General features: G+C 43.3%; 4 protein-coding genes across 5 annotated transcripts; 2 read left to right on the forward strand and 2 right to left on the reverse strand.

Annotated features, from left to right (window-relative positions):
* Window positions 1-7,220: 7,220 nt before the first annotated feature.
* Window positions 7,221-77,499, reverse strand: ECPAS (Ecm29 proteasome adaptor and scaffold). Of its 2 annotated transcripts, none has more exons than XM_060268921.1 (49): window positions 77,330-77,499; window positions 69,952-70,082; window positions 69,391-69,507; window positions 67,477-67,595; window positions 66,351-66,500; window positions 65,417-65,588; window positions 63,888-64,027; window positions 62,871-62,952; window positions 61,712-61,831; window positions 60,916-61,001; window positions 59,788-59,866; window positions 57,254-57,303; window positions 55,639-55,705; window positions 55,416-55,538; window positions 53,480-53,583; window positions 51,834-51,957; window positions 51,271-51,351; window positions 49,980-50,199; window positions 47,133-47,224; window positions 45,817-45,951; window positions 45,150-45,315; window positions 40,272-40,444; window positions 39,754-39,855; window positions 38,978-39,101; window positions 38,213-38,358; window positions 37,093-37,147; window positions 34,521-34,635; window positions 32,416-32,484; window positions 31,972-32,089; window positions 29,941-30,108; window positions 29,215-29,294; window positions 28,695-28,800; window positions 26,444-26,491; window positions 26,131-26,252; window positions 25,708-25,858; window positions 25,124-25,189; window positions 24,411-24,500; window positions 23,155-23,221; window positions 21,326-21,417; window positions 21,138-21,204; window positions 19,304-19,495; window positions 18,594-18,802; window positions 17,532-17,575; window positions 17,228-17,420; window positions 16,122-16,266; window positions 14,711-14,816; window positions 13,390-13,478; window positions 12,408-12,479; window positions 7,221-10,238 (listed from the first exon to the last, which is right to left on the reverse strand). In XM_060268921.1, the coding sequence occupies exons 1-49, from the start codon at window positions 77,349-77,351 to the stop codon at window positions 10,099-10,101; spliced, it is 5,529 nt and encodes a 1,842-aa protein (XP_060124904.1). In that variant the 5' UTR covers window positions 77,352-77,499; the 3' UTR covers window positions 7,221-10,098. The 2 variants fall into 2 exon arrangements, with proteins under 2 accessions (XP_060124904.1, XP_034996454.1); XM_035140563.2 differs by lacking the exon at window positions 77,330-77,499 and adding an exon at window positions 76,658-77,283.
* A 4,566-nt stretch (window positions 77,500-82,065) lies between these two features.
* DNAJC25 (DnaJ heat shock protein family (Hsp40) member C25) lies at window positions 82,066-89,034 on the forward strand. Its single transcript, XM_035140973.2, has 4 exons — window positions 82,066-82,517; window positions 84,876-85,028; window positions 85,467-85,937; window positions 87,559-89,034. Exons 1-4 carry the CDS (start codon window positions 82,185-82,187, stop codon window positions 87,679-87,681), a joined length of 1,080 nt encoding a protein of 359 aa, XP_034996864.1. The 5' UTR covers window positions 82,066-82,184; the 3' UTR covers window positions 87,682-89,034.
* Window positions 89,035-90,601: 1,567 nt separating this feature from the next.
* GNG10 (G protein subunit gamma 10) lies at window positions 90,602-99,969 on the forward strand. Its single transcript, XM_035140975.2, has 3 exons — window positions 90,602-90,798; window positions 97,004-97,135; window positions 98,960-99,969. Exons 1-2 carry the CDS (start codon window positions 90,718-90,720, stop codon window positions 97,127-97,129), a joined length of 207 nt encoding a protein of 68 aa, XP_034996866.1. The 5' UTR covers window positions 90,602-90,717; the 3' UTR covers window positions 97,130-97,135; window positions 98,960-99,969.
* Window positions 99,970-102,857: 2,888 nt separating this feature from the next.
* SHOC1 (shortage in chiasmata 1) lies at window positions 102,858-121,111 on the reverse strand. Its single transcript, XM_035140972.2, has 11 exons — window positions 121,042-121,111; window positions 119,725-119,794; window positions 119,421-119,605; window positions 118,533-118,650; window positions 115,310-115,421; window positions 113,578-113,699; window positions 111,981-112,074; window positions 108,035-108,166; window positions 107,263-107,412; window positions 104,320-105,250; window positions 102,858-103,049 (listed from the first exon to the last, which is right to left on the reverse strand). Exons 1-11 carry the CDS (start codon window positions 121,094-121,096, stop codon window positions 102,946-102,948), a joined length of 2,073 nt encoding a protein of 690 aa, XP_034996863.2. The 5' UTR covers window positions 121,097-121,111; the 3' UTR covers window positions 102,858-102,945.
* Between the last annotated feature and the right edge of the window lie 23,068 nt (window positions 121,112-144,179).

The following is a 144,179-nucleotide window of genomic DNA, read 5'->3' on the forward strand; positions in this document are numbered from 1 at the left end:
TGCCACGGAACAGCGGTTGAGAAACGCTGCCGTAGAAGAAATGGAGTGACCCTCATAGTCAACAAAAGAGTGGCAAAAGCTGTAATGGGATGCAATCTCAAAAATGACAGAATGATCTCGATACGAATCCAAGGCAGACCTTTTAACATCACAGTAATACAAGTTTATGCACCAACTACCAGTGCTGAAGAAAGTGAAATTGACCAATTCTATGAAGACTTACAACACCTTCTAGAAATGACACCAAAGAAGGATGTTCTTCTCATCACAGGGGATTGGAATGCTAAAGTAGGGAATCAAGAGATAAAAGGAACAACTGGCAAGTTTGGCCTTGGAGTTCAAAATGAAGCAGGGCAAAGGCTAATAGAGTTCTGTCAAGAGAACAAACTGGTCATCACAAACACTCTTTTCCAACAACACAAAAGACGACTGTACACATGGATATCACCAAATGGGCAGCATCGAAATCAGATTGATTATATTCTCTGCAGCCAAAGATGGAGAAGCTCTATACAGTCAGCAAAAACAAGACCTGGAGCTGACTGTAACTCAGATCATCAGCTTCTTATAGCAAAATTCCAGCTTAAACTGAAAAAAGTAGGAAAAACCACTGGGCCAGTAAGATACAATCTAAACCAAATCCCTTATGAATACACAGTGGAAGTGAGGAACAGGTTTAAGGATTTAGATTTGGTGGACAGAGTGCCTGAAGAACTATGGATGGAGGCTCGTAACATTATACAGGAGGCAGCAACGAAAACCATCCCAAGGAAAAGGAAATGCAAGAAAGCAAAATGGCTGTCCAATGAGGCCTTACAAATAGCGGAGGAGAGGAGGCAAGCAAAATGTAAGGGAGATAGGGAAAGATACAGGAAACTGAATACAGATTTCAAAAAAATAGCAAGGAGAGACAAGAGGGCCTTCTTAAATGAGCAATGCAAAGAAATAGAGGAAAACAATAGAATGGGGAAAACCAGAGATCTGTTCAAGAAAATTGGAGATATGAAAGGAACATTTCGTACAAAGATTACCATAATAAAGGACAAAAGTGGTAAGGACCTAACAGAAGCAGAATACATCAAGAAGAGGTGGCAAGAATACACAGAGGAATTATACCAGAAAGATATGGAGGTCTCGTACACCCCAGGTAGTGTGGTTGCTGACCTTGAGCCAGACATCTTGGAGAGTGAAGTCAAATGGGCCTTAGAAAGCACTGCTAATAACAAGGCCAGTGGAAGTGATGATAATCCAGCTGAACTATTTAAAATTTTAAAAGATGCTGCTGCTAAGGTGCTACACCCAATATGCCAGCAAGTTTGGAAAACTCAGCAATGGCCAGAGGATTGGAGAAGATCAGTCTACACCCCAATTCCAAAGGGCAGTGCCAAAGAATGCTCCAACTACCGCACAATTGCGCTCATTTCACACGCTAGTAAGGTTATGCTTAAAATTCTACAAGGCAGGCTTAGGCAGTATGTGGACCGAGAACTCCCAGAAGTGCAAGCTGGATTTCGAAGGGGCAGAGGAACCAGAGACCAAATAGCAAACATGCGCTGGATTATGGAGAAAGCTAGAGAGTTCCAGAAAAATGTCTACTTCTGCTTCATTGACTATGCAAAAGCCTTTGACTGTGTCGATCACAGCAAACTATGGCAAGTTCTTAAAGAAATGGGAGTCCCTGATCACCTCATCTGTCTCCTGAGAAATCTCTATGTGGGACAAGAAGCTACAGTTAGAACTGGATATGGAACAACTGATTGGTTCAAAATTGGGAAAGGAGTACGACAAGGTTGTATATTGTCTCCCTGCTTATTTAACTTATATGCAGAATTCATCATGCGAAAGGCTGGACTAGATGAATCCCAAGCCGGAATTAAGATTGCCGGAAGAAATATCAATAACCTCAGGTATGCAGATGACACAACCTTGATGGCAGAAAGTGAGGAGGAATTAAAGAACCTTTTAATGAGGGTGAAAGAGGAGAGCGCAAAATATGGTCTGAAGCTCAACATCAAAAAAACCAAGATCATGGCCACTGGTCCCATCACCTCCTGGCAAATAGAAGGGGAAGAAATGGAGGAAGTGAGAGATTTTACTTTCTTGGGCTCCTTGATCACTGCAGATGGTGACAGCAGTCACGAAATTAAAAGACGCCTGCTTCTTGGGAGAAAAGCAATGACAAACCTAGACAGCATCTTAAAAAGCAGAGACATCACCTTGCCGACAAAGGTCCGTATAGTTAAAGCTATGGTTTTCCCAGTAGTGATGTATGGAAGTGAGAGCTGGACCATAAAGAAGGCTGATCGCCGAAGAATTGATGCTTTTGAATTATGGTGCTGGAGGAGACTCTTGAGAGTCCCATGGAATGCAAGAAGATCAAACCTATCAATTCTGAAGGAAATCAGCCCTGAGTGCTCACTGGAAGGACAGATCGTGAAGCTGAGGCTCCAATACTTTGGCCACCTCATGAGAAGAGAAGACTCCCTGGAAAAGACCCTGGTGTTGGGAAAGATTGAGGGCACAAGGAGAAGGGGACGACAGAGGACGAGATGGTTGGACAGTGTTCTCAAAGCTACGAACATGAGTTTGACCAAACTGCGGGAGGCAGTGCAAGACAGGAGTGCCTGGCGTGCTATGGTCCATGGGGTCACGAAGAGTCGGACACGACTAAACGACTAAACAACAACAACAACACAATTGTAATATAACAAAATGCAATATGAGAAATAAAAGAAGCAACAAATGCAATTGAGAAGCAATGTGAATATTTGAGGGAGAAGTGCCACGGATCACCTGGATGAAACTGGTATACCGGACCACAGATTGGGAACTCCCATTTAAAAGCAACAAACCACCTTTTGCGCTTGCGTGTTTCTTGCTGTGCTGGATAGGCAAGTGTCACGCCTAAGAGGTAAGGCTTTCTTTTCGACGAAGACTTCCAGCTCCCAATTACAGATCCTAGGATCCTGCATGCGTGGAAGTGAACTGAAATGTTACAACGGGTTAAAAATAAATTTCCTTTGCTTTAAAATAAATGCTAGCTGCACCACGTGCTACTCTATCAACTCTACTGTTGAATGTCTGCATTGTGCTACAAGGCTGAAAACGCAGAGCAGCCCCAATGACGACGGGGACGAGCGGAGGGTCCTGGAAAACTCACATCCTCGGCTTTTGTTTTGTTACTTATAAACCGGGGATGAGATATTGCAAAGAACTCTGCTCGCTGCATCGGAGCTGCTTCTTTCGATTCTTCCACCTCTTTTTTTCCAGATGCAAAAACAAACAAAAGAAATTCAAAGCCTGCTGCAGCTTTAGCAAGCGGCCGCGAAGGAGAGGAACTTTCTGCAGGCTTGTTCCCTTTTGCATCTGACCACATGCAGAAAATGCAAAAATTAAAAAAACGCATTGGAGAGCCGGAAATGAGAGGTGCATGGCACTATATTTTACTCTTGCCTTCCTTACTCCCCCCCCCTTTTTTTTCTTGAAACGCGCGAGCAAATCTCTGGGATGCGCAGAACCGTGGGCAGCGCGCACGCGCGGTAGTGGGTTTCCCTCCCCTCTTCTTGAAGCTCTGCCGTCACAAAGTACGTCACAGCTTCCAGGTGAGGATCCCGCACCCCGTTAAAGTCTCTGGCTGAGTGACTCTGCCTAACACGGGCAGGGCAGCTGCAACAGTCTCTCCCTTTGAGGGAAGGGAACTGTAGTCCCCTCGCACCCAGAGAGAACTACAACTCCCAGCATCTGAAGTATCTGAAGAAGTGTGCATGCACACGAAAGGTCATACCAATGACAAACTTAGTTGGTCTCTAAGGTGCTACTGGAAGGATTTTTTATTTTATTTTGTTCCAGCACCCTTGACAAAGATGTGATAGGAACTGTGAAAAATCTGAAAAACCTACACACACACACACACACACACACACACACACACACCTCTGCCGATTTTGGAGCAAAGTAGAAATTTGATTAATATTTTATTCTCACCATAAAAGGCATTTTAGGTGAATTTTGAGTCTTTTTTTAAAAAAAGGTAGTACTGTATCTTCCTCAGACTGACTGCTATCAATCTCCTAACGAATGTAATTTTCTAAGTAGGAAAAAATAACAAAATAGTATTACAAAAAAGGGAAGGTTTTTCTATACTATTTATACTATTCTATACTGGCAATGCAAACTTCTTAAGCTTTTCTTCGTAAGATGTTTTCTTCTGATCTTTTCTTCTGATAAAGTGTTAAATGTAGCAGTAAATTTGTTAATTGCATTTAGTCTTTTCTCAGTTTAGATCTGTCCCAGGTACTTTTATTGAACAGTCTTAAAATAAAAAGATTATAAATCCAGTTTTTTTTAAAAAAAAAATGCATTCAGTTTTAAAATTATTTTCTTGATTTATTTGCTTATCTTTCTGTTGGTTACGGTTATGTTGCAACAAATCTGGAAAAAAAAAAGTATTTTACTGGTTCCCTATTACTCTTTTCTCTTAAAAAAAAAAACCTCCCAATCGTTTCATGTCACGTTTTGTAAGTGCATGCTCTTTTTTTTTATTTCATAAAATGTTATGTAGGCTATTGAGGGCCAGAGCATCATTCCAGTGCTGACGGGGGGGGGGGGAGTTATTCCTATAATGGAACTCCTTTCATCTATGAAATCACAAAGTGCTCCAGAAGACATAGATGTAAGCCCTTATCTTAGCTGCATCATGAAAGGAAACAGCTCTTCCATTCTTCTCCTTTTTGATCTGCCTTCGGTAAAATAAGTTACACATTGTAAATAAGAATACTTCTAGATTTTCAGGAGTGCCGAGTTAATACCAGCTTCCATCTCATAAGCATGAAGGCACTTGAAATAATTTTCTAACTGTACTTGACCAAAACTGTATGCAGTTTTGTTTTGTTTTTAACATGCAAAAGGTTTATAAAAAGTGATTCGTCGTAAAATAGGGAAATGCCATAATGTAGGATCTTGAGGGTGCTGGAATGTCTTTTACTGATGTGTTTTGACCTGGCAGGAATGTGCCCATGAACTCTAATAATGACTCTTCATCTCCTAGGGGCGGCCAACTCCTAAGAGACAGCGTCTACTCACAGAGTTAAAAACTGGCAGTGATCTACCCCCTCTTTTGGGGTTCAGTCCAAAGTTGTTGAACTTTTTTAAGGAAGGAGATATAACGTTGAGCATTTTTTAGGGGAGCCACAGTTGTTTAGCTTCTTTTGGGGGAGCCAGTGATCTACCAGTGATCTACCGCAGAGGTCCAGTGATCTACCAGTAGATCACGATCTACCTGTTGGTCATGCCTGCAGTCTATATTTAATCTCTGGTTCCACTCTCGCCCCTTTCAATGTGTGCAGAGATGGGCTGCGCTCTCAGGCTGCCCAAAAGGGAGCCAGCAAGCAAGGTGCCCAACAGACGAGAGGAGAGGCTGGCTGGTACCAGAAGAGGGAGGTGCAAGGGAGGGGTGGGGTGTAGTGAGTGGAAACACCTGTTCTCTGCTCCTTCCGCAGACGCTCACCCAAAGCCGGTTCCTTTATTTTGGGTTGTGCGCGTCAGCTTATACTTATTTATTCCTTTCATAAAATCAAGACTCCATTATGTGGAAGGGGAAGCTCCTCTAAGTGCTCTACCAAAACAAAAACAATAAAGGTTAAAACGATAGAAACGGCACTAAGAAAGAATGTACCAGCAAGCCTGCTTGGTAATCACTAGGCAGGGCGTTCCACAGTGTAGATGCTGCCACATGAAACGGCTGTGTCCTTAGAAACGTGGAAGGGGTGTTAGGTGGCCCCGGGGGGGGGGGCAGCACAGATTCTGAAGCGGTCGTATGAATTATAACGGCACACTTACTTTACATCAGCGAACTCACACAGGGGAGAAACCATTTAAATGTATGGAGTGTGGAAAGAGCTTTAATCGGTGTGAACACCTTTACATCAGCGAACTTACGCAGCGGAGAAACCATTTAAATGTATGGAGTGTGGAAAGAGCTTTAAACAGAGTGGACACCTTACTTTACATCATCGAACTAGACCATTTTTTACGAGATACAGTACCTTGCTTTATCTTGTAATCTGTTTTACCTTTTTTATTCCTTCCTGCCTACTGTTTATTCAAATAAAGTTTCACAGTTTGATGATTGGAGTGTGTGTGTGATTGACAGCCTCATTAATTTGGTATCCCCCTGGGCTTAGGTTGCCTTGGGTTTCACGGTCCTGGGAGTTCCAAGTCCACAAGAGGTAAAGTCAGGAATTTCCTCTCTTTTTGGGGGAGAAGGTGTGAACGGGAGGGAGATGCTTTTAGCCTCTGCAAAAATGCAAAGGGATTGGCTGGAGGCATAAGGGGTGCTCCTCCCCCCCCCAATCTGACTATGTTTTGTTCACCCCATTTCCCACCATTTTTTCTGGGACTGTCAGTGACCCTCAAGTGCTTAGTGACAGAACCTACTCGGCAGGAAAGCACTGCAGGGCTGTGGTTCAGTGCTGGGGCCAGGAATAGTGATGTGAAGGCCCAGAAAAACACCAGGAAAATTAGGGTAAAAACCGCTTTTTCCCCATTTTTTTCCTGAAGCCTTGTTCCCTCCCCCCCCCCATTGAAAAAATAAAACATAGATTATGGAATATTTTAAGATAAGGGGTTCAAATATTTTATAAATCATTTCTAAAAAAAATATGTATGGTATCAGATTATTCTAATTTCTGTGAGGACAAGCAAGTCCTAGGTTACAAACTGAACTCTCCAATGCAAGAACAAGATACATTTATTCCTTTAGGGGGTGGTGTTGTCACCAGAAAAGAAAAAAGGCTTCAGTTTTGTTTTTGCATGCATGTGGTATGCATTGGTTCTGTTCCTCTTCACTAGGCCTCAAAGCACTGGAAGAAAATATAGAGGGTATTTGTTTTATCGCTTTGTGTTTTGGGCACCTGGGCTCCTTTTGAGAGGAAAGGCAGGAAAGAAATTTTTAATATGTAATTGGTGATTTTGACTTGCAGAGAGAATGAAAGGCCAGCTCCTACCTGTGATTGGAATGGAGGGGAAATTTTTCGTCCTGCAGGAAATACCCAACCATGGCCTCCCCAAAGGTCGTGTGACTCTCCAAGTAGCAGGGAGGGCTGAAATGGGGAGGGGTTTCCTCCGGATGGATTTGCATAGCCCTGTCTCAAGAGCAAATGGGAGCAGATAACCCAATCTGTACACCCTTCACCGCCAACAGAATTACCAGTTCTATCCAAGAGGAGGTCATGTGCCTTTATTTTAATGTTATCCTTTTGGTGAGGAGGTTTCTTTCGGTCAATCCACTTACATAACTTGACATCCAGATACAGAAAATGAATGTAGTGAATTTAATGGAGACCTTTTTCTTGCAACATTAGAAATCTTTAAAACACAAAACAAGTTTGTAAATTCAGCGGGTGCTATAGTGTCAAATTTACACACTTCAATCCAGGTATACAAAGCAGCATTAAACAGCAGCACAAGCGCCCACATTTGGGCAACAGTGTTTTATAGTGCAATTGTTTTCTGAGGAAAACATAACTCTCCAAAGGCCACTTTTTTCCTATCAACAAATTTAAAAGAGGGACGGGTATCTGACCTCTAAGTCAACTTTTTTTTGCAGGTAGGTTTCTCATAGAGGCACATGTTTGTTTGGTAAGTTCATAATCTAAATTTAGAAGAAAAAAAGCTATTCAGAGAAGCTATTCACCAAACTTGCACATTCCAGGTAGTTCTTATTCTGGAATTTTAGTATTCAGTACGGTTAATATAAATTTCCATTTGGAAACACTTACTACAGCAGCTGTTCCAAACTCAAGTTTTTAGATTCCACCTCAAAATACTGAAGCCCTTGCTGAAGAGTCATATCGGAGACCTAGCACATGTCGTATATATATGGTTGTCACAGGTTCTATTAAAACACTCAAAACGGCTGTTGCAAAAAGAAATAAAAAGAGCAACACTTGACATCTCTGCGTAATACAAAAAGAGAGAGGGAGGGAGAAAGAGCTCCGGCGAGACAAAATGGGCTATTTTGTTAAAAGTTATGCAAAGATCTTATGCCTACAAACATTCCGCTTTACAGATGTGCTTGGCAAATTCAAACTCAACGTAAACAACAAGCAGCTTTCCGTAATACATTAAAATCTCTTAGACCAGCTTTACTATTCCTTAGCTACGGGGCGGTGCTAGGTAGAAGACAAAGGCTTTTAACCAACAGACAAGAGAGTCTGACAACACACGAGACACACACACACCAGTCATTAAATTTCTCAGTAGACTTCCACGGAGCGAGATCGTAACAATGGCCAGGAGTCCTCAAAATCAGGAACACACCTCTCACTGCCATTTTGAGATAACCTGTACCTCAGGATAAAAGAGTGTAACCCCACCCCAGGAATTATGGGTGGCCGTTAAATGTGAAGCAGCCCTAAAAAAACCCTTTTTCTGTCAAATGTCCTGAACCTCCCTAAAAAGGCGACTGTACGCTGAGTAAGCCAATTTACAAACAGCTTGTGCCCTCGCACCTCGGGATGTATGCACCAAATTTATGAAGTAGCTCTGCGAGAGAGCAGTCCACGCAGATGCTGAAGGTTCGTGATCAAAGGCACCTGGAAAAGGGCTTGTAGCACTGCGGGAGGATCGATTCATATAACTGATGCATCCAAGTAATCCTGGCTGAGTCAGGCAGCCCTCCAAGGTGCCACAGGGCAATTGGGTGGGTGGGTGTGGTGCCAATCAAGCAGGAGCAATGGTCAGTTTTGTATGTTGCAAAATTCTTACGCAGAAGGCACTTCCATGTAGGAATTAACGTGCCGCCTGCATGTAGATCTTCACGTGAAACAAATCCTACAAACGTCTTACGTTCAAGAACACTGCACATGACAAAACTGTTAGCAGGTAAAATGCGTTCTTTCCTACACGGTATTCTGTGGATGTATGGCGATGAGCCTTAAATTATGGTTGTGACGTTCTAAACGTTTTAACTGCACCATCTAGGGAGCCTTTATTAAAATTGGAGCAAATGTCACCCCCCCAAAAAAAATGCTTTTGCAACTACAGAAAAGGGGACTGCTTAACGCAATGTGTTTCCACTCTCTCAAATGGATGTAACGTTGATCCTTACCCAGAAAAACAAAAGTACTTTCTTATAAACAGAATATGCTGTGACAAATAGAAAGCCATTATTAACTACACCGCCTTAATAATGTTAAAACATGTACAGTTTTCCAAAGCAAGATGGGGGTTACACACCTGAGGAAAGGAAGCCTACTATGAAATATTTCATGGAAAACGCAGAGCACTCTTGAAAACCATTATTTTGGATAAGGGCTTTGCTATTACTGAGTAGCATGCAAAACTTATTTCGGGAAAGGGCACTGCTCCTTCTTTGCTTGTTTAAAACCTAAGTACAACATTGTTTCCAGACAGCTAATTAAAGTGCTTTCCAGTGTGCATTTGCTCCATTTTTACATCGGATGATGGGACAGGATGCGGACCAGGAGGACCAGAACACATCAAGGGGATTCCAAAAGAGCAGTCAGGCTAAACCAACAGAAAGGTGGGCCTCTCTCTGCATTAGCACACCTTGTCCTAACAAGACCCAGAGTCCTATCAAAACCAACAGTAAGAAATAATTACTCCACATGAAAGATACAGGCCAGAGTATTTGATCTCCAGTGCTCCCATGAACACATTCGATAATTCTTATCAAGCATCATTTCCAGGTACACACCAAAGATTTTGGCTGGTGTTAATTTTCAAATGAGGTGCTTCTTCCCCTCCTTTATTTGCACGCAGGCCGGGACAATTTCCATAAAATTCATTACACAGCTTGGGTTTACGGTTGTGTGCTTTTTTTAAAAAAAAACAATACTCTCGAGGCTTTCATTCTAGCCAAACTGCTTGAAATGGTTACAAAAAATTGGGGGGGGGGAGGAAGAGGGGAAGGAGAAGAAAATTAATGGGGAACAGAATTCAAGGTGTTCTTTATTTTAGCCAAGGGATGATGCATGCTACAGAATCGTCTTTACGTTTCCTCTCTGTATTCAGAGCTCACTGCGCGCTTTCGTTTTTGCTTGTTTCGTTTCGCATGGCACTTGGTTGGCTGTCAATTCAATTGAGTTTTTCTAAGGTTTTCTTTAGCAAAGTGGCTTTCTCTTGTAGCTCAGGCCTGCTGTCCAGCATCAGAGCTGTTAAGGAGCCAATGAGGAGTTCTCTGCTTTCTGTGCTCAGGCTCTCCCACTGTCTGGACTCTACATAAGGAGAGGGAGGCAGAAGAACATTATAATGTTATTTCATGTATTCACACTTACTGGGCTTTTCAAGCCATAAAAATAGCTCTCAAAGTGGCTTATAAGAACAACAACAAGTCATAAAATGATTGGTAAAAATACAGTAAGAAGCATCAATGGGTTCTGGATAGCGACAAGTCAGAAGGCAGCCCTGGGAACCATCCACTGATCTTCAGGCGGTGGAAGATCCTTCAGATGATACAAAGGATAATGTAGAAATAAATATGGACAAATATGGAAGAAGTGCTTCTTCAGTCAGATATTATTTTTATTATTACTATTTTATACCCCACTCATCTGGCTGGGTTTCCCCCGCCACTCAGGGCGGCTTCCAACAAATACCAAAATACATTAAAATATCACAGATTAAAAACTTCCCCAAACAGGGCTGCCTTGACCTCCGATGGAAGGGCGTTCCACAGGGCGGGTGCCGAGAAGGCCCTTTGCCTGGTTCCCTGTAGCTTTGCTTCTCGCAGTGAGGGAACCAGGCAGAAGGCCCTCGGCGCTGGATCTCAGTGTCTGGGCTGAGCAATGGGGGTGGAGACGCTCCTTCAATTATACTGGGCCGAGGCCGTTTAGGGCTTTAAAAGTCAGCACCAACACATTGAATTGTGCTCGGAAACGTACTGGGAGCCAATGTAGGTCTCTTAGGACCAGTGTTATGTGGTCTCAGCAGCCGCTCCCAGTCACCAGTCTAGCTGCCACATTCTGGATTAATTGCAGTTTCTGGGTCACCTTCAAAGGTAGCCCCACGTAGAGCACATTGCAGTAGTCCAAGTGGGAGATAACTAGAGCATGCACCACTCTGGTGAGACAGTCTGCGGGCAGGTAGGGTCTTAGCCTGCGTACCAGATACCCAGATCACTGACGGCTTGAAAGGTCAGAAGCAGCACTCTGAATTGAGCCTGGAAACTAACTGGTAACCACTGTAACTTCCTTCAGAACCGGGGTTATATGGTCCCTTGAGTCATGTGCATTATTTGTGGGGGTGCATTTGAAAGGTGCTCCTAAACTTAACGGGAGCCAACAATGGTGGACTTCCAACTGCCATCTGCCCCAGCCATAATAGCCAATGGGAGGTTCGGCTGATGGGAATTGCAGTCCAGCACATTCTTGGTCCAACTGCTGCACTAGGAACTTTCAAAGGCAGCCCCAACACATGGAACACACCACAGAGGTTTAGTTTTGATGTTACCAAACTCATGAAGCCAGATGCTCAGCTTGGTTTTGAGAACCAGATACATGGGCAATGTAAAATGCTTCATAGTAGGAAACAGGGACTAGGAATACAAGCCCCCAAATAATAATTCTAACCCTTCATCTGCAAAGGCATTTGCCAACATATCCTAGTGGCATTTTGCAAACCATCCAAGACAATGGCTACAAAGGACTACAGGAGCCTAGGTGGCAGAACTTCTGTGTCTTGAGCTCCTTCCCAAAGGCTTCTGTTAGGTTTCCCCTTATCCCCATAATGATACTCCTTGGTTTGTTTTTTTACGAAATGTGGTTTTCTAACATCAAAAAGTTATATTTACAGTGGTAGCTTGGTTTAAGTACACAATTGGTTCTGGAAGTCCATACTTAACCTGAAGCGTACTTAACCTGAAGCGAACTTTCCCATTGAAAGTAATGGAAAGTGGATCAATCCATTCCAGACGGTGTGCGGAGTACTTAAACTGAAAGTACTCAAACCGAGGTGTACTTAAACCAAGGTATGACTGTATTATTATTATTATTATTATTATTATTATTATTATTATTATTAACAACAACAACTATTTATATCCCCATATGGTTGCCCTAGCCATTCTGGCCTGCTCCCAACAAAAACGAGTAAATACACAATAAAGCAAATACAAGCAGGCAAGTTTATGTCAAACAAACAACTGGTGTGACTCTTATGCAGTTCATGCACAGAAACTGAGCTTCCATGATACAAAATGTGAAGCAGCCTGGCCAAAACCTCCCAGCAAAGCAAAAAGAGCAGAGTACTCACCCCAATAAATCTATACCAATTATTGCTTTAAAATCAGTCTAGACTAGCACGGAAATGCATCATTCTTTAGCCTTCTGGAGTTGAGAGACAACCTGGTTGATCAACATTTCCAAAATCATGGAAAAAACACTTGCCTTCAAGTTTTGTGAACAGTACTTCTATCACTGACAAGGCTTCTGTTCTTATGGAGGTGTAGCTTCTATTCTCTGAGGGAACAAACATTAGTCAAGAGTGAATATAACCTGAGGGAAATGTAGCTTCATGCCAGATGTGGATATGGGCCACATACACCTTTTAAGCATCTTGCAGGGCAACATGCACTTCTTAATTTCTTCTAGCCCCAATTTTGGTACAGATTTACAGTGGTACCTCAGGTTACGAACTTAATTCATTCTGGAGGTCCGTTCTTAATCTTAGGCGCTTTTGCTAATGGGGCCTCCTGCTGCCGCCACGCCACAATTTCCATTCTCATCCTGGGGCAAAGTTCTCAACCCGAGGTACTACTTCCGGGTTAGCGGAGTTTGTAACCCAAAGTGTTTGTAACCCAAAGCATTTGTAACCCGAGGTACCACTGTATTGTTATTGTTCAAAGAAACGACAGAATGTTTGCCGGAGAAGAACTTTTGTCAGAAGTTAAATGAGAACCCAGCATTTCTTTATGTGATTTAATGCAATGACCCAGATGCATATAGTTGATGGGAATACATCTCTCTTACCCACCACAAATTCACAACTGCCCTCCCCACAAAATATGGAGCATTTAAAAAATGAGTCTCTTCCCTGTTCCCATATCTATTCTAATATCTTCTGATGTTATAATCCCACACAGGAGTAGGATTCTGTTGAGGAGAACAAAGATGAAAACAGTAAGGTCCACCCCCCCCCCCGCCTCTGTCCCATCACCCTCTACAAAAGTCTGAAGTGGGGAGTCTCTTTTAGTCGTGAATCAATCCATTTGTTCCTACAGCCCCTCCATCTGTCTCCAAGAGAGGTTCAATACAGATGGATACAAGAAATTCCAAAAGCGCAAAAGGCTCCACACTCTTCTGCTAGTGAAAGCTAGTCATTTAAAGCTTTAAAATGGGTTTCCTGGTGCACCGCTGACAAGATACTTACCTAGAGAATGGGTGATGGAGGAACAGGTTTCAAACAGTATTCTTGTCAAAGCCTCAGGATCTGAGTGTTCCGTTTCAAGCAACAGTAACCTACCCAAAGGAAGAACAGCACCGTTGCCTTATGTCAAAAGGAGCCTGCTGATAACATCAGAACAGTAGCTGCCCAGTTTAGGGCTATCACAGATAACTGTAGGAAACATGGGAAGCGTCTCTGGAAGAGGCAGGACGCTCTTTTAACTCTCTGAGCCCTGGCTAGTGGCAAGTCTGCAAACTACAGAGTCTGCATAAATTAGTCCTAGCAAGAGAGGAAGGACTGGTATGGGCTTAAGCCCACGACACATATAGGATTTTAGCCAAAGCAGCACTAAGTAACTGTCGCTTCAGCAAAAGAATACCTGTTGACGCAAAGGACTTTCTCCTCATTTCCTCCTGTGTACTCCCTAAATTCCATTCTGGGTGTTTCCCACCAACCCGCCCCCAAAGTTGATCTGGGGACAACAGGGCTTCCACATGCAGGAGGGGGGTGGTGGTTCTGTTGCACAAATGGAAGCACTTTTACTGATGGGAAGAAGAGGAGGAGGAGTTTGGATTTGATATCCCGCTTTATCACTACCCAAAGGAGTCTCAAAGCGGCTAACATTCTCCTTTCCCTTCCTCCCCCACAACAAACACTCTGTGAGGTGAGTGAGGCTGAGAGACTTCAGAGAAGTGTGACTAGCCCAAGGTCACCCAGCAGCTGCATGTGGAGGAGCGGAGACGCGAACCTGCTTCCCCAGATTACGAGTCTACCTCTCTTAACCACTACACCACACTGGCTACCCACTACCCACACTGGGAGAGTTACTTAGCATTGCACTGCAATCAAGTCATGGATCGCAGAGGAGAAATGTAATTAGCTGATCCCAGAGAGAAGCACCATTTGCAGATGACCAAATCACTGTGGTGCTTAACGTCCACCAATTTTGAAGCTGATCATTCGCACTGCCCCACTGAAAAATCATTTACAAGGTTGCATCCAGCTTATCTAGGCCAAACATCCCCCCCCCCATTTCTCTACTTCTCTCTGACGTGATGTAGAAGGCAGCCTTCTCCCCCCCAAATGTAAAGACAGTACAGATGGCAGGGCCTACCGGGTGTTTGCAAAACACAACTTAAGCAAGTTACCGCTTTGCTGCCTCTGTTCACATCAGCAGATAAGCCCCCACAAAAGGGAGGCACACTGTGCGCTTGCGAGACTTGACACAAACCGCACGCGAAGGCACAAAATGTCACAGGAGGAAAAGGCAGAGAAGCAGCAGGTTCAGCACCTGGAGGGAAATTACCCTTGATAATAAGCTTTCATAGCTTGGAGCACTCCGAGCTGCACTTTCCACGTACTGAGTTTCAGACGCTCACACATTAGTTTGCACACCTCTTGTTGATAGCAGCCTGGGGGGGAGAAAGGGTTTTCAAGAGAATCAAGACAAAGGTAAGGCAGACAACTACATTCTCCCCCTGTCCTCTAGACACATTATCACCAGGGGTTTAAAAAAAAAGCAGGTGCTCAAAGGCATTAGACACCTAAAACACTGGACTGCTGAAATGGCAGAAAACACAGCCAATCCTCCTCCCATTTATACTGCTCCACGTGGGACCTGCAGCAAGGACTCCCTAAGTCAGAGGCCATCGTTTCTAAGTAGGGTTCAGTCCTAGCAACCTGCCAATTAAGCTATGTTGGGGGGAGGAGGAGAGAGACTAGGACACAGCAGCCAAGGCCGGATCTTATTTCTCATCAGAAGCTCTCTTTCCACACCCCCTTCAAAGCTGCCTCCTATATTTTGCAAAAAGTACTACTACTAATAATAATAATTTATTATTTATACCCCGCCCATCTGGCCGGGTTCCCCCAGCCACTCTGGGCGGCTTCCAACAAAACACTAAAATACAGAAATCCATCAAACATTAAAAGCTTCCCTAAACTTCCAGACACACTCTGCTTTATCGCGATCCCATTCATTACATTTAGGCAGGACTACAACATTACCCCTGTACAGATGTTTGCCTGAACCTTCCTGGGTTAAAAGGGTGTAGAGGGCAATCATCTAGAGTGCCACCCCCAGGGGTGGGGGCAGACTTCTGTGCATTAAACACACATGTCTGATTCAACTTTGTCCTGCTGAATGTCGTTAAACACAAAACAATATCCACACCTTTTATTATTACAATGAATGCAAATGTATTTTGCGTTTATTTTTCGCGTTGTGTTTATTTACTGTCCCCACCGCAATACTTGGGGCCAAAAAAGAAGCAAAACACTCTTGATCAAATAGATTAGGAACCATTTTCAAGTCTATTGGTTTCTTTATATATATATATTTATCCCACCTTTCAATGGGGTAACAAAACTAGTAAGAAACAATACAACAAATAAAACTACAATGAAATCATTAAATATCAATGCAGCTGGTTTTTTTTAAAAAAAAATAACAATTTGAATGAATAGAACAATAAATACTCTGAAAGAGTGTCCTCAAGTTTCTTCTCATTCTCTGATTTTTTGGAGAGGGTTTTTTTAAAAAAAAAAATGAAATGAAATGCCTCTTGAGTTTTTGGGATTAAACCTTTCAATTAGTGGTATTTATATTTATTTTACAAGATTTGTAGACCACATGATCATAGAGATTTTTTTAAAAAAAAATTCAAAAGCAGTTTGCACAAAATTAGTTTAAGTATTTGTAAGGGGGAAAAACCTACGTTGTGTTTCTGGGTTTCTGGGCCATGCTTTGCCCAAACTCTCGAAGGCACAGAGAAGAGATTCCATCTGGAGCTCCTTCTCGTTTTCATTCTCATCTTCGTCGTCGTTCTGTGGCGAACTGGCCCCCATGTTCTCAGGGCAGTTCTGCAGTGGCACCAGAGGGTTTGGAGGAGAAGGGGGAGACGGGAAGAATGCAGGTTAGTTTTTGCATAGCATTAAGAGAAGCTTCCTAAAGGCATGCTCTGGGTAAAGTTAAATGACCCCTGGACGGTTAAGTCCAGTCAAAGGCGACTCGGGTTGCGGCGCTCATCTCGCTTTCAGGCCAAGGGAGCCGGCGTTTGTCCAGGTCATGTGGTCACCATGACTAAACCGCTTCTGGCACAACGGGACACCATGAGGGAAACCAGAGCGCATGGAAACATTATTTACCTTCCCACCACAGTGGTACCTATTTATCTACTTGCACTGACATGCTTTCGAACTGCTAGGTTGGCAGGAGCTGGGATAGAGCAACGGGAGCTCACCCCGTCGCGGGGATTTGAACCGCCGACCTTCTGATCGGCAAGCCCAAGAGGCTCAGTGGTTTACGAAGAGGCTGGACATCCACTTCTCAGTGATGCTGCAGGTGCCTCCACGGAGTAAGACGTTGCAGACAAGAACCAGCAAGGTCTCTTCCAACCCTATGATGTTAACTGTTTGGCCATCCCAGCCCACGTATTAAAATTAGTGCTGTTCCATTCAGTTCTCTCACAGAAAGACAATGTACTTAAGAATCTGCAGAAGGTTAATATTCGCTGGTTTCCCCCTTGGCCAGTGCTCGTGGCAGAAAACATATTGTAGTGAAGAGAATGAGCGACAAAATAGGAAGCTGTCAGTTAAAATCCGGGTCCTGCCACAAACTCAACGGGTGACTCAGCCAACGGGTGACAAGCCAGCTAATTCTCAGCTTCATCCCCTACCTGCGATATAGAGATAATGTCACTGGCCTACCTTACAGAGTTGTTCTAAGGAATGCTGAGAATATATGTGAATGGTTTGCTGAGTTTGATACAATGGGCAAATGGTGGTATTATTCATTCAAAAGCAACATGGACTGAAAGTTCACCTTCTTTATTATTGGAAAGATGATGTCTGTCAGCTCCTTGAACCGATTTTCCTGCGTGGCCTTGAGCACATCAGCTGTGCACCGGAGAGCCACAATCTTGTACCTGAGGTTCTCCTTCCGGCACTCCTTCAGCAAGGCCTGTAGGATGTCGTCAATGCTGGGCTGGTTGGGTAAAGACTTCTGCAGCTCCGTGCTGAAAATACCAACAGCAAACAGATTTGGTCACTGTTTGCCCACCTTATTAAATAGTGCCAAGCTTTATAAAGCTCACAGCTCAGAACCAGTAGAAGATGGACTTTTTTACCTGCATGAACAGACGACACTGGCAGTAGCTTTCAGTAACTCCTCCTAAAAGGGTTATCACAAAACAAGAAATGGGAAGAAATTTTAGCATGGGATTTCTGAAGTGCACAGGGAAGGTTCTTAACTACTACTTGGGAGGTTCTTAACTACTCTGGATAGGGCAGAAATTGCAGAGACTTTCAAATACCATGATCCATACAATAGGGACATAGTTTCCAACGCATTTTAAGACTCGGCCACCAAGCCGTATCATTAAAAATATGAAAGAAAAGGATATTGGCTGTCTTGAACCTCAAGATTATTTTGCTTGTCAGTAGTTCTTTGTAAGCCATGAAATATGGTTCTATGGGCAAATACAGGGTCCAGGGACCACTGTTTGCAGGGAAACATTATGAATAATGAAGCTTGAGCAAGCCCATCTTTAAGAAATTTCAATACAGTACCAACTGACTGGCCTAATCAGCACCTCCTAAAGTAACATGCAGATTGGAACTTAGCTATCCGCCAACTTTAATGCTTCTTGCTTTGAAAGTTTAAACATGCCTCAGCTGAAAAACTTTAGAAATACATATCTTGAGATAAAATAATACGTATTTAAATGCAACTTTTCATGTGGTTTTTTAAAAAATAAAAAAATTAAAGATCAATATGGAAACAAGACAGGTGAACACGTGCAAAAGTGATACAGCCCACAAAAAATACTAATTCATTCATGCCCTAGCTACGGTACGAAGCACTTTAAAAAAGCCTTCCCCTCACACCACCCAATAATTATCCTTTGTAGCCAACCAGATTTGTACCAACACCTGGCAGCAAAAAGCAGGGAGGAGAGAGAGAGAAGAGATTTACCAAAGCAAGATTCAGGTCTAAAAATATTCAGGCCCCATCCAGTTTCACGTTATATATCAGAATTTTTCTTTGCTTGACAGCAATATCCAAATAGAAGGCATCCATGCAAAAGGAAGAAGATACAAATACTTGTGGTGTATTTTATCCCCATCTACTCTATGGGGCTAATTGCCTTCTCCCTTAAAATGCATTGCACAGTAACTGCGTTTCTTACCTTTCCTGCCCACGTTCTTCCAGACAGGCCTTGCACCAGAGCAGAGAGCACCATGCCCAAGTGCGGAGGGACCAGGGAGCCAGTTTGCTTTGCAATAGATGCCATGCTGGCTGCTCCTTGAGCTTTCATCTTCCAAGACTGGGACTGCAAAGCTTTCTGGGTGATTGCTATCAATTCTTCCATATAAAGCCTTATGCCACCATAGGTACCTAGGTTTCAAAACACACACAAGGTTCACAGGGTGAGGAAAGAGCACCAGAACCAGGTTAGATTTAGAATACAGTTTCATGTTGTTGTTGTTGTTTAGTCATGTTCAACTCATCGTGACCCCATGGACCAGAGCACGCCAGGCACTCCTGTCTTTCACTGCCTCCCACAGTTTGGTCACTCATGTTGGTGGCTTTGAGAACACTGTCCAACCATCTCGTCCTCTGTCGTCCCCTTCTCCTTGTGCCCTCAATCTTTCCCAACATCACGGTCTTTTCTAGGGAGTCTTCACTTCTCATGAGTTTCATGAGAACTGCTCTAATCTTTACCGAGAGAACATCTTGGGACTTAGGAATTCTCCGAGGCCAAAACTGAGGACTGTGTTCATTCACTATTAAAACTAATGTGTGCACTTTTGGATTTGTATCCCACCCTTTCTATTTCATTAACAGCAGCTCAAGGGGGTTAAACGTATTCAATTACAACTCATTAGATCAACTTACCAGGCACATTTTCCTGCCAGACTTCAGTCCACAGGTTGCCCTCTTCCTTCTCGCCTTTTTCTTCCTCGGGGACCTCGTGCATGCCCAGGAAAGCCAGGGGCAAGACATGCCTGGCTTGGTTCTTCAGTACATCTGGGCTGTAGCGCCCAATGGCATGGATGGTTAATGCACAGGCCATTTTATAGACTTGTTCTGAAGTAAAGAACAAAGTTATAGGTGTGGCCACCTGGCTTTCTGTCAGCTTGCATTTCTTAGTACGGAAAGTATTGATCTGGTGTGTGGAGGTTTTTCCTATTCTAATTAATTCAAGAGGGTTCTGGGAGCTTCTGTGTGTGAAAGAAACAAGCAGAAGGTTCATGATATTTGGGTTATTCCTTCAGAGAAGCTGATTTCAGCTGGCTTAAACTGGTTCTCTCTTTCAGTCAAGGTCATGCCGACTATAAAAGTAAGGCCAGAAGGAGCCTGGGGTTCACTCTTTTTTATCTTTGTTCCTTCTGGTGTGGTGCTCTGTACATGATATGCTTAGTGTTAAAGTTTAGACCAGGCTTCTTCAACCTCAACCCTCCAGATGTTTTTGGCCTACAACTCCCATGATCCCTAGCTAGCAGGACCAGTGGTCAGGGATGGTGGGAATTGTAGTCTCAAAACATCTGGAGGGCCGAGGCTGAGGGAGCCTGGTTTAGACTTATTATAAGTTATTGTAAGTTTAGGTTAAGTCTGCTACAACTGGATGTTTTATGGACAGTGCCAATCCTGATTGTATTGGATTTGTGACATTATGTTTATTAGCCTTCAGTAGCAGTAAGGCTCTGGCTGGATAAAATATTTAATGCCTCTGGTCTATTTTTTGGGAATCCTGCAATGTGCTTAAGTTTTTACTCTGCTAACTATACGTTGGGAGTTCTGCTCTGAATCGCTATATGAGTAGAATTTCATGACACTTTTTTCCTTTCCACTGCAGGACTGGTGCAGCGCATGATTCCATAAATATCTTAAGGAGCTCATTTATCAGGCATTAAGTTTTAAAAGTCTGTAAATGAAGAATAGTCCACAACATGCTGGGTTTGTTCCAATAGCTAAGGATCGTCACCTTCTTTTTGAGTTGCATTGGATCATATAGAAGAGGCCGTGGTTATTATTGTTCAAGTCTGTAGCCATTTTCTACCTGCTTTAAAAATCTCTGTTCTCACACAGGGAGCTGATGTTGGGCCATGCCGCAGATTGACAACTAAACTACCATATTGGCGCAAATATAAGCAGCACCTGAATATGTCGCACCTTAAAAATTCAAGGGGTGAAAAGACAAAAAAGACAAAAGCCGAATATAAGCCGCTCCCTTAAAATTATGCAGGGACTCACACCCGTTCCGTTTTGCTGTATGTCGGTTTCAGCAGCAATATCGTAAAAGCCAATTTTTGTAAGGTTGCGAATTTAAGCCACACTTTTAACATTTCACGGGCGGAATTTGGGGGGAAAGTGAAGCTTATATTCAGGCCAATAAGGTAAGTGATTTTTGAACCCTTGTCTCCTACGATTCATATCCAAGCCCCAATCCAAACTGGTTCTTCACAGGGGACTTTTAAAATGAGCCATACCAATTCACAGAGGAGGAGTCTGCTCTTAGGTAAGGGCACAAATTAATATATGATGCATGGCACTTCTAGTTAATTAAAAAAAAACTTACATCATGGAAGCAATGAAGAGACAGGCACTAGCATCAACTATTTGGTGAATTTATCAGCCATATTTTTTTTCCTGTCCCGTAGTATTTATCATTTCATGAAACAACAAAGTTTAAAATGCACACACACAACAATGACAACAAAAAACATACCTTCTTTCTCCATGTACCAGCTGTTCAGCTTCTGCAGCAATTTGTCAGTGCTGCTGTCCCGTGAGGTCTTTTTAAATGAAATAAAATTAGAAAGGCTCAAATCATTTTGGAACACCTGAACGCAAAAAAAAAAAACCACCCAGAAGTAATAAAATATAAAACTGAGGAGGCACCAAAGCTCCACTCACCCGAACTAGATGTCCCATGGCAAAGGCGAAAGTTTTTTGCACCACGGTGTTTCGATCAGTTAGGCCACTGAGCAAAGCGCTCATGAGCTTGCCTGCGTGGAGAAGAAAATGAGCCAAAATGGTAGCTTTGACAACTGATTTTAGTTCTGCATTTGAATTAAGGGGCAAACTTAATTAAGCCTATGCTCTTTGTAGGATAGCCCCTTTCCTTGCTAAAATTACCATTATTCCAAATATAGAACTCTTCGGGCTGGGGGGGTGGCCTCACAAGAACAATCAAGGGAATAAATTGAGCTCCTAAACGTTCCTTTGCTTGGAGCAACATGCGCTCCAACTGCCTATCAGCTGAAGTAGTTTCCATTAAATTATTTCTTCCCTCCCTCTCCCCACTGCATCAGCTCAAAGGCAGGAGAAAGAAGCACTTTTCCAGTTTAATGCTTGGCGCTTCCCATCAGTTCCACGTAAGGGACTGACCGGTTGGTAAGACCGACACCTGCCGATCGTGTGATGTCATAATGGCACCCTGATTGACAGCTGGGTTGTGCCACCCAGCTGCCAAAGTTGGCCCACTGGGGTGGGGGCCAGGTAAAGATCTGGTTTACGCAGCCCAAAAGATTCCCTGTCCCTACATTAGGCTAACCCTAATCCGCAGAGTGCCTTCTGCTTTTTATTTAAAATGCTTCAATATAAAAAAACACAAAGCAGAAACAAGAGCTGGCTAGTTCTATATTATAGAAGCATCCCTTTCCCAAATCACTTTTACACCACTCGTTTGCAGTGATTTATTTTTAAATAATTTTTATTTGTTTGCAGTGATGTTTTTAATATGGGGAAGGACCAAAAGACCAGGATGACTCTCCGTTCACTGAGTCAGTCCTACATAAACTGCAGCCCAGGCAAAAGGGCTCTTTATTCAAGGGGTCGGCAAGGTTCCTTGCCTGGGCCGGTTCACTCCAGCGGAGATCCCTCTGTGGGCTGGATCGCGCGCGCCTGCGCAAACATGATTTTCAGCATCTGCGTCTGTGCAGATGCAACTTTCGGCATCTGCACATGCACAATTTTCACCACCGCAGAAGCGAGTCCCCGCGCAGCGCTGGTTTACCGCAGTGCACAGGGACTCGCTGAACAGGCAGCTTGGTTCGGGGGCGGCTCATGAGCCACTTAAACGACCTCTGTGGGCTGCTTGTGGCCCATGGGCCTTGGGTTGCTAGCCCCTGCTTTAATCCCATTTCTCGCAATGCAAAACAATTGAGGCTGTAGCAGAGCCCTCCCTTCAGGAATCTCAGCTGCTCACTGCCATCTCCCTTGGCACATGCACAAGATTTAGGGAAAGGCTGTGACAAAGCCTCTCCTGTTATTAACACTGCTGAAGGAGGACAGATTAGAGACTACAGCACTCAACATTCACATATCCCAGGAACTCAGTGAAACAGTCAGACACCTGATACCAATGTGACAGTCAATGATACCAATGTGACAGTCAAGCTACCATATCTTTCAAGTAGCAGCAGAATGCCCCGTTCCAAGCAATGTGAATAATTTGAGGCATAATTGGGGAAGGATAGGGGTGCATCAGCTATATGCTACCTTCATCTTATGTCTGGGCTGAGGTGTGAGATATTATTATTTAAAATGATGATGGTGATGATGTCGAGCCCTTAGCTGAGCAATCTGAGAGTTGCCCACTACCCCAACCTAAACGCCATCTTTGTCAAAACCAGATTATTCAAGCACAGATAACTAGTGTATATAATTATTAGGAAATGTGCTTCTCACTAGAGACAAGGAACACAGAAAACAACCAAAGCGTGGGGGGGGGGGACACCCACCTGAATACGGTGTCAAGTCTTGAGGGCACTGAGTGGTCAGTGATACAATTACACTAGCACAACCGCCCTGAAAATATTGAAAAGCGAAATCCAGTTATGAGCTTACTCTGCTGGGCGACATACAGGTTTTGCAAGCCTATGCACATTTACCAGACATGTAAAGCTGATGTGTATTTTAATATTTAGCTTCGGCTTAAAATGCATACTTTTAACTCTTGGGTTTCATTCATTTTACTTTTTTGAAAAAACAACAACACTTGGTTTGAAGTTGGTTTTCACTGACAATTTTAACGTACATATTATATACTTTGCAAACCGCTTATTTGCACTTAAGTGGTATGTAAAATGTTGTTAAATAAATATTTGAATTGCTTTGAAATAAGCCCCACTGAATTCATCAGAACATATTTTGAAATAAATATGCCTAGGATCGGGCTGACAGTCATTCATTGTCAGGCTTCAGGGAATCAGATCCCTCCCCCAGTGGCAGTAATTAAGCAGATCAAACGAAAGGAGAGTTCCTACCAGATAAGTTCTTTAATAATCACAGCAAGAGACAACGGAATGCATATCTCTCAAAAAAATGGCATTGCTCCCAGTAAAGGTTTACCCCTTCCGTCCCCATTAATCTACGTCACTCCTACATCGGATAATCTGAGCTTGTTGCCATTGCACTTTCTGTTCTATTACTTTCCAAGCCCTTCTAGTCTTAGACGAAGGGGGGTCAGGAATGCTGTCCAAGGAGACTGAATCTGCCAGCCGTCTCTCTCTTGGTGTTTCCTCTTCTAGCTGTTCCTCATTATTTCCCAGCTTTCCCCCTCTGGGCTATGCCCCTCTGCAAACCACTGTCCTAAATCAAAACTGTCCTCCTGCCCTTGGAAAGGTTCAGAAAAATGAGGGGCGGCTCCCACCATTCCTCCTCAGTCCAGTCCCTGACATTCATTCTATTGGTACTTGCAGTTTCTATATTCATCCTAGGTACCTGAAACTTTGGGGAATCTACGCACAATGGATTGCACCCATTCTCTCCCTCTCCCTCTCTCTCTCTCTCTCTCTCACACACACACACATATGTGTGCCTTTTCATTACCACTGAGCCTCCGTCACATTGACAGTTGCCGCCCCACCTGAGGGCTCAGCTCATCATCACATCTTAAAATCAAACGATCACAGAGCTATATAGCAGACAATGCATATTTCCCTGGCCATTTAGTCTGTCCTCCTTGCAAAACACACTCCTAGAGAAATAATCATACCTTGGTGCCAATGCCTAGTCCACTCCTAGTCAGCTCACACAGTCTAGGAACCAGTTCACCCAGGACAGAAACATCCAAATACTGTAAGCACTATAGAAAGTTTAAAAAAGAGGTGAAAATCAAAAGACAGATGAGACTGGTGCCATTATATTAAAAAAGAAATGCTGTTCATAAGCTGCTTGCTAGCGCATCACCAGAAGGCTTAGGGACAATCTAGTTGTGCTGTGCGAGACCTGCGACGGGCAACCTGGGTGATAACTGATCACCTGCAGAAGAGCAAAGGTGTGTGCTTAGGGGGGAGACTCAGATGATCAAGGGCCTAGAAACCAAGTTTTATAAGGAATAGCTGAGAGAACTGGGTATGTTTAGCCTGGTATAGATAGCCCTCTTCAAACATCTAAAGGGCCGCCACATGGAGGATGGAGCAATATTATTTTCTCCTGCTCCAGAGGCTAGGGATTCGTTACAGGAAAGGTGACTCCGGCTAAACACCAGGAAGATTTTTCTGGCAGCAAGAGCTGTTCCAACAGTGGAACAGACTCCCACAAGTGGTGGTGGGCTCTCCTTCCTTTGAAACCAGAGGTTGGAGGGCCATCTGTCATATATGATCAGATTGAGATTCCTGCATTGCCTGGGGGCTGGAAGAGATGACCCTCAGGGTTCCTTGCAACTCTTAAGATTCTATGATTCTTAAGTGAACACGAGTTACCTACCATGTTGATAGTCTCCATCATGGGGGAGGATTTAGCAGCACTGAGTCTTGCACTATCCATTGCCGCCTGAAGGACACAGAAAAAAAGTATGTGTATAACCAGAATCTGAAGTTGGGAAAGCAGCAGGAGAAAACAGAAGGTGTATATGGTCACCCAACAAGAAGAAGGGTAATATTAAAAGCGTCTGGAGAGTCAGAGGAACAAAAATCCCATGAGCAGGAAAAGGAGGGGAACTCAATGGGGATTTAGAAGTATTTGACTGTACGCAAGATTTCACTTGTTTAGTTAACCTGAGATTTATATTTTAACTTGGGGTGGGGAACCTGTGGTACTCCAGATGTTGAACTCCCAACTCCCATCAGACCCAGCAAGCATTCCCAATGGTTAGAGATGATAGGAACTGTAGTCCCGCAACACCTGGGTTCTCTATCCATTAAAGTGGCATTTTAAAAAATAAACTGTTTATTTCCATTAAATCCACCGTCTCATTCCTCCATAGCCGCAAAAGCTTTTAACACATAACTGCTGGTGTCCATTTACTTCTATATGTGTGTGCCATACTTTAACTTTCCGCTTGCACCTACCTTTTCCTGCTCCGTAGCACGCAGACTCAAGTAATTGAGGACCTGGGGTTCCAGCACACTCAGGGACTCCAACAAAGCTGGGATGAGCTTGGGTGCGTGTGGCTTGAGCATGGCCCCAGCACTTTTACTGATCTTCACCAAGGTGTTAATGCTGTAGCAAAAGGTACAGAGAATAAGGATGGAAGAAAAGGGGGCAGTTCTCCAACAGCTTGGCTTTACCCCCGAAGGCACACTCTTCCATTGTCTCCTGAGACAGACAGATTCCAACAACAACAGTACAGAAATGCCTTACCTTAAGTAAGTATATCAATAGATGGGGTTGTCTATTAAGAACATATGGAGGACCAGAAGAAAGATAACAGTTCTTTGGTTGAATATACTCAAGGTATTCAACTGGGGAGAATGGGAAAACGGAGAACACACCTGAGAGTCCGCACTTCTGTCACAGTATTCATCATTCCTTTATCAAGCAGGCATGGCAACAGGACAGCTATTGTTCTCTGGCCTGCAGCTCCTTTAGACGGGTCGCACATCTTCACACACACCTCAAAATAAAAGGAAGACACTCCAGTGTGACCCTCCGCAAGCTCTGCTCCTTGAATGAACATGTATGTTGCTGTGATGAATGTAAGAAGCCTCAACCAAGAATACATGGGGTCAGTTTGGGAGGGGGGGAGGGGAAATTCTGCAGGTCAGTGGAATGGCTTTGGTCCATGCAGATGCAATGAAAATTTACCTTACTTAATGTTTTCAGGGCTAACTCTGCTGCCTTCCGTACAGATTCCTGCAAAAGAAAAAGAAAAAGGGGTGGGGTTAGGGGTAGGGGGGGAGTTTTAGATTTTAAGCTGTTCAATGTAATTTAAGTCACTATCAACCACAGAGGGATTTCATCCTGATGTTTTTGTCCTAACCTTTGTTGCTCATTTTGGGAACCGTACTACCTGAATCAGTATGGGAGATGCCCCATAGGGCGAAAATAAAGGGCTTGCCTGTAGAGTTCAGGTGTAACAACCCTGCTGCACACAGCAGAGACAGGTTAAGACACAGGCACACTCCAGCATCAAACTCACCAACCATCTATGGTATAGGCACAAAACTTAGTGAGATTCAATAGGGCAGGAGTGAAGAACCTTTTTTGGCCTGAGTGTCACACCTCCTCTTGGTCAACTCACTGGGAATCACGTTTCAGCAGCAAGGGAAAGTGGGTGTGCGCCCCCCCCCCCAATGCAACCACCCACAATAGTCTCCAGCTCACTCCAGCAATTAGGCTTGAAAAAGAAATTTGGCTGTTTTGCAAGCCTAAATGCTAGAGGGGAGTGATCTTCCTGGTCTCCCAAGAACCTAGGGAGGGAGGCTTAACTCTTCCCTTTCCAGGAAAACCACATCCTGCCCTCCAGCAACCATTAGGCTGACAGGGGGCAAATTGTATATTCAAGCCAATAGCCCCCCCCCAGCCTAATTACAGCGAGCAGAAGTGGGGTTTTTTTGGCCTGGAAGTGGCGAGTGTCACAGTACATGGCAAGATCATTCTTGTCCCAGCTGTAACCACCATCATAATTAGGCTTGAAAGAATATCCTACTGCCTCCAGCAGAATACCCTTTATACTCTTTGCAGGACTAATTGTGGTGGAGCGGGGAGGGGCGGGGCAGGAAGGGGAGGCTGTGAGCTGTTAAGCTTCACAGTGGAAAAATTACAGGCCTCTAGTTCCAATGGCAACCTGGGGTGAGGAGTTCTTAAAACAGGAGGGAAAGATTTAAACCCCCTCCCTGCTATACCACAACTGATTACATTTGATGATACCTACCCCCATTAATGTACAAAATTAAAAATACAGAGATCAAGATAATAATAATATTATTTTTACCCCGCCCATCTGACTGCATTGACCCAGCCGCTCTGGGAGGCTTCCAGCATGTATAAAAACATAGCAAAACATTAAAGCTTAAAAGGCTTCCCTATACAGGGCTGCCTTCAGGTGTTTCCTAAATGTTATAAATTTCTCATCTCCTTAACATCTAATGGGAGGGCATTCCACAGGCACTCACTACCGAAAGGGCCCTCTGATCTTCTCAGTTAATCTGTCCAGGGTAGCTTGACCCTGGGCTCTACCAAACTTTAAAAAAATAAATTAATGTCATTTAAGGACCAGGAGGCAAACCGTATTTACCAATACTATGAAGATGCTTCAAAAGTTAAGACGTAAGCTCTGATACGTTGTACAGTCATACCTCGGTTTAAGTACGCTTCGGTTTGAGTACTTTCAATTTAAGTACTCCGCGGACCCGTCTGGAACGGATTAATCCACTTTCCATTACTTTCAATGGGAAAGTTCGCTTCAGGTTAAGTACGCTTCAGGTTAAGTATGGACTTCCGGAACCAATTACACTCATACCTCGGGTTAAGTACACTTCAGGTTGAGTACTCCGCGGACCCGTCTGGAACGGATTAATCCACTTTCCATTACTTTCAATGGGAAAGTTCGCTTCAGGTTAAGTACGCTTCAGGTTAAGTACTCCACGGACCGTCTGGAACGGATTAATCCACTTTCCATTACTTTCAATGGGAAAGTTCGCTTCAGGTTAAGTACAGACTTCCGGAACCAATTGTGTACTTAAACTGAGGTACCACTGTACCCTCAAAACTGTATCCTCAGATAACTAGAAATAGTATGTGCAGGGCATATCCCTGAAAGTGTTGCTTTTATTAAGATTCTTCGTGGTTTTTGTTTTATAGGCCTTGATAATCACCCAAAATTGTGCTCGCTATGGAGTGGAGGGCAACATCACACTATATTCAGGGCAAAGCAAACTCTTAACAGCGGATCTGAGCTTGGCCGACACCAAGAACCAGCTGGAATTCTCCCAGTGATTCCAGTTGGAAAAAGGAAACGTCAAAGTCCTTAGGAGCAAACTGTTTGTGAAAGCCTGTTTTTTTGTCCTGTAGGGACAGAACAATTTATACTAGACACGTAAAAAAACTTTAGTACCTTTATGTCATCTTGCACTCTAAAGAGAGTTTCCCATATTTCTGGAAGTTTATGAATAATGTCGTCCAAGGGTCTTCCTCTTAGCAAATCATTCAATGCTAGACAGCTATGGCAAGAGCTTAGTCATTATACTTTATTAACACAAAGTTTCTCAAAACCAATAATATTTAAAAAACAAAAACAAAACTTAGAAGGATCATTTTACAAAGAGTAATGCCTACGAAGTGCAGACCTCTTAATTTCACTGAAATATTCTGATTTAGCCCCCAGATCTCTTCAAATATAATTCATTCCTATTTTAAAACTCCCTTCCCTCTACAAAAAGAGGCTTTAAAATAGCAGGTGCTTATGAGAGATGCAAATTTTACAGCAGATTCCTTTATTCCTCCTGCCTGTTGCTCAAGAGATTAAAAAATAAGTAAATAATCCAGTGCTGGAAATCTACAGGTGGAGCCCTGAACCTTCCAAAAGCACCAAACTTTTTATTTACATGGCAACAAGTGGTTTCAGAAAGACATACCTGGACTCTCGGATCCGCCACATGTTACTGGTCAAGTTGCTTATTAAATCATCAAGGATTTCTTTCATATATTTGTCCACCTGATCAAATGAAAATGAACTGTAAACATTAACAGCTTCCCTGTATCCAGAAATGCTTTTTCCTAAAACTAAAAAAGGAATGGAAATGTTTCAAAGGTTGTATGTTAAAATATTGTTCTAAGAAAGATAGGCTAATATGCCTAGAATAAAAATGTAAAGTATATCTATGATTTGGAAAAGAGAAGAGATAAAAGAAATACAAAGAATGATACATTTGAAGAATGCAAAGATAAAGGTGGAAATAGAGATTCAAAGAAGTCGAATTGTGGCGGAGGGAAGCTGCGGGTGCGGGGGAGAGTATTAGAGGTATATGATAAGTATGTAATATTTGCTTTCAATGTTTTTGGATTGTTTTCAATCTTTCTTTCTTTTTCTTTTCTTTTTTTTGCTGTACTACTTACCTAAACAAAATAAATAAATAAAATTTGGAAAAAGAAAAAGAAAAGCTTTTCCCTGTACTACACACAGCATGTGTGTGTGTGTGTGCGCGCGCGCATGCATCTAGCAAAGTGTGCCTTATCTGACCTTGTCACAGCGTCTTCCCTGTTTAAAAGAATATCCACCTGTCTAAAACTCTTTTACACGGGACGAGCTGCCAGAACCATCACAAGAAAGATGGGGATAGAAGGGCCTTCTGTTCACTTACTGCAGATTTGTCTGTCACGAGCGCATTCCAAATGCTGGTCATAGCCTGCCGGATCCCTAGGTTGGGGTCAAACTGGTAACGATAGAGACGAGGAAGAAGCTGTGGGAGAAAAGGAGCAAGCTGTTCCCCAGCTTTGGTTGCGATCACATTAAAACCAAAAGCAGCTCCCTGAGAAAACAAAAAAGTAAAAAAGTACAGTAAATAATAATAATAATAATAATAATAATAATAATAATAATAATAATAATATTTATACCTCTCCCACCCCGGCCAAAACGGGCTCAGAGTGGCTAACATCAAATATATGACACATTACCATAAAATCAAGCAATCAATTAAAATACATCTTAAGAATCAAAGTGAAATCCAATCAGATGGCAACCCGCAAAGTAGGAAGGAGTGTTAGGATTATTGCCATCCTGTGCTGCTTCAGCAGGACTGGTGCGATTTGTTTATATCACATGAGTGTCATGTTATTGTATCATTCAGTTTCACGTCTGATGTGTCGCAGTTCAGTGCGGTTCTGTTCTATGGTTGCAGAGAGAGCAGATGTGATTATGAAGCCTCTGTATATAGTTTGCTAATAAAGTAGTTTTAGAACTACACGAGTCTTTCTTCTCGCCGAAGGATGCTGTGCTCTTCTCAGGAGAGAAGGGTCGCATATTGCCAGCACGCTGGACTGAAGGGGAAATGCCAGCCAGAGATGTGCTAACTGGGTTACACTCAGAGGGCGCTGGGGGTCTGCGGTCTCCCCCAGGGGCATATCCCAACAATGAGGACCTTAAATGCTAACTGTTTATAAGCCTGTGTGAAAGGTTGGGGGGCCACTTTCATGCAAGTTCTTATAAGGAAAGGGGGGAGTCAGACTAGACCCCGGCCAAAGGCCTGGCGGAATAGCTCTGTCTTGCAGGCCCTGTGGAAAGATGTCAAATCCTGCCAGGCCCTGGTCTCTTGTGACAGAGCGTTCCACTAGGCCACCACACAAAGGAACCAGGGGAGGGAATGGAGGCAAGTCGGGCGATTCAAGTAATCCCCAAGGTGGATTTAATACTATGTGAATACAGATATTTGAAATACTTTATAATAATAATAATTTATTATAATTTATTATTTATACCCCGCCCAACTGGCTGGGTTTTCCCAGTCACTCTGGGCAGCTCCCGACAGAAAATAAAAAAAAAATACGATAAAACATCAAACATTAAAAACTTCCCTAAACAGGGTTGCCTTCAGATGTCTTCAAAGTCAGATTTCCTTGACATCTGACGGGAGGGTGTTCCACAGGGCGGGCGCCACCACCAAGAAGGCCCTCTGCCCGGTTCCCTTTAACCTCACATCTCGCAGTGAGGGAACCACTAGAAGGCCCTCAGAGCTGGACCTCAGTGTCTGAGCTGAACAATGGGGGTAGACACTCCTTCAGGTATACTGGGCCGAGGCCAGTATTAAATAGCATTTACTTTATGTTTAATTTTTAATTTTCTTTAATGTGATGATTTTAATTGTGAAAATTACTGAAAATACTTATATTAAAAAAAACAACCCAGTTATTGTACCACCACTGTCGGAAGCAGTATGCCTCTGAATACCAATTACTGGAAATCAGAAATGGGTGCAATGCTGCTGAGCCCTTGTCTTACTTTAGAGCAGGCATCCCCAAACTGCAGCCCTCCAGATGTTTTGGCCTACAACTCCCATGATCCCTAGCTAACAGGGCCAGTGGTCAGGGATGATGGGAATTGTAGTCCAAAACATCTGGAGGGCCGAAGTTTGGGGATGCCTGGATTAGAGCTTCTGGTTGGCTGCTGTGAGAACAGGATTCTGGGCTAGAAGGGCCACTAGTCTCATCCAGCAGAAAGTTTTCTTATGTTCTTATCCCTTCTCATTTTTTTTAGATTCTACAATACTGGGTTTCAGATCACAGTTCAAAAACGGGGAACAAATTCCTACATGACCCGGAATGTGCACATTATTACAGGCTTTTGTTTTGTTCCGTTCCACCGTTCACACTTTAGTAGCCTTAAAGGCAATTACCTTCCGAGAGTTCCACATTGCATGGTGATTGGCCAAATTCATGAACTTGTACACCAAGTCCGGCTGGTTGAGGTCGCTAGCGAGCGAACAAAGCTCCTGGTAAGTAGAAAGACCCTGGCTTGGGAAAACAGGAATGAAAAATTAATGCCACTTTTTAAAATAAAAAAAACAAAAAAACTTCTACTTGCAAAAATTACCAGGAAATGGGACTTCTATATTGTCAAAGTCGCATCCTGGGAGTTGATTTAAATAACAGCTATTGGACAGCAGAGCATTTTTCCAAAACTCTTAAATGGGAAAACTTCCTGATAAAACTGAATGAGGAAACCAACACCTTCAGATTTAGCATACAGTATTCATCGTTCTAGAGAAAGAAGGGGGGGGACACACACCCAAGGAAGCCTTTTTCAGAGTCCAAACGTTGCATTTAGTCAATGAGCTTACCCATCTGGAGTCTTGCCGAGGCCTGATCCCTGGAACATCACTGTCTCCCCAGTCACTTCATGCCTGGCTCTGGAAAGAAAGTATGCTTTTACAGTGGTACCTCGGGTTACAAGCACCTCGGGTTACAGACTCCGGAAGTTTGCAAAGTTGACAATGGGTTTCAAATTTATGGCACCTTACAGTAAGTAGATAAGATATGCTTTATTATTTTGAGAAATGTTAGCAAAACGGTGAAACCATGCTCCTGGTGTGTTTGGGACTAAAATAGGTAGGAATGATCTAATATATCCTTCTGTAAGGTTCTCATTACAGTATAATTCCTGCTCATGGGTGAAGCGATGATAGTTTTATTGCTTGCTCTTGTTAGGACCAATAATTTTAATTTATTTTTTATTTGGCATGAAAATATGTATGTTGCTGCGAGCATAATAATTAGTGGAAGTGCAAAGGAAGTAATGTAACAGTCATCTGTATAAAAGAGAGAGAGAGAGAGAGAGAGAGAGAGAGAGAGAGAGAGAGAGAGAGAGAGAGAGAGAGAGATGGCCAAGTTGGGTTCCATATACAGTATAGTAAAAAAAATTAAAAAACCCTTAAAAGATTAGAGAATTATTCAAGTGTTTGAAATCCATCACGTGGTGAGGAAGCAAGTAGGAGTGAGCACACCAGCTCTTCCTCTTCCATTCCCATCGCTCTCCATAAAGTGGAGTCTTCTCGACTCGTGCAAATCCCCTGCCTGATTTAGAACCTGGTTTTCCAAGGTTCCAAATTCCACAGGAAGCTTGCGTGGTTAAAAACTCCCTGCTTCAGAAGTTATTCTTCCTACTTGTGGAGGGTGATGCGCGATAGCAAGGGGCAGAGGGCAGGGACTGTGTACCCATCCATGCACACCCTCGTTACATGAGCTGCTTAGAAAGCCTGAACAGGGCTACAGATTAGACATAGAAATCTACCAGCTCCGTGCTTTACAAAAGGACCTATCATGAAAGCGGCGTGTACAATGGAAAATGGATCACTTTCGCTTCCAAGGACTCCACTTCATTTTCACCTGTCGGGCAGAGTGAAGTGGTGCACCCACCTGTCAAAATTAGGAAGTAAGATGAGGGTGAAAAACTAATGGACCCCACATCTGTGGGTCCCCTCTCTCATGTAACAGATTGTATGCACAACACAGTTTCGAAAATGCTTAAAAGTCTGTTCGTCAGACAACCCGCCCCCAACCCACTCACAGATCCTTGTCTGATCACTGGACACAGTTGGCCCTGGCAAGTATCAACCACTCTCAATTCCAACCTGATCATTGCCACCTGCCCAGATTTTAACTTGTCTGAATTAATTATAAGATGTATTTTAATTAATTGATATGTTTTTATGCATATTGTGTTGTTTTTCTGATGTTAGCCGCTCTGAGCCTAGTCTCGGCCGGGGAGGGCGGGATACAAATAAAATATTATTATTATTATTATTATTATTATTATTATTATTATTATTATCATCTGAATTCTGCCCCACCTGATTGGCAGTATTTTAGTTATTCTGAAAAGACTTGGGTCTGCAGCATGTACAGTGAATACACCAACTTGTACAAATGTTATAAATGAGCTCACAATCATCCCACTGGCAGGATAGATGGAGCTACAAGGTCACTCAGTCCTGACCTCTACACCCAGACCAGAATTTTCACATTTAGGATTAGGCCGCCATGCAAAAAGGTTTTACACCAGAGAAGCCCACATTCAATCCAAATTGCAGTCTCTAATAAGCATATGGTGGATAACCAGCATGTCCCAAACATCCCTGGGGATTTAAGTGAAATGTTTCACACTCGTGATTCGCAAATGGTGCCCTTCCTTTAGCAATACAGCAAATGTAGGCAAAGGGACTTCAGGTCTTCCTTTCAAAGACACCAGCTAGCACCCTATCTGTGTAATCCTACTGAAATTAATGGACCTAACTTAATCAAGTTATTTAATTTCAATGGGTCTACTCTAAGTAAAACTTACTGGAATACCACTCTTTATATTTAAGTCCTTTATTTTCAGAGCTTTGTCTCTTAAACTACACTCTTCTCTAATAGAGATTCCACACAACAAGGTGCAAACAAGTACCTTCTTCCAGTCATAAGTGTTTCCACAAGAGTAGTAACCAGCTCCTGCTGGTCTTGCTCACTCCCAAGCTCGTACACCAAACCGAGGCCTTTGGAAGCAACATCTTGACTGAGTTCTTCGAGAAACAGAAAGCAAATTTGTATGAATAGGGAATAAGAATTAAGAGCTCTAGCAAAATAAGGATGACATGATGACAGTAAGATATGCTTCACACGCATAAATAATTCAGAAGCTCTGCAAACCAGCTGAGTGTTTGAAACACCACCTCAACCTTGAACTAGCAGAGACATGCAGGCTATAATCGTGATCCAGAAAATCAAGCTCAACAGTCTGAAGTCCTACAAGTTATGGGGAGTCCTCTCTCATGCAAAGGAATGTTGCCTTGATGCATGACAATTCCCCACTGTGCTTCTGGCACATGATAGAAGATTGCAGGAAAAGAGGTTTGCACACTTGGATTTCAATTCCAGAATGCCATAGAGCAGCCTGGAGGAGAAGGGCCTGTGCAGTGTAAGGCTTTGGGGATAACTACAGTCGTACCTTGGAAGTCGAGCGGAATCCGTTCCGGAAGTCTGTTCGACTTCCAAAATGTTTAGAAACCAAATTGCTGCTTCTGATTGGCTGCAGGAAGCTCCTGCAGCCAATCAGAAGCTGCGGAAATTGCATCAGAAATTTGGTTTCCAAAGAACGTTCGTGTCAGGGTTAGAGTGACTACTCTTGAGTAACGACCTTCCACATGCTTGTCTTTCAGACATTTTCATTGGTGCACATTATTTAGTGTAACGGACTGCTGATTCCATGTCTACCCGCTCGAGTCAGATTCCTCCACTGCCCCCCTCCGCGTTTTGGACCAACATAAAAGCCTCGGAACTGAGAAGCGCCTCCCTTTCCTCCTCCTCCTCAATTCCGGCGTCAGGGGGACGGGTCTTCTGCCTGACCGATTCCTGTCCTCTCTCTCCACCTCCCTCTCCTTCTGCCTATGGAGCTGGGGCTCTTGGATGTTGCCAGAGCCCTGGCACTCCCTCTCCATTTCCTGACTCCCTCCATCAGACCCTTCGCTCTCATGACTGCTGGGAGACGGGCTGCTTCGGATGAGGGGGGTGTGTGGTTTCTCTATAAGCCCTCCCCCTTACAGGTCGCAAACCGGAACAGTCACTTCCAGGTTTGTGGCATTCAGGAGCCAAAATGTCCAAGTACCAAGGCGTTAGGGATCCAAGGTACGTCTGTTCTGAAGAGGACAGCGTCTTAGGATCTAGACGACCAAATGGAGAAAAGCAGGGGGAATGGGAACATTGCGTGTCCTATGGCTGCCTGCATAGCTAGGTGCAATAGTAGTAAAAACTTTGAGAGCTTTGTTTACTGTGCACAAACTTCTCTCCCAGCCCATCGTTCTGGTCATGGTGGTCAGTTCCAGGCTCTGCTTTACACATTGATCCAACAGAAAGTATCACTTTATCTATATCATAGCACTAATTTTCTGAAACCAGCGTGTCAGTAGCAGTGTATATTTTTAATTTCCACTTTCTGTTCATATTCAGTAGCCGCTTTACTTCACTGCTTTGCTGAACGACAAACATTACCGTTACATGGGACTGAAACAAATACCGTATACAGGGCTGCATTTAAGAATAACAGTTTGGATAATGCTCTTCTACCTGTATCGATATTTGTAGCAAAAATAGTAATAAACAAAAAGTAAGTTATAATCTTAATTCCAAGAAGGGTATGCTTAAAAAAACAACAACCCAATTTCGATATTCCAGTTTATTTTTTGAACTTATTCTTAAAAGTGCAAAACCAGCAAAAAGACAAAATGAATGCAACTCTACTCAGTAACAACTCCTATTGAGTTCAATGGAAGATACTCCCAGCTAAACTGTATGCAATTGCTGTTTAACTTGCAATAACTTCCACTGCGTCAGCTTTTTCCTTCATCGACAATGCCTGATAATGGTTTCCATTTCTAATAGAGAACACCAAGTTTTTAATCAAGAGGCAAGACTGTGTAAGAATTGGTAGGGCCTCCCCACACACAGAGTCCTCTCTGGAGCCCTCACTGCTGTAATTCAGTAAGATTCCCCCCCCCCCCGGGTATTAAGAAGCACTATTGTTTGCCTTATTGTTACTGGTTCCTTGCAGCTGCAAGTTTCGCCTGCTGCTGGAGGATGGATGCTCAATAACCATCTCTTCCTACCTTTGTGAACCCAGCAAAACAAAACGGAGGAGGGAGATGGCAAAGCACTCCTACCAAACAAACAAAAATCGGGCAAAACCACAGCCAGCCCACGGCTGCCCAAGGCAAAGCAAGGCAAGGCAAGGCAGGAAAACAAAACAAAACAAAACAGTAGGAGAGCCTTGACAGCACCAAGGAGAATGTCAGTGGCTGTTGGCACTGGGCTGATATGGGCACCATGTTGGGGACCCTAATGTTAGTCTGTATGATTCATTTTATAGGGTTTCTAAAACTGCAATGTTATTTTTTTTCTTACTACTTTGTTAGCCACCCTGGTGTTGCGCTGGAGATGTGCAGAACAAACCATGTAAAGTGGAAAGCAAGTACAACTCTACTTACCGTCACTGTCGGATAGAGTAGTTACAAATGCAGTTTGGATTTCTTTGAGATGAGACTGCAAAAGAAGAGGGGGGGAGGCAGCTTTTTTCTCACATTCTTAAGACTCATCCTACTAGAGTGTCTGAAAAAGTCTCCCATTAAAATAAAGAAGAAGAAAATCTGTGCCCAATATCCCATCTGCACATTTGGGGGGTGGGGGGGAAGGACTAGATCACAGGGCAGGAAATTCAAGGCTGTGTATGAACTCAGTATGGCCTGGTTTGCCAGTTACAGGAAAGGATACAGGAAACAAAGGCCCTTTCCCTATGTTACTGTGTTGCCTTCTATGAAAGATACATCTGACCCGGGTCAAAGAGAATATTTCCTCAGAGTCAAACCAACCCCATGAAGTGTGAATGTGTCTCAAGAGACACATCAATCATTCACTTTGTAATCATAATTATTCTGCGATTCAATGCCATCAGTTATCAAATGCAGTGAGATGTGGGACCCCAACAAGGAGCCCTTATACAGTCCCATGAGCTTTGAAAAAAGTTACAGGCCCATGAAAGCCAAACGGTACTATTGCTTCTAATTCTCTTTTGCCAGCCAGGCATTGCACCAAGAACAAATGGAAATCAGTAATACATAAAAGAGGCAAAAGGCGCTGGCTTGGTTCTCATGTCACACTAAGTCAGAAACACCTAAGCAGGCCATCTCTGAGGGAGAAAATCACAGCCAATTTGCTTCTCCCTGGTCATTCAACTGCTGCACTGATCTAAGCGTGCTGTCCAAACCCAGGCTTGCTGTTTAGTTCCCTCCAGACTAACAATGAGTGGCAATCAAGATTTGCCCTTCGGTTTATGGCTCATGGTTTGTCCAGAAGAGCGAAACCAAAAGTTGGGGTTCAGATATCACACTGAGCCATACAATGTCTTAGCTCAGCATAGTGTAGCCACAGGAGGACTCTGCCACAACAGAGCCTATGCAGTTGCCTTGCGCCATGGTTTGGGCTACCATGACATGCAAAAGATTGACAAAACCAGAAAGAAAGAAAGAAAGAAAGAAAGAAAGAAAGAAAGAAAGAAAGAAAGAAAGAAAGAAAGAAAGAAAGAAAGAGAAATTTGCTTTGTCTTCATACCTTAATTTCTTTGTGGGTGCTGAGCTTCTTCACCAGTGATAAAAGCCAGATGCAGGATGCTTGTCTTATGTGAGGGTTGGGGCTGACAATGTGCTTATTCAAAATGACATCCAAGACCCAGGGAACCACGTCGTTAACTTTCGCATCTATTTTAATTAAACAAATGGAGAAGGCGAGAGAAGTTTATTCCAAGCAAAAGAATTTGGAAAAAAAACACGCTGGTCCATCGGCTAGCACTTATTGTTTTCAAATTAGAAGTTCAGCGTTTTGGCCCTTACTGGAGTTTTGTCCAAGTTCAGGTAGCCTCCTGTACACTTGTGCTTAGGAAAATCTGCAACATACACTATGTACGGTTAGAGTGGGATCTAAATCATGACTTTGGTGGGTCAATGTTCTTGGCTTAGGGCCTTGCTGAGATACATTCAGCATCAAGCGAGAATTCAAAAGGATCAAACTCAGAATAAAATGCAGAGACAAAAAGGATCGATGCAAATTTGGAAAACCAGGTGTGTTTAACTGCAGGTGCTTTTTTCTCCTATCAGTTATGAACTGAAGATATTACATCCTATTATAAGGCTAAGGGGCTGGAGACAGGCTTAATCCCAGGCGGCTATTAAGCATTTGAGTGAAGCCAGCATTTGAAGGGGAGGGGGAGAGAAACTGAACAGAAGAGATTACTTTCCACTGATACTGGCCTGGCATTGAACTGATGAAAAAGGGGATAAAGGATTGCATACACAAGTGGTCATTTATCCCAAAACCTACCAGCGGGAGGAGTATATTCTTCTTCAGCTACCATCCATGCATCCCGGGCAGCTACAGAGCTAGTTCCTATTGCAGCACTGGTAATAGCTTCACCAACAGTAAACTGCAGTTCAATTTGCTTGGCCTGAGACACACACACACACAACAGGAATTACATTTCAACTTGCTCAGTTCTCCATTGGCAACATGAAAGTTCTGGCTATTCTAGAGAGCAAAGGGAGGCGTGCCTTTTTGCTGAACTGCTCTGAAGGATCTGCCAACTCATTCCTGTGTTTGGATGCTGACACTCTAACAAAACTTCTAATGACCCCGCAAGTGACCGAAAACGTCACAAAACATGGCACTCAAAGGGCGAGGCAGCACAGGGCAGAGCACGCTTATATAAGGTGCAGGGGCCGGGAACCACGCAAAATGGTCGTCGACTCCCATCAGATGTCAAGGAAACAAACTACTATCTGACTTTTAGAAGACATCTGAAGGCAACCCTGTTTAGGAAAGTTTTTAATGTTTGATGTTTTATCGTGCTTTTAATATTCTTTTGGGAGCTGCCCAGAGTGGCTGGGGAAACCCAGCCAGATGGGTGAGCTATAAATTATATTATTATTATTATTCAAAAACTACAAATACGAAAGCAAGCCTGCTACACCAACTTATCTAAAAAAAGGAATAAATTTTAAGATGCTAAAGCATATCCTTTTGAAAGTGTGACTAAATACTAATAATACTAAATACTAATTTTAACTCTTCATTTTTAATGTATAACATTAGAGCATTACCTCTACAGAATCCATCAATCCTTGTAAGAGTAGCTTCTGGTGGGGGAAATTTCCATCCCCTACTGGAAAGTAACCCAGCGTTTGTATAGCTCGTTCCTTCATCTGAAAGAAATCAAAGGAATTTAATAAAAACACCTGTCCATGTATATAGGTGGGAAGACAAACCTCCTAACCTCAGAAGTACATCAAGCTAGCTGAATGATCACAAATTCTGCATAAAACATTTGAGTCCGACAGGAGCTGTGCAAATATTGTAAGATGCATGAACAGCCAACAGAAGTATGTGTTTGCCATGAGCTGTACAATTTGCCTACCCAAAAGATTATTCTAAATCCATGCTCAACTGATTTGCTCTAAATAAAAACAACAACATACCCCCCCTTTTTTTATTTGGACAATAAGTTTTATAAAAGTCACTCTTTCATCCATAAGAAGATGGGCTTTATTTATCTGCCTCACATGAGTAAACCTATGAACACACATGCATAAAGAAACAATGAACCATTGCAAAACATTACCTTATTAGTTTCCTTGCCTGAGGGAATTCTGGCTAGCAAACTTTCAACAAGATGAAGCTTTGTCAATCCAGTCCCTTCATTCGGGATGGGCAGAGGCGCATTCCTGCCTATTTCCCCCAGTGCTGTACAAGCAGCTACTGCCAAAAGGGGTGAGGTACTATCCAGAAAAGAACCTAAAATAAAAACAAACAGGACGACTGAATTTCTCCTTTAAAAAGCCAGTAATTCAAAAATTTAAGGCAGGCATAGGCAAACTCTGGCCCTCCAGATGTTTGGGACTACAATTCCCAGCATCCCTAGCTAACAGGACCAGTGGTCAGGGATGATGGGAATTGTAGTCCCAAACATCTGGAGGGCCAGAGTTTGCCTATGCTTGATTTAAGGAGACCTAAAAGACAGTAAGACTTCCGGTCTTCTCCAACATCGTCAGGAACAAAGTCAAAATATTAGTCTGGAATCATAGAACTGCAGAGCTGGAAGGGACTGCAAGGCTCATTTGGCCTAGTCGAAGCCCCTGCAATGCAGGAATCACAACTAAAGAATCTCTGCCCGATGGCCATCCAACCTCTGCTTAAAAACCTCCAATGAAACGAGAGTCAACATGTTCCAAGGGAGTCTGCTCCACTATCAAACAACTCTTACTATCAGAAAGTTCTTCCTCATGTTTAGTCAGAATCTCCAAAACTGAAATAACGGCGTACAGTGGAACGTCGGGTTACATACCATCCTCCTTACAAATGCTTCGGGTAACGAGTTCCGCCAACCCGTAAGTAGATGCTCCTAGTTGCGAACTTTGCCCCGGGATGTGAGCGGAAGTTGCGCACCGGTGGCGCAGCAGCAGGAGGAGGTGCCATTAGCGAAAGCACGCCTCAGGTTAATGGTTTCGTGTTAAAAACGGACCTCCAGAATGAATTAAGTTCGTAACCGGAGGTACCACTGTATGCGTAAAAAGAATATTACATCTACAGTGCTTGAGTCTCTTCTTCATCTAGTATCTCAGATTACAGAAGGCGAATTTCTGTATTCATGGGACCACGCCATTTATGTTTTAAGGGTACAGGCCTTCCCCCCACTTATGTGGGGGTTACATTCTGGGGGCCCACATGCGTAACTGAAATTGCATTAAGTGGGGAGCACCAATTAGTTTGCCATTGTAGCCACAGATAATGAGCATCGTCAGTCCCACGTCTAGAAAAATAATGATACATTTCTCATTTCCAGAATTCTTCCAACTGAATTTTTTTTATGTGGAATATCTGGGTTGCAACTGGAGAACCCTTGGTTCTAGTTTGCACCTCATGCTAAGCCAAACCATACCGTGTTTCTCATATTATAAGTCATGTCTTATATTAATTTTTTCTTCAAAAAAACACGACATGGCTTATTTTTGAGGGATGTCTTATTTTTTAATAAAGTGCACGCGGGCGCTGTTTGCCGGGCTTGTCAAGCCCAGCAAGGAGCGCCCGCCGATCTTCGGTGACAGGCGGGGATGGGGGGAGAGCGGAGAACGATCTCCGCTTCTCCCCCACCCCCGCCTGTCACACAGCACAGGGCCGAAGATCGGCGGGCGCTGTTTGCCGGGCTTGTCAAGCCCAGCAAACAGCGCCCGCCGATCTTTGGTGACAGGCGGGGGTGGGGGGAGAGCGGAGCACGATCTCCGCTTCCCCCCCACCCCCCCTGTCACACAGGACAGGTCCGAAGATCGGCGGGCGCTGTTTGCCGGGCTTGTCAAGCCCAGCAAGGAGCGCCCGCCGATCTTTGGTGACAGGCGGGGGTGGGGGGAGAGCGGAGAACGATCTCCGCTTCCCCCCCACCCCCGCCTGTCACACAGGACAGGTCCGAAGATCGGCGGGCGCTGTTTGCCGGGCTTGTCAAGCCCAGCAAACAGCGCCCGCCGATCTTCGGTGACAGGCGGGGGTGGGCGGAGAGCGGAGAACGATCTCCGCTTCCCCCCCACCCCGCCTGCCACACAGCACAGGTCGGCGGGCGCTGTTTGCCGGGCTTGTCAAGCCCAGCTAGGAGCGCCCGCCGATCTTCGGTGACAGGCGGGGGTGGGCGGAGAGCGGAGAACGATCTCCGCTTCTCCCCCACCCCCGCCTGTCACACAGGACAGGTCCGAAGATCGGCAGGCGCTGTTTGCCGGGCTTGTCAAGCCCAGCAAGGAGCGCCCGCCGATCTTTGGTGACAGGTGGGGGTGGGGGGAGAGCGGAGAACGATCTCCGCTTCCCCCCCCACCCCCGCCTGTCACACAGGACAGGTCCGAAGGTCGGCGGGCGCTGTTTGCCGGGCTTGTCAAGCCCAGCAAGGAGCGCCCGCCGATCTTTGGTGACAGGCGGGGGTGGGGGGAGAGCGGAGAACGATCTCCGCTTCCCCCCCACCCCCGCCTGTCACACAGGACAGGTCCGAAGATCGGCAGGCGCTGTTTGCCGGGCTTGTCAAGCCCAGCAAACAGCGCCCGCCGATCTTCGGTGACAGGCGGGGGTGGGCGGAGAGCGGAGAACGATCTCCGCTTCCCCCCCACCCCCGCCTGTCACACAGCACAGGTCGGCGGGCGCTGTTTGCCGGGCTTGTCAAGCCCAGCTAGGAGCGCCCGCCGATCTTTGGTGACAGGCGGGGGTGGGGGGAGAGCGGAGAACGATCTCCGCTTCCCCCCCACCCCCGCCTGTCACACAGGACAGGTCCGAAGATCGGCGGGCGCTGTTTGCCGGGCTTGTCAAGCCCAGCAAGGAGCGCCCGCCGATCTTTGGTGACAGGCGGGGGTGGGGGGAGAGCGGAGAACGATCTCCGCTTCCCCCCCCACCCCCGCCTGTCACACAGGACAGGTCCGAAGATCGGCGGGCGCTGTTTGCCGGGCTTGTCAAGCCCAGCAAGGAGCGCCCGCCGATCTTTGGTGACAGGCGGGGGTGGGGGGAGAGCGGAGCACGATCTCCGCTTCCCCCCCACCCCCGCCTGTCACACAGGACAGGTCCGAAGATCGGCGGGCGCTGTTTGCCGGGCTTGTCAAGCCCAGCAAGGAGCGCCCGCCGATCTTTGGTGACAGGCGGGGGTGGGGGGAGAGCGGAGAACGATCTCCGCTTCTCGCCCACCCCCGCCTGTCACACAGCACAGGGCCGAAGATCGGCGGGCGCTGTTTGCCGGGCTTGTCAAGCCCAGCTAGGAGCGCCCGCCGATCTTCGGTGACAGGCGGGGGTGGGCGGAGAGCAGAGAACGATCTCCGCTTCCCCCCCCACCCCCGCCTGTCACACAGCACAGGTCGGCGGGTGCTGTTTGCCGGGCTTGTCAAGCCCAGCAAGGAGCGCCCGCCGATCTTTGGTGACAGGCGGGGGTGGGCGGAGAGCGGAGAACGATCTCCGCTTCTCCCCCACCCCCGCCTGTCACACAGCACAGGTCGGCGGGCGCTGTTTGCCGGGCTTGTCAAGCCCAGCAAGGAGCGCCCGCCGATCTTTGGTGACAGGCGGGGGTGGGGGGAGAGCGGAGAACGATCTCCGCTTCTCGCCCACCCCCGCCTGTCACACAGCACAGGGCCGAAGATCGGCGGGCGCTGTTTGCCGGGCTTGTCAAGCCCAGCTAGGAGCGCCCGCCGATCTTCGGTGACAGGCGGGGGTGGGCGGAGAGCAGAGAACGATCTCCGCTTCCCCCCCCACCCCCACCTGTCACACAGGACAGGTCCGAAGATCGGCGGGCGCTGTTTGCCGGGCTTGTCAAGCCCAGCAAACAGTGCCCGCCGATCTTTGGTGACAGGCGGGGGTGGGGGGAGAGCGGAGAACGATCTCCGCTTCCCCCCCACCCCCGCCTGTCACACAGGACAGGTCCGAAGATCGGCGGGCGCTGTTTGCCGGGCTTGTCAAGCCCAGCAAACAGCGCCCGCCGATCTTTGGTGACAGGCGGGGGTGGGGGGAGAGCGGAGAACGATCTCCGCTTCCCCCCCCCACCCCCGCCTGTCACACAGGACAGGTCCGAAGATCGGCGGGCGCTGTTTGCCGGGCTTGTCAAGCCCAGCAAGGAGCGCCCGCCGATCTTTGGTGACAGGCGGGGGTGGGGGGAGAGCGGAGAACGATCTCCGCTTCCCCCCACCCCTGCCTGTCACACAGCACAGGTCCGAAGATCGGCGGGCGCTGTTTGCCGGGCTTGTCAAGCCCAGCAAGGAGCGCCCTCCGATCTTCGGCTCTGTCCCCCGATGCGCGACGGCTCGGGGAAGCAGGCAGGGAGCTCCTGCTGGGTCCCGCGCCTTCGCCTCTCGCTCGGTCGGGGCTACACGACATGGCTTATTTTCGGGGTATGTCTTATTTTTCACCAACCCTTAGAAATCCTGTCATGGCTTATTTTTTGGGGATGCCTTAAAATATGAGAAACACGGTAGCTTAGCATGAATGCACACGGATGTGGGTTCTGGGAAAGAAGATCTGCAGTCTCTTTGCTCCTCTCTGTTTGCTGCTGCGCTCTACTGAACTAAACCATAGTTTGGCTTTGCTTGCTGTCCAAACCCAGGCTTGTGGTTTAGCTCATGAGCCATAAACCATAGGACATATAAAGCTCATGGTTAGCATGCAGAAAGCTAAATGACAAGCCCAAATTCAGATGACATATTAAGCCAAGCTATGGCTTAGTTCAGGGCAGCAGCAGAATAACTGGGCAAAGATGAAGTTCCATACCATTGTTTGGTTTAGTACAATGTGCAAACCAGGCAACGCAAAACTTAATCTCATGTTAGGAATTGATGCCAAAGCAACAAACAAAACATAGTGCCAATTCTGAAGTAGTGGGTTTAAGATTGCTAATGCGTTATGAGAGCTTTGTAGCAGAGCCCCTAGTTTGTCCGCACAGTGTGGATTAGAGAAATGGAACCAAATGAGTCAAGTACAAAAGACATAAACTGACCGATCGTTTCTGTCGTTGACTTTATCATCTGGTCTTGTTCTGGAGCAACAATGGTGTTTGGATCTTCCAAGTCATGCAGTTCCACCATCCTCATTTTTCTCTTTGACAAATACCGTCCAACTGTAAATCCTAGAGCCAACAAGGATCCATGTTGCATTTCTAGATTCTGCAGATAAAAAGCAACAATCTCACTAAGGCAGATGCAAATCACTAAAGGATATATACCAGGGCATCATAAGCTCTGCATACAAATTAAAAGCAGCGATGTGACTTTCTATTGGTTATCTAACTCATCTAAAACGGCATCCTCCATTAATTCAACAACACTTAAAACCCTTTAATAAATATTATGTTACAAACACAGAATTGCAAGGATATTTTAAAATATCTGGTATACAATTAAATTAAATTCAAGTTAGTGACATGATGTACTTGTATTCTGGTTGTTTTTTTCAAATCATAACTTGTAGAGTTTTCGCCCAAAATGATTTCCCCCAATTTGTTTGCCTATTTTAATTATAGACAAATCACTGCTTTCCAAAATATTGGTTTGTTCAACTTCTTTAGATTAAAAGAAAATCATCTGGGGCCTACAGTACCTTTACTATTTGTCACAGTCATTAATAAAAGTTAACACAGAATAGCATACAAGAAGGACTAAGCTTACATGATTGTCTTTTGCTGTTTTTATCAGGTGCTGAACCGATGTTTTAAATTCGTTTTCTGACACAGTCGACAATACTACTGAATAAAACAGAGCAGCCAGCTCCCGCATCTCTTCCTTATTGGTATTCATAAGGCCCTGAAAAGAGAATGAAAGATATATATATATACAATTTAACCATGTTATAGTATGTATAAAAAATTCACTAGAATTTCAACAATGAAAACACTGATCCAACTGACCTAAAGATTCGATTTTGGACACTTCTTAGGACAATATGTAACACATAGTGACTAGTTATAGGGAACCAGGCAGAGGGCCTTCTCAATAGTGGCACCTCCCCTGTGGAATGCCCTCCCATTAGATGTCAAGGAAAAAAACAACTATCTGACTTTTAGAAGACATCTGAAGGCAGCCCTGTTTAGGGAAGTTTTTAATGTCTGATATTTTATTGTATTTTTAATATTTTGTTGGAAGCCGCCCAGACTGGCTGGGGAAACCCAGCCAGATGGGTGGGGTATAAATAAATTACTACTACTACTACTACTACTACTACTACTACTTCTGAATGGCATTTTTTCCAGAGTTCTAACTGCAAAGCCCCCCCCCCCAGCAGAATTGAAGAACCGTCCACCAACATTACTTTTGCAGGTTAAGTTGGCCAAACCTACGAAATTCTTCTAATACTATACCTGTGTGTCAGGTAGACCAAATACCAAGTTCAAAGAGACTAAAGACAGCCTAGACCAGGCATCCCCAAACTGCGGCCCTCCAGATGTTTTGGCCTACAACTCCCATGATCCCTAGCTAACAGGACTAGTGGTCGGGGAAGATGGGAATTGTAGTCCAAAACATCTGGAGGGCCGAAGTTTGGGGATGCCTGGCCTAGAGAATGTAAGTAATCAATACAGACCCAATCCCTGAGAAGCCTTTCTACTCCTGTTTTAATTGCTCTAGAACTGACACTGCATCATTTTGACTTCCTTAAAGAGAAACTGTCATAAGCCCCTTTTGTATTTCATCCTTCCTTTGTTTAGAAAATTAATATTATCATATTTTCAAGGGCAATGCCATACCAATATCCCAATGGCAGACCTTTAAAACGAATCCCTAAGTGATATACATAGAAGCCTCGCCATGAACAGGTTAGCACAGGTGCGACTCAGGTTGCATGTTAACCAACATCAACTAATCCAGGCCCCAACTTGGAAAACATGCATTCCATCTTTTGGGAGTCATGCAAACTGTCTGTCTTACTGGAGCAAAACGCATCATTTCCTGAAAAAAATAGGCACGGTTTTCGTAGTCTTTTAACATACCTTTATCCAATCCATTTTGTCTACAAATCTTGCAGCTAGTTTTTCAGGATAGACGGAAACAACCTCCAACAGACAGTACATCACTGGCAAACCTACGCAGTATTATAAGAACAAAAATAGAGAAGTGGCAAGTTGACATATTATTTAAAGTCAGTACAAATACATGGCAGCTTTTGGTATGCTCTCTCCTTTGCTGCCTACAAAGTAAACATGCCAAGAACATTGCAAACAAATATATAAAGCAACACCAAGGCCGATTTTCTTTTACAGGTATACTTTGCATGTCAAAACATTTGGCAGAAATAAGAATACCGTTTAACACCGAAGCTCCTATCAAAGAAAATTGCCATCACGTTTGCAAACTTGTTAGGAACTGCTTAAAAAAGAAGAAAGAAATCTAGGATTCTCTGAATACTAAATTAAAAGCCGATGAGGCTGCAATCCTAACCCCACTGATCTGGGTTTAAGACCCAATGAAGTCAAGAGGATTTACTTCTGAGTAGATATGGTTAGGGCTGTGTTGCTGGTCCCCTAAAAGCCTGGAGAACTCAAGCTGGCCAAACGTACCACACAGTGACTAGGAAAAAGATGAAGTGTAACATCTAGCATGCATAGTGCTAATAGGTGTTTTAACATCAGGATGCTATAAGAACGCTAATCATTCCGCCCAAGAGCAACACAAGACCCATGGGCTGAAATTTCACATGCATTGCTGGCAAGTCACTTCTGACACTCCTAAATGCTTCAGGGAGCTGAAGTGAAGCAAGCTGAAACATGACATGCACCTCACCCAAGTCCAAGTCAAAGAGAATGAAATGCAACCCAGAGACTAGACAGGATTGCCAGCCTCTGGAGTCCAGAAAGCAATGCCACCTCAAGGTCAATCTGAGATCCACCTTGAGATACAACAGCTTATTGCAAAACAGCACAATAGCTGAAACTGGAAAATGCTTATCGCCAAGGAGGGATAATTTGGTAATGCATAAAAAAATATCATGAATTGTGGAGAAAAGGAAAAAACAAAACAAATTGCATTTCCTTTCCCTCTCCTAAAACCAAGACAGAAACCTGAATGCAACTCTCTCAAAACCACATGGCAGTTTCGGGAAGCCAGGCCATCAAAGACTCACCCAAACAGAACCAAAAAGCAGGAAAGATGGAGGAGTGAGCGGCACAGCTGCCGAAATCCCGCGATACTGGAAGTGATGCCACTTCCGGTGTCGCTGTGATGAGAGGAAGTGATGTAAGACAGGGGTGGGGGAAGCCCAGGAATTAGGAGGAAATGGAAGACATGCCGAACGGTGGAATTACAAAAGGGTCACTCTGCTTATGTGGGTGGAAAGGCAAGATTAGAAAATAGTTGTTTTTGTTTTGTTTTTTAAAAAGGCATCGTACACAAAACAACTCATAAAAGACAGTAATCACCCCTTCCTTGTTCTTCTCTAGGAGTCAGACGTCTCCATATTCTCCCCTCTTACTATGTTGTGATGTAAACATGGGAAGTCGCTGTGAAGTTCAACTGAATAAAGCTTTTGAAGCTCCAGGACAGACCAGGAGGGAGAGAACATGCCAGTCGGGCATGTATCTCTACCAGGGTCCTACCCAAGAGTAGGACAATCCTAACATCCCCAGCCCTAACACCTACTTGTAGCTTAAGGTGACACATCCAGAAGTCTTTTAAGACACACCATGACCTGGATAGTTTAAAGCAAGGAAGGGAAATAAAACTTACGGAATTCCACAATATGTGATGACGGCCATAAAAATAAGATGCATTTTTGTAGGCAGGGGGGAAGAAGCAGAATCATGGAGAATGGGTATATTAATGAGCGTTAGCCATGATACCTACATTGAAACTCCATGTACAACGGTGGTATACCTCTGAATACCAAACTGTGGAGACAGCCAACTGGGAAAGCCCACCGCTCTCATGCCCTGCTCATGAGTACCGCAGGCTGGCAATGGAAACAGAATGCCAGAGCACATGAGCATTGTCCTCCTGGTGGATCAAAACAATTCTTATGTTTTCAGGAAGTAAATTTATTCACTGCTGACCTAGTGACTGACAGCAGTCACTGCACTGACTTTTTTAGTGCTCATTCATTAAGATTTTTTTTAATGAATCCAGTAACAACACTGATTTATATAGGAGGGGGACAATGGCAGGAGGTTTCAGACTTCGTAAACAAAATTTCCTGAGGTCCAGCTCCGAGGGCCTTCTGGTGGTTCTCTCACTACGAGAAGTGAGGTTACAGGGAGCAAGGCAGAGAGCCTTCTCGGTAGTGGCACCCGCCCTGTGGAACACCCTCCCAGCAGATGTCAAGGAAATAAACAACTATCTGACTTTTAGAAGACAACTGAAGGCAGCCCTGTTTAGGGAAGCTTTTCATGTTTGATATTTTATCATGTTTTTAATATTCTGTTGGGAGCCGCCCAGAGTGGTTGGGGAAACCCAGCCAGATGGGCAGAGTATAAATAATATATTATTAATTATCATAATCATACTTATTAAAGGATAGTTGTATTATCTATATAAATTTGGTATAATTAGTGTTCTCTTGAAGCCCCAATCTGGAACAGCATTGTAATATATATTACAGCAGTTTAGAGAATATGTTCTATATTACTAATTTTATTCCTCCTTCCTGCATTTATACTGCAATACTGTACTACAAAATGTGGACCTTGTATTATTGGCTTAAAAGGGAAGTTGGGGGTTCCTTCTTCTTTTTCTGTACTGACATTTTGTACTCGTCTTTGTTTAAACCTTTAATAAATTAAACCAGAAAGGAAAAGATAAGAAGAGCAGCCTTTTCTTTCAGCTGCCTGCGGATCGCTGTTTCTCACCTCCAACACCAGACAGCAGTTGCTGAAGAAGGCTTATATAGATCTGCACAGGGTTGCTTTCGCCACCCTTTGAGGAAGAGGATGTTATGACGGGTCCAGAGAGGAGGTTCCTAACGTAACGTCCAATAGCTGGAGCATGATCCCGCATTTCACCTAAGTTCTGGGAGGTGGGCACCACACCAGAACTGTGAGCGAGACACATTCGGAGGTACAGGACGATCTAAGCAGCGGAAGAAAACAAGATAAAAGGTTAGGGAAACAGGCCACTAGGCATAGGGAACAACAATCACTATCGGTCAGAAGGCTTCATTCCCTGAACCATGGATTCCCAATTTAGTAATACTAACTAGCATTCCTGTAGAACTTCAGGAAGTTCAAAGCACCCCAAATATACTGCCTCAGCTTTGTAAGCTAGGTCAGTATAATTATCTCAAGAGTTGCACATGGAGTCTGAGGCTGGCAGTGTGGCTTGCGTGAGGCCACTCAGCGAGTTCAAAGCTTGAGCTGAGATTCAAATGGTGACCTCCCAATTGTAATTAAGTCTCTTGGTTACTACACTATTCCAGAACTCAAATTCAGGCATTTCTTTCTTTCTTTTTTTAAAGAAACAAATAAACAAAGTCAATATGTGCATTTTAGCAAGAACTGCAATGGTAAAAAATAACATTTTGTATAGTGCCTCGGCGCAAACTCCTGCAAAATTGGTTATGCACCCTGCAGCTCAAATTTTAGTCTGAAAAGTATGATTCCAGAGGAGTGCTGTCCTCTTTGTTTCTATGGGAATGTGTTAAAATTAGCTTAACTATTCAGCTGAATCAATAGGACTTTAATTTGCTTATCTTAGTCTGCATCATGCCCAGGGCAATGCTCATGTCAGAACTCTACACCAGTGTTTCCCAACCAGTGTGCCTCCAGATGTTTTGGGACTACAACTCCCATCATTCCTGACCACTGGTCTTGCTAGCTAGGGATGATGGGAGTTGTAGTCCCAAAACATCTGGAGGCACACTGGTTGGGAAACACTGCTCGACACAAACACACAGCTTGTCTTCTGAGGTGCCTCCCTCACCTGTTGAGCAACAGAGCTTCACAAATGGAATGCCACCGCCCACCTGACTATCCAATGTGAGAAGACAGAGAACATCAAGGCAAATCTTAAATTTCAGGCAGGTTCATGTGGGAGAAGGGTATACGGTTAGGGCTATCAGAACGGACATAAAATTTTGTTATGGTGAAGGGTTTTGTTGCCCAGAAGGTATGATTTCCCCAGAGCTGAAAGTGATACACGTACCTCTCCAAAAGCAGCTGGGTTGAAAGGCATGGCTGTAGTCCCCGTCATATATTTAGCAGGTGTTTTCATTCTGTGAGAAGCCTATAGCCGGGGGGGGCGGGGGGGACAGACAAAATATCTAACAGATGTCCAGGCAGCTTGTGCTCAACAACCGCAACTGAATTCTAGCACAATTAAAATGAATCGTCCAACAACATTTGAGAATTGCATGTACGCAAACCGGAAGCATACACTTAACTAGTTAGTAACGAAGTAGATTCTAGCCTAATTACATACAGAGAAGACACCCAACGCAGGACTTCCCCAGAAGACCTTAACAAATGATGTTCTTGGTTCTGCCTAATATTTACTGGGCTAGTGTTTATTTATCACCCTCTCTTCAGAAAGGCTTGCCAGGTGTGTTCGCCCACCGAAGCAGCTTATGGCACCAGACTTGTTAAGCTTAAGCATCAGTCTTCACACCATTCTCTCTTTTTTGGGTGTGGGCTTTGTATGTTGCATTATTATGACTAGATTCTGTACAGACTTTACTAGTCAACAGGAGTTAAGCTGAAATTCTGTACCTTCTCTTGAATATACTGGACCATTTCTGGGAAGGAAGGCATCTGTTTACCACCACTCTCCTTTTCATTTTTGCCAGGAAACGTTCTCAGCGCGCGGTGTGCCTCTCCGTGTACTTCTTCCCGTCTTTCAAAAATTAAGGGGAAAAAGCCAGTTTGTGCACACATACACACACATAGAGAGAGCGATGCAGAGCCTTTTCAGTGCTGGCCACAAATCTGTGAAATTTTCCCACCAAAGAAAGCATGGACTGCCCTGTCAGTTCTGACTTCAAACAGGCGAAACTGACGACCAATCAGTTTCAAATGCCCTTAAACGGAGATGAATTTATCAAGATGACTGTTTCCTTTTAGAAACAAAATTTAAAAAATTCCTTCCAGCAGCACTTTAAAGACCAACTAAGTTTTTTTTGGGGGGGGGTATGAGCTTTCGTGTGCATGCACACTTCTTCAGATACCTTCAGGTATTCTTCAGGTATCTGAAGAAGTGTGCATGCACACGAAAGCTCATACCAAAATAAAAAACTTCGTTGGTCTTTAAGGTGCTGCTGGAAGGAATTTTTTTATTTTGTTTCGACTACGTCAGACCAACACAGCTACCTACCTGTAACTGTTTCCTTTTAGACTAGCTTTTATTGCCGATGGTTTTTATACACTGAACAGTATTTGAAAAGGTTTGTTTACAAAGGTATGTTTAATGGCTTTTTATATTTATAATCTGTTTCACCCTGCCTTATGTTATTGGAATTAGAGCATGTCTTAATACAACAGGGCAATGCAAGACCAATTCTCTATACCAACTGCAAGACTTTGGGTTAACCCCCTCATACCATCAAGCCACAATGTGCAGCTACAATAAAGCCGTCGTGGCTGCCATCCTTCCTTCTTGCCTTTGCCTGCAGGATGAAATGACAAATATTTTTACAGACTGACCAGCCTCTTATGCCTACACCCCAGTTCTGAACCTTGTCCTAGCAAAAGACAGAGAAGGTGGAAAATAATAGGGAAGAAGAAAATGCAATATGGAGAAGAGACCAGTAGAATCCCCTTTAAGCAGAGATGCTCTTGGTAAAAGTTTCTAGGACCAAATGGTAGGCTGGGTAATGACACTGTATCTTTAAAGGAGAGGTGTATCAGTCCTAAGAGACCACTGCACAGATTACAGCAGCCACTATCAGAGTGTCAGCCAGTGAAACTTCAAAGAGATCCAGAAACATGTAGAATTTTTGTGCCACCACAGTAGCCTTTTTACCCTGAAGGGGGGGCTCCCCATTCCGTTTTAACTAAATCTTTGAAAGAAACAGACTTTCTTTAAAAAAAGAAAAAGAAAGTAGTAATTGAGGGTAAGTAGGAATAAGATTATAGAAAAATGCTGAAATACAGGAACTAGAAAACTGACAGAAGAAGAGATAAAGCATTTTTTCTGTTCCAAGGGAAGGAAGTTGGTTGAAGACACATCAGCTGGCCAATCTATACAAACCTTTGTCATGTGATCATGCCCGGAAGGATGGGGGGAAATTAACCCACTGTTTTCTGGATGCCTGCTGCATGCCAGCCACAGAAGACAATTACGCCCTTTAAGTGTACCACTTTTTATAACAGTAAATCTCTCCTTATAGAGATGACCTGCAGTGTAACATTAAACTTACGGGTCTCCTGCAGCTAAAAGTAGTAAGTATCTTGAAGGAATGTGATCTGAAGGGAACACCGTGCTGGCAAACTTTACAGCCACCTGACGTACTTGGACTTGAGGCTGAAAAGAAGAAATCATAGAATTGGAAGGGATCCAGAGGGTCATCTAGTCCAACCCCCTTCAATGCAGGAATCTCAACATGAGGCTCTCCCCCATCTGATTTGAAACCACACTTCACCCTGCTTAGATTTGCAAATGTGCTAGCAGTTTTATCGCTGCACCTCTAGGAGGACTACACAAATCACATCCAAGTTGTTTAAAAATGCAGGTGCTTCTATGAAATAAACACAAAGTAGAAAGGCTGCTACAAGGTGTGTGTGTTGGGGGGGGGGGAATAGTGGAGCAGAGGCACTCCAGATATTTAAAAATATCACAAGCTGCCATTTCTTCAGCACCTTTCCCCTTTTTGCCCAGTAAAATGGTAAGAAAGCAAGGTATCACACCAAAGGTGTTGGTATTAAAAAGTGTAGCACAGTACAACATCAGGTGTATAGAACAGGGGTCCCAAACTAAGGCCCGGGGGCCGGATGCGGCCCAATCGCCTTCTAAATCCAGCCCACGGATGGTCCAGGAATCAGCATGTTTTTACATGAGTAGAATGTGTTCTTTTATTTCAAATGCATTTCTGGGTTACTTGTGGGGCATAGGAATTCATTCATATTTTTTTTCAAAATATAGTCCGGCCCCCCACAAGGTCTGAGGGACAGTGGACCAGCCCCCTGCTGAAAAAGTTTGCTGACCCCTGGTATAGAATAAAGAGAGACACCATTTTGATTGTGTGCAAATGTTCATATTTTCTATCCAATTATTTGCAATACATGAACTGTCTTCTTGTAGAACTACAACCATACTGAATCTTTTTTCTCAGAGTCGTATCTAAATAATTCAGCTTGTACAAGAAGGTTCCATGGGTATAAAAATAAATTCAACATTTCTACTGTAATTGCTTATTGTTGTGTTCAATTTTGAAGAGACAGTGATTCAATATTTTTAAGGTCCTGCTAAAAGCAAAGGCGAACAGGATCATTAACAGGCAAACTTTGTGACCACTCTCTGCAGTATTCACCTGCTACGGAACTGGATTAGAATACAGTGGTACCCCGCTAGACGAATGCCTCGCACAACGAAAAGATTGCAAGACGAAAGGGTTTTGCGTTGCGCGAGGCGTCTCGCAAGACGAAGCCTTCTATGGCCGCGCTTCGCCTTCTATGGCCTTGCTTCACAAGACGAAGCCGCAGAACAGCTAATCTTCTTTGCCTTCTTGCCGCGCTACAGCTGGTTCCCCTTTGCGTTCCGCTGGTCTCTGCCGGTTGCTGCTCGCCGCCGCTGCAAGCAGCAACCGACAGAGACCAGCGGAACGCAAAGGGGAACCAGCTGTAGTGAGACAAGAAGGCTGACAGCTGATCTTCTTTGCCTTCTTGCCGCGCTACAGCTGTCAGCGTGAGCTGAAGCGAAGCTCGGGGAAGGCAGGCGAGAACAGCCCCGGAGCCGAAGCTCAGCGGGCGCTGCTTGCCGCCTGCCTGCCTGCCTTCCCCGCCAGTCCCCCGAGCTGAAGTACAGCTCGGGGGACTGGCAGCGGCAGCGGGGCTTTCTTGGGGAAGGCAGGCAGGCGGCAAGCGGCCCCGGAGCTGAAGCGCAGCGGGAGCTGCTTGCTGCCTGCCTGCCTTCCCCGAGGAAGCCCCGCTGCCGCCGCCAGTCCCCCAGAGCCCATAGGAACGCATTAATTAAGTTTCACTGCATTCTTATGGGAAACCGCGATTCGCAAGATGAATTTTTCGCAAAATGAATTCTCTCACAACAGAAACATTGTATATTTCTAAACACACTACTTTCAGGTCTTCAGGTTCAGTCATATTATATCATATTATATCTCTACCCCTTTGTTGACATACCTTAATTAGGTTTGAGGCCACAAGGGCCTCCATAAGAGTACGTGGGGCACCTTCTAGATTTGTGTAGGCCCCAACCATCATGGACAAGGCCTCTTGAATAGCAAGCCTCGTGTCGGGATCTTCCTGAAATGAGATACATCCTTTAGTACCCAGCCTTACAAACAAGGAGCATTTTCTAGACAACCTATGTCTTTGCGTGCATGTTATTAAAGGAATTACTAACCTTAGAAAGAGCCTCAAAAAACTGTTGGACTAGTGCCAGGTCCTTGGTGAACAGCTGAGGTATTCGGCTGAAATACAACGTCAGCATTTTAAAAGATCAGTTTTTGAGACTGAAGCGAAATATATACCCTTGCAAGTTAACATCTCCACAAAATAGTGATATGTTGCCTGGTATTTGTGTACTGCTTTAGAAGGTTCAAACCACTCCACATACCATTATTTGCAGCAATTCTTACGAACAATCTATAAGGTAGTTCAGTAAAAAGTAAAAAGTCAGTATTACTGCCCTGTATGGCAAAGGGGAGCCTGGCACGCACATCTTATGCACATGTACTGAAAAAGCAAGTCCCACTGTGTTCAATATAACTTATTCCCTAGTAATTGTGTTTACAATTGCACCCCAGGGCCCTTACTGGCGTAACACATGTCAGAGGTAAGATTTCAACCAAAAATGCCTTGGTTCATACCTAAGTGTCTTTGCCACTAGGCAACACTAACAGTTAAGCAGGGCAGGTAATTACTTTTATCAATAATCAGAGGCTAGATCTAAATTGCCTGCCTCTAGTGGTAAAAGTTTATTTTATCTAATAACCACCAAAGATCATTTTTAATAAATCAAGAAGTTACAGAAATAGGATTTTTTTATTATTCAAGAAACATCTATTCAAAAGTTACAATACATTTTCAACCAATATATCCCCTCCACAGACACCCCTGTGATAACGGCGGCATTATCCTGTTCTTCAATAAAAGAGAAAAGGAGAGAACAGATCGTGTCAAAGGTATCTTTTTTGGAGGTGCTTTTGATTAGTCACCGTTGGTATCTCTTCAGATTGTACAAATCTTCCCCCTTTTTAGAGGTAAATTTTGATAGGGCTTTCGAAAGTTAATTTCTATGCACAGAACTTATTAAGCATGCCATCACAGGCTTTGCTCCAAGACTACCTACCCGACATACCCTGTTTCTCATATTTTAAGACATTCCCATAAAATAAGCCATAGCAGGATTTTTAAGCATTCAAGGAATATAAGCCATACCCCGAAAATAAGACATAGTGATAGGCGCAGCAGCAATGCCGGCCACGGCAGGAGGAGGAGGAAAAAAATAAGACATCCCTTGAAAATAAGCCATAGTGTGGTTTTTTGAGGAAAAAATAAATATAAGACATGTCTTATAATATGAGAAACACGGTAGTTTTAAGCTATGCCAAGAAGAGATAGTTTTCCAACAATGCCCTTTTTTCAGAAAGTGGATTATCCCAAGCATTCAATAACCACCTTCCATACGAATTTAACTGAACAGCTGCAGAGCAGTTAGAAGATCATTATCTATTCCACATTCTACACACCATTATGAATTGCCACGTGATGTGTTAAATTACAGTAACTTGCTTTCCCGCTCAGTGGCGGAGCTTCATGCTCCGGCACCAGGGGGCGGAGAGCAGGTGGGGGCGGGGCTGGTGCACATCCCAGGGGAATGGCACCCCACCGGGATCGCGCTGCCGGGGGCGGTGTGCTCCCCCCCTCTTCCTCCGCCAATGTTCCCGCTGTCAGAGCAACAAATCTCTTTGCAAAAATCAACCAACACCTTACATCTTTCAGTGCATTTCTGTTACCTGGAAAGTTTTCCAACAGCTGAATAGGCCATCGACAACAATTTGGGGTCCTTGAATTATAAAAAAGGAAGAAGCCAATCAGCATAAAAGTAAGAGAAACAATACGCAAACAGGTTTTCGTTGCCATTTATCCCCAACTATTGCACTTGCATTTTACATCATCCTTCCCACTTTGTCTCTAACAAGAAAAGTTTCAGAGACAAAAAAAAGTTCCAGAAATACAAGAATCATCTACAGCAAGCAATTTTTGCGTGAAGGAACAGATGGGATTGTGTTCTTCACGCAGAGATGAAAAATCACAACATATGGCAATGAAACTACTTCTAGTTCCTTTAATTTTATTCGTCGAGAAGGAAAAAGGAGCCTTGGCAAGTGGGAAATGGCAGATACAATAAGGCACCATGACAAGAGCTTGAAACAGCACGTAGGTTTGGGCAGTGCAATCCCAGATACAATCCAGGAATCGCTTGTATAATTTGGTCCTATGTATGATAGAAGAAACACTACTCAAATGATCCAAGGTTTAAGGAAGTGTTTAATGTTTAATCACTTTATTATCATTATCATCATCATCATCATTATTACTATTAATATTATGTTGGGAGCCGCCCAGAGTGGCTGGGAAAATGCAGCCAGATGGGCGGGGTATCCTATATAATAAAGTGCAAGTGTCTCTGCGTTCAGATTCCCTGTGTCCCTGTGTCTGCGCTACTGCGCATGTGCCCCACGGACACAGGGATTGGATGCAGAGACTTGGAGCCCACCGGCCCCTCCTCCGCCTCCTCCCGCTGTCCCAAAGTGGCAACGGCCTCCTCCACCTCCCTTCTCCTGAGAAGGAAGAGGCCTCTGCTGCCGCGCGCCTCAGGTAAGCGCGCTGCCCCTCGCTCTCCCGCCTCGCCGCCCCGCGTCACTCCGCCGCAGCAGGGAGGTGGAGGAGGCCATCGCAACTTGGGACAGCGGGAGGACGCGGAGGAGGGGCCGGTGGGCCTCAGGCGCTTGCTGGTGGGTGGGGCGAGAGCGGGAGCTGCGGCAGAGTGATGCGGGGGCGGCGAGGTGGGAGAGCGAGGGGCGGCGCGCTTACCTGAGGAACGCTGTGGGAGGAGGTGGCAGAGGCCTCTTCCTTCTCCTCAGGTGAGAAGGGAGGTGGAGGAGGCCGTTGCCACTCGGGACAGCGGGAGGAGGCGGAGGAGGGGCCTATGGGCCTCAGGCGCTCGATGGAGGCGACGCCTGCACGGTCCCAGGGCTTCCCCTCCGTTCCCGCCCGGCTAGCGCCCGTTTACTGAACGGGCTGAATGACACTAGTAAATAATAAATTCTTATTCTTATTACTACTACTACTACACTCACATGTGAATCTCTGGTAGTCTCAGAGATGAGAGTACCATACCCGTCAAACAGGGCAGGTATTTTATCCTATTATTCCCTAACCATGCATGAGAAGATTGGGCATGCAAAACAGGCTACATATGGGTGGCTTAGAGATTCTACATCTGCTCTGCCCAGCTGCCAAAACCTGCTGGACAGGAAATGACTTCCAAGTACGCCTTGGCTTTGCTGGAGTTACACACATCTGTGCTGCTGCATGAGGGGAGAGGAGGGTCGTGCCACCGGAGCTGAACACACCCTGTGGAATTGTGGCTGCAGGTATTAAACAGGGACTATTTTCGTTAGTGTAAACCATGGTTTCTTTGTTTTTTTTAGGGAAACGTGAGTGCGACCAGGAATGCAGACAAAGACGCCCTTGTCAGTGCATTTGTAAAATCCAGGACAGAACCCCAAACCCACTTTCACTAGGAAACCCAGGTAAAGGTAAAGGGACCCCTGACCATTAGGTCCAGTCGTGACCAACTCTGGGGTTGCGGTGCTCATCTCGCGTTATTGCCTGAGGGAGCCGGCGTACAGCTTCTGGGTCATGTGGCCAGCATGACAAAGTCGCTTCTGGCGAACCAGAGCAGCACACGGAAATGGCGTTTACATTCCCACTTGGAGCGGTACCTATTTATCTACTTGCAGTTTGACGTGCTTTTGAACTGCTAGGTTGGCAGGAGCTGGGACTGAGCAACGGGAGCTCACCCCGTCGCGGGGATTCAAACCGCCGACCTTCTGATCGGCAAGCCCTAGGCTCAGTGGTTTAACCCACAGCACCACCCGCGTCCAGGAAACCCAGGTGGTGGCAGCCAAAAGAAATGGAGCCAAAATGGAAAGAAACAATTAAAAATCAATAGCCCAATGAGGACAGAGTATGCTCAATAGCCATGGAAAGATGAATCCCCCCCCCAAAAAAAAACAGAAATGGGGAAGGGGACCAAATGCCGTTTTGAGATAATGCATGGCTGGAACCCCAAACAGGAACATTCTTATTAGCGAGAACAAACTGCAATGTTGCACTGCAGGTTCCCCCTTGTTCTCTTTCTTGGTTCTAGCTATAGACCTCTTGGAGCAAATATGAATTAACACCCCAGATATGAAAAAGACATGCATGTTGACAGATTCCACCACTGAAGCCCCTCTTTAGAAATACCCTTTGAACTCACCTCTTTATACTCATTAATCAGTTTTGTCAATCCATTCAGGAGCATGGGGCCGAGTGGCTTTATCTTACCATCCGGGCAACTGAAATGCAACACATGGAAGAATAAAAGTTTTGATGTATTTTTAAATAAGACATAAAAGGTTTTTCTTCATATAGAACAGGGATGGCCAGCTTCCAAGAGACTGCGATCTACTCACACAATTACAAACTGGCAGTGATCTACTCCTTCTTTTGGGGTTCTGGTCCACGTTGTTGAGCTTTTTTAAGGAATAACTTCCAGTTTTTTTTGGGGGGGGGTGTTTCAGGTCAAAGTTGTTGAGCTTCTAGACAGGGAGGGGCGAGGCGGCGGATGGAGGAGCCGGCGATCGAAAGCGATCTGCCAAAACATTCCAGGGATCGACCCATAGATTGCAATCGACCTGTTGGACATCCTTGATATAGAACAAAATCTTGTGCCATGCCCTCCCAAATGAAGGCTTGACTGGCCCCAATCACTGCTCACTTTTCAGTAGCCAGTGAAAACCTAACTCTCCAAGGAAGTATTTAGGTGATAACACTGTACAGTGGTACCTCGGTTTATGAACACAATTGGTTCTGGAAGTCCGTACTTGACCTGAAGCGTACTTAACCTGAAGCGAACTTTCCCATTGAAAGTAATGGAAAGTGGATTAATCCGTTCCAGATAGGTCCACGGTGTTTGTAAACCGAAACTTCATAAACCGAGGTGTTCATAAACCGAGGTTCCACTGTACTAATATGGCAGTTTTTAGGTATCCTTCTGCCAATTTCATGTGTTTTTGTTATTTTAATATTCTACTTTGCTTTGCTGTGTTTTGGTTTTCAGGTTGTATCCAACTAAACTTTACTCTCCATCTTAACATAGTTTTAATCCAACTAATATACAGTACTCTCTTTTATTTTTCTTATTTGTCAGGACTAAAAGTGCAGCATATGAAATAAAATATATTAAAAATAATAGTAATAAATCTCTCCTGGTGGCATAGTGCCGTATTGTTGCTCAAGAGGACAAAACCCTCAGAAACATAAATCTTCAGGCTTATCTCTATATTCCATTTCCCATTAATACGGTTCTGCGTATGATGGCGTGACCAACATTAAAAGTACTTACATGACACAAATATGATGCACAAATTGAAGAGACAAGGTTCTCAGTTTTGCATTGGTATTTGCACCAAAAAGTCCATCATAGACCACCTAACAGAACAAAATAGCTAATTAGAAACAGTCGATATTATTTCCAGTTATTTTCTGAATGTTTCATGAAAGGAAGCATAACCAGGAACTGAATGTTAATGGAGCGACATTTAAAAGATCCTCTCAAAGTTTTCTGTGACTCACTGAAGTTGCATAGTCCATCAAATTATTTTTTATTTGTTTAAAAAAAATCAGTAGTAGTTCATGAAAAACAGTGTCTAATATAAATTGCTCTTAAGAAAGGTATCCTGTATGCTATGCTTCACTGCACCCAGTCTTGTTTAGCACAGAAGTGCTCTCAGATCCAGTACCCCAAAAGCTTTATTGTACAGCATTAGTCCAAGTATCACCCTCCATGAGCTAATGTGGTGTAGTTTGTTTGAGAGCTGGACTAGGACCTGGGAGACCAGGGTTCAAATCCCTACTCTGCCTCAAAGCTCAATGGATGGTAACCTTAGGCCACTCAGTGTCTCCCAGCCTAACCTCTCTCACACGGCTGTTGTGTGGATGAAATGGGAAGGGAAAGAATTGTGCATGCTGTCTTGAGCTCCTTGGAGGAAAGGTGCAATATAAATGTATTAATAAATCAAAACAAAACAAAACAAAATGATCCGGTAATCGCCACCGCCCATGATGCAAGGGGACAGTTAAAGCCAGAGTGTTAAGGCCTGGATTCAAAGAGGTTGAGAATTATGAGGTGAAGACATTACCTGAATATTTGCAGGAAACGTTTCTGCAGCTTGCCTGGAGCGCAAAAGATGAGGGACTATCTTTAATTTTACCCGTGTGCTGACTGGATCACGTTTTAATTCTGGTTTCAGAACAGCTCCCTGTTATGAACAAATAATGGGGTTAAGAGTGACTTCAGGAAAGACATAAAGATAATGATCAGCAAGGCAATCCTAAGCATGTTTACTCAAAAGTAATTCCCACGGTAGGACTTCATTTGTAGTAAGCCTGCTTAGCGAGGCAGCAAAATGCTTCCATGAATTTCTATTCATAATAGTTTTAAGCGATTGTAAATCTCCGTACTAGAGGCTGGTGTGAAAAAATCCACTCATTTACTTACTAATCTTGTGAACACACCAGCGGCCATGACTTAGGCCCAGAGAAGCACACAAAAAGTATGTGAAAGTAACAGCCCTTCCCCAGTCACTCTGAATTTGGCACTTCCATTATGGCCAACAGCTGCCGCTACTTATTAATTTGTCAAATTCTCTTTCAAAGCCATTTAAATTAGTAGCGGCCCCCGAATTCCATAAAATCAATTGTGCCTTGTGTGAAGACGTAGTTTCTATTTCTTGTGTACTGTGTATCATACCTTTTAAACTGCAAAATGATCTCATGAGTTCTGACCTTTCCTTAATACGCATGGGGACGTGACAAATTCTTATCTTCTTTTTTTAAAGGATTAACTTTCTTCTTGCAGCAACGGATACAGTGGTGCCTCCGAATTTAATCCGTTCCGAAGGCACCTTCGTAGGTCGAAAAATTCGCAAGTCGGAAAACGCCATTGGAAACGCGATTTCCCATAGGAATGCATTGGAAACGGAAAAATTCCTAAGTCGAAGCAACCCCATCTAAAAATTCGCAAGTCGAAAAATCCCTATCTAAAACCGCCGCGGTTTTCTTTCGGATGTCGAGACATTCATAAGCGCGCGGCCATTACCCCCATTTGTAAGTCGAAAAATTCGGTGGTCGAGTCGTTCGTAAGTCGAGGTACCACGGTATGCAAAACCTCCATTCAAAGGTGCAACGTTCTTAATATGGAACAGTAATGTCTTTAATGGCTTACTTTTTGTATCCAGGTGGAAATGCCTAGCTCATAGGAATCAAAAAGGAATGTGGAGCTAGGAAAGCAAGTCTTACCTCCTTGGTTTTTAGTGGTATGTCCCCAAGGTACACTTTATACATCCTGTTGATGATGGCTGGATTGTTCCAGTCAATCAAACTAAAGAATGTTAAAAAAGAATAAATATTTGGTAAGGTCATAGGATTAATGACGATGATTACACAACTGTAAGCGAAGCTCATTAGCTGCCAACAGAACACCCCTTTCTCTTCTGCGCTATACATTTTCAGTAACTAAGTAACTTATTTTTCTCCTTTCCACTGCCACCACCCCTGCCATCAGATCTCTAGTCCCCACCAGGAAAGCAGCAACAAAATATCTCTAAATATAGCCAGGGTCCTTAAAAATATTCAGTGAGTTTCACATACACAATGAGACTTTAGGCTTGTGTTTCAAATGTGTATAAATTGATCTAAATATGTATTTACATACTTAGCAATAGTTTGGCATTTACTTTTAATCCCACCCAGAAGCAGACTTAAATATCATACTTCTTCGGTCTGAAATTGCTGTGAGCGCCCTTTCCTACATCAAATGAGCTCTAAAGGAGCCCTGACAACTGGCTTAGGGAGGTAGGCAAAGCCTTTTTATTATTATTTAGACAGGTCTTTGGCTGTCAAGCTGACATGTACTGTAAATGTGTGGCAACTGGCTCTTTTTTTATTGATGTCTTAAATCCCTTGTTTATAACACCTCAATTTATTTTAATTTAATTATTATTGCAGTTAGCTTCCTTGAGCAGCCTTAAGTGGAAATGATAGATACAAGTTTAACAAGTAACAATATATAGAAGAAACTCTCAATAGTCATATGCCTGTAATTTGTCTAGCCTTATTCTCTTCAGAAATTTAAACTACCCAGCTTTAAAAAAAAGGGGGGGGTGTCCTACAATATGACAGCATCAAAAACTTAGTAAATGCCATTTGTCAATGAATGCCATGGTAATAAGCACAATTTTGCAATCGGTGAAAAGAAAGATGCCTAATATTTAAGCTTCACTTCCTATTTTTAAAAGAAAAATTACAAGCCATTACCTTTGCTTGCTTTTGAGTTCAAGGTCTGCTGCAGTGGCTACACTGTGCCTTGTGTCACTGGAGGCGATGACCAGGTGTATGATAGCTTCAAGTTCAGGCACCTGCTCAGCTTCGATGAACTTCACGATGCCCAGTTTACACTGCCCGGAAATGCAAAGGGAGGGAAAGGAGGGGAATCGATTAGTCTGATCAGGAACATGATCTTCAAATTGCAATAACGAGGACTGAGATTCTTTTATCTGTTTAATTGCAGGATGCTAGAGCCATATAAGGGTGGATGGTCAGTTTATCATAGGCTATGTTATGAGAGTGTTAATGGGGTAAACCATAAAATACTCCCAGTGACAGTAAAGTACTATTATTAGCACTGGCAAGGTGGTTTGGGCTAAATTTGCAGCTACCAGATAAGTAGGAAGGCTTTCTGAACATTCTCTCTCATAATAAGGTTTAGAAAGAAAGAAAGAAAGATATTTCTCATTTCAGATATTTAACAGCTCTACAATTAATTTAAAGATTCGGACAAATTATAGTTCTATTATATGCAATGAATGAAAATAATAGAAGTTATGGTATATATAATGGTAAATGTTGGTAATTTAGAAAAACGGTATGTAGAGATTATGTAGGAAACAATATAGGAAAAAACTCAACTACGGCTGAGAAGTCGTTGGGGAAGGGAGGGAGGGTCTAGGGTGGGGTTGGGGAGGAGGGAGGGAAGGGTTTGAATATATAGATAAGACATTTGTAACACATAGTTATAAGTGTATTTTATTTCTATTGATTTATTGTTGAAGTGTTTTTAAAGTGATGTACAATTTGAATAAATAAAATAAATTTAAATTAAAAAAAAAAAGATTAAAAAAAGAAAGAAAGAAAGAAAGAAAGAAAGAAAGAAAGAAAGAAAGAAAGGTAAAGGACCCCTGGACAGTCAAGTCGTCAAAGGCGGCTATGGGGTTGCGGCGCTCATCTCACTTTCAGCCTGAGGGAGCCAGCATTTGTCCAGAGATGGCTTTCTGGGTCATGTGGCCTGCATGACTAAACCGCTTCTGGAGCAACAGGAAACCGTGACGGAAACCAGAGCACACGGAAATGCCGTTTACCTTCTTGCCACAGCGGTCCCTATTTATCTACTTGCACTGGCATGTTTCCAAACTGCTAGGTTGGCAGGAGCTGGGACAGAGCAGCAGGAGCTCACTCTAATATTTTGGGTTGTACCAAACTAAGCCCAGTGAAACTAATGAGCCTGAGAGTTAGTTGTGTTCATTAATTTTAATAGGTCTATGCTAGGTAGAGCTAACATTGGAGACAACCTTTTGTATTTTATATGGTCACCTTTGTAACGAGATCACGAGTGAACCAGGTTTCAATTGGCTTCGAATTCTCCCCCAAATTCACATGGGTGAACGCTAAGCCAGGTTCGGGGGAAGAGAATGCAATCAAGGGTCAGGCTCCCAAGTTTGCATGCAGGCATCTGGCGATATCTACATCGATCACGGACACAGCCTTGCACTGTGACGCATTTGCGTTACCTGTTCCAACTGTTCCGGCGTCCATGGGCTGTCCCCGATTACCCGCTTGGCTGCGTAAAAGCTCATTCCTGGAGGAGGCTGAGGGATCCCAGAACCTCCGGAACCACTTGATGAAGAAGAGCCCTGTCCCGCTGGCACACTTTGGCGACTCTGGGGTTCATTCAACACGTATCTAGAGGAAGGAAGAAAACGCATTCAGGGCGTTATTCGGGGCATTCGGGTTCCCAGGTCAGGGCTGGTGAGCTAGTGAACAGGCACAGGCTGTGCCAGTAAAAAGTTGCTCAGATTGAAAAACTTCGCCAGAGCAGGCAATTTCAAAAGACCGCGGAGCAACTCTTTGTGTCACATGACCACCGAACTGCAATCCCCTCTATGGTCATCTGCAGTGGTGGCACTGTAGCACAGCAGGGTCAGCATTCCTGTCCTCCAGCAAACTCCAAGGAACTTATTCCATGTTCCTTTGGGAAGAAAGTATCAGAGAGCCTACTTTTTTGTCTAATGAATGAAAATGCAAACAAGAAAGGAGACTTACATATACCAAGTGTCTACGGTGTTACCATAAAACCCTACTGCAAAGTAATTAAACAGCTCAGAAACAAGTACGATGTATACAAAAATGCAACCATTCTTCCAAAATATTAGTATCATTTCTATAAATAAACTTAAAAGTAATCAGGCATCGGTTTTATTTCAAAGAAGTGAAGTTTTAGGGAGCATTCATTGAGAACAGTAGTTTATCAACAAGAAACTGGAAAACTCTTGTTAAGTAAAGGTCTCGTCAATTACTAAACATTCTTTAACCATACACTGTGAAGGAAAGCGTTTTAAATATGAGAGTATTCAAACCCCAGCCCATTTTGTTGATTTTGGCAATACTGGCCATACACTTGTATGGGAACAGAAACAGCAACGGCTGATCTGCAATATTACTTACCCATAAGGCATAAGGAGGACATCTAACATAAAATCCAAGAGCAGCTGCACAGTCTTTGGTTTCTCGGCAAGATTAAACGGAGAAGCTGCTTTCAGAGGTTCAACAGGGTATTTCATGTGAAAAAGGGTTGGTATTAGAAGGTGCATTAGGCTGAAAAACAATTATATTTACTGCCACTGTGAAACATGCCTTCATGATCTATTAGTTTTCACTTGATACCTATCACAACTAACACTGAGAGTGAAAGCAAATTCTTGTCCACCCAAAGCAAATGTGGAGAATGTTCAGAGGCTATTTAAAAAACCATTCTTAGTTTGGTTTATGTGCATTTTCTAAATCTAGAATCGGGAGCTTCAAGCAATATAGTCCACATAAAAATTACGCTTCTCTTTCTACAGAACAACTAATCCCAAAGGAACTGCATTTTCAAAATTCCACTGAAATTAACTCAATCCAATGGCCATTTGTAACTCAAAAGATCATAACCAAGATTATGATTAATCCATATACGGAGAAACGTTGCTTAACAAATGGAGCAATATGAGTTCTAAAGTCCACATTTCCAGAAGGGCCTATTATGCAGAAGTTGGTATGCCTCTTGAAAACAACCACCACAAAAATTCCCTGTCTGAGAAAAACAGGAGATAATTCTAGACTAAACTCTGAATTGAACTACAAAGTTGTACTACTGGGAGACAGCATTTTGAGTCCCACTAGTGCAATAGGTCTCCCCCCCTAAAGTTCCCCACAAAACAGTTCTGTGGGGGTTGGGTGAACAGCATATGGGGACAGGAGAGGGGAGACCTTTCCATTAGACAAGCAGAAATGACGGAATGATCTCCATAGTGCTATTCTGATTTCTACCCTTAGCCTTCCTCCTATTAGTTTCCTGCACACAAGAGATATTTTCACATCGGGAAACAACCAAACTGTGCGACACCCTCTCCTCCAATGTCTAATCTTTAAGTGGAAGAGCCCCCTAATGGTTATACCACTAGATTTTTCTCAACATGTAATTGCAGTCTAAAATGCAGTCAGACTCATTAAAGGACATAAAAAAAATGGGGGTGAGAGACAATTAAAATTAAGACAATACAAAAGAAGTTGTATGCTTAGAACATCATACCTGTCTTGTTGGGGTTGGGGTTTTCCTTCCATTGCAGTAAGCAGAGTGGGAGCAAGCTCACATTGCTTTTCCACAGGCAAACGGGGGTAACCCATCTTAACGTATATTATGGTGAAATTCTGCAAAAGTACAAGATAAATCTGCATAGAACCACTTCAAAGCAACAGTGACATACAATGTCTCCACAAAGGTTTAAGAAACTTGTACAGAATAATCCTCTTATCGGCAAATTGCAATCCCCATACAGTCGTACCTTGGTTCTCGAACGTAATCTGTTCCGGAATTCCGTTCGCCTTCCGAAAACGTTCGAAAACCAAGGCACAGCTTCCGATTGGCTGCAGGAGCTTCCTGCACTCAATCGGAAGCCGTGGAAGCAGTGTTGGATGTTTGGCTTCCAAAAAATGTTCGCAAAGCGGAACACTCACTTCCAGGTTTTTGGCATTCGGGAGCCAAAACGTACGAATACCAAGGCGTTCGAGAACCAAGGTACGACTGTATTTGCAGTCAACCAGTCCAGTTCATCAGAATTACTATAACCTCATTTGCCTTGAGCAAGAGTGATATGCTCTTAATTGGGCCGATTCCAGAAGCCCATTTCCTAACAGATGTAGGTTGCTAGGAGCACATTACATCAACACTCCAGGCAAAATTCAAGGTTGTAGCTTTGACTGCTAAGGCCCTTAATGGAAAGCGCCATTAAAAGCTGAGAGATTGCGTCCACCTCTGTATCCTGCCATAATCAACTGGAAAAGCCCTCCAAACCATCTTTGAGCTTTTACACAGACATTTGAGTGGCTGTGTAAACCAATGTCAATCAACTACTGCACTGACTTGCCAAAGTTTTAGCCTCACCCTGAAATTTGCTTTTTTTAAAAAAAAAATTTGAGAATAATTTTGGCAATGGAACGGGGCAGGTAGTCAAAAGAAACGAATACAGGCAATCATGAGCACTCAAGATTCTGACGAAAAATCCAGGAAGTCTACGAATCTATTTATCTATCTTTAGTATTTAATGTTTAATAATAACAATAATAATAAATTTTTATTTATACCCCGCCCTCCCCAGTCAAAACTGGGCTCAGGGCAGCTAACACCAATAAAACTACAATAAAACATAAAAAGCAATTAATTAAAATACAGATTAAAATACAATATTAAAATTTAAAATGCAACTTCATTTTAAGTAGTCCATAAATCCAAACCATGAGGGAGCAAAAACACAGGGGTCAGACTAAGTTCAGCCCAAAGGCCAGGTGGAACAGCTCTGTCTTGTAGGCCCTGCGGAAAGATGACAAATCCCGCAGGGCCCTGGTCTCCTGTGAAATAGTGTTCCACCAAGTTGGGGCCAATACTGAAAAGGCCCTGGCCCTAGTAGAGGCCAATCTAGCCACCTTATGGCTCGGGATCTCCAGAATATTGTTGTTTGTGGACCATAAGGTCCTCCGCGGGGCATACCAGGAGAGGCGGTCCCGTAGGTTTAGAAGTTTAGGTTATCAAGCTCTTGACTACATGTTTGTATATCTTCTATGTCAAGGGGACAGGCTGTAGCTCAGGGACGGAGCACGTGCTCTGAATGCAGAACGCCCCAAATTCAATCCCTGGCATCTCTAGGTAGGGCTGGAAAACACTCCCGACTGAATCCCTGAGAGAACCACAGCTAGTCAGAGTAGACAAGACTGGCCAAGACAGACCAATAGTTTCCTGACAAGTCTGGGTATTATTTGAATGTTAAAGGTCATGCATGAAAATCTACTGATGTTACTAATTCAATGCACGTCTCCTCCATCCATTTTCAGTGACATAACTATTTGCGTTTTTGAAACGACAGAATTGTTAAGACAACTGGATGAAGTTTCTAACTATTGTAAGCCCTCATATTTCATCGGCCGACAACTTTTGAAAGAAGTCACTTACTGTGACAAAGGACACGGCAGAAGGATCCTGGTATTGGACCAGCAAAGTCTCCACCGGCAGCTGGATTTTGGGGCGACTTTTGATACGTTTGTTCAGGTGAACAAGCAATTCCATAACCTGAGAGAGAGAGAAAATAATCATCTTGGATCTGACCAATTTGGGTTCCACAATTGACAAACTCCAAGATAGAATGAGCTAATAATTTCTAGAATACCAAAGGATAGTGAATGCAATACCCATATGGCATCCCATGTAACCTTTTTTTAAAAGAATGAGTCCAATGAGTTATTCTTTTCGCCCGCATGCACTATTGAGCCAGAGAGACAAGCTGAACCTGAACCCCCAAAAATGAACCAAACATTTATATTTTTTTGACCCAGAACAGATCCCTGAATAATATTCAGGTTGCCAGCCCAAAATAAAAGTAAAAACAAATCTGATGTGACGATACACGAGCAGGCTCCAAGCAGAATAAATTACATGCATCTAAAACTAACCTATGGGAGGATTTGTAATCATTGTCTTTGTATGTGCTTCTGTGCCCAGGGAGTCTATACAAACCTTCTTACGTACTCCTTCCTGTGTACTGGAAAGCTTCAGAAGAACAGGCGGTAGGAATTTGGATATAATATTCTGCAATTGCTCATCCGTTTCCGCATGGCCAAGACGTAAAAAGACACGCTCAAGCTGATCTATTGAAAAAGTAAGGGGAAGACTACTTAAAAACTAATAAAATCTATGACAAACAGCAAAACTAAAATAAAATGGACTAACTGCATTATAGTACTGTTTGACCAAAGCTCTTTGGTTGTCAAGACTGGATTTATTTTATTATCCCAGTGCAAGAATGCCAGCAAAATATCTCATACAAACTGGGAGCCAATATCAAAAACCAGTGTTTTCATTGCAGACAATTTTACAGCTCACACTTCCACATAAGAATATTTGTGTCAACAACAAGGTCACCAATGGCCATTTTGATTTATTTGATTTACTTTGTAGCCAGCCAGATCTCAATAAATCAGTGTGGCGCGCTCTCTTTTTCTCTCTATATATACACACACACACATACACACACCCTCCACCTACACGCATATATATGGGTCTAACCATACCTAACTGTAGACACCAAAAGCTCCAATGAAGAAAAACATCTTTCACTGTTTCCAAAAGACAGGCTTTTGGAATGGCACATTTACAAGTGGGTCAGGCATCTAGAACACTAGCTTCCTAGGAAATATTATTAAACTGCTTTTACATCATATGCTAGCTTTCATTCCCCCCCCCCCCAATGATGGCCTATTCCAACAATTGCAATAAGAGTTTTAATGGATGTCAATGAACTAAAGCACTTGTTGATTAAACAATTTTAATCAGCTAGGCTATAAATTAATGACACACTTCTTTGTTTTTTAAAGTACTGGTGTACTGATCATCCAACACGACAAGACAAAAAAAAAAGGTAGCATTTTTATTAAAGTTTAAGATATCTCTGATGGCACTTATCATTTAATTGGTTAACAGGTGATTCATCAATTATTCTCTGTCATACTTATTTCTTATCACATTCCTTATCATTATACTGCTTTGCAGTACTATTTGTTTCTCTATGACAGTGAAGTGAAAATTACTCTCATCAAAGTTTTTCAGTTCTACAAATAGGTGTGTAAGAAGTATGGTTCATTACAAGAAGTGAAATATTATCTACACCCCTTGCTCTTCAAACGTTAAGCCATCCAAATAATATTTCCTATCTTCTTATAGGTTTTTCCCCCTATACTATTGCACACATTAATATGTAGTCATACATATATTCCTTACGTTAAGACATCTCTACATTTTTCTGGTCCTGTGTGCTGAACACTGAACACAATGCTAGCACTTCCATCAACTTTTTTTTTAGGTTCTATATGCAAGTTGCTAAACACGGGTTGTCATAAAATGGCAAAAACAATTAATACAAATCATCCAACAAGAAGGGATGAGCTAAAATCCTGCTGTAATGAAGTGCTTCTGCTATGAATGAACTGCTTGCTTAATGGCTCCAAACACGGCTTCAGGAAACTGGTCTGCAGAAAAGCTTTGTATCATATAGCTATTATGCCAGCAAATGTGATTTTAGGGGTCTGGAGAAACAAGACAAGGACCAGTCTGGAAGAAAGGGAATCCATATTCCATATCCTTTGAGTGGATTATATTCATGTAAAAATTTGGAAGAAATCCCAAATAAGAAATCCCACTTTATTAGAATGTAGCACCTGTTTCATATGATAGCTTTCGGCTCCTTGAATGTCTGTGACTTCGCCTCCTTCAATACTGTACTTTCAAATGAATGCCCTGTAGCAGGCCAGCCATACAATACTATCACATGTTTAGCTTTTCACAATGACACCGAAAACTGATAGACACAGCACTTTTTTTAAAAAAAAAAAGCCCAGAGTGAAATAAGCACCCTATTGATTTTCTAAAACTGTAGCTTCCTCTTTTCAGATATGAACCCCAATTTCAAACTTAATTCTTTTTTCACGGTAGCTTGTTCCATTTAGTAAACATGTGCTCAGATGCCTTGCTTGTATCACTTTCTCAAAGTCCAGGTAAGGAAGGGGTACCCCTACAGTGAAATTAATGGCATATAAATGCCCCTTAAAATAGATTTTTATAGTACCAAATCCCTATACTTTCACTACATCATGTTGATACACTGACTACAGAATGGAGGCAGCCGTGCATCAGGGGCTTGCCAAACCAGATACATTTCAGGGTAAGTCTACTCAGCACAATATTATCCATGGAATGTTGCCACAAAGGACAGGCCTTTTACACAACAGAATTTTCAACTACAGGGCTTGCAACAGTAATGTTCTGCAAGGTGGTTTGGGATAATGACTTGCATCCAATTTCAAAGTGAGGACACCAATTTGCAAGGGTGCTGTAAACTTTAAACACTGTAATCATAGTCGAGAATCCAGCTTTTAAAGGCAGCATAATTTAAAACGCTTCAAAGGAGTAATTCTTAAAACTTTCTCCCCAAAACCTTGTTAGAAGAGCACATTTGCCAGAAAGGAAGAGGTGAATTTAGTAATCCCTGTTTGCATCATCATCATCATCATCATCATCATCATTTCTACCCATATTCTATGTTTAAAAACATACTTATTTTACCAAGAAAGGTGGAGGGAGGGGTGGAGGATGATGGGCATCAATAGCGAATGAACTTTCCTGATACAAATGGACCTCCAAAGGTTGTTTTAGTACAACACCACATTTCTGTGCTCCTGGACCAATGTGAAAAGCCCCCAGGACACATGATTTGACCCCATGTGGTAGCTCCTTCCTACAACAGTGTTGCATTTCCCAAAAGAAGCTACACAGGCACAGAAAGGCACTGAAGGATGCTCCATTTACAGATGGCTCTTCATGCTACCCAGGCAGCACAGGAACATGAGAACACAATTAGAGCCTGCTGAATGAGACCAATGGCCCATCACTTCCAAACTCCCGTTCTCACAATGGCCGACCTGTTACCTACTGGAAGGCCACAAGCAGGACTTGAGCACGACAGCACCCCCTTCTCACTTGCAGTTTCCAGCAACTATACCCAGGGAGCTAAAGGGACCCCTGGACGGTTAAGTCCAGTCAAAGGCGACTATGTGGTTGCAGTGCTTATCTCGCTTTCAGGCCAACGGAGCCGGCGTTTGTCCACGGACAGCTTTCCGGGTCATGTGGCCAGCATGACTAAACCGCTTCTGGTGCAATGGGACACCATGACGAGTGCCAGAGCGCACAGAAACACCGTTTACCTTCCAGCCACAGCGGTACCTATTTATCTACTTGCACTGGTGTGCTTTCGAACTGCTAGGTTGGCAGGAACTGGGACAGAGCAATGGGAGCTCACCCTGTTGCAGGGATTCAAACTGCCGACCTTCCGATCGGCAAGCCCAAGAGGCACAGTGGTTGAGACCAATCATAGAGTATACTGCCTCCAACCATGGAAGCAAAGTCCAGCCATTTGGCACTTGAGATGTGTGTTTTCAGGACCCACCCTACACTTGTGAATGCAATATGTTTTAACTGTTTTAAATTGTTCTAACCTGCCCTGGGACCTGCGGGTGAAGGGCAGGAAATAAATGCAATCACAATAATAATAGTAGTAACCACTGATAGCCTTAGGAAGAAATTGTGCTGCAAACACTTCCTGAACTGCAGACGTAAGAGTGATCATTAAATCACAGGGCACACTAGGAAAGAGAAGTCTTGCTCGTATTTATTTATTTATTAGCATTTATAAAGTGCTTAATATTTCAACAGCTTAATAGTCAGCACTATTTCATGAAGGAATTTTAAGAATTAATGAAATTCATGAGATGGCGTGTCAAAAGATGTTGTGTCACCTCTCATCAGAGATGTCAAGAGTACTGCCAGTGACGCACACTTTCCAAATCTCCCATGCAATAGGTGCACGCCACTCGAGTGCTGGCACGATTCCTCATTTCAAACTTAGCATCATCGTGGACTTTCACAGAACAATTGCAACTATCGTGCAGCACCTGTTGTTTCTGAAACCTCGTTCATAGATTCATAAGGACTATAAATCTAAGCACACTTACGGTAGTAGGTCTCACTTCCCAGTAAAGGTGCTTCTGAATGCATTGCACGTGGCATTAAGCAATGCATCCCCTCTCGGACTAAGCCAAACCAAAACTAAGTGTGAACAAGCAAGCATGCAGGTATTCAGAAGTAAAACTGTGGCCACTTCACTCCCATCCCTGTCCTGCTACTGCTCCATTACCCAGAGATAAGACAAGGAGGTTTAGGTATGTGTGAACCGACACACAGTTTGTCTTTCCGCAAACAAACCATGAGTATTAGTCAAGAGCAAACCTTAGCTACAACTTGCAGCTTGTTTGAACAATAATAATAAATTTTTATTTATACCCCACCCTCCCCAGTCAAAACTGGGCTCAGGGCGGCTAACACCAGTAAAATTACAATAAAACGTAAAAGAAAGAAAAACAATTAATTAAAATATGGGTTAAAATACAGCCTCATTTTAAAGTAGCCCAAATCAAAACCATAAGGGAGAAAAACATAAGGGTCAGACTGAGTCCAGCCCAAAAGCCAGGTGGAACAGCTCTGTCTTGCAGGCCCTGTGGAAAGATGGCAAATCCCGCAGGGTCCTGGTCTCCTGTGAGAGAGCATTCCAGCAAGTCGGGGCGCCAGTACTGAAAACGGCCCTGGCCCTAGTTGAGACCAATCTAACCACCTTATGGCTCGGGATCTCCAAAATGTTGAAGTGAGGCAAACCATGGGTCCAATTTCACCTATTACACCGAGCAAAATTATGGCTTAGCTTCCGGTTGGAGAAAGATCAGGAGAGGAGCAAAATGGTTCAGATGTTTGTTCTGTGGACCCACAGTGTTGCTCTTTCACACTTAGCCATGGTTTGGCTTAATGAAACATGCTAACTGGGCCTGTTAAGTTAGGTGAAAACCAGGCCACAGATGGGAACTGCATGTATGTGGGTTGCTTTACACCTTTGAAATGTACAAATAATTTTTGTTACACCAAGTCTCCAAAATCAACTATTAGCTCAGGCTGCTTTTAAAAATACATGCTGGAGGTAAATTATACGGCAGAGAAAGTTTACTTATGTTTTAAGTCAGCTGTTCTGGTGAGGAGCATAACAGAAATGGAATACAGTACTTCAGGAGCTAAGCATTTTTAAGTATCATTTCACCTCCCAACATTTTGGAACAAGTACAGAAACAAATCATGTAATTTCAAACCCAAGAAAACCAAAGAATTGGGGCACGGAGAAGGCTTACTCAAGATCAGACAGAATTACATATCCTGAAGGAGGAAACGGAGATGAGAAGGTTTTATTAAGGGACTGTTCCACGCAAGCACTACAGAAATCACAATTACAGCCCCAGCCTCTGCATCTTTGCTCAAAATAAATATTACACTGCACAACCGGACTTTCTACCAAGTCCCATCACTGTTCCTCTAAGGATCTCTTCTGCAGGGATGAAGCAGGAACATGCAGAGATTGTGAAAGAGCCATTTTCAATGAGACAAAAAAGAAAAATACATTTCCCAGCTTGCCTCAGTGTCATAAACTGCAGGCATTTCCTGTCACAAAGAATTACTTCCACGCCCCAGCAGAGCAAGGCTTGGGTCCCTTTAACGGGGGGGGGTGTTTGGAAGAGAGAGAGAGAAGCACTAAATTTGGAAGGCAATTTTGGGGGTGGGGGTGGAGGAGACTTGCAGCAGGCAAGACACGTTGGGAAATAAAAAGCTTCTCTTACGGTGGCAACATCCTCTTCCCTTCCCCAACATCTCCACGTCTGAAAGACTGTGTGTGTGTGTGTGTGTGTGTGTGTGTGAGAGAGAGAGAGAGAGAGAGAGAGAGAGAGAGAGAGAGGAAGGTGACCCTCAACAAGATCTCTCCCCACCCCCCAAAAAACCATCCCAATTCTAGGTGGATCCAAGAGACTCCCTAGAGCCGGATGCTAACCCGGAAAAGCAAAGTCATTATTGCCGCCTGGCCTGCACTTTTCACAGTGATAAGATTGGAAGAATCAAATCAAGCGGAGCCCGGTGTGTGTGTGTTTTTTAGGGGGGGGGGGCTTTGGATTGACTGCCCCAGAGGAATATAAAAGGGGGGGGCTTTGGCTTCGTCAAATCCCCAACGGGAACATATCTATGGCAAGCATGCCTCGTTTCCATCGAGAAGAACGAGGCGCACGTACACACGATTCTTTAAAAGAATATATATATAAAAGCAGGGTGGGAAGAAGAAGAAGGGTGTCAAAGCACCAATATATACAGTATATTGCGGGGGCCCCTCCCCAACCCCCCTCCGCCCCGATGCGCTACTTTCAATTTCCTAATATGACTTTGCACAACAGAGGCCTAGGCTCCCGGCTTCCTCCTCCTCCTCCCTCCTTCCCTTCCTCTCCCCCATCCTTTCGGGGCACAAAACCCTCCTCCTGCCCCCCTGGAGGCTCCACATTTGCCCCCCCCATGCGAAACAAGGATCTCCATAGCGAGCGGGGGGGGGCTTGGTTGCAGGACCCTCCTCCGACGCCCACCCTATAAAGAAGGGCCCGACGACCACTCCCCTGGTGCAAGGAGCCCCCAGCTTCTTTTTATAGAGATTATGAGGGGGGGATTAAAACTTGTCAGCCCACCTTCCCCCCCCACCAAAAAAGATACCCCCCTCCCCCAACTCCTCTCTGTGCCAGAGGGCCCCCCCCCCACTTACTCAGTTCGTCCTGGGCAGCGTTAGCGGCCGCAGCCATGTTGTCAGCTGGGGGGTGTGGGGAAAAGAAGGGAGGAGAATAAGGGAGCCTTAGCCGGTCGCCCTCTTCGCTCCGCACCCGTCGCCCCCTTTCCTTCTCCCCGACGTCACCCCCTCCCCCCCCCACGAGCTTCTCCTACTGAGAGTTGAACCCGAGGAGGGAAATAGAAAGAGAGGCAGAGGAAAGGGCTGCTTTTCTTCTTCTCCTTCTTCTTCTCCTCCTCCCTCTCCTGTGACTCTCCCTTGAAACGCCAACCACCGTCGAGGCTCGATGCCCTGCGACTCTCCGGCTCGCTCTCTCCCCTCCGCCGCGTGTGCATGTGCCTCGCACGCTTTGCCTTGCTTGCACACCCTTCTTCCCCACCCTGCTCGGGTTTTATATTTAGAAAAGGCTGAGCACGCCGCTCAGCCCCGCCAGCTTGCTCGGCTCTCTTGTTTTATTTTGCAGCCCCACGTTTTCCTCCTCCGAGACGCTCTCTTCCCTAGTCCAGGGAAGCCCCAATTTCTCCACGCGCAGATGAACTCAAGGTCTTAAGTTGTTGTTCCTCTCCCTACGAAATATTTCTCTTTTTTTGTGGTGGGGAGAACCCCCCCCCCCATGTGCATTCTCATCACAAGACGGGAAAGGAAACTGACCTGCCTCCATGCTGTCTTCCATGGCTTAGTGATGTTGTATCTACTCTTGTCCTCCTCGCTCACCCGCCGCCCCGTCTAAAATGAGGTGGAGGAGGTAGTGGGAAAACAAAAACCAAAAGCACTTAAATAAAAATGAAAGGAGAGTTTCTCCCCCTATCTGCGGAAGGTGATTGTAGCAGTCGGGGTTATTTCTGCCTCGAAAGGTATTTAAGCGGCATGGCTCATTGTTAGAATTTCCCAGGTGTAGACTTAAGTAACCCTCCTGTAAATCCTAACCCCTCCCCCAAGTGTCCCTATTTTCCAGGGACAGACCTGGATTTAAAGAAGCCATCCTGATTTGATCCCGGAATGTCCCACTTTTCCTTAGGGCATCCCTATTTTCATCAGAGAAATGTTGGAAGGTTATGTGACACCCAAGCAGAGGCTGGAAAGAAAAGTTGCTGAATTGCAACTCATTAGCAAGCTTAAAACCATGGAGCCACCTGGAATGAACAGAGACATAGGATTCTTATCTCATTATACATGATCAAGCTTTCCTTAGCTTAGCACCTCAGCCCTTGCTCCCCCCCCCGCAAGACCAATTGCAGTCATTAACAGTCGTTAACAGTCATCAACAGGTTTACCACTCCTATCAGCCCATCACCCATTCCCATCACCCCCACCCTCTGAATATACATAAGGGTCTGGTGACTTCTGTTTCAGTGTATCTGATGAAGTGTGCATGCACACAAAAGCTCATACCAAAATAAAAACTTAGTTGGTCTTTAAGGTGCTACTGAAGGAGTTTTTTTATTTTGTTTCGACTCAGACCAACACGGCTACCTACCTGTAACCAAGCAGAGGAGATACAGTACAGTACAAACCGCTTGGATGTTGAGAAATTCATAATCGTGCGGCCATTTGCCCCATTCGTAAGTCGAAAAATTAGGTTGTCGAGTCGTTCGTAAGTCGAGGTACCACTTTAGAAGACATCTGAAGGCGGCCCTGTATTAGGGAAGTTCTTTAATGTTTAATGTTTTATTACGTTTTTATATATGTTGGAAGCCTCCCTGAGTGGCTGGGGCAACCCAGTCAGATGGGTGGGATATAAATATTATTATTATATGTCTCTATTTTCATCGGAGAAATGTTGGAGGGCATGATGCTGTCAGGGTGGTGAAAGATTGAATTTTTAACCTACATTTTCAAGACACTTGAATGAAGGAAGTGGGCTGTGAATGTGAAACCAGGGTGTGTAAATTATTCCATACTTCTAAAATGCCCATTATTATTATTCTCTCTCTGTGTGTGTGTGTATATGTGTGCGCGCGCATAGGAAGGTCTTGCCTATTTCAAGAGACTCCTGGCTAGAGCATAGTGTAACTCCATGCTCTCTGCACGCTAAAACATACTGTGCAATGCATGCACACGCCTACAGGATCTCACTCAGTAGGGCCAGACTACCCAACAAGAATACAGATCAGGTTTTTCTGCCACTGTTTCATGGTTTTTCTCCATAGGAATAAATGCAGAGGTGGTAAAAGTGGTGGTCCAAAACATGGTACTTGGCCATGACTGTGCATATTACTTAGCAGCATCCTCTGTGGCCAGATTAGGAGGGCTGGTTTGTGGGTGATGCTGAGTGTGCCATGGAGCTCTTCAGACCATGATGGTGCCCATGCCAGTTTGCCTCTGTTGCTTCTCCCCATGCCTATATCCCCCCTTCCATGTCCTTGAAGTGCCCCCATCCCACCACCCAGGTCCTCAATGTTGCCATGGCTTTCTGCTGTTGCTCTACACTCCCTTCTCATCCATCTGTGCCACCCTTGCAACGCTGAGAGCCCCCTGGCACCCACTGCTGTGCACAGCCTGTAAATGTTGTACCATACCACCACCCTTGGTGTTGGGCTTCCACCTGACCTGTTCCATATGTTTGGTGGCCCTCCAAATTGGGCTACTCTCCCAACCCCATGCATGGTGAAACATGAGAGGTGCTGGAACCAACCATTTTTGAGCTTTTGGAGGGGAATCACTCAAAATGCATTTGGGGGGAAGAGAGATTTTGGGGGGGGAATTTGCCCCCCCCCCAGGGTGATACTCTAAATCCAAATTGATACTCCATATCTAAATAACTTTATTATACTAGCCATTGGCCATGACAAATCTGAATAAAAAATAAATGCAAGCAAAAGGGGTACTGCACCACAGATACTCAAACATATACTTCCTAGTTCTGTTGGCAAAACCCTGGACATTTTGCCGATTTTTTGAAATTCACCCCAAATGCTAATTTCACCATTTGGATCCCGGACATGTCCAGGAAGTTCTGGACATATGGCAACCCTAACCCACCTCTCTGCCCATGAGCAATCCTATGCGCTCTCCTGGGGGTCTTCCTGCCCTCTGCAGAGCCTGTCTCTTGCAATGGCAGTTTGTCTCTAGCTCTGACTAGGCTGTATTTTCCATCCCACTGGGTTATCTGTTCACACAGCTAGCATTGTTGGGAGTTGTGGTCCAGCAGAGTCTTGAAAAAAGAGTCTTCTCTTTCTCATCCTCCAGCCTTTTTAACACTGACCTGTGCAGGTTAAACTACAATTCCCAGCATTGTTTTGGAGGGGGGACTTTAAATATACAGTGTGTAACAAGTGCAATAGAGGAGAAAATGTATTTTGGTGTTTTTATATTGTAAACCACCCTGTGATCCTTGGATGAAGGGTGGTATAGAAATAACAATAGTTATTTTCCATTTTTGGTGAGGCTACGGGACCTCCCGGAAAAGCAAATATACAACCTGCTCCTGTTAGGCACAGATCAGAAGACAACCCGGGCGGTCGCCAGATTCTGTGTTCAGATCTGCAGACACAGACCTTCCCCTGAACCAAACTAGGTCGTTTGAAAGTCCCTAAACCTGGTTCCCCGAGCGACCCAGGGCCAGTTCTCTGCGGCAGCTTATCTTAAATCTTTAAGTACCTTTACGCTGTGTCAGGAGTATGGGCAGGAGTCAGGCTCTGGGGCCTGTAGTGCTTTGCAGGACTGGGGCCTGCCTCAGCTTGTGCTGGAGAAGCAAGGAGTGGCCACTCAGGTGAGGCCACTTGATAACTCACTGCACCTGGTGGCAAGAGCTGGAAGGGACAAAAGCTCAGCATTTTCCTTCAGCTCTTGGCCACAGCAACGCTATGCCTGCCTGGTTGCCTCTGGCCTCTCCCTCCTTGGACCCTTGCCTTGCCAACGCCTTGATCCTCGACCCTTGGACCTTTGCCTTGCCGACGCCTTGATCCTCGACCCTTGGACCTTTGCCTTGCTCCTTGACTCCCAGACCTTCGCCTCTGCCTTGCTTCTTGACCCTGCGACTGCCTGCTGCTGGACCCTCAGCCCTGCACCTGTTCCTGCTTCTTCATCACCATCTTGCCTCTGGTCCTGATGTCCTCAGCCAGGGCTTCAACCGCCCGCCAACCGGACCGTGACACGCTCACTGTATTTTTAAACATTAATTTTATCATTGTACAAAGTTTTATATGTACGGCATGTTTTGTCCTTTGGGATTATTGCTCCCCGAAACGTGTTTTAAAAGCTGGTCTACAACCGTAATAAATTTATTCATAGTTGTTGTTGTTATTTGGATCAGAGGCCATCAAGCAACCACGTGAGAATCCAGTGTGATAGGAAGAGCCGTTTTATTGCAAATTAATTGACTGAGAGTGGCCTAAAGTCACATGCCTTGCCTATTAAGAAATTAGAAACCCTAACTATGCTGAACCAGCAAAGTGAACAGCTAAAATAAGAGAACCTAAGATTGTTTTATGGAAGCTTTTTTTGGACTGTATAAATATTATAGTATGATGCATTCACAAGATAGATTTGAACTATGAACAATGGAAGGAATTGGTGATTATTAGCGGTGCTTTTTTCAGGGGGTACTCAAGGGTACACAAAACCTGCACGTCTTTTTTGTGTTAAAAATGTTGCACTTACTATAACTATGGTGAGCACCTGCACCTATTTTTCTATTTAAAAAAGCACTGTGACTGTGAGAGAAGATGGCAGCAAGAGGGGGGAACCCTGGAAAATGGGGTGGGAAGTCGACAAAACAAAATTCAATTTTATATTGGAATGTATACGTGAAATGTGTGGAAATTTAATAAATTATATGGGGGGGGATTATAAACCCGCAGCTGAGTCGCTTAGAATACACGTCCTCGGTTTTCCCCCTTCATGCTCCTCCCTCCCCGTTATGGTGCTCCTCTCCAACCCCGCCCACCCTCCTCTCTCATTGACCCTTCCGTCGCAATGCCTGTCGTCGTGCACGTCCCTTATTTCGCCGTCTCCCCCTCCCACCCAGTTTGCGTGCCGCGCCACGTCCCGGCCTTCCGGCCTCCCTATTCCCCCGCCTCCTTTGGATTGGCCCGCTCCCTTTCCATTCCCGACCGCTACTGTCTTCCTGACTGACGTGAACAGAAAACCCTCCCGCCTCCCCATTCCCACCCCTATCCTCGTTTGGATTGGCCTCTCCCTTTCCAATATACAATGACTGACGTGAACAGAAAACCCTCCCGCCTCCCTATTCCCGCCCTCCCCCACCAAGCTCCTTTTGATTGGCCGCTCCTCTTCCAATCCCGACCTCTCCTCCTGTTCTCTCTCTGTGCGCCTGACGTTGGACGGCAGGGTAACGTATGGTGCCCGCCTTGCTCCTCCTGCTTTCCCGGCCCACCCAGTCAGCGTCCTCGCTTTCTGTCCACGCGTCCATGTGTTGTAGCCCCGCCCCTCCCGCGGCCGAGAGCGGCGCGAGGGAGCTCGCGAGGAGGCGGCGGCGTAAGCGTCGTCGTGGCGGCGGCGCGCGCGAGGCCCCTCCCGCGAGCGGTCGCCCTTGGCTACGGGCATGGCGTGGGCGCGGCCCGCTCCGGGGGTTCCGGAGGGGCTGCGGCCGCTGCCGCTACCGCCCCTCCTCCTCCTCGTGTGGGTCTCCGCCTTGTGCCTCTTCCCTCGGCCGGCGGAGGCCCTGGTGGAAGGTCTCTACTGCGGGAAGCTGGTCTGCTACGACGTGCTGGGCGTGAGCCGGGATGCCAGCAAGGCTGAAGTGGCCCGGGCTTACCGGCAGCTGGCCCTCCGCTACCACCCGGACCGCCAGCGGGAACCCGACCCGGACGGCAAAGGAGCAGAGGCCGCCCAGGAGAAGTTCCTGCTCATCGCCACCGCCTACGAGACCCTCAAGGTGAGAGAGTGGGGCCGGGGTCGCCCCCTCCCTCCTCCTCCCGCCCCGGCCGGACGCCTCCGGTAAGACACGCACCGCCCGCACCCTCCTCCTCCTCCCGCCCCCCTCACGCACCCAGGCTCAGTTTCTCCCAACAGCACCCACCTCCCTGGCTCCCTTGGGGAGAAGGAGCAGCTGCGGGGAGGAGGGTGACAGGAGCGGCTGGCGCAGGGAGGACTCTGGACAACCCCCCCCCTTTCGCATCTCCCCCTCTCAATATTTCTCTCCCATGAAAATAGGGGTGTCTTCCTATTCCATATGGCTTCCAACATACAGTACAGTACATACAGGTGAAACTCGGGAAATTAGAATATCATGGAAAAGTGCATTTATTTCAGTAATGCAACTTAAAAGGTGAAACCAATATACAAGATAGATGCAGGACATGCAAAGCAAGATATGTCAAGCCTTTATTTGTTGTAATTGTAATTATTTGTCATTAAGCGGGTCAATTATAAATGGAATGTAATTAATGAAATGTAATAGTGATGTTTATTTTTGTATTATTGTAACTATTTGTTTTATTACTGTGGAATTTCCAAAAGAAAGCATTATGTAAAAAATAAAAGAAAAATAAAAAATAAAAAGTTGCATTACTGAAATGAATGCACTTTTCGACAATATTCTAATTTTCCGAGTTTCGCCTGTAGAAACATAATAAAACATTGGAAAAAACTTCCCCATACAGGGCTGCTTTCAGTCCTGTATGTAAAAGCATAATATAAAAACATAATGAAACATTAAACATTGAAAAAACTTTCCCATACAGGGCTGCTTTCAGTCCTGTATATAAAAACATAATGAAACATTAAACATGGAAGAAAACTTCCCTATACAAGGTTGCCTTCAGAAGGCTCTGGATCCGTTAACTCCACACCTCCAACATTTCTGTGATGGAAATGAGGGGCATCGTCCTATTCTATCATAATAATTTCAGTATTTATATCCAGCCCATCTGACTGGGTTGTCCCAGACACTCTGGGCACCTTCCAACATATATATAAACATAATGAAACATTAAAAAACTTCCCTATATAGGGCTGCCTTCAGAGGTCTTCTAAAAGTTGTGTAGTTATTATCTCATTGGCTCAGGGGTTGCATTACTCCATACCCTCCAACTTTTCTCTGATGAATAGAGGGACGTCCTAAGGGAAAGCGGGACATTCCAGGATCAAATTAGAAATCTGGATGGCTTCTGTAAATCCAGGACTGTCCCTGGAAAATAGGGACACTTGGAGGGTCTGCCTTCGTGGGGTGTCCTCTCTCCACAAAACACTTCTAGACAGTGTTAGAAACTCAGATATATTAGCTAGGTGCCAAATGGCCCCTTAAACCAAGGTTGCAGTTGCCATTTTTAGGCAAGACAGCTCTAAAGTCTCATTTTTTCAAACGATGGACCAACTGCGATTGATTCTCAGTTAAACACCTGTCTACTTCAGATAACAAACGAGCTTGGTTAAAAACTTGACTGACAATATATATGTCAGTCCACAGATATATTGGCCTACAGTGGTACCTCGGGTTACGAACACGATCCATTCCGGGACGCAGTTCGTAACCCGAAATGGTCGTAACCCGAAGCACCATTTTGCGCATGCGCAAAGCACAATTTCAGCGCTTTGTGCATGCCGCTTCTGCACATGCACAGAATGCACACACGGCAAAAATACTTCCGGGTTTGCGGTGTTCGTAACCCAAGGTGTTCATAACCCGAGGTACGACTGTATTCTGACCTCTTTTTCTTAATGGAGACTGCTCCTGCTTAGGCTGCACAGAAAAAGCAGTTTGGTTCCAGAAATTCATTCCGATTGTGCAGATAAAATATAACTGATAGAATTCCAAGGGGTGGGGTGTTAGTGTGTGAAAACAGGGTTTGCCGTTTATATGCATACACCAATATATTATTGTGCTGTATAATATGCATGGTGTTGGTGTATATATGTCAGAGAGAGAAGAGAAACTGGCCCATTAAACCAAGGTTGCCAACACTGCAAGCATGCCTTGCCTAACTAGCTTCAGTCATTAGTTTAATGTGTTTGCTCATAACTGCTTTGAGAAGAATAGCTTGTCAGTAGTCAAGTGTATTGCTTCAGAAGCATGAAGCATAAACACCTTTACTTTTTGCTGTTATACTCCTGTTGTATAAATACTATTGATTATTTTATGTTTGAAAATTTAATTTAAGAGTAGTGTTCAGCTAGAGATAATTGCCATAAGTACAACCAAAAGCAATTACTTAAACTGAAGGGATGGTTGTTGTTTTTATTCATTGACTTATGGGATATTTCCAAATGAAAACCTGCCAATCATCATTTGCAGGATGAAGAAACTCGTAAGGATTATGATTATATGTTGGATCATCCTGAGGAGTATTACAGCCATTACTATCACTATTATAGTAGAAGATTGGCACCCAAGGTAGATGTCAGAATCGTGATTCTAGTCACTGTCTGTGCCATCTCTGTTTTTCAGGTAAATATCTTTGTCTCCAAACTGTTCCATTGTTACCATCTGACCTGGAAAATACTGAAAGACAAAATGTAATATGGCTAGTTTCTTACAAATGTTTTCCCTTTGTGTAAAAGGCAGTTGATCAAGCGCTGTCTGCTCTCTATATTATGCCTGCAAAGGAGGTGGCTGTCCTGAACTTATTACCTACAAAATAAGGAACATGCCAGTATTAAAAATATTACATCACCTTTCCCTAAGATTTTTGGACACAATACATGAAAAGGGGATTTTAAAAAAAGAGAGTGAATATGAATGCAAAGCTAGGCAAATAAAGAAAACAATAGAACAATTGATATAGTGCATCCTATATACCGGTACTATATACAGTACTGAGTACCACAGGGAAGGGTAATTTGCTTATTCTCTAAGGCTAATATTGCTTACCATTTTATATTTTAGTTCTTCAGCTGGTGGAGTAGCTACAATGAAGCTATCAAGTACCTAGCAACCATGCCAAAATATCGTATACAAGCCATGGAGATTGCCAGGCAACAAGGGCTACTAAACAGAGCCAAAGAAAAGGGCAAGAACAGGCGGTCCAAGGAAGAAATCCGCAAGGAGGAGGAGGAAATAATCAAAGATGTAATAAAAAACAAAATAGATATCAAGGGTGGTTATCAGAAGCCCCAAATATATGACATACTCTTATTCCAAATCCTTTTAACACCTTTTTATCTGTGCAAGTACATAGGATGGTATTGTTGGTGGATTTATTGTTTCAACATCAAAGGACAAGAATATGGGGAAGAAGAGAAGTTGTATATTATACGCAAGTACATGAAAATGTCACAGTCTCAGTTTGATACTTTGGAAGATCACCAGAAAGAGACTTTTCTTGAACGACAGCTCTGGATAAGAGAGAATTATGAGGTGAGTGGCGCTGACACACAGGAAGTGGGAAAAGAACCTAACGTCCTGACTTCTTAAATTATGTTAATATCACACTTGAGCAAACACGCCTGCTTGTGTTCCATAGTGTTGGTTCATGCACTTGGGGTCACAAGCAGTGATCAGTGTCCCATACACAGCTAAAATACACCAGGTATTTCGTATTATGGTTGTCCAAACTTACTGTCCTTGTAGGTCTTCCCCAACATTTATTTATAGGTTGAGCTGTTGCATAATTACCACGCTTCTTTAAGACTCGTGGGCTTTGTACATAGCTGCCAAGTTCTCCCTTTTTTAAAGGGAAATTACCTCATGCTGAATAGGCTTCCTCGCAAGAAAAGGGAAAACTTGGCAGCTATGGCTTTGTATTAACACTAAATGGTTCACTTCAGTGTTCAAATGAACTTCTTCGTTACTTCCCTTTATTAGAGGCTGAGTGGCGTTGTTTTTAAAAAATGCCTGTCTAAAAATGTGCTACTCAAGTCAGCTTACTGTACAAATCAGTGAAGCAGCACAAGAAGTCACAACACAAAAGCAAAACACAATGCAATAAACTACAATTAACAAGCCTATCATCGGGGGGAAACGGCTCTGATTCAATTTTCAGCAGATGGTGTAGGCTTCGTAAAATTGAGACCTCAATTTGTCAGCTGAATCTCAGAGGAGGGCCAGAAATGAGGTTCCTTAGAGAGGATACTACAAAGACCGAGAGATGGAGAAGGCCCAGTGAGGCAGTCACAGAACGCTCTTCTGAATACATGCTCTCGGATAACCTTATCCTGGTTCTAAGATCAGGGAACCCAGCAATAAATCAGCTTAGAAGTTCTGCTGAAGGAGAAGAAACCTTTTATCTTCCACAACACAATAATTGTCTGTGCTAAAGCAGGTAGAGCTGTCAATCTTTGTTGTTCTAGCGCCATTTAAAAACCAACATACTGGCAATAGAAATGCAGTGTGGCATTTCCAGTCTACTGAGAGAACTGTCACCAGCCTTGTCCCTTTCAATGCCATACAAGTAGTATTAGGTTTTATCCAATGATAGTCCAGCTCATAGCAGAAGCATTGAAATTAATAGGCACAACTAACTTAGGTCCGTTACAACCCATTGTGCCTCATATGCTATGTAAAGAACAGAAGTTGGAAAACATTGGCTTCATTCTGCAGAGCGTGAGTTTGTAAATCTCCCAGTTGATACCAATTTGAATATTAATTAATACTCAATGTGTCACATTAACTATTGGTAATGTACTTTGAAAATAGATCCCAAATGCTAGTCCTACTCAGTAGAGCCATTGAAGTCAATAGACATGTCTAATTAATTTTATTAAGTCTACTCGTGAGTAGGATTAGCATTGACTCAAATCTGACTATTAAGGCTTAAAGCTGTATTCTATTTTTTTTACCCACCTGCGTGGTATCCCCCAAGCACATTAGTTTTAGGATCAACTACTTTCATGCAATCCAGTGCTCCATTTGAATGTCAAATTGGGGAATCTGCATTTTGGGACTGGCCTGTCTACAGTGAAACTGGCAAATAATCTGTGTTGGTAAAGCACAGTGAAGATTGACGTTGCTTTCAGTTAAATCTTTCCTTCTCTTTTAGCTTTACAAACAAGAGCAAGAGGAAGAACTGAAGAAAAAAATGGCATCGGACCCTCGATGGAAAAGATACAGGCGGTGGATGAGAAATGAAGGACCTGGAAGACTGACTTTTATTGATGATTGACACTTGCTGTAACTTATACGGTCCAGTGATGATTGGCAAGAAAAAAATCATACCTAAAAAGTTCAGAGTTTAACTGCTGTGTGTCGGCAATGTTCTGAAACTCAGGAAGTAATCAGGCAGAAAACTAGTACAATTTTATGATTTTTATAAAATAAAAGCAAATCTGCTAAAATATAAAATAAAAGCAAATCTGTTTTGCTTCTTGGTTCACTCGATGATGATTTAAAACAAGCCTGACATGGATCTCGTTAATAGTCTTCTTGTAAGTGTGGTAATATAACAGGCACATAGGTGGGCCTATTTGGCAGGAGGACCCAAATCAGCCATCCAAGCCATGCCCATGTTTTGCCTTTCTTTTTTACACCCCCAAAGTTCAAAGTTGGAGGCTGTCACAAGGCTCCTATCGTTCTTGTATGATAGGAAGTTGAAAGATCGTAGCCTTCTGGCAGGTTCATGTGGTTGCCAGTTTGAGGTGGCAAAGATGATTTTCCAGTGCTGATGAAGGAATAGAAATACACTTTTCAGCAGGCCTCCCTGCTGCTGTAGTAGTCAAAATCCCCTTATAAAAAGCTCCAGAAAAGGTGTGTTACAGTGAACACAGGCTTGCTAAGTTTTATATCAATCCAAGAACCACAATGATGGACACTCTGCACTCCACCAACGACAGCTGCATGTCATTGTTGGAGATGGCTAATGTATGCCTGTGACACAGACTGTACAAACAAATTGCGCATGCACCACATAAACAGCATGCACACTCACATAGCATCATGTACACAATGCAGATACAAACTATCGGCATTCCATGTATCCCCACTAGTGCTGGCGTGGCTGGCTGCAAATAGCGCCTTTTCCTTTGGCTTCCCTTTTGAGAGGATCTCTAAACAGCAGAGGGTTCTTTCACCTCCTGTTCTTAGTGCTAAGGACCACAGTGCTAATATCGGAGATAAAGCTGCTTGTCTGCTCCTTTAAACGGCAGCGTTTCAGCCCACGCATTTGCCAGTGGTGGCATGGCAAGAAATGCCTCTTTAAAAAGCAGGCAAGCAGCATTACCTCTGATCTTAGCACTGTGGCCCTGAGAGCACAGAATGGGAGATAAAAGAGCAGGCAGAGAAGTCTTGCACTGTGGTGCTTGGGGATGAGAGCGGGAGATTAAAGCACTCTTGCCTGCAGAGATCACTTTAAAGAGATTTATCTCCTGAAGCAGCTTGCTGCAACTCCAGTGATTGCATTGTGTGTTTGCACCTGAGAAGTATCCCTTAGCCTAAATAGTTTGAGAAGGAATTAGTTTAGTTTGGATGGTCTTTTCCCAAAATCTCCGCTGGAAAAATGCTCCCTGCGAGCTGGTTTGCATGTAACATCAAGGCAAACCATGGCTTAGTACAAATGGGAGGATTTGCACCTCCCCTCGGTCCTGTTGCTTTGGCCAGGGTAGTGTCTTCCAAACCTATAGCTTGAGAGCTGTAAACCAAAGGAGAAAAGGGGAAAGTCCTAGACTGGGATGGTGAGGGTGCCATGTGAATTAATGGCAAGACAGGCCAAAGCAAATCCACATTTTGCTCTGGTGCAGACAAAGTCATCGCTTTGAAAGGAGCCTACTCCCTGGTGAGTAGCCCCAATGGGATTTGGGTTTCATGCACATTGCTGTGCTCGGATGGGAAGAACCTCCGCCATGGGAGTTTACAGTAATTTTTGGGAGGGTGGGGTCAAAACAATGAAAGGGGGCTGGTTTCTCACATCAGAACTGAGAAGAGTGCCAGTACCTTTTACCTCATCTCTCAGGTTCTACAAATGCCAGAAACCCACACCTTTTTAGGGTCATCCATGCCCCAAGTCCCTACTCTCCAACATCTTTTGAGACAGCAGGTTTACATATCTCCCCAACATACGAGCCAACTCCTAGGGACCGAGGTCCCTTCGCCCACGCAATAAAATATTTGAGAGGGCTGGCCCCACCAAAGTTGATGAGCATTGCCTGGGGTGCCTGGACATGTATTTGAAGAAAATATTGGGGAGGGGCCAGGTAAGCCCCACCCTCCATAATAGATCACAAGATGTGGCCCACGCACAACATTTGAATGGCAATGCTCATCAACTTTGGGGAGTCTGGCCCACTCCGATATTTTGGGGGGGGGGGTGGGGGTGGGAAAGGGACCTTGGCAACTACCGGTAGGAGTTTGCTCCTATGCATGGCCGTAGCCAAGGGCGGGGCAATGAAAAGCATTTAAAAAAATGCTAAGATTCTGTCCCCACCCCCAGCAAAAGCCTGCCCCCTGCAATATCCTCTTTTGGGAGGGATTTTTACCTGCGATCTCCCCAAAAATGCTGAACAACTTTTTTTTTGGGGGGGGGGAGGTGGGCTAACAAAAATCCTGGCTATGCTATGCCTATGCTCCTATGGGCATTGCCATTCATATGGCATGTCTGTGTTGCAGCATCTTGTGATCGCTGATGTGGGGCGGGGGGGGGGCGCTTACCTGACACGGCAGCTGCCCCCTAAAGCAAGTAAGAAAAGAAATAACTAAACAAAAGAAATAACTAACTGATCGATCACGTCGGTTCTCTTGCCCCCCCCCACAAAAGTCCTGCCCCTCCCCAACAAAAATTCTGGCTACGCCCATGCCACCCACCCACCCAATGTTTTAATTAAGTTGGCTGCTCTATCCCCCTAAAAGTCCCGGGACGAGGGAATGCGGGTTGGGTTTTCGAGGGCAGCCCTCTCAATTTTCAACCCGCTTTGCGCTTGCAATTTAGATTCGCGCCCTGGCGGGTCTGTAAGTATAGGCTAGCGAACCCGAGGCGTTCCTCTCCAAGCGCCAAGCGGCTGCGCTCGCCTTCCATCCGGGCCCGGGAGGCGCAACCCCGGGTGGGTGGGTGCGTGGGGGGAGCCTGCCTGGGCGCTGCCTCCTCCCCCTCGGCGCTCGGTTGGTGCGTCGGGAGCGCAGCTTCGGTCGGCGCTGGCACTGCAAAGGGAAGTCGGGCGCCGCGCGCGAGAGAGATACCCCGAGCGCTCGCGTCCTTCTCGCCGCCGCCAGCATGTCTTCCAACTCCAGCCTCAGCACCATGCAGCGCCTGGTGGAGCAGCTGAAACTGGAGGCCGGCGTGGAGAGGATCCGGGTGAGCAGAGCGGCTTGGCTGGCGACGTCCGGAGAGCCGGACGCGCGGCGGCTCCATTTGCTCTCCAAACCCCGAGGCGTCCTTTGTCCTCGGTATAGTGGCGGGCGGTGGGGTGGAGGGAGGAGGCGTTGCTCTCCGGTCGCCGCTCCTTCGAGAGGAGCTGCATCGCGGGTCAGGCCGTCGGGGGATCGGGAAGCTTTTTCTCCTATCCGGATTACACAGAGGGGCAGGGGCATCTCCTCGGCCTGCATCAAAACGCGCACTTTCGCAGCTGGCTTTTGCAGCGGTCGGCGAGAGGCCGTTCGCTGGCTCGCTGGAAGCCTATTCATAGCTAGACGGGGGGTCTCATCTGACAAAAACGGGGCTTTATCTGGCGTCCTTAACTGATAGAGTTAGGCCTACGTCGGCTTTCTTTGCAGGCGGCTTCCAAGGGTTTTTGTTTTCGTAGCGTTTTTTTAAATTTTCCTCTCTTGCTGCTAGTTTAAAAAAATAAATGGGCGAGGTATCTTGGTTAGTTTTCCTACTATGAATTGCCAGATAGATTGCTAAACGTGGATCTAACGCTGATGTATATTTACTGGATATTGCTAATTAACTTGCTGGTATGCGTTAGGCACATGGAAACTTTTGATGTGTTTTTAGCGCACTGTTAATTATCCGGCTGTATATCAGTTTTTATTGCTTTGAACGAAGAGCTGTCAGTGTTATACTGTAGTTTTGTACTGAACTATATTTAATTTGCTGTGGCTGTTGCATTTAAATCATATATTTTGTTAAATGCTCGGGCACAGAATTTTTGTGGGAAATGCTGAAAATTGACAGACAATGGTTTTATCTTCGGCAACCTTTGTGATCATACGTTTGAGAGAATGTGAGGCTGAAGCCCATTCTAGACCATTTCATAAATTCTGTAGCATTTAAGGAGGTCCAGAATTTTGCTTATAATTTCTGGCAGCAGCTGAGCTTAAGGCTCTTGCCTGGTTGCTAATTCTTTTGGCTGCCACTCTGGCTCCGCTATTTGAAATACGCCTTTGTTCCCAAAGAGGCGCACTGTGGATAGTAGGAATGAGATGTGGCGATCACAGAAGAGGCTCACAGTGTTTTGTCAACAGGAATGGCCTTTGTGCAAATGCCCTCTTGAGTGGATACTTTAACAGGCTCGGAGAGCTTTTATTAGACCAGCTCTCCCGTGGAATCACAAGAACAAAAACCGGAAAGTAAACTTTTCAAAATTTTAATGCAGACTTTAGGATGAAGGTCTGATAATAAAACAGGACAAAGGAATAGACTGTGTCAAGTTGGATGAGAGCACATCAGTGGCACAAAATTGATTCAAAGAGAGAATAATGACAGCTGGCAGCAAAATCCTAGCCTTGCAGTTTGCTTGGCAATATTAACCATTTTCTGTAAATCTAGTTGGACTCTGAAAAGCACTCTCTTTTTCTCAACAGCATCCAAAAAGAGAAGACTTCAGCCTTCCCAGTGTGGTGTCTTTCAGATGTTTTGGACTCCAGCTCCCATCATCCCTGACCATTGGATATGCTAGTTTGAACTGATGGGAATTGTAATCAAAAACATCTGAAAGGTACCAGATCCTGAAAGGCTTTTTTAGTCTGCGTATGTTTACTACATTCACCAGGGTTCTCCAACACATAGCTGATAGGTTTTCAGTCCTGTTCAGAGTTGTACCCTTACTTAGTTTTTAGTCCTGTTGAACATGGATGATACTACTGAGTCACACAACATTAGCCCCAATGTTTCCTGCTGTTAATTTGCAACAGCTCTTCAGGGTCTCAGAGAGAGCAAAACGTGAGTTCGTTGGCTATACAGTACAAAGGGTGCTTGGCCCCCTCAGGGAGGTTTACTTCCAAGTAGGCACGCCTAAGAGCAAGCTGTTAGGTTTCCAAACACATTAGTTACTTGAATAACACAGGAGGTAGAGAGTCAGTTATGAGTTATGAGTTATGTGTCAGGGTGAGACTTTGTGGGAACGATCCTCCATTTGATTAGGGATTTGATGGCATTCTGGTGCTTTATTTACTTTCGCCTTCTGGAAAGTTTACTTTTTTAGCAGCAGATCCCAGAAATCTCCAAAGCAGCTGTATCTTTAAGTTTTGCCTATAGTGCTCAACCTTACACACCAGCCTCTGCATACAATGGGACTTACTCCTAGGTAAATCAGCATAGCAGTTTTCACCCTATGGGTGTTTTGGGAGTGAGTCCCATTGAATTCATAGAATTGTACTACATGGCGTCCAGTCACACGGTACTTCAAAAGAGGGTACTCCACTGCAGATAGTTTCAAAAATCTATACTGTACATTTTTTCAGAGAAATACCGGTAGATAAAATGGGGATACACTTGGGTTTTGAAGCTTTAAAAGAGACAATCCAAATGCAGTTGATGCATGACACTTATTTTTTACTGCTTATACCTCCATTTTGATTTCTGGTTTTAATTTCTCGTGGCATGAGGAAAACAGGAAGGCAAAACCACTTTTAAATGCTCTGTTAACACGTAAACAAGCTCTAAAGAGACTCTGAGGAAGTGCTAAGAATGCCCTTTGCCTGAAACCCTGGAGAGCCACTGGCCTGTCAACCTTGGGTCCCCCCCCCCAAAGTTGTTGGAGTACACATCCTATCATCCCTGACCATTAGCTAGGCTAGCAGGGGATGATGGGAGTTGTGGTCCAACAGTATCTGGGTACCCAAGGTTGGAGGACACTTGCAATAGTGAGCTAGAAGAACCAATGGTCTAACTTGGTACAAGCATCCCCCCCAACACACACTTGTGCAGGATCGATGGAGAAGAGACTGGAAGCGCAGTAGGGCTTTGTTTAGGCTGCTCAGCCTCCCCGCCTAGCAGCTGGTGTGCGTGGTAGCGCAGCAGCTGCTGCCTTCCTGCTCTTCCTCTAGCCTCCTGCCAGCCCCAGAGCTTCAATTCCAGTTGTAGGTCTTTTTGTTTTTTGGAGAGTAGCATTTTGGAGAAAGAGCAGCAGAGAGGGTGCTTAGAGGGTGCTCCCCACTTACGCGATTTTATTTTATGCGCGTGGGGTGCCGGAATGTAACTCCCGCATGAGTGAAGAGTCGCCTGCATAAGGCAGCTTCCTATGTTTAGCTTGAACTGTTGTCATTCAGCTGCTCAGCCATGCTATTCATGGTGCACAATGAATGCTGAGCCCAACCTCTTATTTCTGCAGGCATGTAAGTGCTGCTGTAAGCTGTATGTGTTTTTGCTGACTTATTAATAAATGCACCTTCCACTCAGAGGTTTTTGTGCCCCGGGGATGCTGAGATGTCACAAACTCAGCTTTGATTTGGCCTGGCAGGATGATGTAGAATAAGGCGGTCATTTTGTTTTGATAGGCCTCTGGGAAAGTGGAACTGCCTGTATCTGCACAACTAGGTTGTAGTAGACAGGAGGAGGATGTAGTTGTCTTTTATTATTATTAATCATTTATATATAGCTCATTAACATGAAATATTCATTGGATGACTCACATGCACAATCCCATCTCGCCTCTGCCATCCGTCCCCTTGTTTCTGTTTCCCCTTCCCAACTGTCAAACTTCAGATGGCGAGCTCTGTGGGGCAGAGACCTGCCTGTGCTCATGCTCCCCGTAGGGATCCCAAGTACACCAGGGCTGCTGTGTAGATAATGATGAAATAAGAAATACAGTGGAAATAAGAAATTCCAGAACTTAATCTGTTCTGGAAGTCCGTTCTTAAACTGAAACTGTTCTTAAACCGAGGCGCACTAATGAGGCTTCCTATCACTGGTGCCCTTCCACTGTTTGGATTCCGTTCTTAGACCAAGGTAAAGTTTTGTGGAGTTCGCAAACCGAATAGTTCGTAAACAGGGCTGTTCTTAAACCAAAGTACCACTGTAATACGGAGCATTTAATGAACAGTGTACTTTGTCTTCAGGGCCGGTGCTAGGGCTTTTTGCGCCCTAGGCAAAATCACCTTCTAGTGCCCCCCGCAAGCGTTACGTGTCATGATGCATGCGTCATGCCCCACGCACAACGCCGCTGATGCCCCTGCGTCCCCTCCATAGGCGGGAGGAGCGCAAGCAGCGATGGAGCGGCGGCGGCAGCGCCCATAGCTGAAGGTTTCAGCTACGGGCACTGCCGCCGCTCACTTGCTGCGGCCGCTGAGGAGCTCACAGTGTCCCCTCCATAGGCGGGAGGAGCGCGAGCGTGCACCATGGGAGGGCGGCGGTGGCGCGGGGGTTTTGTGGGGCAGGCTGGCCAGCGCCCCCTCCATTTACACGCCCTAGGCGACTGCCCAGTCTGCCTAAATGGACGCACCGGCCCCGTTTGTCTTGCTGTTCTGTGGAATGAGATTTTATTACAGGTTAACTCTCACTTTAGGAAGAATTTGGGCGATGGAGTTTAATACACCATTGGGTAATTTTTTTGAATTCTGACTGGAGGGTATGCGCTCATGAGAAAACAGAAGGACATAGATTGCGATGTAAATAAGACAGAAGATCCCCATGAATTGAGTCCACACAGGCACTTGACTATAAAAGCAAGTTCTCCTTGCAGAAAAGCTGGGTGCCATGAGAACTGCTCATTTCTTGTGTTACTGGTTTATTTTTATTTTTTGGAAAAACACCTATTCAACTATTTTAATATAAAACCAATTCAAGGTGTTGGAATAGAAGGGAGGGGAGTTTAGAGTGGCAGGATTTTTCCCTACCGCATATTTCCAAAGCTTTACAATTGACTTGTATTAAAATTTCCTCCAATACCTGTGCAAAGTTCAGCCAGGTACAAAGCAGTAAAATAATTTGCTAATCAGTGGAGCACACCACACTCTCTCCTTCTGCTAACCTTTTTGCAGCTAAAATGCAGCCATCTGCTAAGAGATTCAGACAGAGCTTGAGGGTTATTAATTTATTTTCAGTGTGCTCCAGGGACTTTGCCACCTGCTCCCAAGCTAACACAGTTCAGGCTTGTCTTTTGTCCTTGTAAAAAGCTACAGCTCCTACCCTTAATGGAGCAATGCTCACGAAACGACAGCACTAAGGTATTAATGATTAAAGCAGGAATAAAACAAGAATAAAACCAACCTAAAATACAATAATATGCATAAAAATAAGCAAAGACTATAAAATTGCAATGCCTTTTTATACCACGGGCATTGGAAGCATCCCAAATCCAATATGAGCAGGCTTTGTATGTCCCAAACAGAGTTCTCCTTTAGCTTCTATAGCCAATGACATTGTTAGACCGATTCTGGTTGGGTATTTCTGCCATTCTTTCTATTCCCAGCACTCAGGCTGCAGGTGATGTTGCTTATTGTAGCCAAAAGCACCACCGGGGGAGGTTTCAGCAGGCTTAGGTAAAGCCTGACGTTTGCAGAAGGTGGGGGGGGGGCATGTAATAGAAACCAGTGAAGACTGAGCATGCTCAGTGGCCGTAGAATGTTGACTGACTCTTTGGCAGGGGAGATGAAAAACACATGGGAGGCGGAATAAAATGGAGTGGTTGCATTTTTTTTATTGCAAACCTCAACTCTTGTCAGAGGCTATTAGGCACAAAAGCTAAATTCAATATCTCTATATACCTCTGACTGTTGGGTCTTGGGGAGAACAGGGAGGGCTATTGCCTTCATACCCTCTTTCTGTGCTTCCTGGAGACACCTGGCTGACCTCTGTTGGAAACAGGGTGCTAAACTACAGTACAGTGGTCCCTCGGTTTAAGTACACAATTGGTTCCGGAAGTCTGTACTTAACCTGAAGCGAACTTTCCCATTGAAAGTAATGGAAAGTGGATTAATCCGTTCCAGACAGGTCCGCGGAGTACTTAAACTGAAAGTACTCAAACCGAAGCGTACTTAAACCGAGGCATGACTGTATATGAATAGCAGAGCTCCTCCACATGCATTCAGTGGTCTCACAGCTGTTCAAGCTGCAGGAGCCCTGCCAGGAATAAACAGACAAACTTACTTAGCCTTCATTTTTTTAAACTAGTTATAAGCATCTATGCAAATAACTGTCATTATGTTCTGTAGCAATAAAATCCGCAGGTAATTACTACACGGTGTGCAAGGAAATAACGCCTCAAACCTGTTGCCTTTCAGTTTCCGTGAATGACATTCAGGTTTTGCATCTTCCATTTGCAGTGAAACAATGTCACAGCAACTTCTAAAAAAGAAGAACCCTCTGTTAAGTTCTCCTGTGTTTTTCTCTCGTCCAGGTCTCTCAGGCAGCTGCAGAGCTTCAGCAGTACTGTATGCAGAATGCTTGCAAAGATGCCTTGCTTGTGGGCGTTCCTGCGGGAAGCAACCCATTTCGAGAGCCCAGGTCCTGTGCATTGCTCTGAAGACAGGTATGGTGATCCTTGCAGAAGCTTGCATCTCTCTTAAGAGCATAGGGCAGGATCCAATGAACCCTGGAGGACATGAAACTAAATAGACATTTTGGGACTTCTGTTTCCCAAAATAGCAGGCACACCCAAATTGCTGCACTGCAACACTGAAAAACATGGGTGTAGCCAAGATTTGGGGGGGGCGGCGGCGGCAGGCCTTTTGGGGGGGGGCTATGCCCATGCTGCAAAATACTTTTAAAGTTACAGAAACCATTGCAAAATACTTTCTGAGTTACATAAACCATTTGTAATGCGGCACAAGCAGCTGCTGATCAAAGAAAAAAAAATCCTAGGAGCCACACTCCCCTTTGGCATAAACCGTATTCTTAGAATCTACATTAGGGTACAGAGTTTTACTCCCGAGTTGTACAACCAAGTGTGCCCGAGTTGTACAACCAAGTGTGCCATGAGGAAGGAAACCTGTTTTATAAAAGGTACCATTTCAGAGAGCAGGCGAAAGCTCATAAAATGACTTGCTCCTCCATACAAAACAATTCCCTACATATAGGAAATTAGCATCTCCTCAAAAAACATTTGGGTTTTTTAAAAATATGCATTGTATAGTGTCATTGTAGAGGAGCCCTCCTCTGCAGTCCAAAGCAGTACAGTCTGGAAATGAGTTTACCAATCTTACCTTCTTGAGAGTGTTTAGGGCTTGATGTATGTAACTCTTACCAAGTAAAATTGTAGAGAAGAAAAATGGCATCTACTTGTAGGGGACACTGGATTCAATTTGAGACGAACAATTTACTTGCAGCTTGGTTCAGAATCTTAGACTTCAGCAAGTTTTAAGAACCCTTGGGCTACTATTTTCAGGTTGGGTTCAGATACATAGCAGCAAATTCACGTTGCACAATTAAAGCTGGTTTGGAGGTGCTGTGCAACAAACCTACATCCCCAAAAGACTGGACTTTTAAAATAGGGGAATGCTCATTAAATAGCCAACATTGTTTAATCTCCTTGCAAACAAATTGGGGTGAATACGCAATAAGCGGATCGCAGGGAAGCATCCTTGGACTTTGGTCCAAGATGGGATGATGCAGGCAGGACTCAGCTTGATCGTCAAAGGCTTGTCAGTAGGGGAAGAGAACAGGTTTTACACTCTTCCCCCTGAGTGCATGAGTGCACTATTAATTTCTCCCAACTTTGGCTGATTCCCTTTTGCTCATATAGCTGGGGTGAGATGCAAGGAGAGTAAACCACTGCAGTTGGAGATCCTGTCTTTCGGAGAGCAAAGCATACTCTCCATCTCTGACACTGAGCAACCCAGCCCACTCAGTCACTTAGATCAACAGAACTGGCCCTTTTACAAGTGCCAGGTAATGTCCGTTCCACACTTGCAAGGCATCAACCCTTCAGTGTGGCAGCCCCTGAATTCTCTGCCCATTTATATTTGCTGTTGTTTTTGGCACCTGCCAAAAACATTTTACGCATCTAATTTTAGAAGACAATTTTACCATGTAAAATTTAAAATTTAAGATTGCTGATTTTATCTGTGTTTTAAAATGTCACATTAGCTTGTTTTTAATACGTGACTGTCCTTGTTTACCACTTAAGAGGTTTTTGTTTTTGTTTTTTATATGCCATACAAATTATGTTTAAATAAAATGATCAGGGATATCACAGGTGGTGCAGTGTGAGTCTCTGTGGGCAGACAGATGCTTTGCATGCCCTTTCATGGGCACAAACTTTTGTCTGTTGTATTGATAGGATTCTTACTGCTGTGATTAACTTGTGAAGCGGAAGACAACCCTTTGATAAAGCTTTTTCCCTCCTATGTTGCAGGGAAGGTTATTGAAGAGTTCTCTTCAGACACGAGGGAAATCCTGGCAGCCTTCTTTTCAACAAACACGTCTATGCCCTTACTTCTGTGTGGCCAAAACAGTATCTTTAAATATTTATTAGTCTGCTTGACTATCTTTGTAACTGACTAGATCTTTTACTAATACTTGTGTAAAGCATTTTTTTTTAAAGGAAGAGGCTTTCCTTTTGTAATTGAATCAGCTTCTTCTCTACACTTACTCCCCTGAGATGTTTACATTCTGGAAAAGAAAATTACCAAATGACTTCTTGCTCTGCTGTTGTGCCTGAATGAGACACTCACTAGGTACCTCTTTAGTAGCCGCTTTGTGTTTTCTGATAAAAATGTTCACTAGGCATGACCCAGCCAAAGGTAAATCCTTTTAATGCAGCAATGCTGTGCGTATTCACCTCATTTGGACTTCCTGTTGGGTAAATATGCATAGGACCAGGCTCCATTTCTCTTTAATTTCAATGGGGCATGTTCAATAACATTCTTAACTTCCTTTTTGAAAGTTCTAAATTTTGGCAGGAGTGAACCCCACGCCCATCCATCCAGCATGGAAATATTATTTATAAAACATTGCTCTTTTGCTATTCCTGAAAGCATTGAGAATCTAGAAATAGCTGATTCCATCTGCTGCACAGATAGAATTCCCAAACATCCCCCATACTAGGTTTAGTGTGTCTTTAGCTTTTATTGTGCTTCTACAGAAAACTGTTTCTTTGAAATGTCTAAGCTGTAACTCAGCAGGTAATTACAGACAAGAAGACTACACTGCACTACATAAACACTTCTATAGGTCACTTTTTCAAGGCTTGCAACATTATTGGAACCTGTACAAATGTGTTTTTGGGGTGGGGTGCCTTTGATTTTTGTTTATTGAGCACTTTTACACACAGAGACTGTTTACTTAAAAAAAAGAATATTCTGTTTACACACCATTGTTTGTATTAATATATTAGAAGCTTAAATAAAAATTTCTTTCCCTAACTATTTGGGACACTCTGTTGTATGGAAAGAGGAAGCACTTTGGGTAACAAACAGAAATATTTTTGATGGGGGAGTTTTCAGTGTAAAATAAATCTGATATCCACTGAAGGAATTTGGAAAGTGCACATAAGATTACTTATTTCTCAACTATAGCCCAGGCAGGGGGTCCTTGCATAGGATTTACCCTCCAAACATCAGAGAAACAACTCTGACATTGATGAGGGTAATCCTTTGCTGGCATCTCCCTCTTCCAACACCATCAAAAAAGGGATGGGTGGAAGTGTCCCAGGAAATGGTTTGAATCCAAAGCTGGTCCCCTGGATGCGCCTAAACCCAGGAGAAATTTAGTCATACTCCCGAGTGTGTACAGTATATTAAAATCTCACCTGTTAAAAGCTTCAAAGTGGAACAAATAATAAAATCCAATTCTTTCGTATCCTAATGGTGTCAGCAAATGGCTATTTGCAAGTGGCCTGCTTTATCCTATCCATGGTAATTAATGTAGTTATAATTGCTAAAATGCAGTAGAGAAAAGAAAGGAGGCCCTTCTGAAGGCAATACTCCTTTTGATTTCCAATATCGGTCAACAATGCAAAAGCATTCCATGCCAACAACCAAGTTTGGATTTTTGTACCATGTGCATGGTCACACAACAATACTCTTATTTCAGTGAGACCTCTACAAGAGAATTTCCCAGTAGTTGTTCCTAGTCAGACCTGTTTATGCAACCCTTCAAGTCATCCAAAACTGGTCACTCGAGATAGCTGCCTTACATTGCTTTGGCCTGCAAGGCTGTTTTTCTCAAACCACGCCCACCTGCCCTGCACCTGATGTGATGTCAGGTGGCAGGCAGGTAAAGGTGTGGTCAGATGAGTGGGGCTAAGAGAAAGCACTTTTGAAATGTGTTACTACTTGGAAACTTCAAAGGCACTGTTGCCAACCTGCTACACTTCACCCACAAGGCTGGTGGAGATAAGGATTTGGTCCACCAGGCTGAAAAAAATTCCTACCTATGATTTACAGGGATGAAAAAAGTGGAAGGCAGTTCCACTGGGTGAGGAAAGTAAGACAACCTCAGCAAATACAGTACTAGGAAATGGGTTGAGTCACAGCATTCCTTCATAATATGTTTTAGATAAAAAACCCTTATGGGCAACTAAAATCTCTCAAAAAAACTTGATGCTATTTTTGTTCTCTCCTAGCACATGACATTCTCTTTTTTCCCTGTATTTCAAATAAAAAAGTACTAATTATGCAGATTTAAAAACATAGCTGAATTATAACATTGTTGCAATTCAAACAGGAGAGAAAGCCAGTTTTTGTTTTGTGGTTGCTTTTTGAAAGTAAGTTGCAGGATCTGTTTAGAGGATGAGTCAAAATGAGAAACTTAAAAAAATCTCTGAAAATGCTTGTCCTTTTTTTAAATGAACCAACCCCTAAGCTGTTTTTAATATCAATATTTTAAACGTCTCCCCCTTCATGTACTTTTTATAGGTTTGGACTACAATTTTGATATGTGCATAATAAAAGTGAACTGAAGGAAAAGGAGCAGAAACGTTTCTTAAACTGTGAAAGAAAGAAAGCCGAAACATATTCCCGCCCTGTGGCTGGTTATGATTATATCTGGTATCTCTTAACTCTGAAATACCAAATCCCTGAGATCAGCAAAAGAACCCTGCCAAATCTGTGGGAAGGGAAGATTGGCTGTTCAGAGACCACAAAAATGGACCCAAAATAGTGGTGCTTTGAGGCTTGTGAATATAAGTTACTATGATTATTTATTACTACAGTGAAACCTCGGGTTGTGGACGTAATCCGTGATGGAGGCACATCCGCAACCCGCAGCGTTCGCATCCTGAAGTGCCGTGCCGGCGCAATTTGGCGCTTTGTGCAGGCGCGATTTAGCGTTTCGCGAGCAGCGAAACGCGGAAGTAAACCATTCTGGTACTTCCAGGTTTCCCGCGGTCTGCAACCTGAAAACACATAACCTGAAGCGACCATAACATGAGGTATGACTGTACTTCAATGGCTTTTAAAAGCAGTGATCTATACTGTAGATCTGTCGGAATATTTTTCAGGGGCTGGATTCAATTACAGTGGTACCTCTGATTACAAACTTAATTCATTCCAGAGGTCCGTTCTTAACCTGAGGCGCACTTTCACTAATGGGGCCTCCCACTGCTGCCACACCACTAGCGCACAATTTCCGTTCCCATCCTGGAGCAAAGTTCTCAACCCAAGGTACTACTTCCGGGTTAATGGAGTTTGTAACCCGAAGTGTTTGTAACCCGAGGTACCACTGTAACTACGGTAGTGCTGCTAGAGGAAGCAATGGGACTTTCCCCCCTCTCCCCTCCTCCCTGCACCCTGAAATTGGCTCAGGTTTTCTAAGAGACTGCCCTGGGCAGGGGTGACAAGCTGGTTTCTCACGACAACCACCACTTTACATCTCCCCTTCAGCCTCCAATAAAGGGAGGAGTTCTACATCAACTGGGAGCCTCCTCTCTCCTCTCGTTCTTCCTGGATACCGAGAAAGAAAGTGCCCCTTTCCTGTCCAGTCTTGAAATATGGACTTAGCAGCAGTCCACTGGTAGCTACAGGTGACAACTTGGTCTGTGGGCCTTGAATCTGGACAACTGCCATTTGTCCCTGACAGATGTTCCAAATTCTGCAGGCAGAGCTGAAAATACAGGTCCCCTTCTAGAGATGCTCCAAATGAGTTATAAAGAAGCCGTATAATTTAAGTATGCAGAGCTTTATTTTAATCGTCATACCACTTCTTCGTGTAATAATTTTCCAGGCTTATCTAACTTATTTCCTAAAATCTAAAAAAGCCCCCCCACCCTCCAACAAGCACTACAATAAAATATTAAAAACTGTTTACAGTAAGTATTACAATAAATTATAACATTCTTTTAAAACTGCTTAAAGCATATCACATATAAACAGCAGTGTGAAAGGTGAGATTGCATTTCCTTTAAAGGAATTTGAGACGTGTTTGACCATCGCTTCTCCCAGGGTCTTTTTCGTAGGTTAGACGTCTTTTTTTCAGTTGTGGTAACTGGGTGCATTTTAAACCTGCTGTAGGGGGGGAAATGTGTAGAAGTGAGCAATTACCTAGTAGGCATTATGCAGATCTAACTCATTAATCCCATCTAGCAGTAAGAAAAAGTCTGCATGCTTAGGCATTTAAAGGAATGATCTAGCCAAAATGGAGCACTTTAAGTTCCATTTATTTCAGTTTGAGAGGGTTTAGCTTCTATTTAACTCCCATTGGATTAATTAAAGTGCTTACTGTTGGCTACGTTGTGCCCTGAATTTCTGTCTTAAAAAGGAATGAATTCCTTGCTAAAGCAATGGCGTGTAAGAGCTTAAAATGGAGACAAGGTTACAACATTGAAATGGCATCTTGGATTGTGTAATTATGGGCTTTAACACTATACTATTTATTTCTTTAAGTTATTTCTCTTCCTTTACAAAGCTCAGAGCTGCTTACATTTGCTAATTTTCAACCATGGTGCAGCATTCGAGTGTTTCTAGGGCATTGACTGATATATTCCTTTTTAAATAAAAGGTTTTTAACCAAATTTATTAACGTGTTCAGCTGCACAAATTCAACATTATTAAGGGGGAAATGTTTATAAATGAAGCTTACAGCTTCACATGAGGAAGAATGCATCAATAATAAATGTTAAGATTAATATGCCCAGAGAAGCAAGGGACCAGTGAAGCACAGTAAGAATGTCAAACTGGCTGAACACTTAAAGGCTTTGTCGTAAGAGGCTATTTTCCATGGTTGAACACCTAATTAATACCTGGTCATTCCACAGATCTCAACTTTTTTTAAAAAGAAAATGTGTATTTTTATTGAGCATTTCAGTGCTCAACAAAGCAGTAGATTTAGCTAGAAAATAAGTATAAAAAGAGAGTGCAGGAAAGTATAGTTACTCAACTTTAATCCATGAGGGCCAGTTGAAAGCATTGTTTACAACTCTCATAATCACCCTAATTTCCCTAAGGTTCAACAATATGAGCAACACCACAGATTTCAATTAACTTTTCCTCTGTTCAGAGGAAGCTTCCCTTAATGTAAGCCTGAAGCATCATCATGACAGAATCAAATACATTCAAATATTTAGGGTTAAGACTAGGCCCACCAATTCATTCTGTAGGAATGGCCAAACATCCCATTACACAAAAGGGCTGCTCATGGTTCTGAGAATATTTCCATAATTTTGAGCAATAGCAGATGAAAGGGCACAGAGCTATAAGAAAAAAAATTAAGGAAAAGCTATTTTTCACTTAATCAGAAAAGAGTGGCAGCAAAGAGTGCTTTGTGGTTTTACTATACCTGCTGAAACGCATTCTCTTCGATTAGATGATAACACATTGGGACTTTTCTTTCTTGTGTACTCTCCTGTTATTGGAAAGTCCAAATTAAAGAATCTATCTGGAGTAGATAACGCTTTGCTGAAACTTGAATCATGGGGAGATGAATCCATTGCTAGCACGGATGACTGGTTACCCCAAAACATCTCCTCAAACTGAAATTTTGGACCACTATATCCTGTCGCACCAAGTTCTCCTAGAAAACTCAGAGAGCTCTGCTGGATTGGACAATCTTCTCTGCCAGAGACAAGATGCCAAGAAGATTTGGAATCCTTGCTAGATTTACATTGCTTTACAAGTGGCTGCTTTTTCACCTCCAGTACATTTTCAATATCTTGATGAGCAAGCTTTTGGCCTGCAGCTTTTGAACAGTACATTCTGTTTTGCGCGCCATTTTCAAGATACGTATTTGTTCCACCCAGGTTGTACGCTAAATATGGCATTGTAGCTTCAAAGTTAATATGGGGACATCCTTTCAGATCATCTGGTGGTAGCAGTGATGAAGTTGTTCTTTTTTCCACTTCCATTTTTTTCGCGAATGGAATGTACTGTTGCTGCTCTATGCCTGTATTATCCCGTAAGGAACAAACTTTTTCCTGGTATAGTGCCCTTAAGCTGCTGTGCTTTCCACCTGATTTCAGAGGAGTATAAGACTCATTTTGGTAGTAAACTGGGGAACATTTTTTGCTGTTGTGTACTTCACCGTAGTTTCCAAAACATTCAGTAAAGGGATTGTGTCCTTGAAAGCCAGATAACACTGCCTTGGGAAAGGGAATTTCATAGCAAGAGCTGATAGAGCCCTTTATGTTATTTTGAATTGACACAGTTTCTTCTGGAAGTTTTGGCTTTGCTGGAGGGTTCAAGATGTACAGTGATGTGATGTCACTAAAGTGCTGGAATGGAAGAAGCAGATTCAAGTCCACACCACTAGAAATACAGGAAGCTTTTATTGCCACAGCATTTTCAACTATTAAGTGATAGGGAATACACCAATCTGAATGCACATAAAAATGACATCACCATCAAAACCTCAAAGGGGAAACTGAATTTATATGAAGATTTAATGCTCTAGTTCAAGTATAAAATTCTATTGGCTATCAAATCAAGACTTAGGATGGCATGTTGAACACAGTGCTGGTGTATTAGCACATCTTAAGGTGGCATAAACAGGATTTCACCTTGAAATATCCAGTAACACTAGGGTGGCAGCTGCCTGGCAAATGCAACACAGCATCATCACATTATACATTCACACACGAGAAAAAGAGCAAGACAATTGCAGGATTCCTAAAACTATGGCCTAAAATGGTATAGTTTTTGGTATAGTTGCCACAGGATAAATCACTGCTTGCATCTGTTAATGGCAACATCTCATTGTGGTATAGTTGCCAATGGAAAACCACAGCTGAAGACCCACACTTTAATGGCAACATTCGTAACCCATTAAAATGTAATAAAATGTAATAAAAGAGGTACATCAGGGCTACCAATACAGGTGTGGGAGATGTCTTGTTAACAATATTAACAAGAAATTACAAACATTATTGTTGTGTCCTAACTATGCTGCAGCAACCAAACTATGGGAACAACACAGAATTAGGTTTATATCAGTGTATGTCAACACTTTTGATATGGAACCTTTTATAAATGGGTTTGCAAGAGGCCGGGTTGGTCCAAGACATCTAGACTCCTGAGGTGAATCACAAAACGGTGTCTCCCCACTGGCAGTGAAGAAGGGGTGAGTGAAGATCTACACTGGAAATAATGGTGTGTGTGTGTGTGTTTCAAATCAACCTTACCCAATGGTTGCACCCACAGGAGGAGGGGAAGGAGCCCACTCATGCTGGGTCAAGAGATCCCCAGAGGACAGCCCTCACCATTTCCTTCCTAGAGTCGAAGGAGACCGAGGGGCCGCAATAGAGGCAGCATTCAGAGGGGGCCTGCCAAAGAGGCAAACGATCCGGCCTCTAAAGAGTGTGCAGCAGCCACCACCGCCGCCACCGCCACCACCAATACATTTATTGGAGTCTGCTGCCCCTATGGATCTTGCCACCTGAGGCAGTCATCTCACCTTGCCTCATGGATGGGCCGGCCCTGGCAAGGGACATGCAGCATTCACAGAACAGTATTGCCAATTTACTTTAAATTGCAGGTTTTTGAAGCTGGCTTGCATTATAGATACACATATAATACAGATCAAGTTGTAAAAAAACAAATTCAACGTCAGGAATTTTTCTTGTCACCCTTCTGCTTCAAAATTATATAGGTGGCAACTGTTTTGCACAAGGGTTCCATTTCTGGCCCCCGTGTGTGTCAGCAGAGTGTGCATAAACCTGCTCTGCCACACCCCCATTCCGCCCTCTTCCATATCCAAAAGGACCCACACATTGGCAGTCATGCATCAATTGGACACAATGGCATAGCGGGGGGAGGGGCAGGGGGGCATTGCCCCAGGTGCAAAATTTTAAGGGGACCAACCAGGCATCCACACACAGGTGCCGGCTTCCATGAGGATCCTTGCCCTACCTTGTTGAAGGCAGCAGAGCAGCTCAGGCCCACAATGAGCCAGCACAAATGGAGGGAAGCAGGTAAGGGGTGACTCTAGTGCGGCCTGGCCCAGCACTCCTCTCTGTGGGCATTGGGGGGATTTGCCTGCCAAGGGTCATGTTGGCCGGCCAGGCTCCCACCTGCATGGGCAGGCAGGTAGTGCAGTGTGGCCCTGCTTGGCTCAGGCGAGGCACCCCAGTGGTGTCAGTGGCTTGCTTGCCCTGGGTGCCGCAACCCATGCTACGCCACTGATTGGACACACCTGAAGTACCGGATTATTGCATAAAAACACTTGCATAAACACATATAAACAGTCACACACAGTGCACAGGACATGCTAGGGTCCTGAATATCTGACCTTCAGAACTTTCTCAGGCACTTCAGGCAGAAGTGCATGAAGCTGGTCAAAAGTTGCTGACAGAAGCCACTCCAGTGAAGAGCTTTTCTTTAACATGACTTGAGCCACTAGAGGATTCATGCACGGAAATGTAAACAAGGATTTCTCTTCCTGAGGGGAAAAACCAGAATTAACTTTGTTATGTTTTCAAGGACAGTTGCAAGTGATGTTTGCTTTGTTTTGACTTCAAAGGTTTATGAGTTTGCTAACTGATTGCTGCAAAGTAGGATAAAAGAGGTTTCCTGGGGCCAGAATGCCTACAAATGATCCTTAACGATTAGCGGGCCAAGTTAGCAGGCACATCTGCTGTTAGAGAGGCTACAAGTAAATGGGCCACAATGACTAAAAAATAGCTGAAGACGCCTCTGGAAGGCAAGAGCCATTTTGGCAAAGGCAATCCTTTTTATTTTCCACTGCTCAAGCTGATGTTACCTACCTTTGAGAGTGGAAATAAGCAAAGACTGGGCTTTTTGAACAGAACAAAGAAAGAACCAGAGAGCTAGTTTTTCGAAAGTGTTGTTTGAAAACTGCCTATCTGGGGATCCGATGTAGGGCAGCAGAGTTTACCATTTGTAGGAGTTAAACTCTCCTTGTAAGGAGAGGAGGAAACCAGCTGCTACCATCAGCCCCAACCAACATTGCCAATGATCAGGGGTGATGGGAGGCTGGGAGGTTGTACTTCAGCAACATTTTGGAGGGCCAAAGGTTCCCTTTTTGTTTAAGAGAAACACACCTCTGACGGCAAGACGGAAAGCCAAGATTTGTCTAGCCATTCCTGAGGATGTCTTTGAGAAGTCATCAAAATGTGGTCAGCAATCTGACGAACCAAAAGGGCTGTCTCTTCAACTCCTGGTGTAAGAACCACCTAAAATGTTGTTATAAATTCAGAACAGAGATTACATAAAGCGGAACAAAACAACAAGAGTCCTTGGCAATTTAATGCCCAGGTTGATGCTGCATGTTAACAATCTCAGCATAGACACAACATTAAGATAACCAAGGCCTCGGTTACCAATTTTCCAGTAAGCTCTATATGCGGAGCTGCCACATTAAAAAATTCTACCCCAGCTATATCGGGCAACAGCCTGAACTAAGAATTTACATTTGTTTTCATTTATTTTCCAAGTAGAACATCAGGAGCTTAACTAGGATTTTTAAAAACAACTCATGCAGGTATCCGCTCACATGCCTTGCCAGTACTTAATTAGCATTATAGAATGAACAAATTAAAGGCAGTGACAAACACAAAAGGGAATGGCTACTTGTATGAACAGGAAAGACCAATGTTTCTTTTCATATATGAATTCAAATACATGTACAGTGGTGCCTCGCTTAACGAATGCCCTGCTTAACGAAAGGTTTTTTCTAGTGGAGGTTGCCTCGCTAGACGAATTCGTTTGATGAAAAATTTGTCTAGCGAATCACAGTTTCCCATAGGAATGCATTGAAATTCAATTAATGCGTTCCTATGGGCAAAAAAAATTCAAAAAAAATTCAATGCATTCCTATGGGATTCGCTAGATGAATTTTTCGTTATAAGAAAAGACCCGTGGAACGAGTTAAATTTGTCTAGCGAGGCACCACTGTATACTGTATTACTCTGTTCCAATTCGAATGGAGGGGGGAAATGGATTAACAGCTAAAATATGCTCAAATGTGGTCAAGCCCTATAGAGAAACTATAGTAATTTAACAGCTTAATGTACTCTGCAGTAACTAAAGCTAGGCATTAAGATCATATCACACCTGTGATAGCAGCTACCCTGGTTCCCAGGACATTTGAGGATGCCCCTTAAAACCACCATCATATCATAGAATACATGTGGACACACGCTCTCATTTTCTGTCTGTCTAGGGCAGGCATGACCAAACTTGGCCCTCCAGCTGTTTTGGGACTACATCTCCCATCATCCCTAGCTAACAGGACTAGTGGTTAAGGGATAAGGCAGGGGTCAGCAAACCTTTTCAGCAGGGGGCCAGTCCACTGTCCCTCAGACCTTGTGGGGGGCCGGACTATATTTTGATGAACAAAAATGAATGAATTCCTATGCCCCACAAATAACCCAGAGATGCATTTTAAATAAAAGCACACATTCTACTCATGTAAAAACACGCTGATTCCCGGACTGTTCACGGGCCAGGTTTAGAAGGCGATTGGGCCGGATCCAGCCCCCGGGTCTTAGTTTGCCTACCCATGGGATAAGGGGAGGATGGCCCAAGGGAAGGGGGAACAAAAGCAACCAGAGGTGGTGCCCATGGGGCCCTCTCTCTAAATTCCAAATATGTTCACAACAGCCCAAAAATGTTGATAATCCTTAATTCTTCTAGAATAAATATAAGAAGCCTGCAACTTACATGCATTTAACTTGTGTGCATTCAGTTTTACGTGTGTCATTGTGGCCAAAAAAATTAAAAAATAAAAGGGGGTGAGGTTCCAGGGAAAATGTCTTCCCACCATTGTACCTAATATGTTTTGACTATACATGATTTTGGCTTTAGCTGCGATCCCTGGAACATAACCCCCCAAGTAAGATGCAGGTTTACTGTACTTCCTAAACAAAATAATGTGAAATTTGAGAAAGATTGAAAAGAGACAGTGATCACTTCATCATCATTGTAGGCACACAGCAAGATATAAAGACAAAGACAAACATAATATATATATATATATATATATATATATATATATATATATATATATAATAAATCTCAATTTCAAAGTAAGTAATCGGGGTGGGGGGCAGAGGGAGGTGAAGAAAAACCTAAAGAATTTACATTAATAATGGATTGCTAAATTGTGATAACTGAGCTTGCTGACCTCTAGTGGTAACATGGCATTAGGTACTTCTGTTCAGACCACAGTGTTTTTTCCTACTGTCACATGCCAGAATTATTTGAAACTTATGTGCCAGCTACAATGTACAGAGCCTGGGCAGTGCAAACAAGCAATACTTGTGACAATAGAAGATTGCGGAAGCTTGTGTGATATAAATTTGCCACAAGATTACTCAGCAGAGTGATTTTAGACTGCTGGCCGTGGCTGATGGTTGACAGAGCAATTCCTCTTCTTCTTCTTCTTCTTCTTCTTCTTCTTCTTCTTCTTCTTCTTCTTCTTCTTCTTCTTCTTCTTCTTCTTCTTCTTCTTCTTCTCCTCCTCCTCCTCCTCCTCCTCCTCCTCCTCCTCCTCCTCCTCCTCCTCCTCCTCCTCCTCCTCCACCACCACTAGGGAAATGGGCGAGTTTTGGCTCTGGCCCCAATTCCAAAATGTCCTATTTGGGGACCTTACACAGGCTGCTACTGGTAGGAAAGCGCAAACAGAAGTGTGCACATCAGTGTCCTTTCAGCAAGTACATCAGTGGAAGAACCCAGCAGACCAAGGCAGGAGGCCACCTCTGCTACATTCTAACTCCCACCAGCAGCATGGAGCAGGGCTTAGAATTGCCCTGTACATTTACTTATTGAAAGAGTATACTTTTGGATTGCATCTGCACCTTCTTCCTGCACTTCTGCTTGTGTTTTGTAGCACACATTTGGGAATGTAGGGTATGTCACAAGAAAATTCAATCTGCACTGGTGCCAACTAGCTATGTAGAAAAGTGAGAAATCCAGCACTCCAGGAATCAGGTACTCTCATTCTAAGCCTTCAGCCCCGCAAATGAGAACCAAATGATTGGGGTGGGGGAAGCCAAGTGATGACATAAGAAACACAGCTTTATACAGACTCCATTGAAAACTGTGGCCACGTTCACTTGTAAAACAAAGCTATGGTTTATCTTAACTATAGTTTGTTGAACAAGGCAGGATCAGTCTTTGGAGTCTTGTTTCACCTAATGTTGGTTTCTGTTTGCTAATCACTTTTGCCGCATTTCTCTCTAGACAGGTGAGCATCTTGAGGTGGGGCACCAACACTAACCAGGATTATGCTTGCATAGTGAGTTTAAATGCAACAAAAAACCATGATTGGCACAAGCTGCAATTCATAAGCCAACTTCAAACAGTGGTTTTATATTCCAATTTGTTGATCACTAACAAGTCATAGTTAATTGGTGAGGATAGGTTTGGGTGTGCAAACAGACCATATCTTAGCACAGGGGTCCCCAAACTACGGCCCCCGGGCCGGATGCGGCCCAATCGGCCTTCCAATCCGGCCCGCGACGACTCCCGCCGCCCGCTGCCGCCGCCCGCTCTCACAGCGCGCGGCGCAGCGACGATCTAAAAAAATCGGCAAAAAATCGCCGAAAATCCTTTGTGCGCATGCGTATGGGCCTCTCCCGACCCGGAAGAGGTCATTTCTGGTGCACTTCCGGGTCGGGGGAGGCCCATACGCATGCGCACAAGCGATTTTTGGCGATTTTTTCCCGCCCGTGTGCGTGTGCGCATGCGCACGGGCGCGCACTCCCCCGCCCTCCGGCCCGCTGCGCGCGCACTCCCCTGCCCTCCGGCCCACCGCGCGGTCGGCGCGGCGGGCACCGGCCCGCCGCGCAGAAAGTCTGGGGACCCCTGTCTTAGCATTTCATGCTAACCAGGTTACTATCAGATCCCACACATCCTTTGAGATTCCTTTACAGCAGATATTAAAATCTAACCAATTTCCTATCTTTTGTCTGTGCATGAAGGACCAAATATTCTGCTAATGGAGTTTCATCAGCAACATTAACGAATATATTTTATGAAAACTACCTTTACATCAAAGTCTTCTGACTTCTGTGCAAATGAAACCAAGGCTGCATAAATCAAGGTTAGGTGATGCAGGGTCTTTCCAGCTAAGCTATACCTAAATAAAGTAGTATTTCATTACACTTAGTCAATATCTGTGTTCAAAATCTATGAAATATTGAACGTTAAGTTACCTGAACATTTGCAGGAGAAACAGTGTGATAATGTACACACAACATGAATATTCTTTCGATTTATCTCTTTTCATGAAATGTATGGTATATATTTGGCTTACACGGCATGTCAGAATCTTTCCCTATGTATCCTTACTTTGTTCCAATATTTTCCCTTTTTGTGCTATATGTATTTATTTTAAAACATTTATATACCACTTAATATCACTTATATACCACTTAAATAAAATTTCTAAGTGGTGTACAGTCAAAAATAGATTCACTGTTGTTATTATTATTCTTAACATATACAAAGGCTGCAATAAAAACCGAACAGGCAACTACAAGGTACAGTCAAAAATACCAAAGTTAAAAATGTAGGATTGTTCAGTAATTGCAAAATTGACAAATGCATCCAGCTAAGTCTTACTCAGAGCAGGCCTGCTGAAATTAGTCATGCCCACTGACTTCAGTGGGTCAACTCCCATTAAGACTTAGTTGGATTCCATCCATGAGAATAAAAGCAAGATATCTCAGAATGGGGTAGCATTCATATAACCCAGTCTTCTCTCCATAACCTCACAAGGAAAGAGCATTTAAGGTGGCTATTTCTGTCTGATCTGAAGAAAGTCAGACTACACCAAGAAAGTGAACGTGGATGCAGAAAGGACCCAGTTCTCTTGTAAATAATTAGTGAGGAATAACATCTTTATAGTGACTGGCTAGGCTGCAATTTTAAGAGGCCTGCACCTCTTAACATGCTGCTATCCAGCTCCCGATCAGCAGCAGTCAAAGCATTTTTGTTAAGGCATGTGCAGCAATCAGACCCGTAACCAGCAATTTTGTGGTGAGGGCAACAGAGGATACACAGGATAAATAACTTAACTATAACATGGTTAAATTCCGTTATTCCGCTGTATGAGGTATTAATTAAATAAACATTTTAAAGTGTCTAGTGTTGGCTATATCAGTGCTTGCAGTCATTTGCCAGAATTTTGGAAGGTAGGAACAGGTATGTTTTAAACAACAGGTAAACTGCAGTTTCCATACTGAATATTCAGGAGAAAGGTCTAGAGTAGGGATATCTAACTCCCAAGAGACTGCGATCTACTCACGGGGGGAGGGGGGGTCAGTTCAAAGTTGTTGAGCTTTTTTTATGGAGGAAAGCCCCATTATTAAGATCAAAATGTAAGACTTGAGTAAAAACTCTGTCTTCCATTCCAGCGATTATGCGAAAATGGAGGGAGGGGGAGGGGCCAGGTGCTCTTAGGCCAACGCAAAGGAAAAGGAGCCAGTTGGCCTGTTGGACATCCCTGGTCTAGAGGATCTCCTCCATTACAGCTACAGCCTTGGCAGAAATATTGCAAATTTGAGCTTTCACTTCTTAAAAAAAGATGGCATACTTCTAAACCTCATGAACTAGGGTCAAACAAAAGATATGAACTTACTCTGAATTTAATCTTTCTTGGGAGTATAAAATAATCCAACAGGAGCTGTACTGGAGTGACAGCACCACAAGCCGTAACACAATACTATCAGAAGATTTTTCATAACCAAGTTCTTCCATGTTCTGCAACAAAATAAGTATAAAGTGTAAGGGCGTTTGTTGGCTTCTCACGAGTAAGAGGCTTCAAACTCCGTAGCTGGTTTTTACAGAGTTTTATTATATACATATGTACATGACAGAGCTAAAAAGTCCATGACTGTCTAGTTCGAATCAGAATCCGGTAGTGGCGCACGTCTAGATTGGCACCAACAAAGGAACCTGGGAGCCCTTAGCTTCCGACGTTTGTCCCCCCTGCACTCCTGGGGTGAAGGGGCGGGGACGTTGCCTCCCCCCCCCGAACTACTAAACTGTTGGGCAGGTTCTCTGGTTGCTGATACTTCTCCCTCTACAGCGCTCAGGTCCGACCTTCCCCACTGCTCCTGTGATCTGTCAGCATCCCCTGAGCTCTCCTCCACTATGAGAGCCTCAGGGTGATGTTCTGAAGCAGCAGCGTCTCGGAGCCCTTCCACTGACCCGCTGGGCTCCCTGCTGATTACTGGTGGTCCCCTGTCATAAAGCAAGGAGCTGATTATATATGCAAGACTATAGCTATCATCGAAAATGGTTGAAGCACAGGATTTCATTCCTAATTTGGAAAGTGAGTTTCACTTTCTATAAAGCAGGGATAATTAAGCTAAGGTGTGCTTTGAGATTTGTATTACAGATGCCTATTAAATCGTAGCAGAACCAGTGAGTGTGCCTTAAATGTTTCAAATGTCATGAATCTCTTAAACTATGCAACTAATTCATGCATGATTAAAGTGTGGATTAGAAGAAAAAAAGAACCACCAATATTTTTGCTTCTGCATGAGTATTACCGTATCTTTTCGTGTACAAGACAATGTTCTCTTTTCCTTTTAAAAAAATTAGGAAAAATCGGGCGTCATCTTATACATGGATTGCTAAACAACTCAAGGGTAATCTCCCCCTAGAAAAGCTCAACAACTCAAGAAATACTGATTTCTTAATTTGGGGTTCAAAAAATAGGGGTCGTATTACACATGGGGGTGTCTTATGGTTATTACCCCTCCATTTATCTGAGGTTTGTAATTTTACAGGCTCATAGGTTTGCCTGACAGGCTCATAGCTTTGCCTGTTTCTGTACTCAGTTAATTGGCAGACCAGAGTGAGAACTTCTGCACTCAAGTCCGCCAACCAGGCTCCACCCCCTTGGCACCCCATGATTGGCAATTTAGCCTTGGTGGGCTATTCTGCCCTGTAATGTGGCCAGTGGGGGACTTTACAACTGTCATCCGCTGGGACTTGATTCCTTGCTACGAGGGAAATGGAGGACAGCCTGTGAGGGGGTGCCAATGCTGTCAACCCAGAGCAGGGTAAGTGGCCATCTCTGTACTCACTTATCTAGCAGTAATTTTCACTGACTCTATAAGGTTCACTTCTGAGTAGATATGCAGAGGATCATAGAGCAAATTACACGATATATTTAGTAAGTATACAACAGAAGAAGCAAACAGATTATAAAGATTTACGTATTATTTACGTATTATTTGACATATTCTCATGTTAACTTATTACTAAGCTGTGAAACATCTTAGACCCCCTTCAGTGTCCAGGACAGCATAAAACTTCACATATACGCAAGGGAAAAATCTTTAACAGCCACATATTTTTACCTGAATAACGATAGCAGTGCATTCATCTACAGTCATCACGATGTAACGGTCCGTGCTTCCAAAGAACTGTAATGCCTCACAGCACTTCCTCTCAATAAATGTAATATTGTACCTGTACAGATTAGTCCCTGTTAGTAGACCAGCTGTGTAAATCTCAGTAACCCAAATGAAATATTTAAAATTGTGCTCTTCCTGCACTGAATGTTCCAGTGTTATTTCTCATGGCAGTCTTTCTTTGCCCATGTCATCTGGTCCTGCTAAGTTCTAAGAGGACTTTCCTCATCTCTCCTGCACCCCACACCTCTGCCAGTTCATTGCCTGCTACTGAATCACCCGACAAAAGGCTAGGGCATACAACCCCACCACCACCACACCAACTGGAAGAAATTATATTTTGCTTGTATTTTAATTGGGGGGGATCTAATTTACACTTCTGAAAACAATATGCAAACCAGACAACAGCCATCATCAGAAATTCACATTCTCCGAATTTTGCAGTACAGTCGTACCTCGGGTTGCGAACACCTCAGGTTACGAACAACTCAGGTTACGAACTGCGCAAACCCGGAAGTATTTTCGTGGCGCGTTCGATTTGCGCATGCGCGAAAATAGCGCTTTGCGCATGTGCAAAATGGCGGTTCAGGTTACGAACTTTTCGGGTTACGAACTGCGACCCGGAACGGATCGCGTTCGTAACCCGAGGTACCACTGTACAACCAACCTAGGTGTCGCATATATTAAGGGTAAAAGTGCATAAAAACCACAGATTAGTGAAAATGACATACAAAAATGCATTATATTATTAGTAACTGCTTGCATAAATGTGTAATTAGTGAAAAAATCTATAGGAAAATGTGCTTGTTAGGATAAATTTGCACCAAAACGCTGGCAATGTTTTAAAATGCAAATTGTTGAGGAATTGTGGAAAACTGAATTTAGCCTTGGAAAAATGAGAAGCTGTGGGCTTCCGGTTCAGCGCCAGCGCCGATCGGCGGGGTTTCGTCTCGTCTCCGAGGCGACCCGTCTCTGCTAGGAGTGGGGAGGGCAGCGAGAGCGACGCTGCGCCCCTTAGAACCCCGGGAAGAGCGTCCCGGGGCGAATTTTGTTCGACAGAGCCCCAATCCGGACTCCCCAACTCTCCGGCAAGCTCTAATAAGAGCTCCGGAGTGAGGAGGGTAGAAGTCGCGGGGGCCATTTTGAACGACAACGTTACCCTAGCGGAGAGAAGCTTCAAGCCGAAGGCGGAGAGCGCTGGATTCTTTTGAAAAAACGATTCGGAAACAAGATTGTAAGTAATCTCAAAATTTGGACTATAAATTAATTTGGATTTGGGAGAGAGGGGGAAAAATGGAAGCCACACACCCCCCACCGGCAATTTAAGAAACAGTAAATAGAAACCCGAAGCCGTAAACAGAAGAATTTAATTTAAAGGGTTCCCTCAAAGGCATTAAAGAGGATCTCCCCTAGATGCAGGGTAAAAGGGGAGAAAGACTGTGGATGTGAATACCCTGCAGAAAGAGGAAAAGATCCAGAAAGACCTTTCTTTTCCCGGGAGCCGGCGGCCCAGACAATCCAGGGAGCTGATTGGATTTATAAGTGGAATTTTAGTTTTATTTTTATTTTTGGAATTTTTTGGTTTATATGCTTTTGAAATATGAGTTTGGACCTTACTTCTATGTATTAAGACTCGGAGAATGCAGCCAGCTTGTTAAAATGGAGTTGAGAAAACAAACTGTGACCATTTTCCACCCCATGTGACAAGTTTTGACCTTGACAGGATTGAACTATGTCAACAAAAAGGTATTCGCCTGAGTTCCAGCGGACTGTTTTGACCATCATGTGGGAAGTAAGAATAGGACTATGTCAAGATGAGACACAACAGCAAGAGTTAAAGCAACAATTCCAGATGGTGATGGCGGAATATGAATTCTTAGAGGATGAAGCTACTGAAACTGAGGAGGACGAGTGTGAGAATGACAGTGACAGTGATTTGGAGGATTTTGACAATGACGGGGACTGTGATTTGGAACGAAAAGATGAAGACGATGACTGTGATAATATAACACAAAATGAAGCTCACCACGAAAGAAAAGATGATTTTACTCTACAAAAAGTCAGGTGGAGTGCCCCTCCTTTGAGGGGGGTACGATTGGATTTACTGGAACTGCAGAATGCCCACAGGGAAGAGGAAAAAAATAATCAGAGAAGAGAAGAAACTCAGGGGTGTTGTATGGAGGCCTGGATGGCAAAATACTGTAAAAAGGGGGTGGGGTGAAGGGAGAGTGGGGTTGTGATTAATAGGATGGATTATTAGGATTAAAACTGGACTGCTGACTACGGAACTTGCTGGATTGGAGGGTTGGAGCCGGAAATTGGGGATGAAAGGTTAGATTGGGAATAGTTATAGTTTAAAAGTGAATTGATTTTGGAAAAAGGTGAAAATATGGAGGCTTATAGAGGGGAAAAAATCAGGCACGGGAAGAAAAATTGGAGTTTGATTTTTTAGTGATTTAGATATTTGGTGAAAATGATAATAGTCAAGTTTAAAAATAGTATAAGGTATAAAGGTAATTATTTTATAGATTAAGAAACTGTTGAAGAGGATAAAAAAGGGATGAAAACCGGGGAAGGGGGGAGGTCGGGGAAGCCCACAAAATATGGTTTATTAATTATGAGTGGAAAAAAGATTATTTTTGTTTTGTGTATTTTTTCTTTTTTGTCTTTTTTTTTCTTCTTTTTTCTTCTTTTTGGTATGAGAATAGATGGTTGGATGGATGCCTTCCTGCGCACTGCCCTGATTTCCTGGAGCTCTCTGGTGGCAGGGGGGGGGGCTTTGGGGCAGGGGAGGGGGAGGAGGACAGAAATCCAACCATAAATCCAACCATCTCTGACTGTTCATCTGCGTGGGATACTTCTGTGGCAGGGGAGGACCCATGGAGGGGGGTGGGAAGAAGGTGGAAAAGGTGTTCATGTATGTAGTGTTTTTTGTAATTTGTAAAATCAATAAAAATTATGTTAAAAAAAAGGAAAAATGAGAAGCTGTGAAAAACCTAAATTGACAAGATTTCTTCATCCTCGACGGGTCACATTTAATTGAGAAGTAGGTCGCAAGTGAGTATTAACATTCAATCCTTATTTAACAGCCACAGAGAACGGGGCTGTGGAGGAATTGCAAGCTATGACAATGGAAATGCAAAGAGAGTGCAAGAACCTCACTACTTACTTGGACTCCAGTAACTGAAGGATTTCTGGGGTACTGAGAAGGCCCTCAGATGTCAGAAAAACATATGGAATTGGCAGTTCCAGGAGAACACACCCAAAATTATCTGGAGAAACCTCTTCTAAAGAATATTATTATTGTTATTAAGATTTCTATACCACCTTTCATCCAAAGGTCTCAGTGCAGTGCATAAAAACCACAAGATAAAAGCACAATTAAGTAGTTAAAACGGAAAACAACAAACAATAACACACACCCCACACACACAAACACATTTAAAATGCTTTAGAATACTAAACAGCCAAAGCCCTGGTTGAAGAGGAGCGTTTTCGCCTGGCACCTAAAGATATATAATGGAGACACCATAGATATGCACATGATCATGCAGCTTTTAAGTGAACTGTGTCAGGCAGTCCTGGAATAAAATATCCTCTCAATTTACCGTATATAAAGTGATTTAAGGCAAACTACAATCTTTCAGCTTCAGCTACCAATCTGTACTATGAATACTGACATACTTTACAAGGTTGCTGTAAGGATTACTGCAATAATGTATAAGGAAAAGATTCAGATTGCTAAATTATGTTTTTTAAACCCCATTGGAGTTGACCAGCACAAAGCAATATATTTTAAAAAAAATGCTACATTAACACTATATATTAGTTTTCCCATTAGATCAGAGTATAGCACTAGTTCTTTTCTGCCTTTACAGCTGTATAGCGGGGCGGGGGGGGGGGGAGGAAACCCTGGGCACCATCTGATTTTATGCCACTTTCATTTCCGGGAGTCAATTTTATATAACCATTTGAAAAGATATTGGATCACTTTTTATGAAGCAAGCCCAAACATATTTGACTTTTATCATCAATTGGTATTTAAACATTCACTTACCAATCCCAAATGTTTCTGGAACAGCAGTTATGAAAGTTATGTAAGAAACATTCAGATTTTTGCAATTATCAAGCCAGCAGGATTTTTCTGAATAATTATACTCCACCACTAATGAAAAATGAGTCCAAGGGAAATCAGGTCCAATATTCTGATTATATACAACCACACAAGAGGATCTTTCCAAACTGCAAATGAAGCAAAGGTGTGGGAGTTTTAGTATGACTACCTTCAGTTACATCCTACAAATCCTTTCTGTAATAATTTCAAGACCCCAGTCTATTTTCTAATAATAAAGTATACTCACCTACTTATTACATCTTGGCTCTCTAGAAAAGTCCCTCTTTCCTCAGAATCTAAATACACAATTTTCAAGCCTGTTGGAAGACAGAGCAGCAAGTTAGCGACTCAAGTTAAAGGTTCATTTGAAGCTTTGGAAATTGTCATACGGCCAATAATAAACAATAATAACATTTGTCAGGTTCCATCAGACAAGAGAGTGTGAAAAATAGCAGCATATAGTAATTATATTTACTTTATCTTTAATATTTATATAAATGTACTGGGAAGTTCTCTGTTCTTTTTACATTTTGTGCACCAAGTTATTAATAATCTTTAAAGGGCATCTTCAGATGATCATCTGTTGTCTTAATGAGATATGAATGAGCATTTGTTTTCCATACATTCAGCTCCTTGGTGAGAGACAGCAAACAAATAGGAAACTTTTCCATTTGCAACACGTAGTTTCTGATTTCCTCTGGACCAGGAAACTCTGGTTACCAGCTTCTGAACAAGTCTGGATATTAAGCCAACTTCAAACCATAGCTTAATATCCTGGTTCTTCTGAAGCTGTTAACTATAGTTTGCCACCTGGACAAAATAGAAAAGCTCCTGCAAAGGAGCTGTGTGTCCTACGAAAAGTCTCATTCATATTTCATCCAAAGGCAGAAAGTATCATGCTGTAATGACTGTGAAGTGACCATCATTTGTATATCAGATTGCTTTCTAATGACCATCTAATGTTTCTACAGCAATTCAGAGGTGCCTGCTAAGTGGGTTTTGTTGAACTGGAAAGATTTATTAATTGAACGTTGATGGCTGGTAGCTAGGACATGCTCCACGACCTGAAGTGAGGGCTGGAGAAAGTTGCAGAGATTCAAGGGAAACCAACATATCTAGGTCTGAGATTTTCAGTTAGGAAGACTTTTGTTTGGCTTCAAGCGATGATCACACTTGCTTGTGGAGGAGCTGATGCAACTTTATATTCTACCGTAGTAGTCCTACCTGGCTCTCAATGCTCACTGTGCTTGTTTTTAAATAAACACCTATCATCACTGGCGGAGGAAGAGGAGTGCGGGGGGAGCAAACTGCCCCCGGCAGCACAATCCCAGTGGGGTGCCATCACGGCCGCCCCTCCGCCCCTCCCCAGGACATGCATCAGCCCCGGCCCCGCCTGCTCTCTGCCCCCCATGCCGGAGCATGAAGCTCCGCCACTGCCTATCATGAAATCACAGGTGTCTCTATCTTGTCCAAAAGGAAACTAAAACATAGAAATCATCACTGCTCAGAGAACTATACACTATATAATAATAGTTTCCAAAGCAATACAAAAAATAACATTTACCTTGCACTGTACTGATGGTGTTGATTAGCACATCTGTTTCTTCATCAAAACCCATTCTAGTCACAATTACTACCTGTAAATATATATATCATTTTAAAAACAACAACACAATGATCAGTCTGTATTTGATATTTAAAATATTTGAAAATAATTTGAGATAGTGGTAGATATTTTCAGGACCTGAGGATTAATCACAAGAAGCAAGAGTAATTTAGATTAAATATGAAAGTAGATTAATAGATGTAGAAAAAATAAGAAGCAAGACAATGCAAAAACTAGTATTTGTCGATGCTCAGTCCTAGACTTTGCTGAGCAGACTACTCTACCCCAAGGGTGGGGAATTATTTCTCCAACACTTTGACAAGTGGGCGAACTTCCCTTCCCTGGCAATTCACGCTATGCTAAAAATTCTGTATAATGATTCCAGTCTTGGTTTTCAGCAGATATGCCAGCCATTGTATATTATTTACCTTATTCTGATCATTCATATTACTCTGCACCCATTTGGACATTTGATGATGCAGCTCTTTTATCTTGGGATTGACTTCATGCTTCTGCATGGAAATCTGCACAATCTCCAACAATCTACAAATATTATCCAGCCTGGAGTCCAGGAAGTCCTTATATCTATCTTTTGCGTTGAACAAATATCCTATTTAAAATTAATTACATCGATCACATGCTTTACAAAATCATCATTAACAACAGTAACAAACTAGTTAGTTTGTTTCTTTTTATTGTCCAATACTAAACAATCACAAAGCAACCATCAAGTTTAACATTAAAACAACACCAAAAGAAAAATATATAGCACAGAAACAGCCATAAGCATAATAAGCATATTCCCTCAAACCATATAAATTCTTGATTCATTTGGAGGTGACATACACAGTAATTCTGTAAAAATAAACCAAAAATACAATGTATGCATCTGCCACAGACTTTTAAGATTGTTATGGGCCATGATACTTTTACTGGCAGTTTAAAGATTGGCCAATGTTGCCCTTGAAGGCTGCATTCTGTAATTCTGAACCAGCACCCTCACCCAAATCTTCCAGACTCAACATATATTAACTCCTCCCTTTCAACCTTTAGAAATATTTTGGAGGGAAATGTACCATGTTAGGACAAAATGTAGTACTTCTGTGACGAATAACAGCCTTAAGATAATTCATGCTCCGATGAAATGAATATGATATTGAAACATATTTAGAAGAAGATACAGTGCTAGCTCTGCAAAGGATATGCTAGACCCCACTCTCATTAGAACTGGGATGTGGGGCTAATGAAGAAAGCCGCAGGGTAATGTCCTAAACTTATTGCCAAAACTGATTAGACACCCAGAGCTTCACCTGGTCTCTAGGTGTTGCAGTGAAGATTAGGATCTCACCTTATCGTTCACCCATCCAATACAGTTCTCAGCAGATTGTCCTTGCTGTCTTTGGACAGTCTGAAGGAGTGATGCTTTTTCAGGAGATTGAGTGACTGTAGCCCCCCCTCTCCCATTGCCTTTTTTCTTCAACTAGAAGCCCTGCTTCCCTAAGTGCTCTTTTCTCTCCTTCCCCATGGTGGCTCCCTTTTATTCCCTCCTGCACAGCAAGCAAAGAGGAGTTGAGCAGCAATTGGCAAGGCAATCACAGTTCCAGGGCACTTCCCAGCTGGTTGTGCCTCCTTGCCACCAGCTGGATTAGGCCACAGATCCATGCAAAAGACAAATTCCAGAAAGCTAGATTTCTACTCCCAATAACAGGAAACTAGACTTCCACCACCTATATAATTTTTCCATGATACCATACACTCAAGGCATTTTCACAGCAATCCCCCCCCAACAAATATTTACATGTTTAAAAAAGTGAGCAATTGGAACAATAATGAAGAACTGAATTCTCATACAGATCTGTCAACAAAATTATATAAAATATGAATGGATTTTTACAACATCACTAGTGCCTCAACGATAGTGTTCAGGTATTTTCATGCTGTCTTTTATTAAAATTACAAAGGATTATTATTATTTTTATATAAAACTAACCTAATGCAGTGTTCAAGTTACATGTTAATAACAGGTCTCGAACAGTTACCAGTAAATGAAGAGCAACAGCATGTTTGAATACTGCAATCTCTCTCCCCTCTTTGATACCTATTAAAAAGGCACAGAAATGTACAGTTTACATAGGATTGTTCCCACAAATATTAGAATTATTTGGTAAATGTGGGAATAGCATTTCTTACATTTTTATGAAAGAGCGCTATATGGGGGGCATTTAAGGCCCTTAGATTGCTTCCACACTAGAGCTCTTTAGTGCTACTGAGTTATTACAATACATTTCTGCCGTTGGAAGAATTAAAATGGTGGTTCCACATGGCATTTCATATACAGTCACAATCCCCTATATTCTCCATACTAATATTCCACAGCCTGTCACTACTGGCATGATCATATAAGGCCCCATTTTTTTCCATAGCTGCCAAGTTTTTCCTTTTCTCGTGAGGAAGCCTATTCAGCATAAGGGAAAATCCCTGTAAAAAAGGGATAACTTGGCAGCTATGTTTTTTTCCTGTTCCTGGCCAGTTAATTGCCCTCTTCCTCCTTGCCCCTTTCTTTTACAGTGGTTCCTGTTTCTTGGCAACAGACACATTAATTAACTTATTCCTATTCACTTAGGGTACTGAATTGCCCCTTTCATTAGTCAGTTCCTACTCAATGGGTAAGAGCTTTCATTACTTGCTTCCTCCTTGCATTTAGAGTAATTGTATCTTTTTTTGGCATTATTGCAATTGCAGTACTGTACAGTATTTCTGTAGTATTTTTTAAAACAACAACAACAATGAACAGCTACATGGCTGCAATTGTCTTAAAAATGACTCCAGATCTGTGTATAGGAGATTCTCAGAAAGAGACCCTGAATAATAGTTGCCAGGACAATTATCCCTGTCTGCTAAGTTATAAACTATTACATTTATCCCTCTGTAATACAAAGAACCCTGCTAATGTTATGAACAATGCATTAATCTGTCCTTACCAGTCACACCTTGTTTAAAAGCATCACTGATCACTTTCTCCTGCTGTTTTAAAAAATATCTGGTGGTGTCAAAATTAAGGGTGCGAAATTTCCATTTATGCATGCCAAAACTCACGAGCTCTTTCAAAACTGGAGCCACTGCAGCTTCAAGGATATGATATGCTTGAAATTGACTCTCTGGAGAAAACACCCCCCCCCCCAAAAAAAAACACTTCAGGTTGGCAGCGCATGGTTAAATAATGTACAGTCTGATGAGAATGCAAAATATTTTAACAGCCCACAATACAGAATTTAAATCACAGACTTAAAAATTTTTCTAATGTTGCACAGTATCTAGTGAATATGGTATTTTCCAAATAAGCCTTTTGTTGTACATAAACACTAGGTGGCATCATTGTTACCTTTTTAGAGAACAAATGTAGAACATTCTACAGTAGAAATATTTTGCATCAGTTTTATCTTTATCTTTCATCTTCGTGCCAGGACTGCCCAAGTTTACTTTACATCTTCAGATGCAGACACTTTAGACATATGCAGATATTACAGGCTCTGCGTCAAAACCAGCCCTACCATTAGGCAAAGGGAAGCTGCCCCCCGGGCAGGGGATTGTGGGAATAGGAGAGCACCAGTAGTGTTGGAGGACAGAACTATTGGTGCCACACAGCCAACAACCCCAAGTCTTCTAAGTGAGCCTGTTGCCTGCAGGTGTACTGTGTTGCTGCCAGTGTTGAAGTAAGATGCAACTTCTAGTCTGATGGGCTTCTGTAGGTGGCATGAGAGGCACACCATCTTGTCCTTTGCCTCAAGCAGCAAAATGTCACAGGTTGGACATGCTACGTGTAAGCAAAGGGCTTATCCACACCTCTATGGGCTTTCTATGTCCACATGGCCATCTTCTTTTAACTCATAAATGGCAATTCTACCTTCTACAAGCTTGTCTCTCTCTTAAATCTTTCACACCATCACCATCATGACACCTTCTGTCTAATAAAATATGCACATAGCAGCACCAGCTTCCTAGCATTAATCAGCACAAGCAATTACAGTGCTTCATAAATGTGAATTATATACTAGTGTGCCAATGGTTTTCAGTCTTTCTACGTTCTGAGAACCATTTCTATGTTGATTTTTTTGCTAAGTAGCTTGAACAGTATTTTCCTGGACCTTACCTGGATTTCAAAGGCGGAATTGATATCCAGGGAGATTTCCAAAAGGTGGCGCTTCCTAAAAAAGCTCAACAACTTCCTATTATACAGCAACCCTACTGGGCAGAATATACCCAAGTATGTATCTAAATATTGGTAGTGATGAGCAAGCTACCTTTCATGGAAGCTTAACTTGCCTTTGTTGAGGCAATTCTTTGGAACACTGAAAACCACAGCATAAATACCACCCATAGAAGAATCTTTTAACTACCCAGTATCATAAAATATTCAGTACCTGATGCTTTAATTGGAATGGAAACTATTTCTTCATTTTCCTTTGTTTGCTTTTCCATAGGAACTGCTTCGTTAAGGTTAAGAGGACTGATATTGTTTTCCAGTGTTGGGCTCTTCTCCTTAGCATCCGGAACTTAAGAGTTACAACAACGGGGGGGGGGGGGAACCCACAAGTGTTATAGGACAAGCTAGAGGACAATTCAATTCCTTACCTTGAATACTTTACTATTTCACATTCATCCAGGAATTTAGCAAAAAGGCAACTCCCCCCCCCACCTCCTGTTAAAATCATACTGTAATCTCTGAACAGCCTACTCTTGGATAACACTTCCAGGTGCAGTTGTCAGGTGAACAGATTCAAAATACCTTAAATCTGGCAAGCCGCATGGGGCCTATGATGAATCCGACTGATCTAAACTACTGTAATCCAACTGGCAGACTACAAGAACAAACTAGATCTCGCTCAGCGAGTTCCCCACCCACTATATACTATATAGTAGAACACCTACCGTATCATGTAAGGAAGGTTTTAACATCTTAAGAAACCCTGAAACATTGATACAATGGCAACAATCAATATACAGATGTTGCTTCAGCTTGAGTTCGCTAGATGGTAATGCAGTAACCATGTACAGATGTTCTACTCTGGCATGCATAGAACAGAGGTCATCAGTTCCTGTGACTCTGCATTTAATGATCTTTTAAAAAGCAGGAAAACAAAAGAATGAAAGTGCAATATGGTAATTGATTCTGAATGATAACAGATCTTAATTAAAACCGTGTATGTGCACACATACTTAGCTAATCCCACTTTCAAACTAGGTTGCAAAGAGGTAGTTAGCATTTTGTGAGCAATCTCGCTTTACACTCATTTATATACACTCATTTATCTTATCATCTAGGCAGGACAACACCTAATAACAGGGATTAGTCTATGCCAGAGTTATGTGTTAGGGTGTTTCAGAGAAAGCTCCACAGGGCAGGAAAGAGTAGGATGGATATGGCATTGCACCAGAGCCTTTTGATGCAAAGGAAAAACAGGATTAGTGCAACCCTATGCTATCATAATGCCTTGCCTACTCTCCCTGCGGCTTGTAATGACACAGTGAGAGATCTTATGATCCAGCTCAAGGTCCCGCACTCGCTACTCTGTGGAATCAACTGTTACAAATTCCTGTAAGCATGCACTGTCACAACCGGTGCACCACACCCAATGCGCTTACAAGCCAGTCCACTACAGTCATATGTTAAGGTTATTAGCTGGCTAATCACTGAAGCTGTGATTAATGGGAATTGCTTTCAATCAAGTGTGTTGAGGAGGAGATCCATGAAGAAATATCAGGCTTGCATCAGAATAATGTGAATGGGAATGCACACCCCACCTGCTACTGAGGGCAGGACTGACTCTGCCATTAGACTAAGTGAGGCAGGCTGCTTCAGGCAGCAGATTCTTGCAAAGCATTAAAGGGAAGCAAATTGTAAGTTATTAAAGGTTAAAGGTGTGTTTCATTAATATTGCTCCTCAGTACAATACTAGGCATACACTGCTTTCCCACAAGATCCAGTCAGAATGGCACCACTGTGCCCAACAATGACAGATATAGAGCAGAGAGTGCATTGCACCCCTTTCAAAAAAGTATTATTTTAAGACACTTTCATACTGGAAGTGACGTGTGACCCACATTTAGGTGATCAGATGTGATAATAACATGCACAGCTTTTTCATTTGGTGTGCAGGTCACTGAAAGTTGTGGTTGGTTGTGGTTTCCTAACACAGGCACACAGAGCAAGAAGTCACACAGGATAATATTAGAATAACTCTCATGGCTACTAGCCTGCCTCCACCCCCTAAAAGACTCCCAGAAATTGTAGTTTTGATGGGGTACTGAAAATTCTGTTAGAGACCCATAGTTCCCCTGCCCCCGGATAGAACTAGAGCTTGAAGGGTTTCTTCTGGTGAGGGAATGGCTGTTTAGGCCTGTAGTGTAGATATGCTCTAAGTTGTATCTGTCTCTAATTACTGTATGTCTCTTTCTGAACATGCTGGCTTATACAGGCTATACCCAGATGTAGCTTTATTAGATAAAGGAGCAAGGGGCACTGATGCTTAACTTTGCTAAGTTTGAATAAATAAAAATATTTTTAAAACTTGGAGGGGGAAAATGTAATTATTCTGGATTAGAAAGCTCAACTTTTACAGTGACTTCAACCCAGGACAACATTTTTTGGGAAAAGAGGAGCTAAAGTAAAAATCGGTCCTGTATACCTGAAGGAGAGTCTTCACCCCCACCGTTCAGCCCGGACACTGAGATCCAGCGCTGAAGGCCTTCTGGCGGTTCCCTCATTGCGAGAAGTGAGGTTACAGGGAACCAGACAGGGCCTTCTCGGTAGCAGTACCCGCCCTGTGGAACGCCCTTCCAGCAGATGTCAAGGAAATAAGCAGCTATCTTAATTTTAAAAAGACATCTGAAGGCAGCCCTGTTTGGGGAAGCTTTAAATATTTAATGCTGTATTGTTTTAATATTCGATTAGGAGCTGCCCAGAGTGGCTGGGGAGACTCAGCCAGATGGGCTGGGTATAAATAATAAATTATTAATATTGTTGTTGTTGTTGTTGTTGTTGTTGTTATTATTATTAAATAGAGAGTGTATGCTATGTAAAAATGCAACTCAGAAGTACACCCCAGATAAGTGGCTATAGGTTTGCTGCTTAATTCTTTCTTCTTCTGTAGAAATATACTAACTTCTCAGTTGATGGAAAAGATGTAAAGCCTAGAACTATTTCAAGTATGGCTTCTGTGAAAGAGCACTTTGGGTGCAATCCTATGCTACCTGGAAGTGCATCTCAGGGGTCATAGAACAGTTCAGATCTGTCCATCAGACAGAGAAAGAGCAGTAGCATCAAATAAGTTTGGGTGTCTCACTCTCCAATTGGGACAGGTTGTCTGACCCTCTAGCCCAGGCATCCCCAAACTTCGGCCCTCCAGATGTTTTGGACTACAATCCCCATCATCCCTGACCACTGGTCCTGTTAGCTAGGGATCATGGGAGTTGTAGGCCAAAACATCTGGAGGGCCGCAGTTTGGGGATGCCTGCTCTAGCCCAATCCAAATTGGATCTCTGACATCAGAAGGGCCCCAAATGGAAAACGCCAGGAAGAGTCAGGCATCCTAAAGTCTCTGGGTCTCTTGTTATGTTCCCAAGGCAGGTGAAAATTTAGAAACACTTCTGAGAGTGTCTAAGTCTGCCCTCAGCCTTTTCTTTCTTAGAAAACAATGGGAAGGAAAGCTGTTAAAACGTCTTTTCGAATTCCAGAAACCAGTGGAGGAACATTCTCCCCACCGAATTTTGCTCTGCCATCAGAGCCTTGCAAGGTGTTGAATGAGGTTATTAAACCACCTTGGTTCCCCCTCCAGCCCAAAAACCTTCGGATCACTGCCTTAAGCTACCTTCTGCTTGAATATCCACATTGTTTGGTTCCTCGTTTTGCATGATCATATGTTGAGACCTCAGCATGATAAAGTTGCTCAAAAGGTCAAAATCATCTCTACATTTCCTAGGCAGATCAAATCCATCAGGCATGTTATTTCCTAATGCATTCTTTGCTTCATTAGATGCCTCCTTGCAACTGACAAGTTGGACTTGATCATTTTCCTCTTCTGGGTTTCCAAAATGCCCTGGTTTTCTTATCTCAGTCTGCGGTTTCATTTTTCTGATGTTCTCCTTAGTAGGTGCACTGTTGTCACCTACAGTAGATGTTGTGTGCTGTAGATCGACACCTGATGCAGGCTCCAAGAGCATTGGAAGAAGTCTCTCTTTCTTTTGAGGAGACAAACAAGAATCCTTTGTTCCACTACAATCAGGGACACTAGAAGACTCCATTCTGTTGTTAGCAAAGGAACTTGTCTCTTCAAGGCATTCTAAAAAGAAGAATATAGATATATATAAAAGGTTTTCTCCCCGTTTCCCATATTTTGTATCTGTAACTCTATTCAGATGTTCATTCAACTGTGCTTCAACAACCAATGTAGCTGTGCACACACCAGCCCTGTACCCAACATCCCCATGGATGCCAGCCCTGTTGCTCGCTACTATCAACTACAAAACATAAGACTGTCTATTAAGCCAATTGTTTTTGTCATTTCATTCTACTTACTGTCCATCTGAAAGGTATATATTTTTGAGACCACTTCTACATTGGTATGAAGAACCTCGTCTCCAGCACTTAAATATGTGTTCAATTCTCCTAAAACACATGGTCTAGCACAAGTTTCTGTTAAATTAATGCAGTCATCTTTTTCCAGGTGGCTGAACACCAATATGTCTTCATGTGCAGACAATGGACGCTCACCACTTTCCCAGTGCACACCGGTTGTGGACCTTTGCTCTCTGCCTCCTTCCTGGCCAGCCAGACCCTCATGGTCACCGGCCACGGCGGAATTTCCCTCGACTGTCTCACCCATGGGGGTGTTACCTCCTTGAAATTCTATAGCTGAAAGCTGTTGACATTTAGGTACAGAAGTCTGATGCTCTGTGAAAAATGGGAAAACATGAAATTCTCATTAATTCCTACAAGAAGGGAAAGGTATTAAGGGAAAGAATGCACATTTTAAAATAAAGGCAATGGTAAATACGGTGCATAAAACCATCTTTGCTGTGAGTCCTGGAAGACCTGCTCTCTCCCTTGCAAAATTTGAAGAGAAGCTACGATCACTCTGCAGCAGGAACAAAAAAATATCTGAGAGCACTATTTATAGTTACATTTATATGAAGCCTTAGAGTTCCACATGCAGCGCTCCAGAGATTTCTAAATTACATTTCTCTGCCAGCCTCCTTCAGAGATTCAGAATGCAAAAATAAAAGAAGATAATAATAATAATATTGTTATTATTTATACCCTGCCCATCTGGCTGGGTTTCCCCAGCCACTCTGGGTGGCTTACAGCATATATATGTAATTTTAAAACATCAGACATTAAAAACTTCCTGATACAGGGCTGCCTTCAAATGTCTTCTAAAAGTCAGATAGTTGTTTATTTCCTTGACATTTGATGGGTGGGCGTTCAACAGGGTGGGCACCACTACTGAGAAGGCCCTCTGCCTGGTTCCCTGTAGCCTGACTTCTCACAGTGAGGGAACTGCCAGAAGGCCCTGATAACCGGACCTCAGTGTCCGGGCTGAACAACGGGGGTGCAGGCGGTCCTTCAGATGTACTATAGATATAGGTGTACTATAGATCAGGGATGTCCAACTTTGCGAACAAGTTTGTGAACAACTTTGACTTTCCTCCCCAAACTTTGACCTGAACCCCCACCCCCCCAAAAAGGGTAGATCCCTGCCAGTTTTTTATTCTGTGAGTAGATCGCAGTTTCTTGGGAGCTGGACGTCTATAGCTATTCTCCAAAATATCTCAGCTGTCTCAGATTTGCCTGTCTAGAAAGTCCTACCTGGCCTACTGAGTTCCAGTACACTTCTGCTCTGACTGGCACAAAGTTCTTGTGGGGGACAATATTCCAAATTCTCTGTCTCAGAAGTAATTTTCACTTCAAGGTCTGAAAAAGACATTATCATGAAATTGAAAGAATTGTCTTTCTCTGTAGAATACAAAGAACGAGAACTGATATTTTGTTTTCACCAGTTAAAATGAGCAGCAATAAAATAATGAAACTAGGCAATATCAAACCCAAGAACTAGGGCTATCCTTACCTTCGCTGGTTATTTTGAGATTCTCATTTTCATTTCCTACAATTTCCTGAATTTCTGAAGAGTTTAGATGCAAGCATGTGAGAATCTCACTATCTATCTAGAAAGAAAAACAACTGAAACAGTTATTTCATATATAATATTTCTCAAAGCAGCTTGAAGAATTTTATATTTGAACTACGGTAGCAAAGTATTTTTTAAAAGAATCTTGGATAAGTTTGGGTTGGGTTTTTGGAAGACGCCTGTGCGTGAATTTGTTTTTTGTGTGGATCAGTTCACGCTGACAACACACAGTCTTCGCAGTAGGGCTCTGTTCCGATGGCATGAGTAGTCACAACAAACCAGTAGATTCCTATCTGCTGCAGCCTTCATCCGCCTTCACAGCCGTTGTAACATACCACTTGTTATCATCTGTCTGTTCTGCCATTGAGGACTTCTTGGATCATTCTCTGTCTAGCTCCTTCCCTCTCCCCTTTGACCTTACCGCCTTGGGTGACCCTGCTAGGAGTACAAGATTCCCGACGGCTTCGCTCACAAGGGTCATAGGAACAATTCCCATCTTCCCCAACCACTGGTCCTGCTAGCTAGGGATCATGGGAGTTGTAGGCCAAAACATCTGGAGGGCTGCAGGTTTGACATGCCTGATTTATGGCATCCCATATTGGCCAGGTAAAGACACAGCTGCAAACAATCTTAAAAGTCACCCTAGATTGTCCCTTAGCAAGTGGGACTTGTGCCGGCACCTTTTTAAATTTTGCAACAAATACAAGCTCTGCTGGGATCAGGTAACTACAGTGTGGCCAACCCCCGCCGAAACCAGGGCCTAAAGTCAGTGCCGATCAGCTGAGATTGGCTTCACTCCAGAGTTTCCAGTAGGCAACTGAGGAGTGTAGCTGATCTAACTCCACCTTAGGGATGAAGGAACACAGGATCCTATCCACCAGGATGAAAAAGTTCCCTACCTTTGCTTTATATGCTGTGAAGCTCAACATTATCACCAGCTTCTGGCTGCATATCGAGCTTTAGCATATGTGAGTGCATAGGATTTTATAAACTACTCTTCTACTACTCTATCAATTCAACCTTTTTATCTTAAAAGCAGCCTTTGACACAGTGTCTAGAACCAGACTCTGGGACAGACTGCAGGACACATCAATCGACAAACGGCTCCTATTACTAATTCAGGCACTCCACGCAAACACGGCCCTCAGAGTTAGGTGCAGCCACCTAGGACACCTAACAGATCCCATCAAAACCCACAAGGGCGTCAGACAAGGGTGCCTTCTGGCTCCACTACTTTTTAACTTTTACCTAAATAACTTAGTAGCTGCACTAACTGATTTAGATTTCCATCCACCAAAGCTCGCAAACCGGCACATCCCTGTCCTATTATATGCCGACGATGCGGTCATCTTATCCAACTACAAGTTTCCAACTACAAATATCTCGGAATGGCAGTACAGACCACAGGATCCAATAAACTGCACATAAATTCTGTCGGAAGCTCAGCGGAAAAAACCGCAAACTGTATTCTCAAATTTTACAGAACACAAGGGGGCTTCTTCGTTCCTGTGACCCTTAAGCTATTTAAGGCCAAAACGTTGGCCCAGCTCCTTTATGGAGCCTTTCTAGGCCCGCCATCCTCCTCCTTCTCTCCCTTGGAGCGTGTACAATCCAAATTCCTCAGAGCCCTCCTTCACGTCCCCAGATGCGTACCTAACGCTTGGGTCAGACTTGAAACGGGAACAACGAGAGTGGAGGCCTTAATCTGCCTATCATCAATCTATAAATGGCTGGCTCTAAATTTGAAACCCCAAGGAATTGCGCCACTGATCCTATGCGACCAGTTCCAGTCCGGTTGGCAGCTAGCGGTTCTGAACTCTCTCCAGAATATGGGCCTTGCCCCCCAAGCCCTCCTAAGATTGGATATAAGACAAGCTCCCTGAAATTGTTCTTTCAAAGGGATTCATTTTACTTTCTTTTTTATTTTATTTTAATGTTATTTTTAAGAGCTGGTCCTCGACCGTAAATAAAATCATATCATACCTTTTTATCATCTAAGGTTAATCAAAGCCATATATATACAAGGTATCTTTGGAAGCATGGCAAATGATTGTAACATAGTTTGCATGAGTAAATTTCAAAATAATTGCATAGCGGTTTGATAAGTATGATAAACATGCCATTGATTAAATAAAGTAACTTACATACCTCCTCATTCTTTAAAGAAACTTTACCAAAATTGTCCTGGTGTACTTTCCCTTTTGCTTCAGAGTTCACATTCATTTCAGATGTCACATTCATTTTGAAAGCAAAACACTCTCTTTTAAAATCAAAGCACAAGTAATTGCCTTTTAGTTTCCTGTTTTACAACTAAATAATACATACACATTCCCCCCCCTTGCAAAACCAGTTTGTTCTTGGCAGTTTTATAAAAGTTGGTGAATTATGGGTGGAAAGATCAATGAGATAAAATTAAGCTTATGTAAGTCAGAGCTTAGTTTAAAAAGATCACAATCAGTAATAATAAAAATGTGCACAAAAATATTTGTGGCCAGATATTAAGATATTAATCATGTATATCACCTATTGTACAACATCTAGTTAACATAGTACCTGAAGATATCCTCTTCTGTTATCTTATCTCCTTGATAATTTAAAAGGGGTTCCTGTACACTGAAAGGTTTCTGTACATTGAATTTGTTTATTCGGCTCAAGAGCATATGTGCAGTAGGTAGATGTTTCGCATATTGGGCTAAATAGTCCATGTAAACAAATTCATTTTCAATATAAAAACCTTTTTAGAAATGGAAATAAAAATACAATAGTAAGTAATGAGATAGCTTTGCAGATCAATTCATATTCTGAAAAGTGTCATTGAAATCTATATCTCTCTATACTGCATTTGCACTAGTTCATCATTGTGAAGCCCCCATTGTAGGATTTGTAGCGCCACATCACATACCTGGACTTGCATAAAGTCAGAATGTAGCCCCCACCAGAGACTTTTGAGTGTCTCACCACAACCCTGGATTTGCATGAAATCAGGGCAGGGGAGGTGTGCAAAAGTGAAGGCAAATTGCACAACAGCAGTAGCTTTCGAGACACAGTTTTTGAAGCCACATAGTAACTGATCTATAACACGCGGGCGAGCAGGTTCTCTGGCATGTGCAATTTTCACTCTTCTGCGACAGATAGCCCTGTATTGACAATTACCGTATTTTTCCATGTATAAGACTTGGTTTCCCCCCCTAAAAATATAATGTCAAAAATTAGAGGGCGTCTTATAATCTGGGCCGTCTCTCCCCATTTTCTTAAATCTGAGTCCCCCAAAATAGGGGGCGTCTTATACATGCGGGCATCTTATAGACGAAAAATGCAGTATTTGAAGTGTGAAGTACAGAATGCTCATTTACCTTCTTCCTGTTCTTTAAGTTCCACTGGAGCATATTTAGGATGTAAATAACTGTCTTCATTCTTCATAAGCTCATAAGCATCTTCTATGTCAAACGGCGAACCAGGATTCGAACTTGGAACAATTTCAATATCTTCATTATGGACATGGAAGAGAGTGCTTGAAGTGGGTTTCCTGAAAAGTGGAAAGTTAATACAGTACTTTTTAGTTGATGGAAAAATCAGCTACTATGGCCTGTTACAGAAGGGGCTGGGACCCAAACACTTGTCATGTGCTGCTGTACTAATCGCATGTCCCATGTTGCAGCACAGTAATTTCACATAAGGTCACTTGGTCTTAACTAGTAGAAGCGGGGCTCTGACAGTCCTTCTGCCTAGGCTAGGCATGGCAGGGCCGTCTTAAACGCCCCTGCCGCTGTGGTGCGCCGGATCTCTCCGGCGCCCTCCCGCCCCATTTCCCAGCGCGGTGGGCGGGTGGGCGCAGCGCGGCTCCCACAGGCGCAGCTGCACGGCGGACCGGCGGATCGGCCAGCCAGCGGGCGGGCGCAGCTCGCGGCGCCTTTCTGGCGGGCCGGTGCCATGGTGCCCTGCGCCACCGGGGGTCTACCTAGAGCCGGGCCTGAGGCATGGCCAAACGTGGCCCTCCAGCTGTTTTTGGGCTACAACTCCCACCATCCCTAATTAACAGAACACCAGTGGTCAGGGATGATGGGAATTGTAGTCCCAAACAGCTAGAGGGCCAAGCCTCTATCTAGAGACATACAGGAAAAACCACTGTAACCTTGTGTATGGTCGCTCGTGATAATAAGACACCAATTACGGGGGTTTTCTGGTAGGTAGCAAGCTGATCAGTTGTCAAGAGGTCCTTGTTAGGTTCCTGCCTTGAGACATCTGGAAGGGAAGCTGTCATAAATATAAGCTTTCTCTTTTTCCACTCAGGATATGGGAACCTGGTGGGAGGAGGAGAGGGTGGGCTGTCTGAAATACTTCATGGTCACTGTTTCTTTTCTGCTGGGGCTAGAGGGAGAAAGGGGTCTCCGGACAAACTTGGGACTTTCACTTTGACAGCTTGGCTTTCTATGTGTATAGCCATATGTAGTTGGAGACTGTTGCCAGTGGTACTTCAGTTTTGTTAGTTTTATCATTTCCTTTTCTGTTGTTAGGTATCTTACTGTTAGGGATGTTGCTTTGGCCTTAGTCCAGAGAAAGGTGCAAGGGGGAAATAATGGTTCCAGCTAGGATGTGTATTTCAGAGAAGGGCAAGATTTCCTATGTTCATGCATAGTGCAGGCTTTTACTGCAACTACTGTATCATTCATTGAGCCTTGTGCTAGTAGAGGCTATGGGTGACACACAGCAAGAAGATAGAATTAAGTCATTGTCCGTAGTTATTTTAAGGACATTAGACCAATGACAAATTGCTGAAGAGGAAAAATGTATGTGTCTCATAACCTCACAGCACAGAATGGGGCCACAGTACTGATGACTTAATGCGCCTTTCTGCCTCTGCGCTTTCTAAATTAAGAATCTGATCTAAAGACTATGCCTCTTCCTTTTAAAGTTGCCCTCTTTTACTGACTTTGCCTGTTTCTATCACTGTATGTCTGAAACTTAATTTACTTGGCTCTCTGAGTAAACTCTTGGCTTTATAACAATAGTGTCAGCAGAAAGTCAATACAATCTCTAGAATTAACTAAATGCAGGAGACAAAAGGAACAAGGTCATCCTATGAAAAGCATTAATTGACTCTTACGTGAATGTTATAAAATAACATGTCCCTCATATATCAAACTAAAAGGTATCAACCTGAAGACATAAAAAGGCTTTTTCATGAATGACAAAGTTGGATCTGTAATGTAATTTTAACACACTGATTAAGATTCTGTACCCCATCTCAGAAAACCTCATTTCATTCATTAAATATATCTTCATTATATTTCATTGAACGAAGTCAACCTGTGGAATTGTTTTAAACTGTTTTAATGTTGTAATGTGCTCTGGGAGCTTAGGGTGAAGGATGGGTAAATAATAATAATAACAGTCATTTACTTTTGTCTTATAAAATGTTGTGGTGCCTCCCTTCATTTTTTGGGATATACTATAACATAAGAGAATGTACATTGGTTTTGGTTTGCTTTCTTTGTACAAAATTCTATGGAAAACCTATGATATAAATTGTTCTCAAGGAAAACAGTGCAAAGCAGCAAAGCAGGATATAGTTCAGTCCTTATGCACATGAAGGACAGGAGTGCAGGAAGACAAATGTGATGAACAAGAAGGAGGAGCCAACCTGGTTTATTTTTTCCTCACACTTCTTATCTGCCTTCTGTGTGTGTATCGAGGGGGGTTGCTGTGGGGATTAAATGAGGACGTGTAGAGCCATGACACCACCTTGAATTCCTTGGGGGATGGGATGGGATATAAATGCAATAAACAAGCAAACAAACAAATTATTTCCGCCCAAGTTCCGCCCATATGGGATGGTATTCAACTCAGATTAGACACACTGAAATTAATCACAGGGACCACAAGGGTCATCTAGTCCAACTGCCTGCAATGCAGGATTTTTTTCGCCCAGCATTGGTCTCAAATCCATGCCCCTGAGATTAAGGTTATGGGTGGTATTCAACTAGGTTTGGCTTTGTGTTCACCCACTGAAATTACAGTAGGCCCATTAAGGGTCAATTGCACTTCTGGCTCTGCTTCAGACACCAAGCTGTCTTGAATTGGCCTCGGCATTTAACTTGTGAAAAGAATAGTTTGTGAAAGTGATTAGTTTTCCTTAAAGAGCGGAGAATCTCATGTAGTCTTTCACATAATGTGGTTTAGTTGAAAACTGTAGGAACAAGACTTTCACAGAATAGGATTCAGCACCAGGAAATTTCAGTTGCATCAAGGTATTTTTTTCCATTATGCTCCTGTATATATTGTCACACTAACAACAGGGGAGCTTTCTGTTTTCCAGTTATTAACAGAGCACAATTGAAGAACAAGATGGACTTCGAATTTATTTTTCCTTGAAAAGCCAGGTGTAATATATTATCTGCATTTTGCTGTGGCCAACCTCCAGAACAGTGAACACATACTGCACAGCTCAAGGTCCACTACTTTAGAACACACAAAATATGCAGTAATGTTGACTCTGTTTTTTAAAGCCCATGCATCCCATCTTAAACACATTTACTTGGATACAAGCGCATCAACAACTACATAACGATAAACAAAGAGGACTCACTTCTCCAAGAAGTCTTCCGTGTAAAGATATTTATTCCAGAGATCAAGCACTGGACGATCCATAGCAATTTGAGTGAGGTCAGGTGTAACTACAGCAAAACAAAACCAAAATAGTTAAGAAACAGTATGAAAATCATTACAAAAAATCCTTGGTGAAATATACTTGGAGTCCTGTAGTGACTTCATGCTCTTTATTGCAGTGAATGAAATGCCCCCCAAACCTCAGGCTTTTATATACATTATTTACACAATGAGTCCCGTCTGATTGGCTGATTCTGCTTCCTTCCTGGAGCCTGATTGGTCTTTTCCTGCAGGCCAATCAGTTGTTGCATTCTACGATCCTACCAGCCTAAGAGGCTGATTAACTTCTTCCTGGAGCCTGATTGGTCTTCTCCTGCAAGCCAATCAGTTGTTCCATTCTAGGATCTTACTTGCCTATTGTTCTAGGATCCAAGCTTAGTACAGTACGTAACGTAACACTTGGTTTCTTGGTTCCAGTTTCTCAGTTCATATTCTGCTCTGGCCTTTTCCTTCAGCCACCTCATTCATTGCACTCTTTACCCAATGGAACAATTCCCAGTCTTCAGTTTGCCCACAAACCTACCCCATCCCTAGGGACCGTGTAAGATTTGCTTTAGGACAAACTTGGACTTTTCTTCCACACACAGTAACTGGACTATAAACCTTATTTGAATAATTGGTATGATTTTGAGTAGCATTTTGTGCCATTATTAGGTCAGCTAGATCAGTGTTCACTGCCACAAATACAACACAATATGGGTATGATAGCTATTATGTCTATGGTGTGTGAACAGGGCCGGTGCGTCCATTTAGGCAGACTAGGCAGTTGCCTAGGGCGTGTAAATGGAGGGGGCACTGGCCAGCCTGCCCCACAAAACCCCCACGCCACCACCGCCTTCCTATGGCGGGCGCTCGCGCTCCTCCCGCCTATGGAGGGGACGCTGTGAGCTCCTCAGCGGCTGCAGCAAGTGAGCGGCGGCAGCGCCCGTAGCTGAAACCTTCAGCTATGGGCGCTGCTGCTGCCACCGCCACTCCCTTGCTGCAGCTGCTGAGGAGCTCACAGCGTCCCCTCCATAGGCGGGAGGGCGCTGAGCTCTCCTTTTGGCTTGCGCTCCTCCCGCCTATGGAGGGGACGCAGGGGTGTCAGCAGCGTGTGCATGGGGCATGATGCATGCGTTATAACGCATGTGCCGGGGGGCGCCAGAAGGTGATTTTGCCTGGGGCGCAAAAAGCCCTAGCACTGGCCCTGTGTGTGAACAATTATTTTGATCATCTGATTGTATTGAATTGCTGTGATCTGTCAAAAGGATGCTTAAAATGGCTAATGTATTTCTAACACAAGAAAGTTTTCCACATACATCTTGTAACTTTGCCAAGTTCTCATCATCCTTCTTTTTCATCTGTAGCTGATTGTTTAATTTTTTTAAAAAATATAATTTAAATGTGAAAGCCAGATACAACATACCTCTTGTCCAAGGTCTCCTATATGTATCATCAGCCAAGTTTCCGTTATGTTTATAATTTTTATCCTGATATAAACCAGAAGGGATGTGAATTGAGAACAATTCAAAGGAAAATCTCTGTCTTGCCACTTTCTGCACAAGAGAAACGTATCACATAATTATGAGTTCAACTACAGTATTCCACTTTTGCTCATATTAAATAGTACACTACTTCCCAATTGGAACTATTCAGCTGTTTTATTTGGAGTTCATTCTATTTTTCCTAGTACACAGTCTCTTTACGTGCATGCACATTAGGGTGATGACTTTTTTACAACCTCATTTCCCTGTATCATAATTTGATGAGCTTTCATTAAAGATTAGATAAAATCTTATTTTCAAAGAGATTTGATTTAAAAACTCACACACAAAATGATTTTAACATTTTTATTTATCAGTTTTCTGACCATTTTTGAAGTCACTGAAAGCAGATATAAAATTTAACCCAAGCTTTAGAGTCACATATATACAACATTATATAGGGTCATCAAACACACAAGGAAGCTTTTTTTAGCTGAGGTAATGGTATTGACGTTGCTAGAGGACGATGTTTTGCTACCTCTCCTGTAGGTTCTTTTCCCAGCATGTCCGGCAGGGTCTGCTGGCTGAGTTTTGAGGTCCCAAAAAGGGGCTTTTACCTTGCGCAGGTGTGACATTTGTATACCCTATGTTGCTAAGAACACTCCCCATTGTGGAATGTGGTGTTGTGTCCAAATTTGATACGAAATATATATATAGAATTGTTAATACAATTTTATGAAATGGTAAAATGGCATACCAAAAAATTTAAAACGGTTTGTGCGTAACCTTTTTAAATATTTCAATGGAATATACCTCATTTTAGTAATTAATAGGCAAAAGCTAATCCATTTGTGCTACAGGAAATAATTTTTGAGGAAAAAAATGGAAAAGTCATCACCCTAATGCACATTCAAATTGATAAAAACCAACGCCTACATTTTCAAATATTACTTTCCTAAAGCTCAAGCAAAGATTCACTGATTTAAATAGAAGGGACCTGAGCACATGCTAAACATTCCTATTGAATTTTATAGGGATTTCTTAACCTTAATTGGATTGTTTTATTTATTTCATATCATTAAACACTGCAAAATGCCATAGTGGGGCACAGTAATAAAGAAATAGAAATGAAAGAAGTTAAAACAGGTTGAAAAGTTTTCAAAAACCAAATCAGAAGCTGCTGGCAAATCCATTCACTTATGCCAGGGAAGTTTTTTAATGGTTGATGTTTTATTGTGTTTTTAATATTTTGTTGGGAGCCACCGAGAGTGGCTCCGGCAACCCAGTCAGATGGGCAGCATATTATTATTATTATTATTATTATTATTATTATTATCAACACCACTAAGTGCACATCAAGAGTCAAATTAAGTAAATTGCAAAACATAAAAATGTATTCCTTTTGCAAAAATGGATTTTAAAAAAAGATTTATGTTTTTATGTGTACGTAAGATCTAGCAATTAAAAAAAACACCAGTAAACTGCCTCAGACTGTTGGTTTTTCAGATAATTGTGTTATTTTTATGTCTTGACTCAAGCGATAAAGCCACATCCTAACCAATAGCGGGTGTAACTTAGTTCTACATCTGCTGAAGCATACAAATATATAAATTCAATAAATAATAATAAGCAGAATTTCAGTTGCAAGCTGCCCTATTAATGAGCGTTCTACCCACAAGCCATTCTAAATATAAATATTAAGCAAGTCTGCGGTTACCTAGCCGCTGCAACCTTGCGGCCTTTTGAAAAAGCAACATTTTTATTCCTCACAGTATGAAACGTGAGGAAAAAACGTTATTTTTTGCCAGATTTTGTTTTATTTTTTTTAATCCATGCTGTCAAAATAAAATAAAAGTGAACCGAAACAGTCCAAATACTTGCTTTCTGTGACTTAACAAGTGATTTTTATATTTAAACACTACCGAGAGAGCAAAAAATGCCAAGCTTTAGCCATTGTACCTCATGTAAGTAGTCTATTGCATGGTACTTCAAGGCTGAAAACATGATGTTTTCTGGTCAAAAGTTTGGCTGCCTGAAAGAAAAGCAAAACAATTCCAAGTCTTCAGACAACCCTGCTAGTGATGTTAATTGCTTACAATATAATCTTTCAGATATCATATAAATTTACTCAGAAAGACTTGTAATGAGAAATTTCCTATCTTTCTATATTTAGTTAATTTTTGAGTCATTCTGTAATGAGTGTAATTAGAATTGGAAAACGTAAAAATTGCAATGATATGAAGGTTAATTCCGAAAGCCATGAGGCAGGAGGAAAAGGAAGTTGATAGGCTCTAAGAGCCAGGACAGTATAGTGGATAATGATGACGTGAATGTATAATATTATATGGAAAATAAATAAAAATTATATATATATATATATATATATATATATATATATATATATATATATATATATATATACACACACACACACACACACACACACACACACACATACATACATACACATATATATGGAAAGCAAAAGAATTCCTTAAAAGAACACACAACGCTGCAATCTCCACCCCTGCGGCCTCCTTTTCTCAGAGCCAGGATTTGGGCCCACAGAGGTTGCAGAGCTGAGGGGGTGCAAAATTGAGAAGAACCGCAACCGAGAAGATCCATTTTTGGGGTGCCCAATGTCCGCCATATTGCGAAAGGTGACCAAAGTCTCCTTTTCTAGCACACGGGAACAGGAGCAGCGCTTCTCCCATCCCGACCGACCGAAATCTCCTTCTTCCGATTCGTATTACTGAGAGAAATAGCGGAGCAGATACCGTTTGCGATCTTTTGAAAAGGGACCTTCATATCATCACCTCACCCCTTTTTCTCCTTAGCACAAATGGAGGGGGTGGGTGAATTTCCTCACAGAGAACGAATAAAAAGTAGGCCCTGGCGTGCTCCCCCCCCCTTTATTAACTAGGCCAAAAGGCCAACAGGGGGCTTCTGAGCCATCTTGAAGCCTCCCTCACACCAGGCAGGAACGTGTCGTCTTAAATTAAGTGGGACTTGGAAGCAGAAGCCATTTTATTTTATTTTATTTTATTGGACCATGAGCTCATCCACTTATCTGTTGCACCCGAGTTAAGCCAGGTAAACGTTAGAGCCTGAAGGAAATTTCCCTCAGCAGTGGGATTTTTTTTCTTCTTCTAGAAGGGGAAGAGGGATATTATTATTATTATTATTATTATTATTATTATTATTATTAAAAGGAAGCAACACAAGGTGGAAATGTCCTGGTCAAGACAGCTGGCCAATACCTGCAGACAGTGCCGGATTTACGTATAAGTTAAACAAGCTATAACTTAGGGCCCCACTCTCTTGGGGACCCAAAAAAATTTAAAGGAAAAAAAACCTGGATGTATATTTCCAAAATATAAGATAAAAAGCAAATAAAATAAAACCTACATGCAGCAACAGTGTTTTGTGTTGCGTAGGCTCCAATGATGTGTAAGTAATGGGCCCCGCCTGCTTGTATTAACTGCAATTGCATTCTACAGGTTATAACACTTAATTTCATATTAATAAAGCTATTTATAATTATTAGCAGTTTTCACCATATATCACCTGTTATTATTTCATGTTATAGCAAGTTTCTAGAGACTACGAGTCTTTGCAAATTGTGTTTCTAAAGGAACTTTTGTTATTGCCGAATGCCAGTGTGTTTGCATTATGAAGTTTGTTATGAATAAAAAAATCATTTCAAGTTAGAGATAATTATTTCACTATTAATATACTTCTTCTTAATTGTATTTCACTATTAATATATACTTCTTCTTAATTATATTTCAGTTCTGCAATTACTTTGATAAAATACGTATTTTGTTATGTGCAAATGGCTTTCGATACCTATTAGGTCCATAAATTGCCATATAGCATATATTCAACACACAAATAAACAGCGACCATTTGTTGTTGGCAAAGGACAGCTGGACATAGAAAGGGCCCCATTACCTTCAGTAGCTTAGGGCCTCATCAAACCTAAATCCGGCCCTGCCTGCAGAGTGGCGCCAAAATGGTTTCTGAGTAAAAATAAATAAAATTATTCTGTAGTCATATAATGCCAGAAGTTTGGCTTCTCTCTGTGCTCCTCAGCCAGTAGTTGCATTTCGCACCGTATGACTTCTCTTAAAGGATTTTGGGAACTAGTTGGCAAAGGACGCTGGGAATTGTAATTATTACGATTTTTAAAAGCAACTCCTCCAGTTCATTGAAATCCCAAAGCTTGGATCCAACTTACTGTTATAATTGCTATAAGCTTTTCCCATAAAGAACCATATATATGATCTGTTGTTATGGCAGTTTTTAGATCAGAGGTACATCAGTTTGGTGCATTGCCTTTACAGAAACCATCATGAGTGCAGTGGAATTAATTGGTATAACATAGGAGATGTTCTGAAACCTTGAAGTGCCTTTAAAAAACAAAACAACTCTCTGGATTCCATAAATTAAACTTTTGTGTTGTCCCCTGCCTGCCTGTTGCCAGCACACAGAGATTCTCAGCTAGGGTTGCCAGACTCAATAGAGGACAGGACTTCTGTGCCTTTAATTGCCCTGCTCTCTTTTGAGTCTGGAAACCTTAAAGAGAAACCAGCAGACCCTTTGTTTAATTTCCAAGCAAAGGGTCTGCTGGTTTCTCTTTAAGGTTTCCAGACTCAAAAGAGAGCAGGGCAATTAAAGGCACAGAAGTCCTGTCCTCTATTGAGTCTGGCAACCCTATTCTCAGCATCCCATACAATGAATGCAATAAAACAGACGGTGCAATCAGTAATTAGCCATGCAT

The sequence above is a fragment of the Zootoca vivipara genome, chromosome 16, assembly GCF_963506605.1.
Source record: "Zootoca vivipara chromosome 16, rZooViv1.1, whole genome shotgun sequence".
Lineage (NCBI taxonomy): Eukaryota > Metazoa > Chordata > Lepidosauria > Squamata > Lacertidae > Zootoca > Zootoca vivipara.

What these genes read in the sequence shown, in the direction of transcription:
- ECPAS (XM_035140563.2), bottom strand. Translation starts at nt 76,694, where the DNA reads ATGGCTGCGGCCGCTAACGCTGCCCAGGACGAACTGA. An exon ending in CCATGGGACATCTAGTTCGG is followed by an intron (nt 21,205 to 21,325) that starts GTGAGTGGAGCT and finishes TCATTTAAAAAG; the next exon opens with ACCTCACGGGACAGCAGCAC. An exon ending in GAAGAACGTGGGCAGGAAAG is followed by an intron (nt 17,576 to 18,593) that starts GTAAGAAACGCA and finishes TAACCCTTTTAG; the next exon opens with GAGGAGTTACTGAAAGCTAC.
- DNAJC25 (XM_035140973.2), top strand. Translation starts at nt 82,185, where the DNA reads ATGGCGTGGGCGCGGCCCGCTCCGGGGGTTCCGGAGGGGCTGCGGCCG. An exon ending in CCGCCTACGAGACCCTCAAG is followed by an intron (nt 82,518 to 84,875) that starts GTGAGAGAGTGG and finishes CATCATTTGCAG; the next exon opens with GATGAAGAAACTCGTAAGGA. An exon ending in GGATAAGAGAGAATTATGAG is followed by an intron (nt 85,938 to 87,558) that starts GTGAGTGGCGCT and finishes CTTCTCTTTTAG; the next exon opens with CTTTACAAACAAGAGCAAGA.
- GNG10 (XM_035140975.2), top strand. Translation starts at nt 90,718, where the DNA reads ATGTCTTCCAACTCCAGCCTCAGCACCATGCAGCGCCTGGTGGAGCAG. An exon ending in CCGGCGTGGAGAGGATCCGG is followed by an intron (nt 90,799 to 97,003) that starts GTGAGCAGAGCG and finishes TCTCTCGTCCAG; the next exon opens with GTCTCTCAGGCAGCTGCAGA.
- SHOC1 (XM_035140972.2), bottom strand. Translation starts at nt 121,096, where the DNA reads ATGGGTTTTGATGAAGAAACAGATGTGCTAATCAACACCATCAGTACA. An exon ending in TTTCCGTCTTGCCGTCAGAG is followed by an intron (nt 107,413 to 108,034) that starts GTGTGTTTCTCT and finishes TTTTCCCCTCAG; the next exon opens with GAAGAGAAATCCTTGTTTAC. An exon ending in TGCCTGAGAAAGTTCTGAAG is followed by an intron (nt 105,251 to 107,262) that starts GTCAGATATTCA and finishes CTTCCATTCCAG; the next exon opens with CACTTTAGTGACATCACATC.